General features: G+C 44.6%; 1 protein-coding gene across 1 annotated transcript; it reads left to right on the top strand.

The window, feature by feature from the left end:
• The first annotated feature begins 29,007 nt into the window (after positions 1-29,007).
• On the top strand, positions 29,008-119,530 carry LOC130124950 (disks large-associated protein 2-like). The gene is made up of 11 exons (XM_056294323.1): positions 29,008-30,096; positions 65,959-66,176; positions 70,162-70,318; positions 71,378-71,597; positions 88,070-88,126; positions 100,317-100,675; positions 106,861-106,946; positions 107,180-107,586; positions 115,418-115,509; positions 117,633-117,785; positions 119,315-119,530. Exons 1-11 carry the CDS (start codon positions 29,008-29,010, stop codon positions 119,528-119,530), a joined length of 3,054 nt encoding a protein of 1,017 aa, XP_056150298.1.
• The last annotated feature ends 24,649 nt before the right edge of the window (positions 119,531-144,179 follow it).

Genomic DNA, 144,179 nt, shown 5'->3' with positions numbered 1-144,179 from the left:
GGTGCCTGCCCTCCTTAAAAAAAAAGCAAACTCAGACCCTAAAGCTCTTAACAACTACAGAACCATCTCCAAAAATGTATATTCCACCAATTGATTACTCATCTCAGTAGTAACAATCTCTTTGAAAAATTTCAGTCAGGTTTCTGCGCCTTTTACAGCACAGAAACTGCCCTCGAGAAAGTGAGCAATGACCTCCTGTTGACGGCTGATTCGGGTAACTGCTCAATACTGGTCCTCTTGGACTTGAACTCTGCCTTTGACACCATTGATCATTCTCTCCTCTTAAACCATATGGAAGACCGCGTAGATATCCCCAGTATTGCCCTTAAGTGGTTCACGTCCTATTTAACTGATAGACACTTCTCTGTTAGCATAGGTGATTTTGTGTCATCCCCGGCTCCGACCCCAGAGCTCAATTTTAAGTCCCATCCTTTTCTCTCTTTACATGCTCCCTCTGGATGATGTCATACGTAATCATGACATTCAGTTCAATTTCTATGTCGATGACACACAACTTTACCTGCCGATCAAACCTAATGACAAAACCAGCCTAAAAAAGAACCCTTCACAATTGCTTAGGTGACATCTTAAGTCAGATGTCTGGCAACTTCCTCCAGCTCAATGACAATTTGAGGTCATCTGCTTTGCCTCCCCCATGTTAGGGCTCAGATTGATAACGACTTCCTTGGTCTACTGCTTCCAATTTAAACCTCTCTGCCAGAAATCTTGGTGTAATGTTCAACCCTGACCTTAAACTAGACCTCCCCATCCTTCAACTCATACAAAACGCGGAAGCTCGGTTCTTAACTGGTTCCAAAAAATGTGACGCCATTACTCCAATTTTAGCTTCTTTACATTGGCTACCCGTTTCTTTTAGAATAGATTTTAAAATCCATTTAATCACTTTTAAGGCCCTGACTGGTTTGGTACCTCCTTTTATCTTTAAGCAGCTCTCCCCATATGACAAAACGCGCTGCCTGAAATCCTCTGGCAAAACTCTGTTATCCATTCCAGAGTCACAGCTAAAAATAAAGGTAACCGTGCCTTTGCTGTTGGAGCCCCCAGGCTTTTTGGATTGCCCCGCCTGAGGAGATCAGGCATTCTGAATTGATGCCCCATTTTAAGTCATTCCTCAAAACACATCTGTGTAAAGCTGCTTTTAATTCTTGATTCTGATGCTTTTGTTTTTGTTTTGGTTGTTACTTATTTATTTATGTTTTTCTTTATTGATTTATTCATTTTATTGATTTTATATTCATATTTGTAACTGCCCCTGTAATTCTTACCTTGCTAACTGACACTCTGTCCCTTTTCCCCCCCATGTCTTTTATTATTTTACTCTTATTTTATGTATGTACAGCCCTTTGTGACTCTGTTTTGAAAAGTGCTGTGTAAATAGTTATATTATTATTATTAATTTATATAGTAAAAATACTAATATAATAACAAAATGTATATAAAGAAATATCTCTCCTGCAGTGCCATTGTAGTAGTCACCCATCACATTTTTTTTTATGTAGTCATACTACGATAGCCACTGAAGCCTGTTGTTTATCTAATACTGCAAGTGCAAAAGCACTATAAATTAAACGGCTTTCCCCAGCAACAACACTACAGTTTAGCAGTTACTTTAATAGCGGAACTTACACTCGCTGTAAAACATGAGATGCTGAGGTTACATTTGCCTGAAAGGTTTCTGTGGGGCTGCGTTAATGTTTGTTGCAAGACCTGAGTGGGATGAGGCAAGCTGGCTTGCCGAACTTTAAGTATTTTGTGAGTCATGAAGTCCCTTTATCTAAATACGTTGACAGAACTGTTGTCCTTCTCTGTTATTTGCGAGCCAAAAAAAAGAAAAGAAAAAGAAAGTGTGAGATTGTGTATATCAACATGCCAGAAATGGGACAATATCTCCCAGTCAACCTTTATTGTACTATACTGGCTGCCTAGTAGGGGTAAGATAAGGTCGCCACTAAAATGTAATTACAGTGTCCCCCTTCATCTTAAATGGCTGGCCTGCTGTGTCATACCTAGTTAGACTTAAAGTAGAACTTAGAGACAGGTAGTGGAGGATGGCCGATACATCTTACCTGGAAGCAAGGGGCCTTTATGGCTGTTTCAGACCCAGAGATCATTTTCATTACCCTTGATATAAATCCCCATCAGTCCAACTCTTATCCTCACCCATCATAAATGGCTTAGTGTAGCATTAGAGTCAAATTTAACCATAGCAGTAAAAACACCCCATCATGCATTTGCTCAAGAGAATAAAAATACATACTGCATACAGGCGTAGACAAATATACATACGAACTGAGGGAAGGGTAATGTTGTAGTTTTACAAGGACTTGAGCTCGTGTGTCAAATGTTAGTAGCGTGGGAGGCTCTGGAGGCTGGGGCTTGGTGAACAATGATGGACAAGAAGCTCCTTTTTTGGTCCTTTCTCTGCTTGGGGCTGTAGAGGAGACTGAGGCTGTGACCAGAGTGTGAGGCATCACTACAGCATCAGCCAGCGTCTGCCTGCTGAGGAGAGCGCATCAGCAGTGGGAGGGAGTGGGTGGAAATTAAAAGGTGAAATGCAGCTTCTGCTGCAAAGCTACGTCCTATTCACTATGGTTTTTGTCTCAGTTGCAGTGTCTACCTCTTTTTTCCCCCCGCTTACATAATACTTACCAACGCTTCCTGTGAATCTGATCCCGAAACTTTTCATATAAAACAATCCTTTCCCTGATTTCTGTGGTGCTGGGATGGTGACGTTAGCTTCATACTTATTAATATGTGGCTCATGTTATGCCACATAGGCTACATGGCCATTTCAGCACCTGTACACATTGATGAGTCAAAACATGACCACTCACAGGTGAACCCAATAACGATTATCTCCAAACAAGGGCACATGTCAAGGTCGGGGTAGATTAGATGGTAAACAATCAGTTCTCATAGTCAACATGTTGGATGCAGGAGGGATGGGCAGCAGTAAAGACCTGAGCAACTTTGACCAGGGCCGAATTGTTATGGCCAAATGACTGGGTGAGAGCATCTCTGAAACAGCAAGACTTGTGGGGTGCTCCTGGTCAGCAGTGGCGAGTACCTACTGACAGTGGTCCGAGCAGGGACAAACCACAAACCAGCGACAGGGTGTTGGGTACCCAAGGCTCATCAATGCGTGAGAGCAATGAAGGCTATCCCATCTGGTCCGAACCGACAGAAGGTCTACTGTGGCACAAGTCATAGAACATTTTAATGACGGTTACGGGAGGCATGACTTACATGACTTTAAGGATCTGCTACTGATTTTTTCGTGTCAGATACCACAGGACACCTTCAGTGGTCTTGCAGAGTTCATGTCTCGACAGTCAGCGCTGTTTTGATGGCACACAGAAGAGGACCAACAGCATATAAGCCAGGTGGTCATAATGTTTTGGCTCATCAAGTTTTTTTTTTTTTTTTTTAGAAGGCCACTTTATTTTGTCATTGTACAGGTTACAATGAAATGGGTCTCCTGTATTTAACCCATCCTATTGTGTAGGAGCAGTGGGCAGCTGCAGCGCCCGGGGACCAGCTCCAGTTCTTCTTTCCATTGCCTTGCTCAGAGGTACAGACAGGAGTATCAACCCCAACATGCATGTCTTTTTGATGGTGGGAAGAAACCGGAGCACTCGGAGGAAACCCACGCAGACAAGGGGGGAGAACACGCAAAAAGTTTGTTACAATTATTCCTAACGAGGGCTGATATTGTATGTTCGCTGCGGTTTTTTTTTTTTATTTCCGTCATACTTTCTGTTGCAAATTGAATAACAAAGGATACAAACTCTTTAAAAAAGTTGTGCAGTCGTGCAGGGTTTGGTAAGCCACATCCAGCAGTGTATATGAAAAAGCACCCAAGGAGTCACAGCCTTGCCACCATCCATTGGTATGTCTGTTTTTTAGGACCATTAGTCAGTGGCCATGTCATTAATCCGGCTTCTCCATTTTGAGGAAGGTTATGAGCGTCGAAACCTCCTGCTGAGGTGTCCCCCCCATTGAGTAAGATGTCAAACACTTTCGGTCCTATTTTCGTACAGGCACATGGCACCCACCGGCTAAGTGGCATTTTCCTGAGGTGCCGTGATGTCTCTCCCTCGCCCTGGGCCTGTTCGTATTTTGGTGACTCCCCTGTGTATGGAGGTGGGAAGAGAGACACGTTAGGGGTGATGTCTTTGGCAATCCAGTGGCGCACTGCAATTTTGGTGTCAAGGGATGGCTGCGATTTGTGTCGTCTGCTGCCCCTGTGCTCGGGCCAGGGGGGTAGTGCAAGGTGCACTCAATTTTGGTGCTGTGTTCGTCACCTTAGTCCAGGGGTTCTCAACCTTTTTGGGGTCCTGGACCCCCTGCGTATTTTTGATCTACCCTGAGGACCCCTCCACCTGGTCTTGGGGGAGGGGGGTTGCAATTTGATAGAAACAGTAGAAACTGCATTTTAAATTGCATTATAGCATTTATTCACTCTTTGGGGCAAAATAAGAGCTTTCAGTTGTAACTTAGATATAGTTAACAAAACAGAATTCTTATGCAGTAACTTTCAGATATATGTAACTAAACAGAATATGTATTCAGTAACTTTCAGATAGATGTAACAAAACAGAATATGTATTCAGTAACTTTCAGATAGATGTAACAAAACAGAATATGTATTCAGTAACTTTCAGATATATGTAACAAAACAGAATATGTATTCAGTAACTTTCAGATATATGTAACAAAACAGAATATGTATTCAGTAACTTTCAGATATATGTAACAAAACAGAATATGTATTCAGTAACTTTCAGATATATGTAACAAAACAGAATATGTATTCAGGAACTTTCAGATATATGTAACAAAACAGAATATGTATTCAGTAACTTTTAACAATGCAAACGGGAGCGAGATCTCTTATTAAAATACAATAAATTACACTTGTGAAACAGATGTAATTAGAGAAAAAAGTCCTGTTACCCTTTATAGTTTAGGTAGATAAAGGTCTCAGTCACATTTGAGTAAAATAATCCTATTTCTATAAATGTCATAGGATCTTTTTTTTAAAGATATTTTATTTTCACGGACCCCTTGCAATTACACCACGGACCACTAGGGGTCCGCGGACCCCCGGTTGAGAAACACTGCCTTAGTAGGCAAAGGTGCCCCCGATAGACCTTCACATCCTCCATGTAGCCATAGTTTTCGACCGCCTAAAAGGCTGGATGAGTTGTTAGCTACCAGGGTTATACCTACCCGTCTGTGTTAACTGGAAGAAGGCTAAAGGCAGGACGCTTTATCCTCCTTTTGAAGGGAAAGAAAAGAGGTGATTTGATTGGTGCATTCAATGCTGTACAACACCTGCTGACAGTATATTCCTGCTGTTCCCACCCTGTTCCTGAGTGCCCCGAAGATCCCCTGTGCCTCCTGCCATGAAAACACTAAAAGTCCATCCACCACACCTTATGCACACTACGCTTTATGCTGTTTTGTTTTTTGAAGACCCCCCCCTTTTCTCCCCAGTTGTATCCGGCCAATCACCCTACTCTTCCAAGCCATCCTGGTTGCTGCTCCAGCCCCTGTGCTGATCCGGGGAGGGCTGCAGACTACCACGTGCCTCCTCCCATACATGTGGAGTCGCCAGCCGCTTCTTTTCACCTGGCAGCGAGGAGTTTCGCCAGGGGGGCGTAGCGCAGTGGAGGATCAGAATACTTTATTCATCCCCAGGAAATTGGGATCACGCTATTCCCCCCCAATTCCCCCTCCCCCCCTGAACAGGCGCCCCAACCGACCAGAGGAGGAGCTAGTGCAGCGACCAGGACGCACACCCACATCCGGCTTCCCACCTGCAGAGACCGCCAGTTGTGTCTGTAGGGACGCCCGGCCTAGCTGGAGGTAACACGGGGATTCGAACCGGCGATCCCCATGTTGGTAGGCAATGGAATAGACCGCTACGCCGTTGACGCTACTTTGCGCCGTGTACCTTGAGTCATGAAAACAGGGCACATTGAGTCAATGTTGGCCTCCTGGCCAGTGCCCCAGCATGTGGTTTTCCTCTCCTGCTTTCCACCCCACTCGTTATTGTCCCACAGTTACACATTGCTCCCTCAACCCAACCACACACAGCAAACCCGTTTTCTTTGTTCGGTTTGGTTCCTGAGTGACCTTCTTAATCAGGCCCCATTGCGATCTGCATTGTTTTTATCTGTCGTCAATACGTTTTGGGATGGACCTTCACAAATGTTGAAGGTCATCTATTGATGAAGCGGTCGGGGGCCAGAAAACAAACCGAGCAAGTGATAATCATTGACTGAAGAACAATGTTGTTGCTCTGCGGACTACTAGACAAAATGTCTTTGGATAATTTGAAGTTTTTGTTTTTTTTAAGCAGCGTGATGTGATGGATGTGCCACAGGAGCTTCGCCTGTTGCTCCCCTCGCTCCCCCGGGGCATGAGCTGTCCGTGCAGCGGTTCGGAGTAGGAGGGGCTCGTCTACTCCAGTGGTTCTCAACCTTTTTGGGGTCCTGGACCCCCCTGCGTATTTTTGATCTACCCTGAAGACCCCTCCACCTGATCTTGGGGGAGGGGGGTTGCAATTTGATAGAAACAGTAGAAACTGCATTTTAAATTGCATTATAGCATTTATTCACTCTTTGGGGGCAAAAATAAGAGCTTTCAGTTGTAACTTAGATATATGTAACAAAACAGGATATGTATTCAGTAACTTTCAGATATATGTAACAAAACAGAATATGTATTCAGTAACTTTCAGATATATGTAACAAAACAGAATATGTATTCAGTAACTTTCAGATATATGTAACAAAACAGAATATGTATTCAGTAACTTTCAGATATACACTACCGTTCAAAAGTTTGGGATCACCCAAACAATTTCGTGTTTTCCATGAAAAGTCACACTTATTCACCACCATATGTTGTGAAATGAATAGAAAATAGAGTCAAGACATTGACAAGGTTAGAAATAATGATTTGTATTTGAAATAAGATTTTTTTTACATCAAACTTTGCTTTCGTCAAAGAATCCTCCATTTGCATCAATTACAGCATTGCAGACCTTTGGCATTCTAGCTGTTAATTTGTTGAGGTAATCTGGAGAAATTGCACCCCACGCTTCCAGAAGCAGCTCCCACAAGTTGGATTGGTTGGATGGGCACTTCTTTGAGCAGATTGAGTTTCTGGAGCATCACATTTGTGGGGTCAATTAAACGCTCAAAATGGCCAGAAAAAGAGAACTTTCATCTGAAACTCGACAGTCTATTCTTGTTCTTAGAAATGAAGGCTATTCCATGCGAGAAATTGCTAAGAAATTGAAGATTTCCTACACCGGTGTGTACTACTCCCTTCAGAGGACAGCACAAACAGGCTCTAACAGGTACTATTTAATGAAGATGCCAGTTGGGGACCTGTGAGGCGTCTGTTTCTCAAACTAGAGACTCTAATGTACTTATCTTCTTGCTCAGTTGTGCAACGCGGCCTCCCACTTCTTTTTCTACTCTGGTTAGAGCCTGTTTGTGCTGTCCTCTGAAGGGAGTAGTACACACCGGTGTAGGAAATCTTCAATTTCTTAGCAATTTCTCGCATGGAATAGCCTTCATTTCTAAGAACAAGAATAGACTGTCGAGTTTCAGATGAAAGTTCTCTTTTTCTGGCCATTTTGAGCGTTTAATTGACCCCACAAATGTGATGCTCCAGAAACTCAATCTGCTCAAAGAAGTGCCCATCCAACCAATCCAACTTGTGGGAGCTGCTTCTGGAAGCGTGGGGTGCAATTTCTCCAGATTACCTCAACAAATTAACAGCTAGAATGCCAAAGGTCTGCAATGCTGTAATTGCTGCAAATGGAGGATTCTTTCACGAAAGCAAAGTTTGATGTAAAAAAAATCTTATTTCAAATATAAATAATTATTTTTAACCTTGTCAATGTCTTGACTCTATTTTCTATTCATTTCACAACATATGGTGGTGAATAAGTGTGACTTTTCATGGAAAACACAAAATTGTTTGGGTGATCCCAAACTTTTGAACGGTAGTGTATGTAACAAAACAGAATTCTTATGCAGTAACTTTCAGATATATGTAACAAAACAGAATATGTATTCAGTAACTTTCAGATATATGTAACAAAACAGAATATGTATTCAGTAACTTTCAGATATATGTAACAAAACAGAATATGTATTCAGTAACTTTCAGATATATGTAACAACAGAATTTTTATGCAGTAACTTTTAACAATGCAAACGGGAGCGAGATCTCTTATTAAAATACAATAAATTACACTTGTGAAACAGATGTAATTAGAGAAAAAAGTCCTGTTACCCTTTATAGTTTAGGTAGATAAAGGTCTCAGTCACATTTGAGTAAAATAATCCTATTTCTATAAATGTCATAGGATCTTTTTTTTTAAAGATATTTTATTTTCACGGACCCCTTGCAATCACACCACGGACCACTAGGGGTCCGCGGACCCCCGGTTGAGAAACACTGGTCTACTCAGAGTTACGCAACCAGCTCGGAAGGAGCCAGGCTGTAGTGTTGCAGCATGGCTTTTAATTTAGCAGCAGAAGCGGCACCACTCCGCTCCCTCGGAGAGCGAGAGAGGCTTTCCCCCTTTTCTTCTCCCCCCCCCCCACTGGCTCTAATCCCTCCCCCGAGTGTGAGGGGTTTCATTCTTGGGAGTAACCGATTGACATGCTGCATCAGGTGCTGACAGGAGCAGATCTTGGGTGGAGAGGAAATTGCCTGTTGATCTTGCACCACAACAGCGGTTGTGTAAGCTGCGATACTTTGACGGCTCTCATCAATATTTCATGGCGTCCTATTGTAAGCTCTTAAATCGCCGGCGTTTGCTTGTTTTCACAGGATTTTTTTTTTGCTCTTCCCTCCAGATTTTATGTGAAAACAATTGTGACTGTATGAAATGGGTATGTGTCTGTGTGTGTGTGTGTGTGTGTGTGTGTGTGACAATTTACGGCACCTCGGTACTTTTTAGAAATGCCAGTCAATTTTAACACGTTTATTTGTCCTCCGGTTCTCAGAAATGTGTGCAAGATCGATGAAGAAGGCTCTCCTTTCTTTCCTTGCAGAGTCAGTCAGCCCCTAGACCACAAGAGATCCCTTTACCTCCTTTGTTGGGAGGGATTTTCTCCCCAAACTCATTCCAGTTTTGCACATCCAGTTTCCTGTTCTGCAAAATTCCCACCATTTTACCCCCCCACCCCCCACCCCTTTGGCAGTATGGGAGGGCAGAGACTTCCAGATGCATCCTTTGATACACGTGGAGTGATCCAACTGTTTGGTTTTACCTGCCAGATGCATTCCCCCCCCCCCCCCCCCCGGAGGACCCTAATATGTGCTGCGGCTCACACCGTTTCCCCCAGAGCCAGTCACAGCTGTAAAGGTGCCCCAAGTAAAGGAGTCACAAGTTGCACTGGTGGGACATGTTACCCCTACTGCCCCCAAATTCAGGAACATGGACGTGGAGGGACCAGGTCCGGCAAGTGAAACTCCTGACTGTGTATTTGCGCCACCCATGTACTAAACCCTGCAAAACATGGGCGAGCACCGGGGGGTTTGAGCTGTGGACTTCAGCATTGGGGTGCTAAGTGTAGCGTATTTGCCCCAGCGATCCTTTCTAGGCGTCATTTTCATGTTGTTCACCTCTTCAACCTGCCACTGTTTTACTACCACAACAGCTACCATCATGGCCCTGCCAGTGACCCCATGAGGGATTATCTGTGGCATACATTTATGGAGGTTTTCCCTTTTGCTGAATGATGTCATGCTGGTGCCATGACGTCATCGTGACATAATGATTAATGATGGCAAAGCTTCATCCACCATTCTGACTTTTGATAAATGATTGCAGATCAAGTAGTGTCCTTACTCCGTTATGTTTGGCCTTTTACTGTTCTCGTCAACATTTGCTCTGCCTCCAAATGAAGTGATTAACCAAATTACGTTTCAGCTTTTAAAACTTTTGAAAAAAAAAGAAAAGAAAACTTTTATCATAATTCTCTGTAGTGCTCTCGGATTTTCTGTTTACGCTTTAATTGGCAAAATGTGTGTATTTTACTGCTCTCAAAAGCCCGTGTCCCTCATCACATGTCGACCCCTACTTCCTTTTTCTTGCCTCCAGCTTCAGCCATGTTCACGCACCACAGTCCAAATCTAATCCGATTCTCTGGCCAATCCCCAAATAAGAAACATACAGCACACTGGATTTGTTAATTTTTCAGATTCCTTTCTAGACAAACGTGTACAAACCCCCGGTCAGGTCGACACGCTGTGCAGGAAACATCTTGAGCTACTTGATTTGGGAAAAACAATTTCTTCGTTCCGGGGTCATGACTCAGCTGTCACACACACACACACACGCTCATAATGTTAAATTCATTTGAAGCTAATTAGGACTACATTGTATTTTAAGGTTGTGTGCTTTGAAGAAAAAAAGTATTAACTGATTTTCTGTTAATTTTCTTTTAAATTGAACTTGTCTCCATTTGAAAAAAGTGAAAATGATCAATTGATGGTTAATGGGCTATCCAATGGATTCTCATGAACATGCTTATAAATAATCTTTGAGTGAATCCAGCAGGGCGGCACGGTGGTGCAGTGGTTAGCGCGGTCGCCTCACAGCAAGAAGGTCCTGGGTTCGAGCCCTGGGGTACTCCAACCTTGGAGGTCGTCCCGGGTCGTCCTCTGTGTGGAGTTAGCATGTTCTCCCCGTGTCTGCGTGGGCTTCCTCCGGGGCCTCCGGTTTCCTCCCACAGTCCAAAGACATGTAGGTCAGCCGTACTAAAGTTGTGCCTGGGTGTGAATGTGTGTGTGTGTGTGGGGGGCCTGTGATGGACTGGCGGCTTGTCTGGGGTGTCTACCCCGCCTGCTGCCCAATGGCTGCTGGGATAGGCTCCAGTATCCCCACGACCTTGAGTAAGGATGGGCGGTTTGAATAATGGGTGGATGAATGAATCCAGCAGTGCTTAACTGTGTTAACTGCAGTCACTGAGTCAAAACTTACATTTTCAGATCTGACCATACGAACATGTTCTTTGCATTCTCCACTAGTTATTACAGATTCTGTGCATTGTGACTGTACTCTTTCAGTCATAGGGTGGGACTAGGACAGTTTCTTACCATGGGGCATTGGATACGCTGGGGACCTGTATACACTAAGGAGGAGAAAAAAAATAAAATTAGTGTACATGTTCTTTCTAATCAGATCCAACCCATATCCTTCCGTAGTTTGGTGTTTTGATTCGATAAGTAGACATATTGAAGCACCCCTCTGTCACTCTTGAGCAAATGATATCTGTCAACTAGACCATCCATGAAATGAACTGGTTAATAGCTGGAGAGGCCAATCTGCTTTCTCAGATTAGCCTCTTAACAGCTGATTAGGGGGTAATCAAACCACCCCAAAAGAGTTCATGTAATCAGGATCCTGGGGTGGCTGCGGAGACAACACGCAGAGCGAGCCGACGACGTTACGCAAATTAACGTTTATAGTCACCACTCTGCAGGGGCGAACAGATGCCTTGTATTTACTAAAAAAAAAAAAGGCATTGTACAGATCTTTTCATGGATTAGCGGTTTTGCTCCTGCAATTTCATCTTGCACGGAGTTTTGATTATTTGTCAGACTTGGTGTTTAATATCTATTAAATGATGTCTATCTATCATCATGTTAGTTGAATAAAACATCACTCCGGAGTTAAACTGCAAGTATCTGTGTGAGCAATCAGCTTTTGTAAAATTAGAGGGCTTCAAATAACAGTAAAGGGGGGGGGGGCATGCTGAGTAGGGGCCATTATTTTTCAACCCCAGAGCCACGTGAATGGCGGCATCTGCCGTGCTGCCTCGATTTATCCTCCAGCGAGCAGTGAAACTTGAAATTTCCTCTGGAGGGTGGGATGGCGGTGTATCAAGTATAACAAAGGGGAGGGCCAAACCTGGTATGAATGCAAGCTCGAGAGTGGAGAGCGCTGCTTTAAGCTCACTGGCTAATGTCCGTGAGATAATGCCTTCATTTTATTTCTCTAATACTGTAACGGAGATGTGGTTCGAGATTGCCTTTTCAAATATGAGTCCTAAGGAGCTGTCTTCCCGTATCTCTTTTTACAGCATCCTCCCCTACATTTGGGTCATAATTTAGATGCTCATTTTGTCATTATGTCCAATTGCTGTATTATTTTTTTTTTTATGCTGGCAGTCCTGCACATCTCGAGCTCTCTAAATGCCAGTTTTTTCCAAATGCCCTTTACAACCCGTCTGATTCAGTTCTCCAAAACTGCCCTGTTGTCCGGCGTTGTGGGTTGCATTGGGTGAGCTGTGCGTTATCCTGAGCTGTGATGCTATTCTAGGGTTAATGCAGGCGTGGGTGACAGGAAAGTACCAATCTGCACGTCAGTAATGGTGGACTGAGTACCTGCAAAGTAATTAAGGCCAGCTGTTGTGTACCTGGCAGAGTAGAAAACCTGCAGGACTGATGGAACAGAGGACCAAGTGGCATATCCTATGTATCCAAGCAAACACAGGAAACAAATGCTCCAGTTACACTGCATGTTCTAGTTTGGGAAGGTGAGAAATAGATATTATGTGAAGTAAATGTAACTATGTGCCTGCTGTGAAACGCACAGAAGGACACAGTGTTATTCGTCATGCTTATTCTTCATCTGTACAGATTTAGCCGTGTTACTCGTCCCACAGCTTTGGTGACAAAAATTGCAAAAAAAAAAAATAAATAAGAAAAATCTCCCATAGCAAAACAATGGGAAGTGGATGTGAAAATGATGAAACCCACACCCTCTTTGGAACCACAAACGTTTGTCATCGTTTAATGTGGAAACATAGTTAAAACTTTAATCGGGTCAAGACTTGAGATTTTATCGAGCTAGGTCGATGTTTTGATATCTAGTACGGTTTTTGCGAAATCACAGTTGAAGGTGCATGCTTTTCTAGAGACCGTTTCAGAGTTTGTAATGGGTGTGTATTGGGTGGAATGTGCAGAGCTGGGGTGCGTCACGTGACTCACACTCTTAACGATCTGGCACAGGGTTCCCCCAATTAGTTTCCCCAAGGGCCAAATCATGACATGCATGCCAAGCTAAGGGCCAAAACGTCCGGCGGTCTTATTCCATTGTTTTATGGGCAGATATTGTTGCTGCTATTATTATTATTATTATCATTATTATTATTATTATTACCATTTCATTCATGTTTCCTGTTTTACATCCTGTAGAGCTGGGTCCAAACTATGGACCTGAGGCACTAGAGGGCAGATGTCACTTGATTGACAGTACTCGTCGTAATATGTGGGCTGTTCCAAGTAGGGCGATCTTCTGGACCGCACAGGTGTTGATGTTGCCTGGGATATGGTTGGTGAACTTTTCCATTCCTAGAGCTCCGATGACCACTGTTGTTGTTTCGGTCTTCATTCCCCACATCCTGTTGATTTCAATCTCCAGGTCTTTGTACTTGGTCAGCTTCTCTGTGTTGTTATTATTTTTTTATTATTATTAATAGTAATAGCAGAAGTGGTGGTGGTGGTAGTAGTAGTAGTGGTTGTAGTAGCAGTAATTTAGGCCTGAGATTCTTAAAGCCTGTGTTGAGGGTCACACGAGGAAAAAAAATGCACTCTTGAAATAAAAGAAGTCCAAAACCAACCATTTAATTATGGACAAATGGACAAAAATAAATGGATGTTCATTCACCAATCAGTGAGTGAAGTGAGAGCGACGGGATGAGGCAATCCTTCTAATATCAGACCCGTATTCTGTTTTGGCAAGCCTGAGGCACTGGCCAAGATGTGCATTAGCGAGTGTTTCTTCCCTGATTCTTGACCAAGTTCATTGAAGAAAACGATGACTCACATACGTATGCGGAGGGGAAAATTGTGAGTGGGAGCGTTGCAATAACTTTCATGTTTTTTAATCGCGCTTGGGGAACCACGTTAATCCAAAAGTCACTCACCCCAACGTCCTTGTGCTGTGCTTGGAGCAAATCAGATGTTCCCATCTCCAAGACCTCCATGTGAAGAGTTGCCTCATCTATGGCAGGTGCCAGCCTTTTGGCCTCTGCTGTCCACTGGCCGTCGGAACAGAAAGAAAGCCACAGCCAGCCACTTTATTTTGTCATTGTACGAGTTACAATGAATTTGTCGTCTGCATTTAACCCGTCCTATTGTATAGGAGCAGTGGGCAGCTGCAGCACCTGGGGACCGACTCCAGTTCTTCATCCCATTGTCTTGGTCAGGGGTACAGACAGGAGTATTAACCCTAACATCCATGTGTTTTTGATGGTGGGAGGAATCCCACACAGATATATGGGGGAGAACATGCAAACTCCACACAGAAAGGACCTGAGACTGCCTAGGGTTTGAACCCAGGACCTTCTTCCTGTACGGCAACAGTGCTAACCACTGGGCCATGATGCTGCCCTACTGAAAGCAGAGAACGGGTGTCTCAGGAAGAGGAGCATGTCACCTGAGAGTTTAGGGGAGCTTTCAAATCGTTCCTTGAAGTTTTCTGCCAGGCTCGTCAAGGAATCCTTCATGGCTGGATCCTCCCGCATTTTGTTCTTCTTGCAATGCTCCTGCAGATGTGGGAAGTGCAACTTTCTCCCATGAATGTCTCTCTCCAAAAGGCTCAGCTTTGACCGGAAAGCTTGAACTGCCTTGTACATGTCTGCAACAGTGTGGTTCTTGCCTTGTAATTGCAGATTAAGGTGATTTAGATGAGACATGATGTCACACTGAAAAAATAACCTATGTCATCACCTTATTGTCTCTTCTGATATTCTTGGGCGATTCCTGGTTGACTTTCCACTTTTTCCTGCAGGCCATGTTCTTGGTTTAGGACAGTTATTGATATCTGTGACTTAGCAGGTGAGTGGCTCAGTCTAGTCAAGGACCATAGAGAGTACAGAGTACATTTCACATCTACACGTGCTCTACGGCATAGGGCAAGTGTACGGTGTGGGGTGAGGTCAAAATAAAGTAGAGCAGCATGCTCATGTGTTAGTGCCAATGGGTCGGCGTGGGCCCAACATCTGGCACTTGTGGGCCGGACTTGGCCTGCGGGCCACTTATTGGGGTTCGGGATCTGATATCACCGAGTTGATGTTGTTCCCATGACATCATAATTAATGTTGCTCCAGGACCGTCATTGCAACGGACCAATCATGTTGTTGTGATGTCATGCTTTTGCGACACGGGGAAGAAGACCGGAGAAATACCAAAGCTAATCTAACACAACCTGAACCTCAACGTAACCCTAGCCCTAACCTAACACTTACCTTACCGTAACCTTAACCGATAGCTAACCCACGACCTAATCCCACAACCATCTTTTTCCCAGAGTCGCGAAGGCCCGGACAGCACAACAACATGATCGGTCAGTTGCAGTGATGATCCTGGAGCAACATTAATTATGATGTCGCAGGAAAAACACCAACACAGCGGTATCAGACACACCCACTCTAACTGCGATCCCTGAACATTTTCCCTCATCTAACCTCTTTTAATTCCCACAATTTCCAACTGTCAGGGACAATTTATATATCCGAACACAGAGAAATTTGTCTGCTCTCACCCAGTGGGACTCTGAGACGTGGCTTAACGATTTTTGAATAAATTGCACCCAAGCAGAGAGAGAGAGGGCTGACCAAGACTCCCATAGACTGCCATGTTAGACTGAGCTCTGGAGTTCTGGTCAAAAACAGAGTTTTTGAGCTGCAGCAGCTCCTATACCGTGAACAGTAGGTACACATATCGGCGTCTTCCCTGAATCCTCGTGACGCTTGCCGTGAAAACATTTCGTCATTATGACTTGTACTTTTGTCTTTTTAAGCTATGAGGGCACCAGGCAGCAGGCACGCTCAAAATGTCTCCAGAAATGTCTCCACTATTAAATGCTGCTCTTTTAAGGTGACAATACTCAACATTTAAGTATAAAGGCCATGCCCCCCCCTCCCCCCCCAGTTAATGGAAGCCACGGTATAAGTAGCTATTGTATATAAGCATCAGAGTCCTGAGAGGAGGAACTAATTGTTTAATTGGATGTTTCTGGGGAAACCTATTAGCCTTATAATTTGACCGACTAAAATGAACGCGTCGTGCTTGAAAACATCTAATTTTAGTGACGTGTAGGAATCGGGGGGGTAAAGTGGTTCAAACTAAAATAAATCCATTCTCAGTAGTAGTGGCCTGACCGCATACATCTTTTTTTTTTTTTTTTTAAAGAAATGAAAAACCAAGGTTGAATTTAGCTAAAAGTAGTGATGGATTCACGAGCCTTTTGTTGTTGTTGTTGTGTATTTTATACCCGGAGGGTTTTGTCTTCGTCCTTTTCTCTGCATGTTAATCTGTGCTATTACTGTATCCCTTTTTTTGTTTTGTTTTTTGGTACGGTGACTCACTCGCTGGGATAATGAAGCCGAGTCCAAATCACACGGCAGATGGTGGAGCGGGAGTGTGTCCTGCATCCATGTTCAACATGAAATGCGGAGAGCAGATGTTTTTTTTGCTCTCTGGCCTGGTGTCTTTCAGTAGTGCAGTAAGCACGCTGCAGCTCCAGCCCTCGCTTACTGTATGTGTGTGTGTGTGTGTGTGTGTGTGTGTGTGTGTGTGTGTGTGTGTGTGTGTGTGTGTGTGTGTGTTTATCCGTTCAATCCGGGGCTCAGAATTCAAAGGGTAGATGGCAAATGCATTCAAATTTGTCGATAGACGCCCGGCTGCACGTTTGATTGTGCAGCCCGTGTTTGTGTTTTCCCCGGGCATGCTAGTATTGTGCGCGTGTGTGTGCGTGTGTGTGTCCACTAATCTCATCTGTACACGCTCGCAAAGCGATTATGCGATATATTGCATACATTTGTTTACATGCCTTGAGTCTCTGCACACGCGTCGCTATTGTTGGCTTTGACCGGACACGTTCGGTTGCCCCGGCAACCAGATCAGGTCTCTCGCCTCCTCTGTGCCGCCGTTTGAAGGATAACGAGGGACGACTCAAGAGTGACGGAGAGATGCGATGAGGGAACCGAGAGAATGCGGGGGGGGGGGGGGGGGACATTTTTGACAAAATGCTGGTGAAGATGTGTGGGCCCTGGCTGTGGTGTACATGTCAGATATGATTGTCGTTGCTTTTGAGCCTCGGAGGACGTCGTCACCTGGTCCCCCTTAATGTACCCGGTGTTTGAAAGACGAGACGAAATACGCTTTGTTTGTCACTCTAAGCAAGCGTACAATGAAATACATCCTCTGCATCTAGCCCATCCGATGGTATAGGAGCAGGGGACCAACTCCGGTTCTTTTAGCCATGCCTTGCTCAGGGGCACGGGTAGGAGTGTTAACCGTGACATCTTCGGTGGCGGGAGGGAACCGGAGAACCCGGCGGAAACCCTCGCAGACACGGGGAGCACATGCAAACGCCACACAGGACCAGGGGCCTCGTGTGTCAGTCGTTACTATGGGCAAATTTGTGCGCCCACACCCACGGGATTTTTTAGCCCTGAAGTTTGTCTCGGAGACCGGTGCAGAACCTGGGTAACCCCTGAATTTAGACACCGATTGGCTAACACTGATGTCTTTGCGGGCCTGGGTGATTTGCTCGTCGCAAGAGGTAGACACGAGATGGTAGGAGGAAGGAATTACAAATACCCATCATGCTTTGCTGTCTGAGCGTCAGACAATCTTGAGTGCTAAAAAGTTCCATGGGTGTTTATGCACAAATTTGCCCATAGTAACGATTGATACACGAGGCCCCTGGGGGCGGCCTGGGGTTCGAACCCAGGACCTCCTTGCCATGAGGTAACAGTGCTGACTACTGGGCCACCGTGCTGTGTAGATATTCACCAGCTAAAAGAAGTACAGACTGTATATCTGACGGTGAATCATCGTGTGGCTCAGAATGTCACACCTTAGCCGTGATCTGGTGCGAACCGCGGGTGTATGAAACTGAAAGAAAAATTGCCTTGACCCAGCGAGGTTCAAAGCAGTTCCTGTTCAAATTTTGATGGAAAATGTAAAGCTGTGTCCTTGATGGTGCACTCTAGAGGATAGTGAACATCTGCTGATAATTTGTCGCTCTGCCTTGCCAACCTTGTACCTTAAAACTGACATCTTCTAACTCTGGCTAGGCAATGAAGTTTGCACAGGTCCCATTGTTTGCGCCTCGCAAGACACTGAAGAGTGTAAATACAGTGTGAGGATTTGTTAGTCGGGGTAATCAAACGTTGTGTGCAGATGAACTGATTCAACTTTCTGGCATAATCGATGCTGCAGTTAAGTGCCACGCCGGTTAACCAATGGAATTTGCCAGCAAAGTTGTGAAGCAAATTTTTTTGGGGTTTTTTTGGCAGGGGGGGTTTCTCCCCTTTCCCCCCCAGTTGTATCCAATTACCCCACTCTTCCGAGCCATCCCGGTCGCTGCTCCACCCCCCTCTGCCGATCCGGGGAGGGCTGCAGACTACCACATGGCTCCTCCAATACATGTGGAGTCACCAGCCGCTTCTTTTCACCTGACAGTGAGGAGTTTCGCCAGGGGGATGTAGCACGTGGGAGGATCACGCTATTCCCCCCCAGTCCCCCCCCCTGACCAGAGGAGGCGCTAGTGCAGCGACCAGGATACATACCCACATCCGGCTTCCCTCTCGCAGACACGGCCAGTTGTGTCCGTAGGGACGCCGAGCGAGCCGGAGGTACCACGGGGATTCGATCCGGCGACCCCCGTGTTGGTAGGCAACAGAACAGACCGCCACTCAGACGCCCGTGATTCAATATTTTAACTTTAATTTTCGGTGGATACACGTCGGACGCGCGGTCGTTCGTGTGATGCACCTGTTCAAGCAAGGATGTAAAATACATTTTAGATGAAAGAAAACGTTAGAATATGGCCGTGTAGCGGAGGACTGCGTCAAACGCTATATACCCCCCACCCCCCCCCGCACCCCCGCAACCTAAAGCCTGTGTATCACATTACACATACTGTAGACCAGGATCCACCCTGCACAGCCTTGAAAATCCCGTTACACTTGCCTGGGTTTTTCGGCAGCGGTTGCCATGACAACTGAGCATTTTATTTCAGCCCCCCTTTTTTTTTGCAACGGCGCGCGAGAGATCAGAGATCCCAAACGTTATGTAAGAGGAGGCTCTGCTCATGACGGGGGTTTCCTCCTGTGAAGCCCTTAAACTAACTCATTACACGGGGGGGTGATTGTGTCTCTGTGTGACTTATCTCAGGGTTTATAACATGCTATGAAGGCTATGACTGTTCGGGGCCAGGCTTAGCGTGGACTTCCAGCAGATGCTGTTGATAATGCTGTCGCCGCGTAGTAATGAGGACTCGTTTAGGCGCAGTTTGTTATTAATCCCTCCCGGCTTTACAGTAAATGCTTGTGTGCTTCAAAAAGAAGGTCATGGTTATATTTTCTTGTGTGTGTGTGTGTGATGAAGGGGTGTGTGTGTGTGTGGTATAAGATGGTTGAAGAGTAAGAAGACAGCAGGGTGGATCCTTCACCGTTATACAGAATATGGAGTGGTGGGTTTCCCCCCAGTCAGGGCCTGGGGGTAGCAAGTTGCAGCCATTGGGGTTATGGCGTTATCGTTCACATTACACAGAAAACTGGCCAGCTCAGCAAAGTTACAGGTATCCGGGTGGCGTGGTGGTCTATTCCGTTGCCTACCAACACGGGGATCGCCGGTTCGAATCTCCATGTTACCTCCGGCTTGGTCGGAGGTACGGGACGGTAGGCGAACTGATGTGGGTCAAATGTGTGTGTGGGGGGGGTAATGTTTCTGATGTGAGCCAGAACCAGTCTCTCAAAGCGCTTCGTGGCGATGGGGGTGAGTGCTACGGGTCGGTAGTCATTCAAACATGTGGGTGTTGATTTCTTGGGCACAGGAGTGATGGAGGTGGCCTTATAGGTTAAATGTAGTTGTGAAGACCTCAGCCAGCTGGTCTGAGCATTCCCGGGAGACCCGACCCGGTAGGCCGTCCGGCCCGGCGGCCTTCCGTGTGCTCACTCTGCGCGGTGATTCTCTGACCTCTGCGGTCGATGGAGTGAGCACCTGGTTTTCTGGGTGGCTGGGTCAGTATCGTCCTTGTCGAAGCGGGCGTGGAAATGATTTAGCGCGTCTGGCAGGGAGGCATCGTGGACAGTGCTCTCTGTTTGTGCCGTGGGACCCGATCCTCGGGGTGGACCAATTTCTGGCGCAGTGTGGTTTTGGGGTTTGAGAGCAACTGAGATGCGATGTGTGGGAAATGCGCGTCTCAACCGTTCCGACATTCCCGCCACATACGGAATCACCACTGGTTTACTCTTAGACAGCTGTTGTCCTTCTCCTCTCCTCGATTGGCTGGTGCACGGTTTGGACGTCTTCCTAGTTTTGACAAACGCCCAGTTAAGATAACCACACTTACCCAAGGCCTGTTTAACGTGGGATTTCTCCCCGCCCCTGGCCACTGTGTCAGTGGGGGATGTTGTCAGCTCGGTGGTACAGCATCCTGATGACCAATCCTCTGAATAGTACACATGGCCATTGTAACTCAAATGAATGGTCATGGCAGTTGGCATATGAAACCGATCAGTGGTTTCAGGCGTTATACAGCTGTGCTGTTTATGAGGTTGGGGATACTGACGGAGTCACTTGGATGAGTGATGAAACGTTTCTCCCACTAAACGCTGTGTCCAGATGAACTGATTCAATCTTCTGGGATTTCCATACCTGCATTATTGAGCATGCATCAAGACGCTGAGGAAGATAACTTTCCTTTTCTGGGAATAGGGACTGTATCGGATGATCGAAGTTTTTGCCCATGAATAAGGGAAGTAAAATATTGAAGCTTGCGGGGCGTCTGGGTAGTGTAGCGGTCTATTCCGTTGCCTACCAACACAGGGATCACCGGTTCGAATCCCCGTGTTACCTTCGGCTTGGTCAGGCGTCCCTACAGACACAATTGGCCGTGTCTGCAGGAAGCCGGATGTGGGTATGTGTCCTGGTCGCTGCACTAGCACCTCCTCTAGCACCTCCACTAGCACCCAGAAGTGAAAGCATGTAGCTTTAAAACGACCAGCAGCAGTGAAAAGCACTGTGCACCTAAATGAAACGATTATCAGACCGCTGTGCTCCAGAAGAGTCACAATAGCAAGGCCAAGGTAGTGATAGACTAGTTAACAAAACCTGGTGTCAGGTTACCGTAACAGATGAAAACATCATGATCATGACGGGGCACCTGCACACCGACAAAACTATCCATGTCTGCACATAGGCCCTATAAACACAAAACACGTGTGCAGGTTTATTAATTAAATAAAAAATAAATTCTACTTGCATCATAGGTGTGCTCGCCAGGCTTTTTGCTGTGCAAAGTCTTGACACTTTGCTAGCTAGCCAGCTAGCTAGCTAGCTCACGCTTCTGTGTGGCTTTTGCTACGCAGTAGTACACACGTCCATAATTACGCGCGGCGCAATTTGCACATTTTTGAACATGCCGTATATACCGTAGACTCGGCGCTCAAGATTTTTGCTACAACAGTGGCGAGATTAAGATGGGGTTCTGTGCGTGCGGGCCCTAAAGTGTTGCAGGTCCCAATGCAGCAGCGTTATGGTAGTTTCGCCTCTAGGGTTGCCACCCGTCCAGGAGTCTCCTGGCCAGTCTGGAATTTTTGTTGTCTGTCCCGGGAAAAAACTAATGACACAAAATCTGAATATTTTTGAGTTTTTTTTTATATTTTCTATTTTTCTATTTTAACTGGCTGGCCCTTCCAACCGTGCCCCAACACCACCCCCACTTTAAGATATACGTAGATTACCCCATTTGACGTTACCTTGTTATATTTTAAATGTAGGCTATTTCAACAGTCACCTGGCCCTTTAAATGCTGTTTTCAGAACAAGCCCCAGCCCCTTACCCCATTGGTTGTAACGTTTTCTACCCCACCAGTGGTTGCTGTGCATCCTAACTACCTACCCCATTGGTTGTAATATTTCAAATGTTTTCTATCCTCTCATTGGTTGCCGTCCACCGAAATTAGGCGTGTGACGCGGGGCACCGTAGTATTTATTGACTGTGTTCTTCTTTGTTGAATCACATTGGCAGCTGATGAAACAAGCTTGTACTGCTATGTATCAAAGTTTTCTTCCCCTACATCTATCTTAATATATATGTGTGTGTGTGTGTGTGTGTGTGTGTGTGTACATTTTATGTTACAATTTCATTTAGCAGATGCTTTTATCCAAAGCGATGCACATCTGAGAGTTAATACAACACAAGCAAGGATCTAGTCAGGAGACAACAACTATATGTGTGTACGGTGCTATGAGTGTGGTATGTATCTAAGTAATATAGATAATGTGTAGTGTGTGTCAGATGCTGTGTGTGTGTGTTGGAATTGATATTAATTGGAAAAAAATTTGATTTTACATTTCCTGACCAGTGCAGGAACTGAAGATGTGGACCAGACAAGTGCAGCAGGGGCTTAATCCTCGTGAGTCTACAGCGTGTTCAAGGATTTCCCCCCACTGTTTGAGCAAGGCAGTGCGCTTTTAACAGCTCTCTATGAACAGCAAAACAGAATGTGTGTTTCAGTAATGTATTGCATGTACTGTATTTAATCTCTGTGTGCCATTTGTTATAGCGCTATGTGCGTATTTGATCGTAATTACCAGATTGTCAAGTCAAGTAGGCGTTATTTGTCATGATGTCATTGCCATGATATTGTGATAATCATAAAAATATAGAAGGACGCCCCTTGAAAGCAATAAATATTCATTAGTGCTATAGAAGTGTACTACTGTAGGGCGTCCGAGTGGCGTGGCGGTCTGTTCCGTTGCCTAGCAACACGGGGGCTCGCCGCTTTGAATCCCCATGTTAACCTCCGGCTGGGTCGGGCGCCCCTACAGACACAATTGGCCGTGTCTGCAGGTGGGAAGCCGGATGTGGGTATGTGTCCTGGTCGCTGCACTAGCGCCTCCTCTGGTCGGGTGGGGCGCCTGTTCGGGGGAGGAGGGGAACCGTACATCACTTTATTTTTAAGGGGTAAGGTCACAGCCAGAGTCTGATCATTTCCAGTCAAGGTTATGCTGTTGTGGAACAATTTCACCATCAAATATGGCCCATACAGTCCTAATGCTTCCTCTTTTTGTATGATTACCACTCATTATTTATATTTAGTCATCCAAGGGGTATTTCGCAAATCTAACTCACAATCTTGACTTCTGCATGAAGTGAAACCTGGAACCTCTTTAAATATGGAACATGGACTAAAGCATAAATAGCTGTTCTGAGTTTTACTCGACATACGCCCGGCTTACTCGGTTTGCCAGCTTCATATGTGTCTGGGATTTTTACAGGACTGAGGTGGAAACCCTATCCGCCTCTGATATTAACCAGTACATGCCACACGACCTGCTTGCTTACTGTGTGTATTCGCCCCACAAATAATGTCACTATCACAACACAAAATGTTTTATTTTTGTGAAAGTGGGCAAATTCCCAAATTCCCGAGCTTAACTTCCTATGAAGAGTATTTGGAAAATGTCCAGGTATTTACTGGAAAGTTTCCAAACCTTTGCAAATTCAATGAAGACTTAACGCAACGCTTTTCGTATTTTATTTGCAAGCTATAGTGTCTCAAACAAAGCAGGTAATCTAGCTGGTGGCGAACATGTGTTCAAATGTATACACATGACATAACTAGACATACTGTAGTGTTTCCCAGCAGATCCCAAACTGTATGGTTGAACTAGTCATTGGCATGAAACGTAATAGTGTAACTTTGCCCAGTGCTGTGTGAAGTTACAGGTGTTAATTGCCTTGAATATTATGAATCCGCTGCCCGCAGCGTGCCATAGAACTGTCAAATTAAAAGTGTCAGATGATGAGTCTCAATAATTGCATCCAGTTTATTCGGTCCCTTAGATGGGAATAAGAGAGACTCGGTAAAGGGCGGTGGATACTGCGGGTTAATGGGCTTATTTTCGTGGAAAAACCTGACAGGGGGAAAGTTCTTTAGGTTAACAGTCAAATCTCGGTCCCATTTCCTTTTGTTTGATAAAGTGCAAGTGCAAATTCGGTCTAATTTTGCCATGATCAAAGAATGAAGTTGGTGAAGCTCAGGGGGCCGCAACCATCTCTCTCCTGATTGTGTTCAACGCGCTATTCATTTCAGAAAACATTATTCGGCGTAGTATACGCAGATCAGGGCAGTCTGGTACAACAGAACAAAGGCTGGCGTCAGTGACGGTGGCTGAGGAAACAGATTTGAAGGCTAAAGCCAACCGTCAACACCTCATACAAAGGCACTTCTCGTGACGTCAAATCCTCACTCATCAAAAAAGATTTTTTCCATCTCTTTGGAGGAGTCCAGAATTCTGATTTTCTTTACTTGTTGATTTTTCTGATCTGCAAAGCTACACTGAAGATAATCAGCCTAGACACGTAGCTCAGTGGTGGTTCAATAAAACATCTCTGAAATATGGTTCCTTTTTAAAAGACTTCTGATCAGCAGCCTCGGTATGTTGAAAGTAACGGTTTTCCTACAAAGGGTGTCAGAATACTGTGAGAGGTGTTGAATAGCCTGCAATTCTCGAGGAAGATTACCCCAGAAAGTTGAATCAGTTCATCTGGACACAACATTCGGTGGAAGAAATGTTGCATCACTCATCCAAGTCACTTTGGGAGTCTAAGCTGACTGCAGATGTACCTGTAGCGAATTTGGGGGGCGGTCTGGGAGACCGCCGCCACAGCCGGGACGCGAACCCGTGTCTCCCACTCCGCATGCGACAACGTTAACCAGTCGACTAAAGGGTCCGACCCGTTAGTCAAGGACCAACGCGTCTACTTATCCATGCACGTTACATACCCACTCGTATAAACAGCACAGTTGCATAACGACTGAAACTAACAGTCGGTTTCATATGCAAATTGCCATGACCATTAACTAGAGTTACAATGGCCATGTGTACTATTCACAGAGGATTTGGGAATGTTTGCAATCACAGCATTGTAAGATGGTGACAGATGTATTCTTGGCGCCCCCCCCCCCCGTTCAGGGATGGTTGTTCCCTCTTCACATAGATGGCCTCTTTGACTCCCTGTTCAAACCAGCTTTCCTCCCTATCAATGATGTGCACATCCTCATCCTTGAAAGAGTGGCCACTGGCCTGTAGGTGTTCTGGCCTGACGCGTTGACCTGGCCTGTGGCATCCTGGCCTGATGCGTTAGCTCTCCTGTGTTGTGTCATCTTCTTCGCCAGAGTCTGTTCTGTGTCCCCGATGTACAAGTCACGGCAACCCTCCCGGCACTTAACAGCATACACTATATTCAATTCAATTCAATTCAATTCAATTTATTGTCATTGAAACAATGTGCAGGCGCATATTAAAAAGGAAATAAGGGCTGCAGCTTCACCAAACAGTGCAAGACAGACACAGACAAACACAGAAAACACAGTATAAGATATACACAGATGAAGACCAAAAGCTAAGAATAAGTTAAAAAAGAGCACGAGTACAAAATATTTGAAAATATCCACAGACATTCAGTGGGTATCCAGGTTCAGGTGGGTAACAGCTTGGGGAAAGAAGCTGTTTTTGAGCCTGGTAGTGCGGGCTCTGAGGCTCCTGTTGTGCCTCCCAGCGCAGGGGGGAGAACAGTCCATGGTTGGGGTGGGTGGGATCTCTGCTGATGCCGAGACCCCTTCGAAGGCAGTATTTGTGATAAATGTCTCTTATGGCTGGGAGCTGGGTACCGGTGATATGCTGGGCCGCCTTGACGACCCGCTGCAGAGCTTTCTGGTCTACTGGTGCAGTGGTAGATTTTGGGGAGAATTTTGGAGGATAGACAGGCCTCCTCAGGAAATGCAGGCATTGTTCGGCCCTTTTCACAAGGGCCTGGGTGTTTGGTGTCCGGGAAAGTTCCTCGTTGATGTGGACTCCAAGGAATTTAAAGCTGGAGACACGCTCCACTTCCACCCCATTGATGTGTATGGGGGATTGGCTGGAGCTTCTAGACCTCCCGAAGTCAACAATCAGCTCCTTCGTCTTCTGCACATTGAGAACAAGATTGTTGGTAGTGTGCCATGATGTGAGGTGCTGAATCTCGTCCCTGTAGGCTGTCTTGTCATTGTGGGTGATATGGCCAATGACTGTGGAGTCATCCGCAAGCTTAACTATTACATTTGAAGGGTGAGTTGGCAGACAGTCGTGGGTAAAGAGGTTGAAAAGGAGGGGGCTCAGAACACAGCCTTGAGGGGCATCTGTGCTGAGGGTCAGGGTGGAGGAGGAGTGGTCACCTAACCTAACAGACTGAGGTCTGCTGGTCAGGAAGTCCGGGGTCCAGTTACAGAGGCAGGGGTTGAGGCCAAGGGAGAGGAGTTTGGTGGTTAGTTTAGTGGGGATGATAGTGTTGAAGGCAGAGCTGTAATCTATAAACAGCATCCGGATGTATGTGTTGTTAAGTTCAAGGTCGGTCAGAGCAACGTGCAGGGCAGTGGCAATGGCATCCTCAGTAGACCTTTTGGGACGGTAGGCGAACTGATGTGGGTTGAACGTGGGCGGGAATAATGTTTTTGATGTGAGCCAGAAGCAGTCTCTCAAAGCACTTCATGGCAATGGGGGTGAGTGCTATGGGGTCGGTAGTCATTCAGACATGTGGGTGTTGATTTCTTGGGGACAGGAATGATAGAGGTGGTCTTACAGGTTAAATATAGTTTATCATTTGCAAACCAGAAATGTCCACATTTGGCCAGCAGTTGCAGACATAGATATAAGCACCTATTTTGTAATTATAAATAAATCATACCAATAGACAAATGCCACCCCCCACCCCCCGTTGGACCGTTAGTGATCCGTGTTTTTGAATTTTTGAATGTAGGCACCTCACCCTTCCCCATTGGACATTGTGCACGTGATGTGCATGATGAGGCAGTAAATGGTATGTTCATTCCCGAGTAGCTTTATTGACAGCTGATGATGGCTTATAGCATGAAACAGGCTTGTAATATCTCATAAAGAATTTACTTGACTCGCTGGATTTTATATATATATATATATATATATATCCATCCATCCATTATCCTAACCGCTTATCCTGCTCTTAGGGCCGCGGGGATGCTGGAGTAGGCTCCAGCATAGAAGCTCGCTGGTGCTATTTGGAGCTTCTCCATTTTTTTTTACTTCATTGAGAACTGTTGTTGGACACTGTTTTTCGAAGACACAAAGCGTTTGAGCTGTGGGATGGAGGTATGTTTCCGCAGAGGCTGTTTTCCTAAGTCAGTGGGTGTATTAAACGGCTGTTATTCTGAATATTACTCTTTCTATATGTGTACGTATTATGCTGGATGCCTTTGTGGGTTTACTTACTGTGGAGCCATCTCTTCATTGGTATGAGATGATGCATTTCTACCCCTGTCGGGTAAACGGTACAATGAGCTGTTTAAAATTTCATGGGAAACCTTCCCACCCTTTTTGCTCTCTTGAAAAGCCTTTTAAAGCCTTCCCTGTAGTGGGGGAGATTTGAAATACAGTAGGAGTGTGTGTCACTATAAGCTGATACAACCTGTCAGCCAACCATGAAGAACATTTACTGTTAGGGCATCCAGGTGGCGTAGCAGTCTATTCCGTAGCCTACCGACACGGGGATCGCCGGTTCGAATCCCCGTGTTACCTCCGGCTTGGTCGGGCGTCCCTCCAGAAACAACTGGCCGTGTCTGCGGGTGGGAAGCCGGACGTGGGTATGTATCCTGGTCGCTGCAGTAGCGCCTCCTCTGGTCACTTGGGGTGCCTGTTCGGGGGGGAATAGCCTGATCCTCCCACGTGCTACATCCCCCTGGTGAAACTACTCACTGTCAGGTGAAAAGAAGCGATCGGCGGAGGGGGTGAAGCAACAACCGGGACGGCTTGGAAGAGTGGGGTAATTTGCCAAGTGCAATTGGGGAGGAAAAGGGGAAAAATCCCCCCCCCCCAAAAAATATTACCGTATGTTACAACAGGTATTTGTTCATTTTGCTGCGTACTTTGCCCAGGTTTGGAGAAAAGCAGTGTCAGCCATTGAAAGATGCCACCTGGGGGCAGTGCCTTGCCCAAGGGCAGAACAGATGGACTGGAAGTCCTGATTGAAGCAATTTTTCTATTGTCGACCCAATATCCTAAATTTCCTTTTCAAATAACATTTATTTGTTGAGTGTGGACCATGCAATTCCTGACTGGCAACCTTATCAGGGGGGAATTACCTGAAGGATGTAAAATCCTTTAATTTGGAGCTGTCACATCCAGCTAGGAGTCTGTATATCCTCGTTTTTGTTCAGTAGAATTTGTTGTAATTGTTGGTTTTATATTGTAGATCGTGTTATTTTGTTGACAGAACCAGAAACTGGCGGTGGAAATATTCAAATTATTAGTGTATTCACAATCTTGCCACTTAGAAAGAGAAAGAAGAAAGCCACTTTATTTTGTCATTTTATTCTTACAGCGAACGGTATTGTTACAGTGAATTTATTCTCTGCGTATAACCCATCCTATTGTATACAAGCAGGGGGCAGCTGCAGCGCCTGGGGACCAACACCAGTTCTTTTTCTTATTGCCTTGCTCAGGGGCACAGGCAGGAGTAGTAACCCTAACATGCATATCTTTTTAGAAGGGTATCCATCCCCTTTCATTGAGAATTTGATGAATCCATGATTTTTTTTTAAAAAATTTTTATCCACATCACACAAAGAACCATATATGCATTTCAAAGTCATCTCATGGGGCCATTCCTCTATCATGCTGGGTTACATGAGAATATCTTCAACATCAGTATTTACTTGAGGGAGCTCTAGACCCTACACAGAATGAGTCCTTCTTAAGGCCTCGGGGTGCATTTTAAGCAAATGAGTTGTTAATATAAGCCATCTTTGTCTTTGTGTCTTTATCTGCAACAGACCAGAAGTTTTCACCTTGGTCCTTGTCTCCACACTTCGATGAAGGCAGACGCCTCCCTCCGGCCAGGAACATGAAGGGCTTATCGGGCAGCCGCTCCCAGCACCAGATTCCTTCACCCCACGTTCTGGACTACGACCCCCACCTACACGACCTTCACACCCACCATGGCTCTGACTCCCGCCACTCCTCCTACCTGCTCAGTCCCACAGAGAGCTGCCCAATGGACTTCCATCACCGCTACTCTCCACGCAGCTCCATCCACTCTGACTGCATGATGATGTCACCAGTCATGATGCCTCCGACTGTTCCCTCCGACCACATCTCCAGCAGCACCTTCCCCCGAATGCACTACAGCTCCCAGTACTACGACTCCGCCACGCGGGACGACTGCGCCGCCATCACAGCCTCTGCCACTTCACCCGCTGTTGCTGCCGCTGCGGCAGCTGCCGCTGCCTCCGCCTCTCACCATGCTGCGACCAAGAGTAACCGCCTCCCTGCCAACTTGCTGGATCAGTTTGAGAAACAGCTGCCCCTTCACCGGGATGGCTTCCACACACTGCAGTACCAGCGGACCTCCACCACCACCGAGCAGCGCAGCGAGAGCCCCGGACGCATCCGACACCTAGTTCACTCTGTCCAGAAACTCTTCACCAAGTCCCACTCGCTGGAGGGCTCATCCAAGATGAACGGCACCAAAGGTGACGTTGGGGGAGGAATGGGAGGAGGGAGTTTCCATCACCATGGCCACCACTCCTCCAAACATGGCAGCAAGAGGAGCAAGAGCAAAGAGCGCAAGCACCGCTCCGGCGGCTGGTGGAGCTCAGATGACAACCTGGATAGTGACAGCACGTACCGCACGCCCAGCGTCATGTCACGGCACCACGGGGAGCACGCCGCTCACTGCTACCCCGAATCCATGCACAGCCACCACTTCGGAGACCTGTCACTCAAGACCTCCAAGAGCAACAATGATGTCAAGTGCTCAGCCTGTGAGAGCCTGGCCATGGCACCTGAGGGCAAATTCATGAAGAGGAGCTCCTGGTCAACACTGACTGTCAGCCAGGCCAAGGAGGCATATAGGAAGTCTTCACTCAATCTGGAGAAACCCATGATGCACACAGACCTGAAGCCTTCACTACGCTCCTGTCACTACTTGCAGGTGAGTGGGATTTCTTTTGTCAGAGAGCCTTTCCACCATCTTATGTGATTATCTGATAGTGAACAGCGAAGAGGGTGAGGAAATGGATTAAATACAGCAAATGTTGAGCGAAAGATTCAGACGTGCATTTTATTTGACTTAAGTGCATCTTTTTGTCGAGCCACAAGGATGTGTGTGTGTGTCGTGCATGTGTTGCTGTAGATCACCATTGAATATTGAGTTCAGATTTTATGATGATTATTGGTTAAAAATGTCTATTTATTAATGTCACTTTAGGATAAATACTTCGTGGGATTATACTTAGTATTTCATTTGAGAGGGAGTGCCACGTTAATCATATTAAGAATAAGAGAGTTACCACACAGCTTACGAATTCACGCGTTATTCGTACAGCCAAGACACATTTGATAATAGCCTCTCTACTACTAACACTTTTGGCTGCTCCCGTTAGGGGTCGCCACAACTGATCATCCATTTCCATCTCTTCCTGTCCCCTGCATCTTCCTCTGTCATGCCAGCCACCTGCATGTCCTCCCTCACTGCATCCATAAACCTCTTTAGCCTTCCTCTTTTCCTCTTCTGATTCTGATTCTGGCAGCTCCATATTCAGCATCCTTCTCCCAATATACCCAGCGTCTCTCCTCCACACATGTCCAAACCATCTCAATCTTGCCTCTCTTGCTTTGTCTCCAAACCATCCAACCTGAGTTGTCCCTCTAATATACTTGATTCTAATCCTGTCCTTCTTCATCACTCCCAATGAAAATCTTAGCATCTTCAACTCTGCCACCTCCAGCTCCACCTCCTGTCTTTTCATCAGTGCCACTGTCTCCAAACCATATAACATAGCTGGTCTCACAACCATCTTGTAAACCTTCCCTTTAACTCTTGCTGGTACCCTTCTGTCACAAATCACTCCTGACACTCTTCTCAACCCACTCCACCCTGCCTGCACTCTCTTCTTCACCTCTCTTCCACACTCCCCCTTACTTTGAACAGTTGACCCCAAATATTTAAACTCATCCACCTTTGTCACCTCTACTCCTTGCATCCTCACCATTCCGCTGTCCTCCCTCTTGTTCACGCATAAGTACTCCATCTGGCTCCTTCTGAATTTCATCCCTCTTCTCTCCAGTGCATACCTCCACCTCTCCAGGCTCTCCTCAACCTGCTATCTACTCTCACTACAGATCACAATGTCATCCGCGAACATAATAGTCCATGGAGACTCCTGCCTGATCTTGTCCATCAACCTGTCCATCACCATTGCAAACAAGAAAGGACTCAGAGCCAATCCTTGACGTAATCCCACCTCCACCTTAAACCCATCTGTCATTCCAACCACACACCTCACCATTGTCACACTGCCCTCATACATATCCTGCACCACTCCTACATACCTCTCTGCCACTTCCGACTTCCTCATACAATACCACACCTCCTCTCTCGGCACCCTCGTATATGCTTTCTCTAAATCCACAGAGACACAATGTAACTCCTTCTGGCCTTCTCTATACTTCTCCATCAACATTCTCAAAGCAAACATCACATCTACAGTGCTCTTTCATGGCATGAAACCTTACTACTCCTTGCTAATCATCACCTCTCCTCTTAACCTAGCTTCTATTACTCTTTCCCATATCTTCATGCTGTGGTTGATCAACTTTATACCTCTGTAGTTGCTGCAGTTCTGCACATCACCCTTGTTCTTGAAAATCGGCACCAGTATGCTTCTTCTCCACTCCTCACTTTCCAAGATTGTGTTAAACAATCTAGTTATAAACTCCACTGCCATCTCTCCTAAACACCTCCATGCCTCCACAGGTGTGTCATCTGGACCAACCACCTTTCTGCGCTTCATCCTCCTCACAGCTGCCCTCACTTCCTCCTTGCTAATCCACCGCACTTCCTGATTCACTATCCCCACATCATCCAACCCTCTCTCTCTCTCATTTTCTTCATTCATTGGCCCCTCAAAGTACTCCTTCCACCTTCTCAACACACTCTCCTCACTTGTCAGCACATTTCCATCTCTATCCTTGATCGCTGTTACCTGCTGCACATCCTTCCCAGTTCGGTCCCTTTGTGGAGCCAATCAGTACAAGTCCTTTTCACCTTCTTTTGTGTCTAACCTCTCATACACCTCACCATACGCCTTGGCCTTCGCCCCCTCCCTCTTAGCATCTCCTTGTACTCCTGTCTACTTTATTCATCTCTCTGACTATCCCACTTCTTCTTTGCCAACCTCTTCCTCTGTATACTTTGCTGTATGTCCTCATTCCCCCACCAAGTCTCCTTGTCTTCCTTCCTCTGTCCAGATGACACACCAAGTACCTTCCTTGCTGTCTTCCTCACTATGTCTGCAGTGCTTCCCCAGCCATCCGGCAACTCTTCACTACCACCCAGTGCCTGTTTTAACTCCTCCTTGTTCCCCACACTGCAGTCTTCCTTCTTCAACTTCCGCCATTTGATCCTTGGCTCTGTCTTCACTCGCTTCCTCTTCTTGATCTCCAAAGTCATCCTACAGACCACCATCCGATGCTACCTAGCTACGTTCTCCCCTGTCACCACCTTGCAGTCTCCAATCCCTTTCAGATCACGTCTCTTACATAAGATATATTTCACCTGTGTGCACTTTCCTCCTCTCTTATACATCACCCTGTGTTCTTCCCTCTTGAAATATGTATTCACCACAGCCATTTCCATCCTTTTTGCAAAATCCACCACCATCTGTCCTTCCACATTTCTCTCCTTGACACCATACCTGCCCATCACCTCCTCATCACCTCTGTGGTCTTCAACAACATGCCCACTGAACTCCACCCCGATCACCACCCTCTCCTCCTTGGGTACCCTCTCTGCCACTTCATGCAACTCACTCCAGAATTATTCTTTCTCTTCCATCTCACATCCAACTTGCGGGGCATATGCGCTGATAACATTCATCATCACACTTTTAATTTCCAGTTTCATACTCATCACTGTGTCCAACACTCTCTTCACCTCCAACACACTCTTGACATACTCTTCCTTCAGAATTACCCCTACCTCATTTCTCCTGCCATCAACACCATGGTAGAAAAGTTTGAACCCACCTCCAATGCTCCTGGCCTTACTCCCTTTCCACCTGGTCTCTTGAACACACAATATATCTACCTTCCTTCTCTCCATCATATCAGCCAGCTCTCTCCCTTTATCAGTCATAGTGCCAACATTCAAAGTTCCAACTTTCACCTCCATACTCCTACCCTTCCTCCTCTCCCGCTGCCTCTGGACATCTTCCAGAGGCAGCCTCCAGAGGCATCCTCCTCTCCTTCTCCTTCACCCAACTGTAGCATAGTTTCCACTGGCACCCTACTGGCCAACAGTACCGTTGGTGGTCATTGGTAACCCAGGCTTCGACCAAATCTGATTTATGATCCGCATATTTGATTTGGCAAAGGTTTTACGCTGGCTGCCCTTCCTGATGCAACCCTCCCCATTTATCCGGGCTTGGGACCGGCACTAAGAATGCACTGGCTTGTGCATCCTCAGTGGCTGGGTTATAATAGCCCTCTAACATTGGTAATTTTCGGCTTTTTGGTTCAGAACTTTTTCTTTTAAATTACACTAAAGTAGAACTGTTAGTTACAAGGTAAAAAATATGCAACATTATCCAACCTATTTTGCACAATACCACAGTGCACTGGTGACAATGACATATTGACCTAATGAGTTCGTTGTATTATATGAATGTAAGCTCAGTTCTCTGGCTCGCTAACATCAAATCTGTCTTGGATATATGAACATAAACACCAGTTAGGTTTAGTAATTGATAAAACATTTAACCATACAGTATATGATAACAAGGACAACGGTTTGAAGCCACTTGATCCAAAGGGGAATTTATTTTTCTTCATCTACTTACATCAGAGCGCTGCACAGTGTGAGCCTACTGCTCTTCTTCAGGCAGCATCAAACTTCTATTGTGGAGGTGGTCTCAAGGTGAACAACGGCAAGACCGCTGTATTAGTGTCCTTAACAGCAGTCTAGGCAAATGTTCGATGACAAAGAGCTTTAGTAAGCTCTTGCATTGTGTGATGTTGAGATTGTGAGAAGACGAGGCCTTTACACCTCTAAGGAAGGTATCATGCCATGTCCGTGTGTCAGTGTCCTTAAGGAATAAAGACTGAGTACAATGTTCAGTTTTCTTTGTTTTTGGCACACAGGTTTTTTTTTGTGCCATAAATGACTCGTATTAGAACTTTTTTCATGCTATAAAATTTAACTGTTAAGATTAATAATAAGAGTTTAACTTTCAAAATACCATAATTTTCACCTCCTTTTGTCAGTGAGATAACTTACAGAGTTGATTTTGAAGTTGATCAAGGATCAAGTCCAATTGGTCAAGGATAGGGTCGGCCCCTTTAGTCGACTGGTTAGCGCAGTCGCCCGTCGTCCGGGCTATCCCGGTTCGATTCCCAGCGGTGGTGGATTCCTGGCTGCCCCCGGTATTCGCTACATTGGTGTTAGAAGTGGGATGATGCGACCGTGAGGCCATCAGAAGCGTATGCACCCAGAGGCGCGAGGGAGCTGATATGCTGAAGCGCGGGGACGGGCTTCCCGAAGGAGGGGGGTAGTGTAACGATCACAGAAGACTAGACTCGTAGGCCTTGGCTAACAGGTTGGACCCTTTAGTTGACTGGTTGGCGCATTCGCCCGGGTTGCCCGGGTTCGATTCCTGGCTGCGGTGGATTCCCGGCTGCCCCCTGAATTCGCTACAGTAGTACTATCAAGTCCAACTAAAGGGTCGTCCTCTGTGTGGAGTTCGCATGTTTTCCCCATGTCTGCATGAGTTTTCTCCAGGTGCTGCGGTTTCCCCCACCATCAAAAAAGACGTGCATGTTAGGGTTAATACTCCTGTCTGTACCCCTGACCAAGGCAATGGAAAGGAGAACTGGAGTGGGTCCCCGGGTGCTGCACGGCAGCTGCCCACTGCTCCTAGCTACACAGCTAGGATGGGTTAAATGTAGAGAAAGAATTTCCCCACGGGGATCAATAAAGCAGTAAAACAAAAATCACCATTGTGCCATAGCAATGGCATTATAACAGTCAGTTTCCTATATGGTGACGCGTACAACTTTTCCATCTTATCTAATTAATAGTTTATCAATAAGTATGACACAATGAATGGCGCAGATCATTTAGATCATGGCTTTGAGAAATATGCTTTACCTGCCTTAGGGCAAAGGGAATACATATTTCAAATCTGACTTTTTTTTCTTGGCTTGTGGAAAGGCCGGGGGGGGGGTACGTGGGATACCCTGAGAATCATATCTCTAAAGATATAACGAACAATGATCGAGATCAACTCCATCAGCCCCCATAGGGGCCGTCCTGAGTAGAATGCACTGATTGGCGTATTGACTGGCGATCCTGCCAGTGAAACCTATTGAATTCAAACTTCCCTGATGTTACTCCCTGCAGGACAATTACACTGCCTGTGAGTGTGAGAAGCCAATATATTTTATCTGGATTCCCTTTTGTGTGCTCGCCTCTGGGAGCTATTGTCTATTAAGATATAGATACTGTTGAGGGAATCAATGTCACGGTAGAAGACGCTGAGAATAATAGGCTACCAGAAATAGATCGCAAGGTAGGATGCACATTTGTTGGCGCTCTTGAGGGAAAAATGCTTGTCGTATATCTGTCTTTGCTTTGGGGGGGGGGGGACGCACACCAGAATAGCAACGAGTAATGACATCCACGCCATATCTTTTACTGCCCCCTTGACACGTTGAGGGTCTAAGCTATTTAAGCCACCGGTTTTAGTTTAAAAAGCTTGCCCACAAAAGTAAAAAAAAAAAAAGAAGAATGCTAGAGTATTTTTGTGCAACTGTTTTACTGGGTCTGCCTGTCATTATTTGTGACTTCCATGTCTTTTAAATTGTATGCATTTGCTTGATACTTGTATCCTCCTGCAGTACGTTGGCAACAGTACAAAAGCTCCTGGACGTTTAGAAAATGGTTCACATTAAAGTTGATTTTTAGAACCAGAATTCTTAGCTGGCAACTCAATCTTCTGCTTCCTGCATACATGTTAATCTGTCATTTATAAAACAACTGCAATTGAATCAATACCTAAATTACTTCAGTTTCCTGTTCCAATACCTTTTTTGTCCGTATCTTTGCATTGATGCCAATGTGTCTAGCAGATATTAATAATTGAGTACTACGTCATGCACTGGCAGAGCACAGTATTGCACCAATGCAGTTTGGAAAAGAAACAGCTCCTCATTCCTCATGGGGCCAGATGATGTAACGTTACACTAATTATCGTCTTCAGCGAGCACATGGAGCATCAGAGATGACTTGTCTAAATGACTGGTGGCAGTACAGCTGTTGGCTTACAGCCCAGTAGGAATAGGGTGCAAACTCATCCAGTAGACGACTGCCGTCTCAGCTTTAAAAAAAAAAAACGGTGCAGCACCGAATGACCTTCCATTACTTTTTGCATACCTACTTTCTATGAAAACCACTGTTCCTTAATTTTCAAAACAATTTGCTAGGAAATAAAAGAGAACTATATTTACCCCCCCCCCCTTAGCAATTAGCAGCTTTGACTGTTCCTATGGAAATCTAATGGCAAAACCATTTATTTTTTGGGGGGTGATTTTTCCCCCCTTTTCTTCTCCCCAATTGTACCTGTCCAATTACCCCACTCTTCCGAGCTGGCCTGGTCACTGCTCCACCCCCTCTGCCGAGCCAGGGAGGGCTGCAGACTACCACATGCTACCACATGCTTCCTCGATACATGGGGGGTCACCAGCCACTTCTTTTCACCTGACAGTGAGGAGTTTCGCCAAGGGGACATAGCACGTGGGAGGATCACGCTGTTCCTCCCAGTTCCCCCTCCCCCCTGAACAGACGCCCTGACTGACCAGAGGAGGCGCTAGTGCAGCGACCAGGACCCATACCCACATCCGGCTTCCCACCCACAGACATGGCCAATTGTGTCTGTAGGGATGCTCGACTAAGCCGGAGGTGATACAGGGATTCGAACCGGCAATCCCTGTGTTGGTAGGCAATGGAATAGACCGCTGAGCTACCCAGATGCCCTACCAAACTTTTGTCAGTCAAATGCTGCAAGCAGTACTTTTTTAGCAGCACAGGCTTGATTTTATTATGCTGTGCCTCAAATGAAAAAAAAAACATATTTGTTTGAAGAGAATAAAAGAAGATTAAGATACAGACGAGAAAAAGAGAACAAATCTCTCTGACCAAGGCACTCCGTGTAATTAAAAATGTCTTTATTGAAATTTAGACATATCCAAAAAGGACCTAAAAATGCCCACGCGTAGCGGCTTGGGCCTTCTTCTTGTGTAGCTAATTGCCTATACGAATAGTTTCATTAGTTCATCTGCCTCGTGGCTTGAGGATATCTGCATGTCACGAGCAAATAAGAAGCTCCAGTACCACTACAAGAGCACAACTGTATCTGATCAAAACAGCTCCATGGTGAATGAAATTGCAAATGAGCATCGACAATGGCAACACAGCAGCAATTATTCTGTGTTGACATTAATAACAGCGAAAGGGCTATTACTGTAAACAAAGCATCATTCTCACACCTGAGGAAAATCCAATTTTCTAATATCTGAAGGTGGAAAAAGAAAACCTTCAATCATCACCAGACATGATGCTGTAGACGGCAGTGTAACAAGGTCAAGACAACAGACATATGGAAATAAATGCTATGTAAAATACACAGTTTGCATATTATGCACGTTAATTGAACAAATATTGTGGAAAATGTATTTAATTCACATGGTTTTGAGCTACTTTTGGATGAGTTGGAGTTGAAATGGCCTCCCGCCAATCTTTGGGAAGTTTTATAATAATGCCTTTTCTTGTGTCCCCTAATTTCCAACTGGTGTTGTTGTTGGCTGCCTGGTCATGCCTGTGGATTGTGATAACCTCTGGGAACATTGTGTACATTAAAGTGCATGGCACTTCTATGATGCATTTAAAGTTGAAGAATTTCATCTTACATGGCATTAAGATGGAATTCTTAATGGATGAGACGTTAAACCGAGGTCCTGACTCACTGTGGTCATTAAAGATCCCATGGCACTAATCACAAAGAGTAGGGGGGGTTCCCCGGTGTCCTGGCAAAATTCCCAACCTGGCTGTCTCCATCTGGCCACCTAATCATCCCCCCATGTAATTGGCTCAATGTTTCCTCCCTCTCCACCTCAAGCTAATGTGTGGTGAGCATTCTGGCACAAAATGGCTGCCGTGCATCAGTGCTGCACATTGGTGGTGGTTGAAGTGAGTTACCCCCTTCAGTTTGAGGCACTTTGGGTGTCTAGAAAAGCGCTATATAAATGTAATCCATCATTAATGATTTCCAAAACCAAATACTAGAAATATAGGTTTATTTTCCTCAATGTCCATGCAAAATTTGACATTTTATAGCACATTGCTTATTTTCTGATTTTGTTCGAGTACCTATGAAATTTTTGTATATGATTTAGTCTACAACTAAAGCTACTGCTGCCTTGGCCACTAAGAGCATAACTTTGGTTTGAAAACTCTGTGTGTGTGTGTGTGTGTGTGTGTGTGTGTGTGTGTGTGTGTGTGTGTGTGTGTGTGTGTGTGTGTGTGGTGGGGGGGGCACAATAAAACGGGTGGATTGGGGGTTCTTCCCAGAAATAAAATTTTGATTTGAATCCCATTTCCTGCATTTCTACATACATTAAGGGAAATACGGTAACCAATCATTAAAAAATCCTCTGCAATAGCCTATGTGACAGCTTTGAATATAGCACCTAAGCCTTTATTACAGCACATATAACCTACCTGCAACTCAGTGCTGCTTCTCCCCGCCTTGCCCTCACTGTCTTCCATAGGCACCTCCTCCTCATCTGATCTCTGATATGAAAGCAGAGTCGAATTATTCTATTGAGCCTGTGGTGTGTGAGTCTTAATGTTAAAGTAAACTAGCAGTGGGAGAGACTCAACCTTTCACACACTGTTGACGGATACTTGCTGCACTTTAAGGTGGAATCGTCTTCAAGTTACATAGGTTAATAGAAAAATCATGCCGTTTTACAACCACCTTAGACATTTAGTTTGTCTAATCACTTTTTTCCCCTTTGGAAAGATATGTGACGGGCTGGTGATTATTTCGCTCACCAGCCAGTTTTAGTAATAGTAACAATGTTACCTAGCAAGAGTGTATGGATGTTGGCTCAGTCAACATTAGCCTAGCATCAACAGGTCTAGACAGAAAATATGATTATCCTGGGCTAAATTACTGAAGAGCCTTCTAATCAACCAGCTCAAGTTTCCTTTCGTTTCATCCCCTCTCCAAAGAAAGACATTAAATCTAACTGCCGCTGCTGGCATTTAATTTTCATGAACTACTGCCAAGTGTCCGATACTCGTCCTTGGCAGTTTTTGAGAGTATATCAGGGCCTTAAATCAGCAGCTCAATTCACATTCTTAACTGGAATCTGGCGGCTAGCCAAAAAGCATATTAAGCACAATTTTTGTGGTTAAAAAAAAATCCATTGGGTTTCCCAAGAAACCCAGTGAAATTACACCAGCAGAGTTAGAGCACCTCACCCGGAAAAGGGAAACCGGGGAGTGAAGAGAGGAGTAGAGCTGTCAACCGATCACCACCTGGTGGTGAGTTGGATCAGATGGTGGGGAGGGCTGCCGGACAGACCTGGCAAACCCAAACATGTAGTGAGGGTGAACTGGGAATGTCTGACAGAGGCCCCTGTCCATGAGGTCTTCAACTCCCGCCTCCGGAAGAAGTTCTCGTGTATTCAGAGGGAGGCTGGGGACATGGAGTCTGAGTGGGCCATGTTCAAAGCCTCTATTGCAGATGTGGCAGGCAGGAGCTGTGGTGATAAGGTCATCGGTGCCTGTCGAGGTGGCAACCTAAGAACCCGCTAGTGGACACCGGTGGTAAGGGAAGCTGTCAGGCTGAAGAAGGAGGGCTTTTGGGCTTGGTTTGCCCAGGGGTCTCCTGAAGCAGCAGACAGGTACCGGGAGGCCAGAAGGGCTGTCAGTTCGGCGGTCACGGAAGCAAAAACTCGGGTGTGGGAGGAGTTTGGCGAGGCTATGGAGGAGGACTTTCGGTTGGCCTCAAGGAAGTTCTGGCAAACAAGCCGGTGACTCAGGAAGGGGAAGCAGAGCTTGACTAAGGCTGTGTTCAGCCAGGGACGGGAACTGTTGACCCGTACTGGGGATGTTGTCGAGTGGTGGAAAGAACACTTTGAGGAGCTCCTAAACCCAGCTAACACGTCCTCAGTGGAGGAGGTAGAGTCTGAAGACTCAGGGGAAGCCCCATCCATATCCCCGGCAGAGGTCTCTGAGGTAGTTAAAAAGATCCTTGGTGGCAAGGTGCCAGGTGTGGATGAGATTTGCCCTGAGATGCTGAAGGCTCTGGACCAGGGGTGTCAAACTCCAGGCTTCGAGGGCCGCAGTGTCTGCAGGTATTTGTTGCAACCATGCACTGCACCACCTGATTAAACTAGTTCCTTTCCCTCCTTGATCCAGGAGGATAGCTAATTAGTTAAATCAGGTGGTGTAGTGCACGGTTGCAACAAATACCTGCAGACACTGCAGCCCTCGAGGCCTGGAGTTTGACACCCCTGCTCTGGACATTGTTGGGTTGTCTTGGTTGACACGCCTTTTCAGTGTCGCATGGAGGTTGGGGACAGTACCTGTGGAGTGGCAGACTGGGGCGGTGGTTCTCATATTTAAAAAGGGGAACTGGAGGGTGTGCTCCAATTATCAGGGCATTACATTGCTCAGCCTCCCTGGGAAAGTCTACTCTAGGGTGCTTGAAAGGAGGCTCCAACTGATTGTCGAACCTCGGATCCAGGAGGAACAATGCAGATTCCGTCCTGGCTGTGGTACAATGGACCAACTCTTTACCCTTGCAGAAGTGCTGAGGAGGACATGGGAGTTTGACCAACCAGTTTACATGTATTTTGTGGACTCGGAGAAGGCTTATAACCGTGTAACCCGGGGCACTCTGTGGGGGGTACTGCGGGAGTATGGGGTACCGGGGCAGTTGCTACAAGCCATCCGGTCCTTGTATAACCAAAGTGAGAGCTGTATCCGCATTCTTGACACAAAGGCAAACAGGTTTTCGGTGGGTGTTGGACTCCGCCATGGTTGTCCCTTGTCTCCAATTCTGTTTATGATATTCATGGACAGGATCTCAAGGCGCAGCCAAGGTGAGGAGTGTGTCTGTTTTGGGAACCTCAGAATTGCATCTCTGCTCTTCGCAGATGATGTAGTTTTGTTGGCTTCATCAGAATGTGACCTCCAGCGTGCAGTGGGGTAGTTTGCAGCTGAGTGTGAAATGACTGGGGTGAGAGTCTGCACCTCCAAGTCTGAGACCATGGTTCTCTAATGGAAAATGGTGGCTTGCTTCCTCCGGGTTGGGGATAAGTTGTTGCCTCAAGTGACGGAGTTCAAGTATCTTGGGATCTTGTTCACGAGTGGGAGTAGGATGGAGCAGGAGATTGACAGGCGGATTGGTGCAACATCAGCGGTAATGTGGATGATGTACAGGACCGTTGTGGTGAAGATGGAGCTGAGCCGGAAGGCAAAGGTCTCAATTTACCAGTCAATCTTCGTTCCAACCCTCACCTATGGTCATGAGCTTTGGGTAGTGACCGGAAGGGTGAGATCACAGATACAAGTGGCTGAAATTACTTTCCTCCATAGTGTCTAGGCTCGGCCTTAGAGATAGGGTGAGGAGCTTGGACATCCGGAGGGAGCTCGGAGTAGAGCCGCTGCTCCTTCTCATCGAAAGGAGCCAGTTGAGGTGGTTCGGGCATCTGATTAGGATGCCTCCTGGGCACCTTCCTTTGGAGGTTTTCGGGCATGGCCAACTGGGAGGAGACCCTGGGGTAGACCCAGAGCTCACTGGAGGGATTACATGTCCAATCTGGCCTGGGAATGCCTTGGGATCCCCCAGGAGGAGCTGGAGGGCGTTGCTGGGGAGAGGGACGTCAGGAGTCCCCTACTTATCTTGCTGCCACCGTGACCCTACCCCAGAGAAGTGGCTGAAGATGAATGAATTGATAAAAATAAATAAACAATAAAAAGATTTTGAAAGTGGGGTGGGGGTCAAATACGGGATTACGTCCCAGTTAGCCATGTATCTTATCCAATGACATCCATGACAGGATGATCCCAAATTAATGAAATGTAATTGATGATGTAATACTTTGCTATAGTCATAAGATTTAGAAATAACACTACACGTGAGAAAAAGTATCAGCTGTGCAGTAAAACAACCAAAACTGGGCATAGTATATAGAGGATAATTTATCAATCCTATGAATCTTACCAATCGAACCAAACTCTACCAAATATAGTATTGTTTTCCTTGGTGTATTAAAGAGTATACCCAGCCGGGGCAGTGAATAGAGGGGTATGTCCGGGGAGAACCTCAGTTTTCTATCTCACCTTGATGTCTCCATTTGAGAATCTACTACTACTACTACTACTACCTTTGGCTGCTCCTGTTAGGGGTCACCATAGCGGGTCATCCGTTTCCATCCCTTTCTGTCCTCTGTCATGCCAGCCACCTGTATGTCCTCCCTCACCTCATCCATAAACCTCCTCTTTGACTTTTCTCTTTTCCTCTTCCCTGACAGCTTCACATTCAGCATCCTTCGCCCAATATACCCAGCATCTCTCCTCCACACATTCTTGCCTCTCTTGCTTTGTCTCCAAACCGTCCAACCTGAGCTGTCCCTCTAATATACTCATTCCTAATCCTGTCCTTCTTCGTCACTCCCAACGAAAATCTTAGCATCTTCAGCTCTGCCACTTCCAGCTCCGCCTCCTGCCTTTTTGTCAGTGCCACCATCTCCAAATCATACATCATAGCTGGTCTCACTACCATCTTGTAAACCTTCCCTTTAACTCTTGCTGATGCCCTTCTGTCACAAATCACTCCTGAAACTCTTCTCCACCCACTCCACCCTGCCTGCATGCACTTCTTCACCTCTCTTCCACACTCCCTGTTACTTTGAACAGTTGACCCCAAGTATTTAAACTCATCCACCTTTGTCACCTCTACTCCTTGCATCCTCATCATTCTGCTGTCCTTCATCTCATTCACGCATATGTATTCCATCTTGCTCCGACTGACTTTCATTCCTCTTCTCTCCAGTGCATACATCCACCCTTCCAGGCTCTCCTCAACCTGCTCCCTACAGATCACAATGTCATCTGTAAACATCAAAGTCCACAGAGACTCCTGCCTGATCTTGTCCATCAACCTGTCCATCACCATTGCAAATAAAAAAGGGCTCAGAGCTGATCGTTGCTGTAATCCCACCTCCACCTTGAACCCATCTGTCTTTCCTACCGCACACCTCACCACTGTCACACTGCCCTCATACATATCCTGCACCACTCCTACATACTTCTCTGCCACTCTTGACTTCCTCATACAATACGACACCTCCTCTCTCGGCACCCTGTCATATGCTTTCTCGAAATTCAGAAAGACACAACTTAACTCCTTCTGATCTTCTCTACACTTCTCCATCAACAGTCTCAAAGCAAACATCACATCTGTATCAAATAAGGTTGAATGAGTTCATCTGGACACAACATTAATTGACAGATACGTTTCATCTCTCAACTAAGCGACCTCTTCAGTCTTCAGTGTTTTTAGCCTGAAGAGGTCAGTTAGTTGAGTGATTAAACGTATGTCAATAAACGTTGTGTCCTACCAACACAGGGATCACCGGTTTGAATCCCCGTGTTACCTGTGGCTTGGTCGAGCGTCCCTACAGACACAATTGGCCATGTCTGCGGGTGGGAAGCCGGATGTGGGTATGTGTCCTGGTCACCGCATTAGCGCCTTCTCTGGTTGTTCGGGGCACCTGTTCAGGGGGGAGGTGGAACTGGGGGGAATAGTGTGAGCCTCACACCTGCTACGTACCCCTGGCGAAACTCCTCACCGTCAGGTGAAAAGAAGTGGCTAGAGACTCCACATGTATCGAAGGAGACGTGGTAGTCTGCAGCCCCCCCTGGATCGGCAGAGGGGGTGGAGCAGCGACCGGGACAGCTCGGAAGAGTGGGGTAATTGGCCGTGTACAATTGGGGAGAAAAAGGCAGGGGGGATAAATGAATTTTTGAAAAATTAACGTTGTGTCCAGATGAATTGACTCAACCTTCTTTGATTTTCTTACCTGGATTATTGAGCATGCATCAAGCCATCACATATGTAGTGCTCTTTTGTGGCATGAAACCATACGACTGCTCACTAATCGTCACCTCCCCTTTTAACCTAGCTTTTACTGCTCTTTCCTGTATCGTCATTCTGTGGTTGATCAACTTTATACCTCTGTAGTTGCTACAGCTCTGCACATCACCCTTATACTTGAAAATCTGTACCAGCATGCTTCTTCTCCCCTCCTCAGGCATCCTCTCACTTTCCAAGATTGTGTTAAACAATCCAGTTAGAAACTCCACTGTCATCTCTCCTAAATAGCTCCATGCCTTCACAGCAGCGGTGGCTAACCATGTGCCATGGAGAGCCATGTGTATGCAGGTTTTCATTCCAACCCGACTCCACACCAGGTGATTTCACTGATACATTCTTCCTCTCCGGTTGAAGGGTTGCTAATCAGTGAAATCACCTGGTGTGGAGTCCAGCTGGAATGAAAACTTGCATACACATGGCTCGCCATGGCACATGGTTAGCCACCCCTGCTCCACAGGTATGTCATCTGAACCAACCACCTTTCCACTCTTCATCTTCTTCATAGCTGCCCTCACTTCCTCCTTGCTAATCCACCGCAATTCCAGATTCACTATCCCCACATCCTCCAACCTTCTCTCTCGTTTTCTTCATTCATCAGCCCTACAAACTACTCCTTCCACCTTCTCAACACACTCTCCTCACTTGTCAGCACATTTCCATCTCTATCCTTTATCGCCCTAACCTGCTGCACATCCTTCCCAGCTCAGTCTCTCTTTGTAGCCAATCGGTATAAGTCCTTTTCTCCTTCCTTAGTGTCTAACCTCTCATACAACTAACCATATGACTTTTCCTTTGCCTTTGCCACCTTTCTCTTCACTTTATGCCGCATCTCCTTGTACTCCTGTCTACTTTCTTCATCTCTCTGACTATCCCACTTCTTTGCCGACCTCTTCCTCTGTATACTATGCTATGCATCCTCATTCCACCACCAAGTCTCCTTGTCTTACTTCCTCTGTCTAGATGACACACTAAGTACCTTTCTCACTATTTGTGCAACGGCTGCCCAGCCATCAAACAACTCTTTACTACCACCCAGTGCCTGTCTTAACTCCTCCCTGAACTCCACACAGCAGTCTTCCTTCTTCAACTTCACCATTTGATCCTTGGCTCTGCCTTCACTCTGTTCCTCTTCTTGATCTCCAAAGTCATCCTACAGACCACCATCCGATGCTGTCTAGCTACGTTCTCCCCTGTCACCACCTTGCAGTCTCCAGTCCCTTTCAGATCGTGCCTCCTGCATAAGATATAGTCCATCTGTGTGCACTTTCCTCCACTCTAATACGTCACCCTGTGTTCCTCCGTCTTCTTGAAATATGTATTCAGCACAGCCATTTCCATCTTCCATCGGTCCTTCCACATTCCTCTCCTTTTTAAAAAAAATTTATTTCTGATTTTCCCCTTTTTCTCCCAATTTAGTGGCCAATCGCTCCCTATTCTAGTTCAAATCCAGCCATAGTCGGATCTGATGAGACTGAGGTGTGAACCTCGGTCCCCATTGGGCACACATTCCTCTCCTTGACACCATACCAACATGCCCATTGAAGTCTGTCCCAGTCACCACTCTTCTGCTTGGGTACCCTCTCCACCACTTCATCCAACTCACTCCAGAATTTTTCTTTCTCTTCCATCTCACACCCAACTTGGGGGACATATGCGCCGATAACATTCATCATCACACCTTTGATTTCCAGCTCCATACTCATCACACTGTCCGACACTCTCCACTTCCAACACACTCTTTGCATACTCTTCCTTCAGAATTACCCCTACCCCTTTTCTCCTCCCATTTGCACCATGGTAAAAGAATTTGACCCCACCTGCTATGCTTCTGGCCTTAATCCCCTTCCACCTGATCTCTTGCACACACCGTACATATACCTTCCTTCTCTCAATCATATCAGCCAGCTCTCTCTCTTTATTAGTCATAGTGCCAATATCCCGACTCTCACCTCTACACTCCTACCCTTCTTCCTCTCCCGCTTGCTCTGGACATGCCTTCCCCCTCTCCTTCTCCTTCACCCAACAGTAGCATAGTTTCCACCGGCACCCTACCAGCCAAAGTACTGGTAGTGGTCATTGGTAACATGGGCCTCAACCTATCTGGTATGGAAATCTGATTTATGATCCACATATTTGATTTGGCAAAGGTTTAATGCTGGATGCCCTTCCTGATGCAACCCTCCCCATTTATCCGGGCTTGGGACTGGGACTAAGAATGCATTGGCTTGCCTATCCTCAGTGGCTGGGTTCTAGATGTCTCCATGGAAGTAGCCATTTGAGAATGTACTGCAAAATTCTGATGGTCAAGCTGGCGCCACCCTGTGGTTTACAGCAACCATTGTAATAAATGTTTGCAGTGTTCACACTACTACCCAGCACATGAACCAAGTGAAGTTATGGTGACAGATTTAGGGCATGGTCTTCGTCCTTGTTCAAGACAGATCCACATCTGGCCAACTTACCTGCAGCCAGTAATCATTATGAATAAGCTATCATAACCTGGACCCATGACTTTAAACAGTGATGTGAATCTGCTGGTCTGTTGATCACATGTGGGGGTGAAACAGTATCGACATCTTCCCACTTTGTGCAGTAATGTACCTCAACCTGCAGTAATTATAACCTAACTCAGGAGCTAAACTAATTTTTAACTGTGACTGCCCCTTTACCAAATTTCAACATTGCTCTATTCAGTGTCCGTGCCAGGGCGATCATCTGCACTTTGAAAAATAGAAGAATCTTGGTGTCTTTCGTGGCACAGTAAATATATAGTCTTTCCTCCTTCCATCAAATTTGTTTTAGAAGCCAGGGCTGACATGCCATTGTGGGGCAACGTCTCAATACAGAGACTTTTACTCCACATTGAGATGTTGATCTGGTGAATCATAACAGACTGACATTCAGAACGTCATGGCATCTTAAGTTTGTAAATTGCAGAATAGCTTTCTCCATGTTGGCATCATCCAGTTTTATCTAAGGGGGTTTATGCTATAAGAGGTAACTATGAAATATGAAATTCAAATGCACTGTTTCACTGACACCAGCAGTTTTCGATTCACTTAAACAGAATGAGTGCACTGTTCACGTTGAATGCCCAGCAGTCAGTAGCTGTACGCTGTGTTGGACATGAACTCCCCCGTGCCAAGAAGACGTTTCAACTTTTGTGTTAGGAGGACTTTAACTATCCCAAGGTTATTTTTTCTCACAATATTCTCAGTGTGTAGCGTTACCTAATGATGGTATATTGCTGTGCAGCTGTCTAGCCTTTCAATATAGGCACAGCAGAACAGGCTCTTTCAGGTGTAGCATTAAATGAGAACAGAAATAAGTGAATGCTAATGAGCTAGGGCTGTACCTCTGTGAGTGATGGCTGCCTTGTTCGCTACAGTCCCAGCCAATCAATGAGAGAGTGTGTTAGGAGTAAAATGATTCCTTTTCTTTATTGGCGTCTTTACGCCTGATTAATTTAGCTTCCAGGCGTTGTGGTGCATTTTTATTCCTGTCCTCATGTGGGAGAGTATAAACGTACATGCAGCAGATAAGGCTGCATGATAATTTTGCACAAAAAAAAGGTCTCTCCGTAAGTCAAGAGCAGGCCAGCTAATTATCATGATGCCCTGCTATGTTGGGCACGTGTGGGTAAAACTTTCCTATTCTCAGGTTCAGAGCACAGCATTGCACGTTTGTTTGTGTTGAACTTTTTGCCGAGTATGCTGCAGTCAAAGCTACACTGCAAAGAAAGGGGTCCAAATTCCATTTATTACCGTACAAGGAAACTCTTGGGAACTATTGATTGCAATGCCCACTCTGCAGGAGTAAATAGATGAATTGGGAGCATGGTATTTTCTTTCACAGGAATATTCAAAGGTTATGGCAGGGCAGGGTGCAGTTACAGTAGCACATTGATTTCCCATTCAGCTGGCCCTATGCACAGGGCAGTGTACACTTGTAGGCCACAAAATATGTTATTAGGGGTCATTAGTTGGGAACGTGACAGTTTTAAACATATTTCGTTGGAAGTATCTGAAGCAAAGGCACTGCTTCAGAAGCATTTGCAGGGAAGTAGTGACTCCTATTCGAGTGCAGTTGACAGGCTGATAGTAAGTGTGAAAACATTTTGTATACTATTCAATTTGTCTTACTTCCTTGTCATTAAAAATGAATAAGGGTGGTTTTCACAAATACAAAGATAGATCCCTATGACTATATCCAGCTATTTATCTATCTATCTATCTATCTATCTATCTATCTATCTATCTATCTATCTATCTATCTATCTATCTATCTATCTATCTATCTATCTATCTATCTATCTATGTATATATATATATATATATATATATATATATATATATATATAGAGAGAGAGAGAGAGAGAGAGAGAGAGAGAGAGAGAGAGAGAGAGAGAGAGAGAGAGAGAGAGAGAGACACACACACACACACACACACACTCAGATAGCTAGAAAATGGTGTTACTCACTAGAATGGGTCTTTGAGTGGTAGCCCTAAACTCCTCCTCCTTTACCTTTCTCCTACGTTCTGTACAATGCGCTCCTGAGTCCTTCACCTGTCTCTTCTTAAGCAGACAGCAGATGAATCAGAGAGGGAAAAAGGGCTGAGAGAGACAAAAGTGAGGGAGGAAGGACAGGAGAGGAGCAGATAGTGCGGAAAGGAGAGAAATGACCCCTCCAGGCAAATAAAAGGAGCTATCAGGCTGCCTTGCTCTCTGTAAGAGCAGCCCTGGCACTAGTTAGAAGAAATAGCCGAGTGAGCTCCATGATTGGCTAAAGTGAGTGACTTGCAGAGTGTGAGGGAGAGCCCGGGGCTGTTTTCTAAGCGCTGCGGCTGCCCCCATCCACTGGGACGACAGCTACAGCCATTGCACACACTCAAAGAATGTTCTACCAACTGTACAACATGCCTGATCAATACTGCACTCCAGGATCACAAAATATATATAAATATATGTGTGTGTGTGTGTGTGTGTGTGTGTGTGTGTGTGTGTGTGTGTGTGTGTGTGTGTGTGTGTGTGTGTGTGTGTGTGTGTCAGTCATCCTATACGTGGATGACATCAAGCTGTATGCCAGGAATGAGAGAGACACTGACTCGCTGATCCACCTCACCAGGCTCTACAGCAACAACATTGTGATGTGATTTGGACTGGACAAGTGCAGTCGAATGGTGGCAAAAAGAGGAAAGGTGGTGAGGACTGAAGCAGTTGAATTACCAGATGGCAGGATAACAGACATACAAGACAGTTATAAGTACCTGGGTATCCCACAGGCAATGGAAACAATGAGAAGGCAGCAAGGAGGTCAGCTACAGCCAAATACCTCCAGAGAGTGAGGCAGATCCCGAGAAGCCAGCTCAATGGGAAGAATAAGATCGATCTAAGCCATCAACACACATGCCCTACCAGTTATCATATACCAAGCTGGGATAATAAGCTGGCTAAAGAGGAGGTAAAGGCCACAGATATCAGGACAGGGAAATTTCACACAATGCATGGAGGGTTCCACCCAAAGTCCAGCAGCCTGAGACTGTACGATAAGTGAAAATACGGGGGGCCGAGGGTTAGTGAGTGTCAGAACCACTATCCATGATGAAACAAGGAACATCCACGAGTACATCAGGAAGAAGGCCCTCCAGGACAAATTGCTGAATGGGTACCTCAGGCAGCAGAAGACAAAGAGTGGGGAGGAAGCCCCATCATGGAATGGACCATTGACAGATAGAAGACATGGCTGATATCGAGAAATCCTACCAGTGGCAAGAAACGGCTGGACTAAAGGACAGCACAGAGGCTCTGATCACAGCAGCATAAGAACAGGCACTCAGCACCAGATCAGTTGAGGCAGGGGTCTAGCACACCAGACAAGACCCAAGATGCAGGCTGTACAAAGACACCCCTGAGACAGTCCAGAAATTAGTAGCAGGGTGTAAGATGCTAGCTGGGAAAGCATACACCGAAAGTCATAACCAAGTGGCTGGGATGGTGTACAGGAAAATCTGTACTGAATACAGACTGGATGTCCAAGTCCAAATGGGAGACACTGCCAAAGGATGGCAGAGCTAATATCCTGTGGGATTTCAAGTTCCAGACTGACAAGCAGGTGCTTGCCTAACCAACCAGACATTGTGGTGGTCAACAATGAACAGAAGACAGCAGTAGTGATCAATGTAGCAATCCCAAGCAATAGACAGCAGCATCAGAAAGAAAGAGCACGAGAAGCTAGAGAAATACCAAGGGCTGAAGGAAGAACTAAATTGGATGTGGAAGGTGAAATCCACAGTAGTCCCAGGTATAATAGGAGCACTAGGGGCTGTGACCCCCAAAACGGGAGAGTGGCTCCAGCAGATTCCAGGAACAACATCTGAGGTCTCTGTCCAGAAGAGTGCGGTCCTAGGAACAGCTAAGATACTGCACAGGCCTCTGGTAGAGGACCCAAGCTTGAGGAAGACTCGCACCAATCGAAAAAGGGTTAGAGGGAGTTTGTTAATATAGCTCCCTCTCATTCTTTCTCGATTGGTGTGTGTCTTCCTCAAGCTCGGGTCCTCTACCAGAGGCCTGGGAGTTTGAGGGTTCTGCACAGTATCTTAGCTGTACCTAAGACTGCACTCTACTGGACATAGACCTCACATATATATATGTATGTATGTGTGTGTGTGTGTGTGTGTGTGTGTGTGTGTGTGTGTGTGTGTGTGTGTGTGTGTGTGTGTGTGTGTGTGTGTGTGTGTGTGTGTGTGTGTGTATGTATATATCGTCTGTATTACATTATGGACATAAGTGCCATTATCTGGAAGAGGATGCCCCAGTTTATCTACAAGTGGCAGTGAATTAAGTCACGTGGCTAATTCGATCTGTCAATATCAATTATGTTCATCCTCAGCAAAGTCAAGTATTTACGTTCAAAAATAATTAGTCTGAATTATCAATGACATCGCAGTCTATTACTGTTTATATATATATTTGAAATACACCCCATCTTTTTATTACACACAAATCTAACTGAACCCAAAGCTTTCAGTGCACGAACAGCATTTTCTTTTTGGGGCATTTTTATAGTGTAGCATTGACAGCGCTCAAACACCATGTAATTTGCACACAATCTTTTAATCCCTGTTTTAATTCCATGAATGTAAAGTTTAGCATTGCCTCTGGTGACATTTATAAACGCTTTCTTGCAAAGGCTTTTTGTAGCATAATATGAGGGCTGTGTCGCTGCATTTGCATGATGTGTTCGGTTCTGTAGTTAATCTTCAGTTGCTATGGCTACAACCTACATACTTTCCAACATTCCCCTTAGTGGTGAAATTGACATTAGGAAGTTAGCATTCAACGTATCAAAAACGTGTGGTGGGCTCTCACTAGTCACTCACAATAGGTAATTTCTTGCCTGCTATATGAGGTAATGTGATGGCCATTAATTGATGACACCTTATTAATTATGTAGTATGACTGCCAGCTCTACTGTGCCATTAATGCCGGCGTGTTGGTTGGAAAGTTACAGATATCGCCTCAGGGATGTGGCTGTCAGCCTCCGCCAAACAGGAGGTTTCGGGAAGGAATTGCACAAAGTGCATTGTTAGAAATGGTTTGAGAAAACTTCCGTTGCCTTTTTTCAGAGAAATCATGGGGGAGGTGTTGCAAATGTTCCCGTGTTTTGACCCTTTACTCTTTCCGTCGTTTTTGAAGATCTGCTTCGCAGGCCTGAATTAAATCATATCTGAAGTCCTTTGGGAATGGTTTCAACTGACATCTCACCTAGTGCATCGGATTAAATATCCGTATGTAAAAATAAAACACAGGTGTCGAATAGGAAATTTCAAATCGAAGTATTTCTTTGCGTAATGTGACATTTTTAAAGACATCCATCCATCCATTATCCAACCCACTTAACCTGCTGTCAGGGTCGTGGGATGCTGGAGCCTATCCCAGCAGTCATTGGGCGGCAGGCGGGGAGACACCCTGGACAGGTCGCCAGGCCATCACAGGGCATGTTGAGGATAAATCTTCCGGGCGCCCGGGTGGCGTGGCAGTCTATTCCGTTGCCTACCAACACGGGGATCTCCGGTTCGAATCCCCGTATTACCTCCGGCTTGGTCGGGCGACCCTACAGACACAATTGGCCGTCTCTGCAGGTGGGCAGCCGGATGTGGGTATGTGTCCTGGTTGCTCTACTAGCGCCTTCTCTGGTCGGTCGGGGCGCCTGTTTGGGGAGAAGGGGGAACTGGGAGGACTAGCATGATCCTCCCATGCGCTATTTCCCCCTGCTCTCAGGGTCACAGGGATGCTGGAGCCTATTTCAGCAGTCATTGTGTGGCAGGCGGGGAGACACCCTGGACAGGCTGCCAGGCCATCACAGGGCCAACATACACACACCGAGGTACAATTTTTTAGTACGCCGATTCACCTGACCTACATGTCTTTGGACTGTGGGAGGAAACCGGAGCCCCTGGAGAAAACCCATGCAGACACGGGGAGAACATGCGAAACTCCACACAGAGGACGACCCGTAACGAGCCCCCAAGGTTGGACTACCCCGGGGCTCGAACCCAGGACCTTCTTGCTGTGAGGCGACCGTACTAACCACTGCGCCACCGTGCCGCCTAAAACCAATAAAACAAAAATGTGTCATTCGAGAGCGCCATTTCACTTCTTACCACCACAGAAACCTGTTAGTCATACACAAGTTTCAGAATCTGTCTATCCAAATGTGTGCTCTCCTCCTCCCATGTTGCAGGATCATTGAACTGCTTCATCTGTTCGGCAAAATTCGTCATTTTTTTCACCAAGCACACTGTCACCAACAAAAGGAAACCTCAAAATCACACATGTACACATATAAAGAATGGCTGGTGTCCCTCATTCCACCTTACCAGATGCCATCAGCCCAGCCCTGAAACACAAAGCACTTATAATAGGTCATGATACTGGGTCGCTCACTCCACCATCGCTTAACACTTCTCCCCTCCACAGATGCTGGACCCTTGGGTATGAAGGGAGCTGCTTCAGTAGATTCTTTTGTTCCTTCTGCCATGGTGGCACTCATGAAAAAAAAAATCTCCTGTGATCCACTCATGACTTACCGACCGTGTTGATTGTGCTGTGTTGTTGGGTATGTCCCGTGTTGTTGCTTATGTGGAGAGTGTATAATGCGGGTGTCAGTGACGGCTTGTGGTGATTTTGAGTGGGTGGGTTAATAAATGCATTATACCCATCAATAGTTCACGCTGTAGCAGCAGCATCACAACCCGAGATACCAAGGTCTTATAAGCAACGACACTATATACCTTGTTATAGCAAGTACTGCACAACAACACTGTAGAGAAGTACCCACAAGAATGGCCTGATGCCAAAAAACTCTCTCTATAGCTGTCTTTCTTGTACTCTCTCTCTCTCTCTCTCTCTCTCTCTCTCTCTCTCTCTCTCTCTCTCTCTCTCTCTCTCTCTCCCCCACACACACTCTTTCACTCTCACTCACTCACTCACTCACTCACAAATACACATTTCCTAATTTTATCAGATAAATGTTTTAAATCCACAATTCCTTGTTTGGTTGGAGCCAAATCTCCTCCAAAAAGCAAGCGTGGGAAGCAGAAAAGTGAATTCTTAGCTACACTTGCTGTTAGCCAGGCCTTTCGTTGACACCAAGTAACACAAACTTACAATTTTATCATTTTTCCTTTGGTGTTATTTCAGTAGTTACCCTGGCTGTAACTCCTGTTCTATGAGTACGTGCATAGCGCTCTAACAGGCTTCACTATTTGTTTATCCCTTCGAGGCTCGGTCTCGGCACCTCAGACAGATCTTTTGCCTCACCACCCAATCGAGTGGTAGGAGCCACACCGCACCCCACCACCTATCAAACCCCAGCATCTCTTCAGCTTGTTTCCCTTTGAACTCAGCAACAGAGACTGGGGCCAGCTGGGCTAGAGGTTAGAGGGCTACACACCTACTTATAGAAATGGAGTTACATCCAGGATAAACTAGTATTTGTATGTTATACGTTCACTGCACGGCGGCACAGTGGTTAACGTGGTCGCCTCACAACAAGAAGGTCCTGGGTTCGAGCCCCGGGGTAGTCCAACCTTGGGGGTCGTCCTCTGTTTGGATTTTGAATGTTCTCCCCATGTCTGCGTGGGTTTCCTCTGGGTGTTCTGGTTTCCTCCCACAGTCCAAAGACATGTAGGTCAGGGGAATTGGCTGTACTAAATTGTCCCAAGGTGTGAACGTGTGTGTCGACCCTGTGATGGATTGGTGGCCTGTCCAGGGTGTCTCCCCGCCTGTCGCCCAATGATTGCTGGAGTAGGCTCCAGCATCCCAGCAACCCTGAACGGGATAAGCGATTTAGATAATGGCTGGATGGATGAGCTCCGCCCTCTAAAGCAGTGGTTCTCAACCTTTTTGGGGTCCTGGACCCCCTGCGTATTTTTGATCTACCCTGAGGACCCCTCCACCTGATCTTGGGGGAGGGGGTTGCAATTTGATAGAAACAGTAGAAACTGCATTTTAAATTGCATTATAGCATTTATTCACTCTTTGGGGCAAAAATAAGAGCTTTCAGTTGTAACTTAGATATAGTTAACAAAACAGAATTCTTATGCAGTAACTTTCAGATATATATGTAACAACACAGAATATGTATTCAGTAACTTTCAGATATATGTAACAAAACAGAATATGTATTAAGTAACTTTTAACAATGCAAACGGGAGCGAGATCTCTTATTAAAATACAATACATTACACTTGTGAAACAGATGTAATTAGAGAAAAAAGTCCCGTTACCCTTTATAGTTTAGGTAGATAAAGGTCTCAGTCACATTTGAGTAAAATAATCCTATTTCTATAAATGTCAGGATATTTTTTTTAAAGATATTTTATTTTCACTGACCCCTTGCAATTACACCACGGACCACTAGGGGTCCGCTGACCCCCGGTTGAGAAACACTGGACTAAAGGTCTTCGCTATTGGTTCATACCTAAGGTGAAAGCCATTAGGGATGAATATACTCCCAGCTGGGCTCGACTAACACTAGTCAGACTTCAACCAACATAACGCCCCACACAGCAGCAGTCCAACATTCAAGTGCTGCCCCAGCTGAGTGTCTCGTACCATACTGCAACAACACACCGAGGGCTTGACACGGCTGACTTGTCAGTCGACTCAGGACGAGGCCCCCCTTGACCTTGCACCAAGCACCACATGGAGTACTGAGTCAGCAGTCATATCCCTGAGATATGACTGCTGACTGGAATGGGTGTGTACCTGTTGTACTTTGTTGTTTGCACATCTCGGAGTCCGTACCTTTTTCATTTCACTGCACTCGGGACTTGTACTTGTGTGTACGTGACAAATAAAACTCTTGAATCTTGAATGTGACTGCATGAAGGTTGAAGTGGAGGACCAGGAAGCCGCAAAGCAGATATCTTCCACTGACACTCCCCGGAAAGTGCCATAGAGGATGCAATGCCCCTCATAGAGGGCGCTCTGAGGCCAACGGGTGGGATGGCCCATAGAAGTGTAACTCTTGCAGATTGTGTCACAAATACAGTGGGCGAGCTATTGCACTGACAGAGAAGCCCCCTGAGCCTGACCGCCATGGCGGATGAATAGTCGGCCAGATTTCTTAACCATCACTGAGCTTGCCACATAATTGCCCTCATCAGACATAGGATGTGGAGGCACTCCTCCTCCTCACGCTGATGAGGAGGAGGAAAGAACGCTCTCATGACCCTTGACCTGAATGAGGAGGTGGTGACTTTTGGCCAGAAGGATGTGTTGGGTCGCAATTCCACCAACCCCTTGTCGTCACTGACAGACATGTAGTACATACCAACAAAGCACATAGAGCCTCCCCGCCCCCCCTTCTTGGCCAAAGTAAGAGCCAAGAGAATAGCTGTCTTGATAGATAACAACTCCAAGTCTGCCTGGCAAAGCGGCTCAAATGGCGGGCCAGCCAACCTGTCCAGAACTGTCTGTAGGTTCCACTAAGGAACAAGGCATCGAGTAGGATGCTTCAGCCTATGGACCCATCATCAGGAAGTGCTTGCCCAAGGGGTGGCTACTAATTATGAAGTGGTCAAACCCATTATGGCCTGCTGTCATCGCTGCTGCAAACATCCCCAAGGTGGAAGCAGCGCGGCCACTATCAAACGGGTCCTGTAAGAACTGCAGAACATCCTGCAAAAGGCAGGAATGTGGATTGAGGTCCCTGGCCTTGCACCAGACCACATTAACCTGCCATTGTAAAGAATAAGCCCTGGAGGTGGAAGGGGCATGCACGGTCTGAACAGTTGTGACAACCCCCTCAGGGAGGCCCATGTCGCTCAACCTCATCCTATCAACCTCAAAACCATGAGGCGCCATCCCAGAACTGGACATGAGAGGATCACACCCTAAACCTGTTGCAGGGCCATGGGCAGGTCCAGAACCATCCACGGACCCACCACTGTCTGCTGAACCAGGTCCGGAAACCACCTGGCACCCGGGCTCTCCGGCACGACAATTATCACCGATAGATGTTGCATCCGAATCCTGTGAAGCAATTGCATCATCAGCCACAGGGGCAGAAATGTGTTCAGCAGTTTGGGATGCCAAACTTGGTGAGCTAACACGTCTACCCCCAGTGGGGAGGGGGAGTCGGTCACTCTCAGAGAAAACCACAGAGGGCACTTGGCGATCTCCCCGCTTGCAAACAGGCTGGCTACTGGTTGCCTGAACCAACGCCAGATCTGGTCGGCTTTGTCTGAGGAGAAGCTCCATTCCCCTTGGAGCCGCCCCATCTGGACATCCTGTCTGCCCCCACATCTAGAGACCCCGGAACATGGCGGGTTTTCAAGGAGCGGAGATGTTCATCTGCCCATGTCAGGATGGAGACCATGATCCTGTGCGGGGCCGGGATCTGACGCCCCCTTGTTTGTTCAAGTACGGCACCACCGTGGTGGAGTCTGACCTCACCATGACGTGCTTTCCGCTGAGTCGCTGTGAGCTCCAGAAGATTTATGTGGCAGGGAGCGCCAGACCACGTGGCCCCCACACTGGCCTGGCCAAGGGTCCCTCCCCAACTGGGCAGGGAGGCATCTGTGAAGACCTGAACATAGTGGGGGATGCACCCCAGCTGAACTCCCTCGCAGAGATAGCTGGGGGAGTCCCACAATGTCACATCTCTGACACTGTAAAAATGTCAATATGAACAGATCTAGTATTTGGCTATAATAACCTGCAATTAACCCTGCCCGTCATATCCTCAGGTTGTTTTGTTGTGTCTGAGCGGATTTCACTGGTGAAATGAGATTGGCTCATATAAATCAAGAAAAGGTGTCCGTGTAAGGTTTCATCAGAGTGAGGACCTCCACCGTGTTATATATTCTGTGGTCTTGTTCTTGTCTGCTCTAAAGCAAACAGCAGGCTTGATGTGTGGTCTGCAGACAGATTTCACAATTGGCAATAAACCATGTCAACAAAGAAATGCTTTTGGCTGTCAGCTGAGACTGTCAAACTCTGAACATACTTGTTTTCTGTCAACAATTTTATTACCCACCTATTCAATACCGGGATAAAAACTGGCCATCAGCAGTAAAATTCTTGAGGAGGCAGTGCCGGTGAATATGCCTTCAACCAGATATTCTACTCTACGTTCTACACGAACGGATCACGCTATTCCCCCCAGTTCCCCCTCCCCCCTAACAGGCGCCCCGATCGACCAGAGGAGGCGCTAGTGCAGCGTCCAGGACACATACCCACATCCGGCTTCCCACCCGCAGACACGGCCAGTTGTGTCTGTAGGGACGCCCGACCAAGCCGGAGGCAACGCGGGGATTCAATCCGGCGAGCCCCGTGTTGGTAGGCAACGGGATAGACCGCCCCGCCTCCTGGACACCCGTGTTTCACTTTTGTTGAAGGTCATTCCACAATTTTTCCCTCTGAGAGCATAATGACACCTGATATGACCCAGTTAGTAGAGATGGAAGGTCCAAACTGGAAGGCTGTAGCTGCCCGGTGAGCCATTTTAGGGTGAATCACTGGTGGAACAAAAAAACAGCAGGCGCCCAAACTAAAACCAGGCGACGTACAGGTGAAAAGTGTAAGTTACCCGAGATTTCTATGGCAACACACTTTCTCGTCGCAGTGTAGATGGCACACAGCATTGATTTTTCTTCTTCTTTTCATTAGACAGCCATTGGATATCCTTGAGCGTGATGTCCTCAGAGGCCGCAAAGCAGAGGTCTACTACTTAGGGTACAAATAACCGCAACTCTGAATATGGTGACTGCCAATAATTGATGATGACACAGAAAAATATCTTGCCAACATTTTATCCCTGTGCTCTGGCTTTCCAGCCAATCAAGCCAATCATAAAACTCTCACTACAAGTCTGTGCACATTGCTCAGGCTGCCAAATATGGTCACCGCGAGTCGACGTGTACGCCGAAGCTGTGAGACGGCACTTAAGAGCGAAGGATATTTTACTGCTTTCATCAGGAAGGCTTCCTCTAGACTGCAGGCAAAAGTACAACCCACTCCCCAAACAGTCACTTCTCTGCTGTCTCCATTAACAGCAGCAACATCTGGTGCATTTGCTGCAGTGTTGGAAAGGACGACAGTCATCGTTGTGTAACTTGAATAGGGCAGGTGTAACACGGGGACGTTTGTGTATTTTCACAGAGAAATGGAGGAGAGGATGTTGTATCCTTGACAAGCAAGTCGACAGGTGCTTAAGACACAGGTGCTTAAGACAGGTGCTTAAGACGACTTTGTGCTTGTATAGTGCATTGCATGACATTGCATCAGTGCAAGCTTAGATCTTACAAACTGAAGGGCAGAACACCCCCCCCCCACTCGCCACCGACGTTCATACACAAAAACACAAGCGTGCACACATACAAATACACACACTTACACGAGTGATGAAAATTACTTACCACAATAAATGGTTGGAAGTAGACGGCATGGTGGCGTAGTGGTTAACACGGTTGCCTCACAGCAAGAACGCCCTGGGTTCGAGCCCCGGGGTAGTCCAGCCTTGGGGGGTCGTCCTCTGTGTAGAGTTTGCATGTTCTTCCAGTCGTCTGGGTGGGTTTCCTCCGGGTGCTCCGGCTTCCTCCCACAGTCCAAAGACATGTAGGTCAGGTGAATCAGCCATACTAAATTGTCCCTAGGTGTGTGTGCAAAGACAAAGCATGCTAAGACCAAATAAACTTTTATAAACTTAATCAAATTGCCTTTGGATTCATCATATTATTTGAGAATGGGTCACTCATTCTTTTTTCTTCCATTTCAGATGTATTTTTAACACTCCTGCTGTTAATTAACAGGCAGATTTCTCACAGCCATTTTTATCCTTTAATGCTTTTTACAACCACCCCTCTCTAATACCACTCACACTGGTATTAGAGAAAAATTTTGACTTGAATACAATATTTTAGTACCCCTGAACATTGCATTTGTTTATTTTTTTCATATTATTTGTTTATTTTATTTGCATAATTAAAAGAAACCGATCGGTTTAAAAAAAATCACGATTAATGAAAAAAAAACTTAGAGGGAAGGGAGTAAGCCCATAGGGCTTACACAAAACCCTCCTTCAGGGTTGACACAAAATTACAGAATAAAGGATGGAGTAAAAAAAAAAAGCAATGAAAAGAAAGCACAAAACAAACATAATATAAAAGAAAAATACAGAGGAGAGAAAAAAAAGAAAAAACATGGAATACATTAACTGATTAGTGCTTCAAGTCTCGAGGCTTCATACTAAATAAATGAATTATTGCTTAGTCTATACCGGCGGCACGATGGCGTGGTGGTTAGCGTGGTTGCCTGACAGCAAGGAGGTCCTGGGTTCGAGCCCCGGGGTAGTCCAACCTTGGGGGTGTCGCCTCAAGTCGTCCTCTGTGTGGAGTTTGCATGTCCCCCCCGTGTCTGCGTGGGTTTCCTCCGGGGGCTCCGGTTTCCTCCCAAAGACATGTAGGTCAGGTGAATCGGCTGTACTAAATTGCCCCTAGGTGTGAATGTGTGTGTGTCGTCCCTGTGATGGACTGGCGACCTGTACAGGATGTCTCCTCGCCTGCCGCCCAATGACTGCTGGGATAGGCTCCAGCATCCCCGTGACCCCGGTTGGGTATAAGCGGCTTGGATAATGGATGGGTGGATGTATATGTTGGACTGGTGAGTGAACATGTAGCACGTGGTGAATTACTGAGCGTTGTCTGAGGCCCCTTGGTTATTGCAAAGCATTTTGTTTCGCCAAAGTAGGGTTGATGGTGTTATGGGGATGATTTTAATAATTTCACACTTTGAAAAGTTGCCGGTATATAATGTTTGCGTTTATTGATGTTGCACTAGAGTACTGACAGTATTGTTCTGGCATTGTTGGATGAAATGCTCTTTTTTCCAACAGAGGGAAGTGTGACCCAGTTATGTGTTCATTTTAGTCACTTGTCTCAGGAGGACTGCATTTCACAAGGCCTTAATCAACTCAGAATTGGTATTAAAGTCGTTATCCATAATTTCTTCTTGTTAAATAATGCCATATTTGATACCTTTTCCCACTGGCATTTTTGGAGCGACAGCCATTCAGTCTATTAGCATTCCATTATTGCTCCGCTATGCAATTTTCCACCGGTGCCGGGGTTGTGGCAGCACCCACCTAGTATTCAAATGTAATGGAAGGCAATGCATCAAGTCAGTCAAAAATGGAAGAGAAGAAGATAAAGAAGGACGTTGCATGTTAAAAGGGAAGAGAAAGCATGGGTGCTTAAATACGAAGATACTAAATATCTACCATTTAATTAGGTTTAACTAAATGTTTTATGTGGCTCTATGTGTTGCTCAATATTATTGTGTCAGATGATGTTGTTGATGAGTCTTCTTTCTCCAAAATATGCGCGCTACAGCCAAATTATCATGCCGGTGTTATGCCAGAGTCCGTCACTGTTGGAAATTGTGAACGCTTTCTGCACATTCAAAAGCACATCAGTTTTGAATGGAATGCGAGGATTTGTGGTATGAAAATGAACTATTGAGGAAACAAAGGACAACCACTTTAAATTATGGTATTAGCAAGTGACAGGACTAGCAGTTATTCATATAGCCTAAAACTTCAAGGAGACAGTGTTTTCCCAGTTAGGGGATGAGGGGCATGTGGTGATATACTTCAGTACTTGAATTTAAGGAGCCAGAGTGCCCTGTAGCAGCTAGATGAAGATGCAGCAGGGGTTAACTTTAACATTAAGTACTGCTCTGGATGACTGTATTTGAACAAGGATGCTCTTTTCTGTCGAAACTGTGTGAAAGATGCCAGCAGACACTACACACATTTTATGAGGCAAAAGGGGTTAATTGGAATAAGTAGCCCCGGTCTTTGGTGTGGTCCTTGCTGGGCCCATGTAATGGCTTTCCATGGAGCAGTTCCTGGGGCTGCAGAAGGTGGACCTAGACCAAGGCCATATATTCCACTGGAAGAAGTGGGGTAAGTGGTCTCAACTGTGGATTTCAGGACTTTCCAGAATGAAGTGTTACCGTCGGCGGTCACTCGGGGTTGAGTATGACTCCTTCCTTTGAGTCCCTCTGGGTCCTCAGGTGGGCGTAGAGGCCGATCCTGGAGCCGCATAATGGGAGGACTCCTGCGTGTGACAGCTTTTTACATGACGTGGCTGATGCACCTGCAGTCACCACACGGTCCTTGGCAGGGGGTGGTCAGAGTCCAATGGCATGGAGAACCAAGGTGATTGGGGACCACCCTCCATTACAGCCTTCATACGCCTTCACTGCTGTTGTGACCAGGAGACATGTTCTGCCATTGAGGCCTTTGTTGGATCATGCTTTGTCTGGAACCTCCCCCTTGACCTATCCACATTGGGTGACCCTACCAGGAGCCAAGCTCCGGATGGCATATCTCTTGGGATCATTGGTACACGCAAGCTTCTCCACCATGGCAAGGTGGTGATCCAGGAGGAGGAAGTATTACACGGTGACTGGTATCATGCTTTGTGTACTGGCTGCTGGTGGTCCAGGCTGCATTTTGGAACTAAGTCCTCCAGGCTTCATGCACAAAGGTCTTTAGGAGAAGGTTGTTATTTCTTCAGTAAGACTCTGTGCTGCCTGCTGAGTTTTTTTCTACTGGGGTTGGCTGCCATCAGGATGTCGAAACCTTTTGCTGATGGTTACTCTCATACCAGACCTCCATGATGGAGTCCACAGGGTGCAGCCTGGTGTTTGGAGGATCTTTCGTGCTGAAATTGCTAGGACCACCATACAAGTACTATACACATCACTTGCAGGACATATAGGTTGTATAAATGATTTTGGCCCAAGAACATTTGATCCAGGAATGGGCTTAACAGAAAAGGGCTTACAAGGGGCTCATGATAAGCAGCACGATTTGTGAGAAGTGGGGGGAGTTTAGGTGACTACTGTCCATCTTTTTTAAACTCACTGCTCATGTAGTATGTAGGTAGATTTCATTTGCTATTTTTGAAGTCTATCCAATGCTGTGTGGATGACACAGCTCTATTTCCCACTTAAATCCAGTGTGGTAGGCAATTTATCTTGGATTATGGCTTGTCTCTTCTTTAAGATCAACAGTTTAGAAATGTATAATATCAGGATAAACCCCTTGAGATGTATCATCTGGTTTTCAAGGGGGTCCCAATACAACAATAATTGAGTATTGTTGATCTTGAAAAAGGCCTGAAGGCCGAAACGTCGTCTAAATAAAAGAGAAATAATAAAAGAGAAATGCATATGGAGCCAGAGTGGGCGACACCTTTCTTCCTACTTTCAAGTCTGCTTCCAGTGATCAGCACCTCACTGCAACACTTTCCCATTATATGTTGCCACATTTATGTCAGTACTTGTGACAAGGTTTTAATTTTACAATCTTCTGCGTACCATGTGAAAGTGAGGCTCATTTCTGACCGTAAAGCTCTCGCTCATCATTGTATCGTGTATGCTTGAAATGACTGGTCTGCTTTTTTTAATTCAACACTCGTTCCGTTGAACATTTGCCCCTGTGATGCTATTCAGAAACAACAAATGTGAATTCGCGAGATGTGAGGGGGACTAAACCCGGTTGGTTCAGATGTGGTGGTGCAGTCCATGGGGACTTCCTCCTCTTCCCTTCGGGGTCGTGGGGGACCCCTGCCCGTTGGCAGTCCGGCCCTCGCCGGGCACACTTCCTCCATTTTGGTGGGCCACCACCGTCACTAGGTCGGCAAGGAAGGGTTGTCTTACTACCAACTCTACTACATCCAAAAGTAAACTGCATAAGCTACTCACTATCCTGATAGTCTACTTGCCCTTGACTTCATTGTCTCTATATTTCATGTCCTTTGTCATACAATACAGGGTGATGAGAAACACAAACAATCACCAGGTCCACCGTTGTCATTAGGAGTTGTGACATGACGCCCGTTCCACACAAAATTATTGGTTGATGCCTTTATTGGTGGTCAGAAAGCTCAGAAAAAGTGGCCTCATTCTGAAATAACATTGCATCGCTTTTTCACTGCATAATATTTGTGTAAAGGACTTTAGAGTACACCCAAATTTACTCACACTCTTGCATGGTGGCGGCATGGTGGCCAAGTGGTTAGCACTGTTGCCTCACAGCAAGAAGGTCCTGGGCTCCGGGTGCTCCAGCTCCCTCCCACCATCAAAAGACATGCATGTTAGGGTTGATACTCCTGCCTGTGCCCCTGAGCAAGGCAATGGAAAGAAGAACTGGAGTTGGTCCCCGGGCGCTGCAGCTGCCCACTGCTCCTATACAATAGGATGGGTTACATGCAGAAGACACGTGAGAATACAATTCGTTGTAAGAATACAATGACAAAATGAGGTGGCTTTCTTCTTTATAGGTATACATGTATACACATACAAATCCTTTTTAACATGTTTTTGATCTTGGTTTTACATATTGTAATATTTTTCTTTTCTTTACGAGACTTTGCTGTATGTTTTACTCTGACTAGATGCATTTGGTATATGTTTACTTTAAAGATGTTTCCTGGGTCAGGTCTCCCTTGAAAATTAGGTTTGTTCAGCCACATCTTTCGAAGAGGGAGAAGTCCACAGATAAATAGTCTACCTCACCAAAAATACATTTATATCTAACTGAATATAGATATAATAGCCCTATATGTAAATACTGCATATTCATGTTTAGATTTTGAAGATATGGCCTATTTGAAATAAATATAGCGTATACCAATATATATTTAAATTGAGGCAGGAATGCTATTTGTGGCCCAGAGGAATTGAAACCAATAAGGCCCCACTTTGGATAATAATTCCTTTCCTTTTTGTCAGTTCTTAAAAAAAAAAAAAATCATTTGTATATTTTTCAAATATTAGTGCAAATACAAATCGGAGGAATAAGGGTGAAGCAATTTATCTAATCCAAATCAAGCCCCACACTCTCTGCCCCCCCGTGTAACCAAAACTGTTGAGACTACATTAATGTTTCAGTGTAAAACAATTCATCAGTGGATTTATAGACACGGGACGGCACAGTGGCCCAGTGGTTAGCACTGCTGCCTCACAGCAAGAAGGTGCTGGGTTCGAACCCCAGGCCGTCCCAGGTCCTTTCTGTGTGGAGTTTGCATGTTGTCTGCGTGGGTTTGCTCCGGTTTCCTCCCACCATCAAAAAGACACGCATGTTAGGGTTAATACTCCTGCCTGTGCCCCTGAGCAAGGCAATGGAAAGAAGAACTGGAGTTGGTCCCCGGGTGCTGCAGCTGCCCACTGCTCCTATACAATAGGATGGGTTACAAGCAGAGGACACATTTCATCTTAACTGTACGATGACAAAATGAAGTGGCTTTCTTTCTTTCGTTCTTCTCATAACGTTGTCAGTTCTGACAGCAGCAGTTGGATTTCTAAACTTATAATGTTGCAATTCATTTATTTCTTAAGCACTCAACAATTAAAATGAAAAGAAATGGTGGACTCTGAGGCTTTAACTGTGCTGAGTGAAGGATGACTGGCGTGCACCATCTAAGAGCACGTTTGGCTGGTTAAGAGTGGTGAATCTGGTGGTGTTGATTTTCCCCTCTGCAGTTCCCATCAGGACATGTATTCAAGAGAACTTTACGAGATCCTTCTTGTGTGATGTCCAGTGAGAGTAGTGCAACACGGGCACCCTAAACGGCCAGAGATGTGGTGATACCAGTTGATAGCGAAACAGGATGCAGAGGAGGAGCAGTTGGATCCTGCTCTCATGGTTGGAGTATGGTTGAGCAGTGAGCTTGTCTAATTAAAGCGCCCAGGCCCTCGGGGGCCTTACATAGAAGCAGAACTTCTGTCTGGGGACGGGTATGATTTTGCTTAACTCACTGTTTGGGAGAAGAAAAAAAAAAACACTCACTGCTTGCAAATAAAGCCACTTACAGACCCCTTGTTTTAGCCTATTATTGCGTCTCTGTGGACTTGGTCCACCTATCCTCCAACATCAGTCCTCTATCACCAAACACTGCTTGAATGTGACATGTTATATCTTAAAGTGTGACAGCCTTGGGGTTGTGATGGAGGATGATGACTAACGGAGGCGTATCCCCTCCCACAGGTACCTCAGGATGAGTGGGGTGGATACCCTGGCGAAAAGGACGACGAGATCCCCTGTCGGCGAATGCGCAGCAGCAGCTATGTCAAAGCTATGGGAGAGGTTGATGACGAGAGCGGTGACTCAGATACCAGCCTTAAGACCTCCCCACCGAAGGCTGTCCGGCCTGATGCCCTCGTCCTCAAGTCAGCCATGCAGAGACCCCACTTAGACCCTCAAAGGTAGGCCGCTGGTGCTTGCAGAAGCCCACACTCAAGCTGCACGGGTGGAAGTTGAAGGTTTTTGTCTATCAGGAATCGAGAAAAGCAAGACTGGGTTACCGATACCACCCACGAGCTGCTGGCGAAAATAAAATGGGTGGGATAATTCTTCCGAACAAATGTGTGATTTCATGGAAATATGCTTCATGTGATTCTTTCAAAACGCCGTGACTGTGTTTGTGAGTAATGATTGAGATGGAATTGGTAAAAATATCCCACATCAATTATACTTCTGTTGCTTTCAGCAAGTCGTTCGATTGATTGACTGATTTATTCAGCCGCCATTTCAACTACTACTACTTCATCACTAGCCAAGTTTAAGGCGTAGTTGATTATATACGATAAGATGGTGTATTAAGACAAAAATTCCAACTCTAATTTCCAGATTGAAAAAAAAAACCCCATTATCATACAGAGTTGTTCCATATATACTGTAAAACGATACTTTGAATTTTTCATGGGGTGAGTTGGGACAGTGTTTTGATGGCACACACACAGGTCTGTGAGGAATGACGACATTTCGTTTGTGGTATTGATTAGAGTTTGAGTAGGGAAAATTGGTCATTTGTAACAAATCAACCTTTCTAATTAACCTCGCCGATCCCACGCCTTCTTAGCAGCATTACCATGATATCCCTAATGTGCTATCTCCAGTACCCATGGTTTTATTCACCAATATTTGGAAAGCAAATCTCACTGATCACCCAGAAAGAAAAAAAAGGGGGGGTTTCGGAGGTCACGGTGGTTTTATGCCAAAGTTTCTGTATTCAAATCAATCTATGCTAGCTGCAGTGGTGCCATGAGAAACAATAGCACTGTTTGAAAGACTTAGAAGTAATTTTGAGAATAATGGTCTCATACCGGCGGCACGGTGGTGCAGTGGTTAGCGCGGTCGCCTCACAGCAAGAAGGTGCCGGGTTCGAGCCCCGGGGTAGTCCAACCTTGGGGGTCGTCCCGGGTCGTCCTCTGTGTGGAGTTTGCATGTTCTCCCCGTGTCTGTGTGGGTTTCCTCCGGGGGCTCCGGTTTCCTCCCACAGTCCAAAGACATGTAGGTCAGGGGAATCGGCTGTACTGAATTGTCCCTAGGTGTGTATGTGGGCCCTGTAATGGCCTGGCGGCCTGTCCCGGGTGTCTCCCCGCCTGCCGCCCAATGACTGCTGGGATAGGCTCCAGCATCCCGGCGACCCTGAGAGCAGGATAAGCGGTTTGGATAAGGGATGGATGGATGGATGGACGGTCTCATACCAGATGTGTTGGCACCAGCACTGTGAACTGCACCAGGTGAAGCTGAGCCGGTGCAGACCGTTACAGACATCCCAGAGCGACTATCTTAAGGATGAAAACTCATCCAAACTGTCACGAGGGAGCCTGTTATGTGAACAATAGCACGGGACAGTAAAAACACTGAAAGCCACTTAGCTGCCGTCTTCACGGTCTGCATCAAATATGAACATATTACATTTTTTTTGAAAATCTGGTCCAAACAACAACTAACAAGTAAAGTCTCGGTTGGCTGTTCTGTCTGCTTGCTGCTGTTCGCCTGAGACAGCTGTTTGCTCTTCTGTCCCTCTGATCAGAGGAGATGCTCGGAAGAGTAAGACAGATTATTTGCATCATCGACACCCGTTGCTTGTCGACGCCGGGAGCAGCTTGTGTTATTACCATGACGTCATCTCACACGGCTTTACGAGGGAGGCGCTGCAAGCTTGGTTGTGTTTGCCGTGTGAACTTGTCCCGTGACCGCCTCGCTGCCTGGCCGGCTGCCGGGGCCGCCTCGTAAGATCAGAGGGGGTTTGTGTTTGTGACCTTTATCGTGCGCTGGTTCAATATTTGCCGGGCGTCTTAGCCGGGCGGTGCGCCCCGTGTTGTCACAGCCCTGTTGACGAGCCCGCAGCAGAACTGCCACTGCTCTCCAGAGTGGGTGGCGAGAGGAGGCCTCGCCGTGCCCCGGCCCGCCGGATGCTGAAAACACACAAACAGAACGCAAAACAAACATTAACCCATGGAGGGGGATTGAAAACCCAATACAATGTTGTGTTAAGTTACACGATGAGAAATAGATTGCTGACACAATTGGTAGGTGTGAGAAACCAAGCTTATTATGTAGGTTTAGATAATTAGGGAGGGGCCAGGAAAGTGTAAGCAGTAACTTCCTCCCGCTCCTTTTTGAACATATATTTGTTGGATTGTTCTGGTTTTATTTTTATCATTTGTTTTTTTTTTGGGGGGGGGTTTACTACTTGGTCTTTTTTTTCTCATTTATTTTGCATATTCGATATACAGACATTTGATTTGATTTGATTTGAAGGTACTTGAACAATAACGGCGTAACTCAGAGAGTTTGTGGTGGCAAAAATGAAATTGCATATAACACAATAATTGTTGAGATGCACCGTGCATCTTCTGCACATGACTAAAAGAAGAACATAAGTTTCAATGCAGAGAAAGTAATGTATGCCGCAGTTTAAGTTACAGCAGCGGTCACGTCAAACGCGAAGTATAAACAGTACAAAAAAGTATACACTTTCAGTTACGTTAGTAGAGTATAGAACTAGTAGCGGCCAACATAAAACAGGTCATCAATTACCAACCACACAACAAGCTAACCTGGTTTGTGATGTACGAAAACAGCAGCCGCACATTCTCTAACCGTTGACCACTATGGACGTCTGGCCCAGGAGTCACATCATATCCCTTTTATTCTGATTATACACCAGAAGATGCCGTTGCCTCACGTTCCTACCGGTCCTCAGCTCATTGTTATTCCGCTGTGTGTTGCAAACCGCTGTAGCGGAACTGTGCCGCTGTTTGTTTTCAGACAGCTCCTCTCCGCGCAGAGCCCGGCTCTGAACCTGGGGACGCCCCACGTGTCCATCACCCTGCCCGCCACTCAGACTCTCTCCACTTTTATTACCAGCGCTTCATCATGCTCACGCCGGGATTGTGGTCCCTTACCACTTTAGTCCACAAACAAATCAGCCCCCTTACTTATCCTCCTCCATCCAGCAGGGAGTTTAATCATCTCATCCTGTTGAAGCTCTTTTTTTTTCCTTTTTTTTTATTGTGGCGCTAATGAGCAATCAGAGACTTAGCCTGGGAACCAGTCAAATCTGCGAGCTCATTTGCTCTGGCATATATATAATTAGCATATATGTGTGTACACACACACACAGACATACACATATATATATATATATATCGTTTTTTTCCGAAACTGTCAATGGTGTTGTCATAAGTGCTCAACTAATGAGGAGCAGAATATCAATACAGATACAGGGAAAAGAAATTAAATATTATGCCTCATGTATTCCGCTTCTCATTAGTTGAGCACTTATAACACCAGTGACGGTTTCGAAAAAAATGCTATATATATACACACATATAATTGGCATATATATTTAGCATTTGCAAATTCATCTGGTTCCCAGGCTATCGGAGACTATTCACATCTATGCAAACAAATTTTGTAGTTTTGTGGTGGACGAGTCTCACAACATGGTGGTGACTACCCGAGCCTTCAAAAACAAAGTGGAATTTTATTCCTAACAGGCAGCTAATGGTGCAGGGGGAATTTTTAGGGTAGGTCCTCTTTGATTCCATTTTACACTGTGTTGTGCGGTGACAAGACAATACAAAGGTATGTGTTTCTTGAGTGGATTAAGAAGGCACTGTGGAAAACGTCATGAAAACCGTAGAGCGTACGAGTCTGGTGATGCTTATCGGCATTTGAGTCCAGTTGCGCTAAATCAGTTCATTACACATAACCCATGTTTCACTCGAGATGGCTAACTTCCGATATTCAGCTATGCTGATGACGAACCTGTATCTCTCACATAGTACAATAATGGCAGGCCTATTCTTTAAGTATGATCCGGTGATGAAATCCTGTGTGGCTTTTGAACTGTGCATTCGTGTCTACCCCCCCCCACCCCTTGCCCTTGTTCAGCCAGAGCTACCATTTGCAAACCACAAGAGATATGCGGCCCCACCCTAGTGTCACACTGGACCCAGCCACCACCTTCAACCCCCCGCCGTTCCGCTCGCGCAACCAGAGCTACATGCGCGCCGTCAGCACCCTCAGTCAGGCTAGCTGCGTCAGCCAGGTGAGTCTGAAACATACACGCCAAACAGCACAGAGGCAACACCCGGAGACATATAGGTGAGGAGGAAGAGGAGGACAAGGCTAGCTAACGGATGTATTGGTTTCAATACTAGTAGCAGTCGTGCCATTCATTGTGCACATTGTACTAGCAGTTGCATTGACTATAGTGGTAATAATTTTGGTTTTATATTTTTGTGCATGAAAAAGATTGAAAAGCATATGCACTGTTGAGGGTGCCATTACCCATTTTCATATTTTAAGCACACTGAAAATAAGTGCAGTGATGAGATTCCTGTATTTTTCGGAGCTCATCGATCACTGGTGACCTTAATTGTTATGGAAGTTGTTGAAATGTTGAGAATATGAATAGATTATGTTCACATATAATGTCATTCTGCTTAAATCCTAAATGGATTTCCTTATGTTAAACACATCCATTTGTATTGTTTGAGTTTTGTTTCGTATCTACTTCCATAGAAGATCCATGTTATCCAAAATATTCAGCCCTCTGCATGAATAAGAAACGACTGACGGCTTCTTTCTTACAGTAGCATTTTACTGCATGATCTGTCTATGCACATGAGCTATGTGTTATTTTTCACCAGTCAGTTAAAACTAAATCTAATATCTTACTGAATAGACTTGATAGCACTACCTGATTCCTTTTTTCTTTTCTTTTTTTTAATTCAGTTGAAAGGTTTTTACTCTTTTACATCTTTTTCTGCCCCTGAATAGGTGGGAAAGACACCTGCCCTCAGTTGTTCCATGTATATAGCAGTAAAATATACATCTTTGATAAGTTATAATGGGTTTATTCTTAATGGAATGCTTCAGAACTCCAGTTTAAATACTTTTGTTGCAACTTTCCTATTGTTGTCTTCTTCTTCTTCTTTTTTTTCATTTGGTCAATATATTGATTCAGTTTAAGGTCAGAATTAACAGTGGCATTTCCTTACGCTAACACTCCTTCATATTTACTGTGCAAAGGGGAAGAATCAAAGTGAGAAAGAGAAAGGAAGAGGAAAAATTAAGGACTGCTATTCCTGTTTTTGTCTCTCAGGTGAGTGAGACTGAGATCAATGGCCAGTTTGAGTCAGTTTGCGAGTCCGTTTTTAGTGAAGTAGAATCCCAGGCCATGGAGGCCTTGGACCTGCCTGGTTCGTTCCGCACTCGAAGCCACAGTTACCTCCGTGCAATTCAGGCTGGTTATTCCCAAGATGATGACTGCTTGCCTTCAATGACATCCTCCACTGTCACTTCAACTCTCAGATCCACAACAGGTAACCCCCCCCCCCTCCAAAAGAAGACAGAGGGCTTAGACTACATATCGTCATACATCTATATACATGCGTACATACTTGACATACCTACATATGTACAGTGGGGTACCCTTGAGCTTGAGATGCCAGGGTGAATGATTCCAGTCATTGATTTCAGGTGCAGTAGTGTGTGCAGTTTTTTTTTAATTTTTTTTAAATTTTTTTAATTTTTAATTTTTTTGGGTTTTGTTTTCTTGCATATTTTTGAGTGTTAAGATGGGTTTCTTTTGTGTCTTACTTTGCACAGTCCATACGTCATTTAGCCAAGCTTTTGGTTGGTCACTTATGGTGGTGCAGGGTTGGAAACTAGAATAGCGGTGGGAGGGTCTCATATTTAAACCACTCAAATGAAAACACACACACACACACACACACACACACACACACACACACAGCATTAACACTCAGCGACACAACACGGCACAGTCCCGTGACATGGCATGCCTACCAGGAACAGGAACATCCTGAGCATGTTAAACTGTGGCGTGCTACATGTGCTGTGAGGAGAGTGTGAAATATGACGGGAGGGGTTGACAAGGAAGCAGGCCGATGCTAGGGGGAGGGCTAAGTTGTGGAAGCATTTGTTAGTCAACATGCCTTCCTCCCGTCCTATCTCTGCTCTGCCGTACCAATACATTAGCATACCTTTTGTCACTAATATGGACCGTATAAGATTACGGGACAGAACAAGACCATTAAAAAACATTCATGTAACCAATTTAAGGTAAGTCAATGATCTGCAGAAGATAGAACACACACACACACACACACACACACACATATACACAAACTCACGGCTGGTTGCACAAAGGAACTGTCAAATGATGGTATATTGATTCCTACATGTAGAATTTCAATTATTAACAATATTTTTGTACTGTGTTGCATGGAATTTAATTGCTTGTCAGTGGTCTCAGTACAAATAACTGATGATTATAAATATAAAACATAATAATAATAAATAACTGTGTTGGTAGCACATAACATTGCCAAAACACCTCCACAAGAGTCATATCCAGTTGTCTCTTTAATTACTCAGTTTTGATCAGGAATCATATTTGCATGTGAGTTTTTAGGACAACTGACCAATACCTCAAGTCAGTCATACTTGTGTGGTGTTTCTTTAAATCTGGTCACACCCGTAGGCCTGGACATCTGCTTATGTTAACACATATCGTTTGCAGTCCAGGTTTATGGAGTCTTGCGATGTTATTTGTACTAAATACTACTTTTTTTCTCCAAAATCTGAGGATTCCAAGGCTTTGTGCGACACATTACACAAAATATATAGTCCCAAAAGTAACAAGCCAGGTTCTTTGTGCAAACAAAATCTTTGCAATAACTCCCTCATTGAAAGTGCATTTGGTGTTTGCCTGCAGGAGTAAAGCTATGAACCCTATTGAAACGTTTTATTTTACTAATATGCACTATAAAATGTGATGATCTGGATTTTTTTTTAATGTTTCACAATTTTTTTTTTCTTTTTTGGTCGATGCTGTCAATTTGATATTGGAGACATTTGCACTTTTTTCTTATTTTGGAGGCTAATTTGTTTTCTCGGGTGAATCGGGTCAGGAATTTTGTTTTGTAATCCTCTCATGCTCGATTGGGTTTTGGTCTACGATTGTCCGCAATGTGACTGAAGTGCTGAGGATAAAGGAGTGTCCTCCAATCCCACTGTCTTACCTGCTGAACTCTAACCTACCTAGGAGCTCTATGTTCCGACTTTATCAGCTCTCAATGGGCTTGACATAGCAGTCGACTGTACAATTGTAAAGAAGGTATGGGGTTATATATTTTTGTTACCTTATGAATTAATTAAAGCATGACATCCCAAAAGCCCTCGGAGGGTAATTAGTTGTATCCTGGCTCCTCCTTCTCAAGCAACCTTGCAAGTAATACTTATGGTATCAGCCTCTGGTGTCCTCTTTGGAGTGATACATGGGAATAGTGGCCTCAAAAATCAGACCAAGACACTTGCCAGTATTGGCCAAGACTATGCTGATTGCTTGGACCAGGGTCCTATGTTAGTATGCAGTTAAGAACTGAGTAGTACGCAGCTTACTAACCGAACCCCAGGTGAGGCTAGTGGGCCGTTGAGTGGGGGGGAGGGAAACCCTGATGCTCCATAAGGCAGACGAGCAGCAAACCCCTCTCCATTTGACCAGCCATCTCTTGAAGAATAACCAGGGGGACAGAACAGCTGGAGGCGTCAGTGATGATTGCCGCAGGTATTTTAACGTCGACACGCATATGTATATGTGTGTTTTTGCACTGCCTTCTCAGTAAATTTTTTTTTTTTTTTTTAAATGTAGCAGATAGAAATATGGTATATTAAGCAGCAAATGGGGATCCCAACCACTCACAAAAATCAGACCTGGATTTCCTCTATTTGCCTGTGAAACCTGGGATTATCCAGTCCAGTGTAAGGAGGGTTACCGATAACATCCCAGCGCCGTACTGGCTTTTGTGAGTCGTTTCTCTGTCTCCACGTTAAGTGTGCTAAGACCACATTTATCAATGTAAATGTGTACTTTCCGACCTACTCCCGATGTTTTCATATCGCAACCATAAAGTAGCCCTGAATGTTACCACATTGCCACTGTCGCCAGTCATTTGTGAGAGCAGCGTGTGTCTGCTTCACCTCTGTGAGCCCCCCCCCCACCCCCACCCCCACCCCTCCATGAAAGTTGACCCTGTGTAAAAATTAAAAAAAAGCCACGTATGGCAGAGTCTAACCCTTGGCATTGAGTCTGTCAGCTGTATTTGACTGTGGGATTGCAGCCTCTCCCTGGTGTGGTCCTGTTGAGGGGGACCGATCACCCTCCCCCCCCGCTGGGTTTCTCCACAAGATCCAGTCCGCCTCGTGGCGGTGGATCCGATATGTTCAATAGGGTTCATATCTGCTTCTTGGCCCAATGGGTTGTGAGTCTCCTATTCCCTTTACATCTTTTCTTTTGCACAAAAGATGCACAAAGTTTAAAGTCGCTGACAAAAGTTGTTTTCAGAGAGCATTTTTTTTCCCGTGAAAGATGCTCTCTAGAAGTACACTTACAATTTTAGAAGGACTTTTATGGCAACACTTCTGTGATTTGATTTTACACCGTGCTGTGCAGTGAAAAGATGAAAAGAAGGTATGTGTTTCCTGAGATGATTGAGAAGGCACTGTAAAAACACCACGAAAAGCCTACAGTATGTGAGTCTAGTGACGCTTATTGATTAGCGAGTCCACTTGCACTAGAGCAGTACATGCATAATGAGTGTTAGTAAGTGGTGTTTGCTGTCCTCTACTGACTCTGACAGGGCACTCATTCTTCACCATCAATTTTCCTTCTGCTTTTTTAAGGTTAAAGATATACGGACATATGCAATCATACTATAGAAGCTTAAAATGATAACGGATATAGGGCGTCCGGGTAGCATAGTGGTCTTCCGTTGCCAACCAACATGGGAATCGGTGGTTCGAATCCCCGTGTTACCTCCGGCTCGGTCAGGTGTTCCTACGGACACAATTGGCCGTGTCTGCAGGTGGGAAGCCGAGTGTGGGTATGTGTCCTGGTCACTGTACTAGCGCCTCCTCTGGTCGGTCGGGGCGCCTGTTCAGGGAGGAGGGGGAACTGGGGGGAATAGCGCGATCCTCCCACGTGCTACGTCCACCTGGCGAAACTCCTCACTGTCAGGTGATGTATCGGAGGAGGCATGCGGTAGTCTGAAGCCCTCCCCGAATCAGCAGAGGGGCTGGAGCGGTGACCAGGATGGCTCGGAAGAGTGGGGTAATTGGCCGGGTACAATTGGGGAGAAAAAGGGGGGAAATCCAAAAAAAAAAAAGATAACGGATGTTTCTGCTAAAAACGTTATGTCATGATTGCCGCCAGTAGTGCGTTTAGATAAAAATTGGCCTCCTGTTTGCAGGAGAAAGGGTTATACCCGACCCAGCCACTCCATTTCCCCACAAAAGTAACCTTTGTAGGGCAGCAGCTCATCTCTTATCTCTTTGGCAGGAAGCAACTGAGGTGCAGAAATATACCCTTTTAGCCAGAACACCAACTTATGGTGGTGGGTGCTTACCCCCATTTCAGCTCTTGAATTCTAGTGCCAAGTGGGGGGACAGGAGGGGCATTTTGATCCCGTCTTTCCTCGTTACTCACATATTGTATGTTTTTCATAGCTATGTGTTGACTTCCTAGTCAAATAACACTCCAGCTGTTCCTTTCCTTTGAATGTCCCTCTGTTTGCATATTCACATCTTTTTCCAGAGGGATATGATGTTCTGGATGGCACCTCTTTGCTAAACGACGACATGATAGAGGATGATGATGGGGCCAGCTCCTCTGCCTATGTGGAGCTGGAGAGGCTAGAGAGAGAGACGGCTGCTGCTCGCAGCCAGCACAGTACTAGCTCAACGGTAACAGCCATCTCTGTCCCGCCGGCATCCCCACCTGCATACAGGGTCCCTTCCGCCTCCCCCGTAGCCACCTCTGAACCCCCTGTCCCTCAGGCCATCCAGGCCTTCAAGGAGTCTGCCAACATGGTGGCTGCCTTCAACATGCAATGGAAAGATGAGATCTCGGCCATGCGCTACGAGCTAGCGGAGCTCCGCAGGGACGTGTGTGGGGAGCTCAAGACCTTCAACAGCAACTTCTTCAACTTCACTCAGTGCTACAACATGTGGACTTTGTGTCGTGAGCCCGGCAGCGACAGCACCACACAGACAGATGACCGGGTGTCCGTGGGAATCCAGGCAGGCTCCAGTTGGCCGGTTCGGCAGAGCACGGAGGACAAGTCGGTCATGTGCCAACCGGAGCCGTCCCACTTCAGCATCATGGATCTGATGGACCCTCCCCGTATCGAGATCATAGAGGGCACCCCCGAAGGCACACCGGAGGGGTCGGGCAGCCCTGCTAGCCCACGTCCTACGGAGGACTTCACATGGGAGATGAACAAAAAACAAAAGCCCCCTAAACAGTCAGACTCAGGTGGTCACAGAAGCGCCAGCCTAGAGCTCTGGTGCAGGAAGTACACCAGTGGGCCCATGTCATACCTGTCTATGTCATTCTAATCATTATCATTCTACACACACAACCAGGCCAGGAAGCCAGGCTGAGTTTATGAAGAAAAGTGGGCCAAGTGCTGTTGTTAGATGTCCCTTTATTTTCTGCGGGCGCTGAGTCTCTCATCCCGTTGGTTAAAAACAGTCGTTTAACAAGTGTTTTACATAGCCATGGAGGAGAGAATGAATTGTGTTACACCTTCACGAGATGACGCAAGAATGTGAACGAGAATATGGCTGATATTACGATCCTCAAGTGCCACGTGGTGCAACGTTATCTTCCCGTCTCTGTCTTAAATGCCTAAAAGTTAGGTTAACAGTTGCTTCGTGAAAGCGTGAAAATGGTGACAGTAAAAGACGAGGGTCGTATGGCTAAAATACTCAGTAGTCTCCGACGAGGGGGAAGTTTGGCATATCATGCTAATTTCACTTTGACGTCACGTGGGAACACTCCTTTACGCACCATACTGATAAAATACTGTGAATGACTTTATAAGCTCTAGTTTTTTAACGAATGCATTAAAAGAAAGTTTTATTTATAGACAGATCGATTTATGAATTACTAATTAGTTTTGTTTTTTTGATTAAAGCGTTCCCTGTTCGTTGCTTTTCCATCCACTTAGTAGCTATTTCCATACAGAATGGGCATTTAAAAAAAACTCTGATTTTACAGGTAGCATTTAAGAAATTATATACTACGGAGAACTGATCAACCACAGAATTTAAGTGGTAGTAACTGTAATGATACTATGTTACAGACACAGTGGAGAAAATAACAGTGAAAACTTTTTTTAACATAAAAAAAATTATGACGGTTTTAATCAAATCCCAATAAGAAATGAATAAAGTAGGTTTCTCTAGAATACCATATAAATGGCATAATCTCAAAGCTCAATGGGTTTATATAGTCCCTGGCTATAATGTTTACAGCATATCATTTGTTCTGGACTGTGATATGATTTACAAATCTAACAACATGTGACAAGAACGGTGAAGGAGAATAGGTTGAATTAAGGACACTTATTAAATGTGAATGTATTGGCTTCAATTCATTCCTGCACAAACTCTACATTCATGTCTGAACTCTATTTATGTATATAAATGTACCATATTTGTATATAGAGAAAACTTATATTCAATACTTGTACTGTTTGCGATTATAACCATACTGTGTTCTTACATAGCGCTGAGACAGGCTTCAAATAATTGTGGTTCCTGACTAAACCCAGCACTTTTTTGCCATTGTGTTTACTGTCGAGGCCTGTCTCCATCCATTTCATCACAGCGCCCCCTACTGTTTGTGCACCTCCTAGGTAAATAGTCCATACCAGTGTTTCCCTTGTTTTTTGTGCAGTGGTGGTTGGAGGCCATTTAAATTTTGGTTTTGTAATGTTTCCCCCCCCGCTGAGTTCCCTTTAAGGTAGTATCACAAATACTATATTGGATGTTCGATTTGGTAAAGGCACCAACTTTTGACTTTACCCCGTAGTTCCTTAAACGTTGACTGGAGGGCGTCCGAGTAGTGCGGTGGTCTATTCCATTGCCTACCGACATGGGGATGGTCAGGTCAAATCCCCGCGTTACCTCCAGCTTGGACGGATGTCCCCTACAGACACAATTGGCCGTGTCTGCGGGTGGGAAACCAGATGTGGGTATGCTTCCTGATCGCTGCACTAGCGCCTCCTCTGGTCAGTCAGGGCACTTGTTCAGGGGGGAGGGGGAACAAGCGTGATCCTCCCGCGTGCTACGTCCCCCTGGCGAAACTCCTCGCTGTCAGGTGAAAAGAAGCGGCTGGCGACTCCGCGTGAATCGCAGGAGGCGCGTGGTAGTCTGCAGCCCTCCCCGGATCGGAAAGGGGGGTTGGAGCAGCGACTGAGATGGCTTTGAAGAGCGGGGTAACTGGCCAAGTACAATTGGAAGAAAAAAGGGGGGGGGTTGACTGGAAATATAAGCTAAATTCAGGTCTTTTTTGGGGTCCCATTTTCTCTTTGCTGTGGTGGTTCGTCGCTGCTGAAAGACTAGAGAGAAACACTGGTCTATAAATCTAGACAATCAGAGACGCTGAGGGCCTCCTTCCCCTCTGCTTCTCCAGCCGCGTCCCCACAGGTGCAGTTTAGCTTCCCTGAATGTACCAATACCGCCTCACTAGTGATGGCTCAGCCGGGCTCCCGGGGAACCTGTCCGGGCGGGAGCCATCGATTCTCTGCTTAATTGGGGGCCAATTGCTTGTTTTGTGTTTTTCCTCAAAAAAAAGAATAAATCGTTCATGAGCCAGTCCCCTCCCCCCTTAGCTGCTCATCCGCATCACCGTCACCTTGTACCAACATGGCTTACCAAAGTTTTTACCGAGGCCGTGGGACTGAGGCCTGCCCAACAGCTCTGAGTTCAGGAGCACTGGTCCGGGGGTGGTCGCTGCAGCACAGGACCATGGGAAAGCCTGTGTGTATCAGACCTCTGACTGAAATGTGAACTTTAAAAAAAAAAAACAGACTTTCTGTAAAAGGAGAGGCCACATCTCTCCCTTTAGCAGGAAAGTGGATCTTCTTTTCCTTTTGCACGACCAAAAGACAATACTTGAGAAACGGGTGGCCCTTTGAAAGGGAAAAAAAAAAGAAAAGATATTTGGATGAGGATGTTCGAGAGATATGGTCAAATTGAAATTGCAGCCACAATAAAAACCAGAAGACACATATTTACACCCGAGTCATTAGTTCCAGCCCAGGCATCGAGTACAGTCACTCCTAAAAGCTAAGGCTAAACATCTCGCCAAACGATTTGCCTCGGTAAATAATGTCACGTGTTGCAAAGGCACACTGTCGTAGGGCATGTTTTCCTGACAATTCTGCTCTTCGGCAGCATTTCTCCGATGGTGTAACTGCAGCTTTTGCTACTGAGAATTATAGGCTCCCGACGAGTCACATCGTGTTGTTGCCATTCTTCGACATTTGCTATCCAGAGTAACACAACGACGACAACAACAACACAGCTCTACATGCAGTTTCAGTTATCACTGAAGCAAAATGATCCGTCGTTCCCCATCAGTAAAGCCGCCGTAGGCCGGGCTGATAAAGCCCGGTCATTTCTATGAGAGGCTCATGATTGTGAGAGCATTTAACAAGCCTAGCATAAGTTTAAAATAAAAAGAAAACTTTGGGAAGGCTTGCATTCATTTTTTCCTTCTGTTGAATGATTAAGAGTGGATTGCAGTGGCATTCCTTCCCTACATCTTGGAAGTGCAAGCTAATTTAAAAAAAGGTGCTGAATCCATAATGAAGACTGGCTAATCACGATGTCTGAAAACTACATTCATTCATTCTATGCAAGTCTTTTGTTCGGATATATTGTTATGTCATTTGAAGATTTGCGGTGATGCTGGTTTTCATGTTAAACCCCTCATGCAAGTCATCGGCACTGGGAACAGAGTGGGTTTTTCCGAAACTTTTAATGGATAATTGTTTGCATGAGCCTCAGGAACTGCTAAACTTGTTTCTTTTTCATGATTTTGTCAAAATAACCATCCTATTTATTTTCCTCTTAGCATATATACTATAACCTTAAAGTTTGTGGGTGAGATTCCTGAAAGTATATAGTAGTACAGTAGCACAAAGCAGAAAGTCAATTCTGATGTTCATTGCACTTTCCTCGTGCATTTTCTTAACATGTGATGTGATGCATTATATTCGACACTAAAGTACAAGCTAAACTCTTCACGTAATGAACATTGGCCTGAAGTCTGACAAGTTTATGGGTCCGGTAAAATTGGAAAGCCTAATTTGGGTTTTTGAGTAATCCTTAGTCACCGCTCAAATGTAATAGAGGGGAAGCATAGTTTCAGATATTTAACCAAAGTCATCTAAAATCACCTTAAATATATTTTAGTACAAAAATAATTTTATCTTCAGATTTTTATTTTTATTTTTATTTTTTTTGGTCAAAAAGGAAATTTAGGTACAAAGTCATAGATTACCCTATCAAACTGTGCTACCTGCTTAACTCACTACGCAGCAGTTGTGTATGTTGTTATCTGGCTATAAATGATGCGTCAGACCATGTAATCTGATGGGTCCTGCAGACCACTCCCAGGGCTGGAGCTGTCAGAAAATCAAGCAAATGAACAAAAAATGAAAATATTTGATTTGATATACAGCACATATTATCTACGTCTTTCCTGGTTAACATGCATAGTCATTTAGCGTCATTATAAAATGATGGAATTTTAATGTCAGAAATAAAAAAAAGCAAATCCATCACAAATGCAGCACATAATTTTCATGATTAGAAAATGCAACTTCCCTGATTACGAAGTAACCCTGTGATATTTATGGAAATAAAATTCTGATTATTATTGCTGCAGAAAATTCAACTGCTAGCTTATCAGTTGACATCATGCAACTCACCCATACTATGAATAAGTTTAATTAAATGTTGCAAACATTCCCTTAAAAAGTTCAACATGTAGCAAAATTGTTGGATGGATCTGAATATGAACAGATAAAATATATATATAACAAAATACTGAAGAGAAAATGGGTAAAGCCATCTAAAATACTCTGCCATGAAACCATGTTTTGTGTAAAGAAATATATAGTTGTGTATAAAATACAGACTGTTTATCCAGTGTGCTGTTATGTAATTAATTAACCCATTTACATTTTCTTACCACTGAGAGATCTAATGAAACTACTGTGCCACCGCAAAGATGTCTCGTGTATTCAGTCCAAGGCTTTTGGTTGGAATCTGATCTCATTTAAAAATCAACAAAAATTGTAATCCTGCTTGAATATAAATCTTTTTCTACCCATAAGCAGTGAGCCCCTCCTCTATTTATTCAAAAATTCCTCAATGAAAAAACCTTCACTATGTTTTGTACTGGCCACGTTGCAATTTTCAGGGATCTCAGACTACAATGTTTTGTCAAAATGAGAAAGGATCCAAGACCATTGAGTTTACCTTGCATTGGTTAGCTTTTGCTTGATTTTAATTATTATATAAGTAATTCCTATGTGTGATATTTTTCTTGTGTTCATTTCTGTTCTCTGCTTATTGTGGTGTTCTTCCTGTGACTTTTTCGGTTATGGCGTATGTTGGCCTCATGTATTTTTTCATAAATTGATATAAAACGTTGTTTCAATGTGTTTCATGATGTTTATGGTAATTTGAACGGTGAATGGGGGTCATAGCTTTACAATTGCAGCCAAAGATTAAACTGAACAAAAGATTGTGAGTTCAGGGCAGGTTCCTACAAGACGCTGTGTGTGTGTCCGCCCCGTCACACAGTCACACAACACAGTCACACACACCCACAACGCACACCCACACCTGATGCACAGCATGACGCAGGAACAGCAGCTCTCACTTTAATTCCCTTCAATATGTGTTGATTTTGTACAAAGACATCCCTCTTAAGTTTGTTTGCTGTTTTTGTTTTTGTTTGTTTTTGTTTTCACTTTAGGCGCCCGTAGCTTAGCTGGGGGGCGTAGAGTGTACGGTAGGTCTGGTAGGGAACTACTTTATTCATTGTTTTTCTATGTTGTATACATTTTTTTTCATACATTTTGTCCTATTCATTTACATTGGCCATTTAGGTAAAGTTAGACACATTCCCAGTTGAAGAAGCACTCATGCTCACGCAGTCTGTCACAGTACATTTAAATGTTTTCCTCTGTTTGCCACTGAGTACATTCAATACAGGTCACCGAATCCCAAAATACTACACAGCTTGCTGCTATTTACATATGGATATATGGACAAGCAGAGACAAACAGATCTAACTAGAGCCCTGCCGTCAACCCGTGTTGGCTTTATTTGAACATTTAAGCACATTTCTAACTATTCACTGTATCTAAGAAACGTTAAGAGATGCATTACTGCTCTATGTACATTTGGACGGCACATCTTTTTCTTGGTCAGTTGCACCAGATTTACATGAGATGTGCATATAACCTCCTGTCAAAACTCACATTTTATAAGTACACAGTTGTTTATTTGGTTTGGTTTTATTTGTTCATTACGTTCAGTTTTATTACTATCAGTATTAAATCACCCTCTTGCTTTGACCATTGGACACATTTCTTTGTTTTAATGAACAACAGGGAGGAAAAGCAGCACACAGGGATGTGTTTCTGTGTCGGGTGTTAAAGGCATGCGGCAGGGCAGCTTATGGCCAACGTAACAGTTTTGTTTTACAAACCACCACAAATCAATGCTGCTTTTGGATAATAACCCTATTAATGTTGTAATATATGGCAAGGGCGTTTATCTTTTAATACGTTCCAGTTTAACAGCCTCCCACCAGTGCAGCAAAGGGATTCACCATTTTACAAGTCATAGTTCTGAAAAGAGACATCAATCTAAATTGTCTTCATCTAAAATTAATTTCAAAGGGAGAAAGAGCCACAGGTAAGAGGCATTTTGTGGAAAGGGGGTGGAGGGTAGATGGATTGAAATGCTAAGTCTATATTACATGGCAACAAACTGAATTTTGGCTGAATCAAAAAATATTATATTGTATTATATCATAAATATTCTCAGTTTTAGCTTGTGGGAAAGTCAAACTGCTTGCAGTCAACAACAAAATCTGATACAGGAATGTTAGGTAGTGGAGTCAGAGTCAGGGGTAATGTGTAAAGACAGTTGTTAGGTTAAATGATTAATGTAGCTTTACTCATGTATTTCTAAATGGCCTTTGAACATAGCTAGCTTTGTGTGTATGTGGGGGTAAAAAAGAATGGCTATAAAATGTTAAGTAATAATGAAGAGAAAACCCTTATAGTTTTGTTCCAAACTTTTTGGTCAAGTCAACATTTTTCCAGTTAAAATACTATGAAGAAGATTTTTAATCTCGTTTGTTTGGGTATTTAATTTAAACATTTAACTCCAATCCCTTCTTACGAGCGGAAAGGCAATGAAAGAACTGTTAATGTTTGCTGAAATGTTTTTTAAGCCATTGATTTGTAATGGTTTGTTGTGATATTCCATACATAAAAGGTTAATCCACTTTGCATCCATGGGGGCATCACCACTGTATGTATATATGTATGTGCTTATGGACAACATGCTCGTTTTATTGTACTTCCAACACCTCTTGTGAAAATGGCGACAAACTACCTCCTTTAAAAGCACCACCAGCGAGATCAGCTGGAGTTTATTGAACTATACACACCTTCAAAAAGTCCCGTTATTTGTCCTCTGTCAAATCACCCATCCATCCAGCCATCCATCCATCCATCCATTGATCAATCCCTCCGCTCATCTACCGAAGCGAACCACCTGTGCCATACTCAAGCTCCTTTGGAGGCCTGACAACTTATCAATATTTGCCTTTTGAGGGACCAGAAATTGTTCGTAGAAGAAGACGTCTAATTTTGTTAGGTCATCCTCTTTTTAAGCTAATCCAGTCTCTCTGTTGTGCATACCACTGAAGCAACGGCCTGTAACTAAGTACTATCTAGAGCCGTGTGCATGCTGGGTTTTTATTTCCCACACCAAACACTGCACCAATGGATTTCACTAACAAGCACGCCGTCAACCAGCAAGGCTGGCTCTGGTATGGGATATCAGCTTGTGTAGTATTTGGTTGGTATAAAACCTCAATAACACATGAATCGAGGCTACTGCCCAAGAGAGAGGTAATTTTGATTAGGGCATCAATAAAACATTCTGGTTAAAAGTTGGGTTTGACTTTCCTTGAAAAAAAAAAACCGTTCCAGAGAAAAATTATCATTCTAGACTCTATGGTCCAGATCCTAAACAAGGATTCGTTTCCACGATTGAACTGGCATATTAACTGATGTAGCACAAGGCCTTACAGTATTTAGTTGACTACCCTAAGGAGCTCTTTTCTAGACTTCAAAAACAAGCCAGTTTCCTAGCAACTTCTATAATGTAGTCATATTTACCCATTCGCTGGGCCGCCCTAGCTTGAACTCCCCCTTTGTGTTTCGTGTTTTCTCTTGTGCACCTCTATAACTATTATTGAGTTTTCTGTCCTTTGTCATTGTGTTTTAATGCACACAAGCTAGCATTTCAGTGTTCATAATGCCAACTAAACAGACGAGGCTTAGCTTGCGTCGGTGCATAAAAAAAAAAACTGTTGTGCCCATGCTCATAAAGCTGAATGTTCACCTGTGTGTCTGTTAATGTGCCTCTGTGCACTTCATTCAAGTGCTCTGACCACTTGGAATTTTGGGCAAGAGAGAGGAATGTTTGGAATATCTGGAGTAGTTGTATTGAAAGTACAGCAAGACAAGGGCTTAGATCCTTATGATGGATATTACTAATGGTTACACTGATTAATGCAAAGATGGAGAGAAACCCAGCAGTGCCACAAGTAAATCCAGTTCTCATGGTTAAGTCAGTAAAGGGTCAAGCAAGACATAGTGCCATGCTCATTCATCATTCATTTTTCATCTTGTCAGAGAATTACGAGTCACAACTTTGTCACATCTATAGCCCCCATGCCCATACCCATAACTTGTCAGACACTCCATGTCATGAAATCAGTGCACCCAGACTTGAGAAAGAACAGTATCTCACCAGCCTTTGGTACCAATCCAATTCCACATCAATGGCAAGGACGGCCTTTGGCACAAAATGGAGGGAGGCGGATGGAAACAGAGGCGGTCCAGCCGAACATGTGCAGCGAATTTTCTGAAATAAAGTCTTGACCATGAGGAAGCAATGATCTGAGAGGTTTTGTTCAAAGAGCAGGAGCCAGAAGGTCTGTGACATATTCCCTATAACCCACTAAAAAGAACTAGGAAAATGAAAGTCACATTTCATGTAAAGTTCATTGCGCCATAGTTATTTCAATGCTCCCTAGGAAATTAGTTGTGGATTGTTTCTCAAATGTATATAAAGAGAAAATGTGCACGAAGGAAGTAATTGTAATTTAACTTTGCTACTTTGTAAATGTGTACTTATCAAGGTCAAAGGTGCCATCTAACAGGACTGGGCCTACAAAATATTTAAGTGTGACCTCATATGATGCTGCCAAGAAACAAGTGAAGATTTGAAATGACTTGCGTGTTATATTTGAAAAAAAAAAAGAAGGACTAAATTGGGTGACCAAAACCCTTATCACAGAAATAAATTGCCGAATAATATCCCTTGTTACAAAACAAAATGCAAGTCTGATATTTTCTGCTTTTGAACTTTTCAACAAGTGCTTCCACCCACAGCACATCTTTTACCCACTCTCCAATGTACTGTATCTAAACTGTTGCAAAAAGTACAGAAAATATCGTATGGGCAATAAATGGTAGGACCTTTGTTCAGAAGATAAACGTTCTCTGCCTCGGCATACAGTTTTCTGTGCCTCTCATGTCTTAAATCTTGTTGCTCCCTCTCGATCCTGCAAAAATGCCACTGTGTCAACTAAAATGTTCCAATTAAATCTCATATTTGTGTGGCACTTCCTAAAGTATCTGTTGTTTTGCTAATACAACTGTTGATTCAAATGTCTGTCTCTGTCTCTTCTAAGGCTTGGTCTGCTCATGACACCTTTTCTTGGCTTCACAATATAATAATGTTGTCCCATTTCTTTTACAAGCCCAATTTAGAAATTTAGGTTAGCTCTTCTTGTGGTAGTAACAGTAGTTTTATGCTCATACGTGCGTATTACATTTCATTCCTTGGGGCCTTGGTAAAGAAAAATAGTACTGCTAAAAAAAGATAGTACGGCAATTATTATCTCATAATTACATGAATATGTGCAAGAAATAAACCATCCTCTAGTTTAAACTTAAGATGATGAGGTAGAATTTGATTTTATTAATGAAGCCCCCTCAAACAACTGTTAACGAGTTGACTTGAAATTCATACTTGTGTGATTTTTTTTATTCACAGTCTGTCTTCTGTGTCCACATCCTGTATCTCCAGTCTGCCGTTACAATGCTGCAGTCTGCATATCCTCTCCTGGAGATTCACTTGATGCATGTTCCTCTATCTCTCCTGTCCTCTGCCCTTTTTCTTATGTGTGGATGATTCTTAGTGTGTGCACAACAGGTCATGATACATAGCCGGCATTTTCAGGCAATGCAGACGGGCAAATTTACTGAACAACATAACGAAAACGTGTTTCAGCCGCACCATTTGATCTGCCGTTCCTTCATAACTCTATTTGGCTCCGTCAGGATGTGCAAACTAGTGTATTCTTACTGCCGGTCCCAAGCCCGGATAAATGGGGAGAGTTGCATCAGGAAGGGCATCCGACGTAAAATATTTGCCAAATCGAATACGTGGATCATAAATCAGATTTCCATACCGGATCGGTCAAAGCCCGGGTTACCAATGACCGCCACCGGTACTGTTGGCCAGCAGGGTGCCGGTGGAAACTGTGCTACAGAGGAAGATGCAGAGGACAAGACGAGATGGAAACAGATGAGCTGCTGTGGTGATCCCTAACGGGAGCAGCCAAAAGTAGTAGTAGTAGTAGTAGTAGTAGTAGTAGTAGTAGTGGTAGTAATAGTAGTAGTGGTAGTAGTCTTTCACACTGAAAGCAATGGTGCTGGTCTCCATTGACTCAGATCTTTGCTGTTTGGATCATTGTCCTTTGCTGTTCTCAAGTCCTCTTTTACACGTCCAGTACAACAGTATTATTGCTAGTAAAATGCCCCTCTCAATCTTTATGGGCAGGGTAGGTAGGCAACTCTCCATTAACAAGGGACAAAAACCAGGTTTGTTAAAAGTCACCATAACAACGCTCGGGGGAAATGCTGAAACAACGCTGCCTATCGGCATTGTCCATTAACTTGCCAGATGTATCACTGACTTTAGGTAGTCTTCTTATTGAGGGTAAGAACACAAATAACGCTGGATGCAAACAGTGTCGTAGTCACCTCCATTTCCTTTTCTATTCTTTCCAAAGTGAAAAGACAGCTCTCAAACCCTCTATTTGGGGCACACACACACAAAAAAAGTTTAAATACTCGAGACAAGGTGCCCTCCACGTGAGGTGGCTTAGAGTGTTCTCAGTAACTGGGAAGAGACTGTTGTGACCCTATCACACACTTTAAAATCCAGCATATTCGTGTTTTATCTTCAATACTGTATGACCTTATGCCAGCGATACTCATTCCTGTGCCATAGAGGGCCACGTGTTTGCCTGTCCCCAAGTGAAATCCTCTGCTGTGGTGTTGGAATGAAAACCCAAAAATACATGCATGGCCCTCCATGGCACATGTAGTTGAGTGTCGCTGCCATAACCATGATTATTAAAGGGGAACCTGTAAGTACTTGCATTATGTCACTTGAGTGCGGGTTCTGCAAATCTTGCTTTGAGTTATGGTAGGTATGGAAAGATGAACCACAGCATGTGTGCTCGGAAGTCTAACATTTACCACCGTCTGTATCCTCTCTAACTGTTACTGCTTGCTCCCTCCAGGAATCCAGTTTCGTCTCCCTACTTCCTGCAGTGTCGACCGAGCACAGCCACCTCCAGGTACACGTCCGCCCCCGTCTCTGATCCTTACCTCCATCCTAGCGAAACAGGCCTCACTCACAGCCATGCTTGCAAGCAGGACCGAGTTATGTTCTGCAGAAAGATAGAGTCTTTTAATTTTTTATTTGTTGTATTGATCTATCCGTAAAAAGTGAATGCCCATTTTGCTTTGCTTTAAGTGCAAATTAAAATTCATTTATTTTGATTACTTTTTTGGTCACTTGGGACTTATCCTTAGAATTATGCAGTTAATAAATCAGTCTCGTTAAAAGACTTACAGAATCTAATGGCACTGCTGCCATTATTAAGTCAAGTCAATTTTATTAGTGTAGCCCAATATCACAAATGTGCCTCCGGGGGCTTTACAGCAACACAGAAACTGTAGGGGGAAAAGAAAAGTTGTGAAAAGGCAAAACAGTGATATATCAGATGGGGAGAAGTATTGGGTGTGGGAGTTTGTATTGTTTTGCAGACTCACGCTCTGCTTCTAAGTAAGAGAAGGCCCGCTTTGTGAAAATGCCCCCTCTGCTTGACCGAATGCTTCAACTTGTCAGTTTCTTCATTTTCCAAGAATTTAACATCACAAATATGTTTATGGAGGGCAGCGTTCCCATTTTATAGCACGATACTCAATGCACCTCCAGTATGTGGGGCCTTATTTGACAAACTGCCCAGTGCTGCATTATCCTCCAAACAGACTAACCAAATTCAAACCCAGCCAAACGCAGCTGCAAATCTAGAAGTCATCTGCTTTACTCCCAGTATAAATCACATCACTGTGTCAGTTATGCCATCTTCACAGACTGCAGTGGGGTTGACCAGGGCATGCTTAATTCATAAGCTCCATTAAGTTGTTTAAATAAATACAGGCTTTTGTACACCTTGGTAATCCCACCAGCTTGTTCCTGTGCATGTGTCTGGCAGGCTCTGGTTCCATTACCAGTCCTTCATTCCTTAAAAGTAGAAGAGACGATTTAACTAGAGTCAGGTTGCCTCATCGAATGGATCATTAAAAGGGGAAAAACAGTCATTTAAAAGAAAATGACATTATTCTAGAGGCATGATTAAACACGATTAAATACTGCAACGGGCTCCTCCATGCGCATTTTGTAAGAAGGCGGTGGGGAAACCACCAAATGCCAGCGTCATCAGCATAAACAGCAACACCCTGTTCAGCTGACACTGCCAATCAGCGTTGTTTAGCCTTGGCCTTACGGCAATGGACGCTGGCTTCTATAAAAGAAAAAAGAAGAAAAAAAAAGCCAGCTAGGATGTGACTGCCCTTTTGATTTAAAAAAAAAGATGATTCACTGTTATGGAGTCACATAAAGTATGTTTTATGCCATTTAGCAGTGTCTCGGCCTTATCTCACCCATTCATTTTACAGATGCTGTTTGCACTTATTAAGGTAAGGTAGACGGCACTCGCAAATGAAGGAATGATAAAAGAGATGGCGAGTGGCGCATAAACCTTTCTCCTGTTCGAAAGCAAAAATAGGAGAAACTTGAGAGCATTGAAAGGATGGATCCCTCTTCCAGGACAAATAGGCCATACAGGTTCTGAGTGGGCAAGGTTGAAAATGAGGTAGAAGATTCAGAAATAAAACACTTCATGAAACCACTTGGTGACTAACACTTAGTGATAATGAATCCTTGCAGAGCAAAATGCAAATAAACTCAAGAAGCCTGCTTTAGAATGGACGCGATAAACAGCCGGGGCAGGTGCCGAAACCCAAGAGCTGAGTGCGTGTTTACTGTTGTGTGGTAGGGCTGTGGTACTCTGTTCAGTTGTTGATGCAGCTAACTGCTCAGGGAATAAAATGGTCCTTGTGCTCGGTTGTTTTGATCAGATGGTATTGATTCTCAGATGGGGTCGGGGGGGGGGTAGTGTGAGGAGTTGATGATGATCTTGCCTGTGCACTTCCTGGACCCACAGTAGAAGAGATCCCTGAGGCGGGTTAGGTTGTGGCCGATGATCCTATCTGCTGACTGGAACATGTATCCCCATCTGGTTTTGTCCCATGTGATGCTCAATTCTAAAACAGACATTTTTGGAAGAGGTTAGGAAGAACTGAGTAGAAATGAAAAGACATCGTCTGTAGCAGGCTTAACCTCTTCAGCTGTTGTAGTAAGTACATACACTGTCTGCTAGTTCTCTTTATGGTGATGGAATCTAGGCCTGTATTCCCCCCCCCCCCCATTTCTGATGCAGAAGGAAAATAATCTGTTCCCACATTCCCTGAAACCTGAGTCATAAATTTTCTTTTCTTTTGGTAAGGGAGGGCTTTGCCGGAAGTCCATGATCATCTCTACAGTCTCCACAACAATAAGCTTCAGGGGTCTTTTTGCATGCGCCATGACACTGGTTGCTCAAACTTCTTCTTGTATGCTTAATTATTGCCATTACATTTACAGTATGTCCAGTCTAGTCAAGTCAAACATTATTCATTTAGCACATTTCATACACAGGGCAACACTGTGCTTTAAATTGAGACAATCTCTGTCGATGCAGTCCCCGGTCTCGTCAGATCCGACTATGGCCGGACTCGATGAAGCAGCAATCATTGGCAACGCTGTCTTCGGGAGGGGGGTGGAGTCGGCTTGTGTTCATCACATGAATGCGTCTCTGTGTTTGGGGGGGAAAAGCAGTGGTTCGGCCTGGATTCACCTTGTCATGAAAGTGGCGAGGCGTCTCCTTTGAGACTGCCGGCCGGAGAGACGCAGTTGGCGAATGCAAGCAGTACGAGGGTGGGTGTTTGAACTAAAATAGGGATCGATTGGCCACTAAATTGGGAGAAAAAGGGAAAAATTAGAAATAAATTTATGAAATAAATAAATAAAGAGACAATAAAATCAAAACACAATCATAAAAGTGCAAATGTAGAAAATGAATATGCATATCAACAGGTGTTAGTGCAGTTATATAGGAATCGGAGCAGAATATACAAATATCAAAATATACAACACACACACACACACACACACACACACACACACGCACACACACACAGCCCTCAAGAACTTAGCCGTAGGCTGTTGTATAAATTAAGATTTTTAAACTGCTTTTAAAAGTGCTCAGTGTGAGGGCCTCTCTCAGGTCCTCGGGCAGGGCATTCCATCTACTTGGGGCGTAAATACTTAATAAATACAGCTTTAGCGTTAGCACGAGGGATGTTTAAAAGCCCACTGCCTTTGGACCTGAGAGATCTTGCTGGTTTGTATCTAATTAGCTTGTCTTTTATATACTGAGGTGCAAGGCCACTTAGAGCTTTGTATACAAGTAACAGAATTTTAAATTCAATTCTAGTTTTGACAGGGAGCCAATGCAGAGATCTAAGAACAGGTTGTTCATATTTTTTTAGTTCCGATGAGAACATGTGCAGCCACATTTTGAATTAACTGTACTTGCCACACAACTGATTTTGGGAGGCTGGTGAATAGACCAATAGAGTAGTCTAGTCTACTTGTTATAAATGCATGCATTAATTTTTTCAGTCCGATTTTGATAGAAAGCCCCTTAATTTTGAAGTGTTTTTAAGATGGTAGAAAGTTGATCTTGTGAGATGACTAATGTGGCTCTTAAAATTTAGATCACCATCGATGATTGCACCCAGATTTCGAGCTTCACTTTTGCATTCCAAAGACAGAGAGCTGAGATGAGCTGCAATTCTCTGTCTCTGAGTCTTTGCACCAAAAATTAGTATTTCTGTTTTGTCTTTGTTCAGTTGTAAAAAGTTCTCTGACATCCATAGATCAATATCATCAATCCACTGAGTTTGGGAATATATGAGAACTAGATCATCAGGATATAGGGATAGTTACAGTTGTGAATCATCTGCATAATTATGGTAATTTATTTTGTGTTTCTGTATAACATGTGCGAGTGGGAACATATACAGATTAAATAGTAATGATCCGAGAATCAAACCTTGGGGTACTGCACATATAATACCCACTTTGTCCGAGGCAAAGTCTCCAATGGACACAAAGAACTGCCTGTCCTGTAGGTATGTTCTAAACCAGTTGAGAACCGGGCCAGATAGGCCAACCCATTTTTCTAATCTCTCTAGTAAAATATCATGCTCAACAGTGTGAAAGGCGGCACTGAGATCCAGGAGCACAAGAACAGTTAATTTTTTAAAATCCATGTTCCTACGCAGATCGTTCACAACTTTGATAAGTGCTGTTTCTGTGCTATGGTGAGATCAAAAACCTGATTGATCAATGGCTAGAAGGTTGCTTGACATTAAATAGTTATTAAACTGAGAACAAACTGTTTTTCAAGTATTCTGCTGAGGAATGGTAAATTGAAGATGGGCCTAAAGTTCGCAATAACTGTCACGGTTGCTCTTCTGTTTTAAGTGATGTTTCTGGAAAACTGGAGGGTAGGTTCATTTCTGGATCTTGAGGCACTAATGTTGTGTCTAATGGCAATAACTTTGTTACTGAAGGATGTCGGCAATTGCTCACATTTTTCAGTGGACACCATGGAGATGGTTGGAGATAATAAGTTGATAAACAGTAGAGAAAAGCACTCTACTATTGTTAATGTTTCAAATAACTCCATTGACTTCATGGACAAGGTCCAAGGCGTAAAACTGGAACCGGATGAAACCATGGTATCCTACGACGTGACCTCGTTATTCACCTGCATCCCAACCATGGAGGCTTTGGAAACTGTGAGGCAACGTTTGCTACGGGATGACACCCTCCACAATAGGACCAACCTCAGCCCAGACCAGATTTGCCAACTGCTGGACCTTTGCCTGAACACTACATATTTCCAATTCAGGGGCCAGTTTTACAGACAGAAACACGGCTGTGCAATGGGCTCACCAGTATCGCCCATTGTGGCCAATTTATATATGGAAGAGGTAGAACACAGGGCCCTGAACTCCTTCAGAGGAACACCTCCGAGCCACTGGTTCAGATATGTGGACGACACATGGGTCAAAATCCAAACGCAAGAGGTGCAAGCGTTTACCAAACACATCAACTCAGTGGACAAGAACATTAAGTTCACAAGGGAAGACGTAAAGAACAACAGTTTGCCCTTCTTGGACTGTGACGTCCACATTGGGGAAGACAGGAGCCTCCACATTGGGGTTTACAGGAAACCTACACACACAGACCAATATCTACTTTTCGACTCACACCACCTGCTGGGACACAAACTGAGCATCATCAGAACTTTGCAACACAGAGCTGACAATGTGCCCAGCAGCACTCAGGCCCAACGAGAAGAACACAAACACCTGAGGGGAGCTTTAAAAACCTGCAGCTACCCCAGTTGGACCTTTGTGAAAACTGCAACACGTTCCAAAAAGACCAACCGGGTGAGCAACGAGGAGAAAAGGAACAGAAGGAAGAGCACAGTCATCCTATATGTTTCTGGGGTCTCCGAGAAACTCAGGAGAATTTTCAACAAACACCACATCCCGGTATACTTCAAACCCAGCAACACACTCCAACAAAGACTGGTTCATCCCAAAGACCGTGTACCACACACCCAAAAAAGCAATCTGGTGTATGCTGTACAATGCAATGAGGATTGCACTGACCTATACATAGGAGGAACCAAACAACCACTACACAAACGGATGGCCCAACACAGAAGGCCAAACTCCTCAGGACAAGACTCAGCAGTCTATCTACACCTAAAGGAGAAGACACACTCCTTCCAGGACAGCAACGTACACATTTTGGACAGAGAAGATAGATGGTTTGAAAGAGGGGTGAAGGAAGCCATCTATGCGAAACTGGAAAAACCAACCCTCAAGAGAGGAGGAGGTCTGCGACACCACCTGTCTCCCACTTACAATGCCGTCCTTTCATCTCTACCTAGGAGACTCAAGAAGCCTAGCCTCCAAGAACAACAGTCGGTCACTAACGGCTCCAACGACTCTCATGACCACTGAACAATGAAGTCGAAACTAACACCCCCAACGACCATTGCTGCTAAACAAATGCAAATCAACAGCTCCGATGGCGACGGGTGTGGCCAAACATCGGTACACAAAAGAGCCACTCATATCTATGGCTCTGTTAACGACGGGCGTTGGTAAACATCAGATCACAAAGAGCCATGGACATCTATAGCTCTGTCAACGACTCCAAAGAGGATAAATTCTGGGTCTCATCACCAGCCAGTCAGACTAGCTTGGTCTAGTCAGAAAGGCACGAACTGAGGAAGCCTCTTGGATGAGAGGCGAAACGTCTTCACAGATATATACCAAGTCCAGTTGCACTTGATTCAACTCCTTTGGATAACCATGACCTGGATGAATGAGAACATTCACAGACATATTTTCAATAATGATTTTAGAGAAGACTGCCTGGCCTGTTTAATTTGTTTGTTGTAGTTATTCAGTCTCTCCTTGTAGATTTCATGGTGAACCCGAAGTTTAGTCTTTCTCCATTGCCATTCTGCCTGGTGACACTGTCTCTGGAGCTGCCTAACTACACACACACACACACACACACACACACACACACACACACACACACACACACACACACACACACACACAAACCAAAATAGAACTCTTTGCCACACTTAAACACACCGACGTCAACAAAGATCTGCTACACTTACACCACACATTTCTTAGTAGAAAATGCAATTTCTTACCTGATGGCTTCAGCTTTCCCTTACAACCATCTTCCTTGTCTTGTTTTCCTTGTCTGGGTGCAAAATCCTTTACAATGTCTTTAAAGTCCATCTGTTTAGCCAGTTCACACTCAATGGCAAATATTGCGTATTACTTATATTTAGGATGAACATAATTATTGCTGGCCTCCATGATGCCCCCCCCCCCCCCCGTGGCTGAGCACTAGAAAGCTTTCCCCTTTTTTCTCCCCTTATGGGCAGCACTGGTACTTGGATACCACTGTCCATGGTTTTGCTTTTGTTCCCTCAGATGGCAGGGCTACTGATGGACAAGAATAGTACAGGGTTTTGTTTTTGTTTTTTTTGGGGGGGGGGGCTTATTGACACTCATCCCTATGTTGAGAGGCAATTGGAGGGTTAAACGTCTTTTCCTTACACAAGCCTGTCATCATTTTGTTAATGGGCCAACTGAGGATGCATGTAGTGTAATATAATAGTACATAAAATATCTATTTTCCATCCTCTGAAAAACACTTTCAAAGTATGAGTAAAAATCAGTACAGCTACCTAACATACAGTACTTTCATACTTTAGTATCTTTGCTTAGGGAATAGTCAGTATCTGTAATTTCAATCACCTCCAGAGCCGAGTTCGTTTCAGACAGCAGTGGATAAGAAAGACAATGAGATGAACTTATCTTGCCAGTGACGTTTCTTAAACCTGAACTTACTGGAAGACGAGCAGGAACTTTACTTCAATTAAGAAGGTGGGAAAAATCCTTGCCCTTTTTGTTAAGAGTATCTTTTTAGTGTAAGCCATGGGAGGCTCGGAATATATTTTTTTTGGGGTTGAGGAGGGTAAGCAGACAGCACTTAGAGACTTAAAGCACCATCAGACAGAGCCAGCACCAGCTATGGCCTGACACTGTGGTCCAACGAAGCTATTTGTTCACAGATGGAGTAAATGAGGCTTATGAAATGAAGACACATAGACCCAACAGCCACTACGGAGTCATGAGTCTTGAAAGTAAATTTTCACCCAGTAAAAGTTTGGTGTAACAGATTTCCACTTTGTGGTCCCATTCAATGACTCTTATGCCAGTTGTACACCAAACTGGTAATTTTCAACTGTTTGGGCAATTGGGGGCACTTGTGTCTGAAGGTCGGTTCAAATTATCTTGTATTGTGAAAGGGTTCAGCACTCAAGGCTTTGACCCTTCAACAGCCCGAGACCCATCACAAGCAGATGAGATTTTTAAAATGTGTTTGATTTGGTCAGGGCCAGACTGCATGGCAGGCATCCTGTTGTGTGAATTGTTCCACACTTGCCAAAATTGAAATTTGAGAGCACTGCAACTATCTAGGTGAAGTAGTAGTTGTAAACTATGGTTTCTTCAATTCAGTCAGATTGCTGTTTATGAAGATCTGTTTATTATCCATGGATAGGCACTCTCAATTAATGATTGAACAGCCACCAGAATTAGGGCCATCTGTTTGATGTTATGATCCAGTTTAGGTAGGTGAACTGATCCGTGGTAATGTGGAAACAATCCAACATTGTAGTAACTAAATCTAAAGATGTACAATCCCAGTCATAAACTTGGACACACCTACTCGTGTAGTTTTACTTTAATTTTACTAAATTTCACTAAATTACAAAATAAAAAAAATGTTGGGTTGGAGGGGATGGGGGCATTTCACAATGTTTATTTTCTAAATTTAAAATCATTTTGGAGGGGCGTCTGGGTAGTGTCGCAGTCTATTCCATTGCCTACCAACACAGGGATCACCGGTTCGAATCCCCATGTTACCTCCGGCTTGGTCGGGCGTCCCTACAGACACAAGTGGCCGTGTCTGCGGGTGGGAAGCAGGATGTGGGTGTGTGTCCTGGTGGCTGCACTAGCGCCTTCCCTGATTGGTCGGGGCACCTGTTCAGGGGGAGGGGGAGGGGGAACTGGGGGGAATAGTGTGATCCTCGCATGCGCTACGTCCCCCTGGTGAAACCCCTCACTGTCAGGTGAAAAGAAGCGGCTGGCGACCCCACATGTATTGGAGGAGGCATGTGGTAGTCTGCAGCCCTCCCCGGATCAGCAGAGGGGGTGGAGCAGTGATCGGGACGGCTCAGAAAAGTGGGGTAATTGGCTGGATACAATTGGGGAGAAAAAAGAGGGGAACTAAGCCACACAAAAAAAAAAATATATATATATATATATATATATATATATATATTCTAGAAAGAAATTCAGATATAGGCAATGATTTCAAGATTTTGAAAAACACATTCGGTCAGGTCCAAACTTCTGACTGGTACTGTACTTTGTCAAATTGGACGTTGCTGTTAATCAGTAGAGCCAACACATTAGCCTGTAAGCTACGTAACCATGTCCAAGACGGCACCTTCATTAATTACATAATGTACATGTCGTGGTAGTGTCTTAGACATTGGCAACAGACACAAAAAGAAGAGCTTTCACAACAGAACCATGTGTGGGGGAACTTTTCTACTTGGGCCATCACAAGGATGAAGATATTTATTCTAATCAACTCACTGCTGATGGGAAAAACACATTACACGTTTGAGCTGAAAGATGGTAGACTTGACCCTGTCAATCTTTTGAATGTCTTTTCCGTATATGTATTTTTATGAACAACAACGAGGCGCTTATAGGAATATATTTAAATGATGTTCTGTTGGGTATCTAGCCATCTAACATAAATGCTACTTGGTAGAATGGAAAACCAGCAGTACTTGGGATCCCAGGACTGGAGTTGGGAACAACTGATGTAGTGTGCTCTCATTTCCAAGGAGAAAGCTTGAATTTTCTCGAGAGCAGCTGTTAAGTCTGGCCTGCCTGTTTCGGGCATGAGATGTTAAGAGTTTAGGATATATAATTAAAGCTGTATTCTGTCAGCTTCTGAAGAACCTAATGGACAGCTGGAGGAAGAACCCTGAAAGAGCCATCTCAGATGGAATAAAAGTAAAAACCCTCCCCTTGTTTACCTCAGATCAGTAGCCAGAAGCCAGTGAACAGTGTCCAGACATATGGCGGTCTTGACTAAATTATGGATTTTTCTCTTTTGTGGTATTCTTCAGAATCCTTCTGTTTACACACTGCCTTGTGCAACCCAGCTGAAGGCATGAAGCAACCTTATGGAAGCTACTTGCCAATCCATTTATGAGCCCCACTAAGTCTGATAAAGTATTTAAAGGGAGCGACACACTGTGAGTTACTGTTAACTCAGCATTCACAAAGAATATCATTCAAGAGGATTTTCATTTGTTGGCATTAAGTTAATGCCTCCCAAGAGCCAACATTAAGAAGTGGCTCTATCATAGGTGGAGGAGGACTCCGTCAATGTGAGCCTGAGCATCCCATACTAATGGATGAAATAACCAACCCCCAAAAAGCACTTGTATTGGTTATCGTTTGGAGCTTGGAGAACAGCTAAAGCCTTCACTTAACAGCAGCACCGTAGGCCCAGTAGGAGCTGTCTGACAGTAGTGGGTTTCCAATCAGCCAATGGCAGCTGGTCGTGAGTCCCTGTTTACTTTAGCAGTTTAGCGGATTTGGTTTCGATACCTTATACAGCACTATAGATGGACAAACTTTGCATGATAATAACCAAAACAGAATTTGTCATAAATCTTGGGAAGTCATTCAAAATGTATTACAACTAGGGGCATCTGGGTGGCGTAGCGGTCTATTCCACTGCCTACCAACACGGGGATCGGCAGTTTGAATCCCCGTGTTACCTCCGGCTTGCTCGGGCATCCCTGCTGACACAATTGGCTGTGTCTGCGGGTGGGAAGCTGGATGTGGGTACGTGTCCTGGTCGCTGCACTAGCGCCTCCTCTGGTCGGTCAGGGCACCTGTCCGGGGGGGTACTGGGGGGAATAGCGTGAGCCTTCCACATGCTACATCCCCCTGGTGAAACTCCTCACTATCAGGGGAAAAGAAGCGGCTGGTGACTCCACATGTATCAGAGGAGGCACATGGTAGTCTGCAGCCCTCCCTGGATCGGTAGAGGGGGTGGAGCAGCGACCGGGACGGCTCAGAGGAGTGGGGTAGTTGGCCGGGCGCAACTGGGGAGGAAAGAAAAAATGGGGGGGGGGGGTCAAAAAAAGAAAACGTATTACAACTAATAAGACACACTGATTACGGTCCATGTGGAAAGTCTCATGTCACTCATTTTAATTTCATACGGGTAAAAATGTATTCGGTAACAGAAATGTTACAATTCAGCCTCGCAAAAGAGTGAAAATGTCATATTTCATGTTGGTTGATTCACCCTTTCCTTTTAATTTTAGTATCCACCCACTGCGTCTTGTAAAAGAAGAGCAGCCCTTTTAAGCTGAAGGAAGAAATCTAGGTCTCGTCTTAGATGAACACGATTTTGTATTTTCCTTTTTGTTGAATTAATCACCTATATTTCCAGTTGATGTGAGTATATTAGGGTGTGTGAGGGAAGCGCGCCTGTGTGTGATTACTTTAACATGTTCCCCTGTGCAAGGCACCTGACACTTGTCCTATTTAAAGTGGTTGTATTCAGCGGAATAATAATAATAATAATAATAATAATAATAATACAGAATACACCATATAAATGAATTAACTGGCAAATGGATGTACTGAGTGGTTGGATAGATGCGCTGGTGACAGTGAATGAGCTGGTATTTGCATACTCATTTGAGCTACCTCTCCATTTCTCTCACTGCCTCTGCTTTTGAAGATTTCTGTATTGTTTTTTTTTTCTTTTTCAATAATTTAAGTCTAAGTCTTCCCTGGTGAGTCGTGTAGCGGTTTTCCATCTAACCATGTTATGCAATCTTCTGTTTTGTTTAAAAAAAACTCAAAATAAGTGAAACAATCCTACAGTAAAGACTGCCCTCCCCCCCCCCCAGTAACATGACATGGCATAACCCTCTCTGGGCCACTCGGTGCCAAAAGAATTAGACTATTTAGATAGATAGATTCAAGCATCCCTCTTAGATAAGCCCCAAGATGTTCCAATAAATCTTTCTTTTTTCTTTTTGCACCAGAATGCACATCTTATTTAATTATTTCGTTACTACTTACATTTATTGGTTACGTTAAAATGATTTGGCATTGCTAAATTTGATAAGAATAATGCATTTTGGGTCAATTTCGAGCCGGCGTTCTTCAAATCATGTTGTGAATTTAAAAAAAATTCTCCAATTGAGAATGGCATATTAGTTCTGTTGCTGGCTCATCGAGCTGGATTACCAACACTGCCTCATATGCCCCCCAATCAACACGGGGCATATCAGCCAGTTGTTCTTGCTTTCAACTATTGTTGCTTTCCAGCTCTTAGACCCCCCCCCCCCCAAAAAAATCTTGATCTCATAGTTTCCCTGGCTTAACTCCCTAGCAAGCACTAATCCCACTTCATGCTGTGATGCTCTTATGAAATGCTGCACACACTATGCATACACTGGCGCACTCTGTATGCACCACCGGGCCCTTGGCAGCTTCTGGCCTCATCCCTCATTCTTTTTTTTTTTTTGTTATCCTCTGCCCCTGTCTTGCCCGTCTCCCTCTCAACCTGCTTGTGCTCTGCAGCAGTGTCATATACCCCCAGTTTCAAGAAGACTCCACCTCCTGTGCCCCCGCGCACCACCACCAAGCCTCTTATCTCTGTGACAGCCCAGAGCAGCACAGAGTCCACCCAAGATGCCTACCAGGAGGGCAGGCATCCACGAGGCGGTCTGTGGACCACGGATAGCCTTGGACGTGCCATCTACAACTCCACAGACAGCCTGGACAGCACCAAGGCAGTCTCACTTGCCATGGAATCAGCAGCGGGCAAGAGGCATGCTTCTTTAGGCAGCCACAGTTCAGTCCAAACGTGTGACAAGGCCGTGCTGGTATCCAAGGCTGAGGAGTACCTCAAAACCCCACGCTCTTCCATTGGAATCCAGGTAACCACATGGCTGTTTCTGCAGCTCTCTCTTCCACTCCCACAGTCTCAACTGCCCACATTTCACTCTTACATCTGCTGGACAGCTGCTCAGATGACTGTAGCATCTGGTAGCTGTCTCAGGGATAATTTTTTTTCCTCTGATATTCAAATGGTCATTTAGTCTGTGACTTGTCTAAAAGGTAAGTAAAAGCGAGGGGCGTCCGGGTAGCGTGGCGGTCTATTCCGTTGCCTACCAACATGGGGATCCCGGTTCAAATCCCCATGTTCCCTCCGGCTTGGTCGGGCGTCCCTACAGACACAATTGGCCGTGTCTGCGGGTGGGAAGCCGGATGTGGGTATGTGTCCTGGTCACTGCACTAGCGTCTCCTCTGGTCGGTAGGGGCACCTGTTCAGGGGGAAGGGGAACTGGCGGGAATAGTGGGATCCTCCCATGCACTACGTCCCCCTGGTGAAACTCCTCACTGTCAGGTGAAAAGAAGCGGCTGGCGACTCCACGTGTCGGAGGTGGCATGTGGTAGGCTGCAGCCCTCCCCGGATCGGCAGAGGGGGTGGAGCAGCGACTGAGATGGCTCGGAACAGCGGGGTAATTAGCCAAATTCAACTGGAGAGAAAAAGAGGGAAAATCCACAAAAAAAAGAAAAAAAAAGACATTCATGCTCATCTAAGTGGGAATATTTTTTTGCGATGAGCAAAGCTGTAAAGATGATGGTGCCCCATGTGACTCCCAGTCTGGATTTGAGACCACCTTTGAGACCAGGCAATGGAGCTATTCAGTTATGACATTAAAAAAAAAGTGCATGTCTCACTTTATGAAAAAAAAAATAGCTATCACACTCCAGTTATCACCACTTCTCAGCTGTGTGGGCACAACTTTGCTCCTTGATTTTTGAACCTGTCTCACAGAAAATGTCCATAAATTTAAATTTATGTTTGAAAATTCACAATTGCAACCATTTAATTGCAACCATTTCATTTCAGGGTTGGCATTCTGCAGTTCACTATCTGTTTAAGAATGCTGTGAACTATGCAAAAATTATTTAGTAAAAAAATAATAGTAGCCGAGTCTCAAAAATATTTTAAAGTGAGAAACATGCACAGTCCTTTTGTAAATTTGCAAATAAGTTAATTAGGTTTAAGTCAAGAATATTTTGCCGCATGTTTTTCCCGTTGCATAAAATTCCATATTGTTCAGAAGAACCTGCTCTCAGACATTTTGACTGGGGTTTACCTTAATATGAGTCAGGATGTAGTTTGCCAGTTCACCTCATATGCTTAAAACTTTTCACAGCTCGTGCTAAAGACAAGCTTGTGCAGTTGTTTTACTGACAACTACATAACAAAAGTAAAGCCTCTGAATATAAATGTAAAGGAATTGTTGTAGCAACTATTGCCTATTAATTTACCAGATTGATTATGGCTATGGGTTGCATTTTCAATTAACTAATGCAATAAATATTGTAAAATATTGATTGATATTTATAACTTCTTGTTGATAAAAAATGTAATAAATCAAAACCTGCCTTTTCTTCGTGTTTGGGGAATAGATACAGCAAATAAAAAGCATTTAACTCTGCTTGTTGCCAGTAATAACTGACACTACTACTACTACTACTACTTTTGGCTGCTCCCATTAAGGGTCGCCACAGCTGATCATCCATTTCCATCTCTTCCTGTCCTCTGCATCTTCCTCTGTCACACCAGCCACCTGCATGTCCTCCCTCACCACATCCATAAACCTCCTCTTTGGCCTTCCTCTTTTCTTCTTCCCTGGCAGCGCCATCATATTCAGCATCCTTCTCCCAATATACCCAGCATCTCTCCTCCACACATGTCCAAACCATCTCAATCTTCTTGCTTTGTCTCCAAACCGTCCAACCTGAGCTGTCCCTCTAATATACTCGTTCTTAATCCTATCCATATTTGTCACGCCCAATGAAAATCTTAGCCTCTTTAGCTCTGCCACCTCCAGCTCCACCACCTGTCTTTCCATCAGTGCTATCATCTCCAAACCATATAACATAGCTGGTCTCACTATCATCTTTTAAAACTTCTCTTTAACTCTTGCTGGTACCCTTCTGTCGCAAATCACTCCTGACACTCTTTTCTACCCACTCCACCCTGCCTGCCCTCTCTTCTTCACCTCTCTTCCACACTCCTCTTTACTTTGAACAGTTGACCCCAAGTATTTAAACTCATCCACCTTTGACACATCTACTCCTTGCATCCTCACCATTCCACTGTCCTCCCTCTTGTTCACGCATATGTATTCCATCTGGCTCCTTCTGACTTTCATTCCTCTTCTCTCCAGTGCATACCTCCACCTCTCCAGGCTCTCCTCAACCTGCACCCTACTCTCACTACAGATCACAAGGTCATCCGCGAACATCATAGTCCACGGAGACTCCTGCCTGATCTCGTCCGTCAACCTGTCCCTCACCATTGCAAACAAGAAAGGGCTCAGAGCCGATCCTTCATGTAATCCCACCTCCACCTTGAACCCATTTGTCATTCCAACCACACACCTCACCACTGTCAGACGTCCCTTATACATACGTATGCTGCACCACTCTTACATACGTCTCTGCCACTCCTGAACAGGCACCGTCTTATGATTTCTCTAAATCCACAAAGACACAATGTAATTCCTTCTGGCCTTCTCTATACTTCTCAATCAACATTCTCAAAGCAAACATCACATCTGTGGTGCTCTTTCATGGCATGAAACCATACTACTGCTCGCTGATCATCACCTCTCTTCTTAACCTAGCTTCTATTACTCTTTCCCATATCTTCATGCTGTGGCTGATCAACTTTATACCTCTGTAGTTGCTACAGCTCTGCACATCACCCTTATTCTTGAAAATCAGTACCAGTATGCTTCTTCTCCACTCCTCAGGCATCCTCTCACTTTCCAAGATGGTGTTAAACAATCTAGTTAAAAACCCCACTGCCATCTCTCCTAAACACCTCCATGCCTCCACAGGTATATGTCACCAGGACCAACTGCCTTTCCACTTTTCATCGTCTTCATAGCTGACCTCATTTCCTCCTTGCTAATCAAACTCATTTCCTGATTCACTATCCCCACATCATCCAACCTTCTCTCTCTCTCTCATTTTCTTCATTCATACACCTTCCACCTTCTCAACACACTCTCCTCGCTTGTCAGCACATTTCCATCTCTATCCTTCATCACCCTAACTTGCTGCCCATCCTTCCCATCTCAGTCTGTCAAGCCAATTGGTACAAGTCCTTTTCTCCTTCCTTATTGTCTAACCTCTCATACAACTCACCATACGCCTTTTCCTTTTCCTTCGCCACCTCTCTCGTTGCTTTACACTGCATCTCCTTGTACTCCTGTCTACTTTCTTCATCTCTCTTGACTATCCCACTTCTTCTTTGCCAACATCTTTCTCTGTATACTTTGCTGTACTTCCTCATTCCACCACCAAGTCTTATTGTCTTCATCAGGTGCAATGGCAGCTTGCTGAGATCAACATTGTGGTTGGTAAAGTAGCAGGTGAATTAACAAGCCAGTAGCTATATCATGCCACCCTGTGCCACTGCTATAAGCAGTGATAATGTCAGGTCCACTGTGATTGTATTTTTGCCATTTTAGCAAGCTAGCTTTGCCATGTGCTAAGATAAAAATATCTTCAAAATAATTTAAGAAATTCCTGTCTCGTGACTGACTAAAACCCAGTTTCCTATTGATATTAAGCGGATCATAGCTAATTGTTGTTACGCCAAAACTCCTAACAACTGGAAGGAAGTAAAGTTTTATACCAAACATACAAATAAACAAACAAACTTCACAGGAAGGTGTAACCATTACATATGTCAGGGTCCATGTAACTTGGCAACAAATATCTGGAATTTTCTCTATCTGTCTGAGGCATAATGATTTACATTTTATAGTCTGGCTATCTGGCTGTAAAGCTGCTAGTCCACCTTTAATAAGTATGTGAATATTAGCGGACCAAATGTTGTCATCAAATTCATGCAGACCTCAAGTTATTTTTTTTAATTGCCCATTGATATGTTTTCAAACATATGCCCAGGCCTACATAGAGAAAAGGGAAAACAATATGATTAAAGAGCAATTTCCTGATTATATATGGCTGTAATTTACTTTGATCATTCTACCATTTTGCTGCTAGTCAAAGTGAGGAAAAACATCTTCTCACTTTGTGGCCTAATTTCTGTGAATGTTGATAGAATCATCCAAACCATACGTCCCCCTGCCTTACTTCATTTTTAACAAAATAAAGAATTTCTCATGATCACCTCAAAATTATTTATGTTTCTCGCCATTAAGACAGAAATTGGTTTTGATGTTTGGTCACACATGTTTTTCTCTCGTCTTTCTTGCTCTCTCCTTTATGAAAATTATTAAAAGCATGAATTATTAATTAATTGGTAATATTTAGTTAATAAGTAATTACAATTATATCTAGTTATAGTTATAATTATAATAAATTGCTAATTATAATTCATTATACTTATAATACATTATAATCAATTGATTAATTAATCGTTAATTATTAAAAGACTATTAAAGCATACATGTAAAGAAAAATCTCTAAAATTCAACAAAATTGCATTTTCACCACAAAGTCAAACTGGATCCTCTTTTTCTCGCGATAGACAGTCCACCAAGGAATGAGTAGCACCCGACTTTGTAAAAATCATCATCATGATCAGCATCATCCTCTTCACTGTCATCTTCCACGGCATCATCAAAATATTCTCTAGAACAGTATTTACCCTTAGAACTCCATCATCTCAGGTTAGTACATTTATATTTGACATTTGATACAATATCCAACATGTTTGGCATCTCTTGAAAAACAACCTGTATTGTATATTTTCTAGGGCTGAAAAGGGGGTGTGTTAATTTTATGTGTCAGTGCACTTGTGCCTGTGGCTGTGTTTTGGACAACAGTCTCATAAAGTGATCCATGTATGGGGATACAGATGGACCTAGTAAATGACGGTCCATATAAATGCCATCTGTAACAGGAAGATAGTCATCTGCTCTGATGGAAAGCGTGAACCTACTCTCCTACTCACCCCTCTCTCTTATTGTAGGGACGCCTAGACATACTATATTACTTATTATATTATTTACTATATTTCTGCTAGCAATTTGACCAAGGACTGGAAATTCAGTTTGCTTGCTTTGTTGGCATTTGTCCCTTTGACATAACAAAAAATTGGGTATTTACGTGAGTCAAGCCCCCAATTGAGTGTTTATTGGGAAATCTCATTTACACATATTAATATACATTCTTGAGGAGATCTCCATACATAGGAAATAAACTGCTTGCAAATTTTGCAACACCTTATTATTCAGAATTACTGTTTTTCTTACTTTGTTACAATCCTAAAGATTATTTGCAAACAAGTGTCCTTTGTGATACTTCCTGTTGCTGCATGAATATCTACTAAATCATGAACCCTGCTGCAGTTTATTTTACTGTCTACTGTTGGGTAGTTGCTTACATTCCCAGAAAAACAATGTACACTATATCTTCAACATAGCAGCCACATGTGGAAGAAGAAGGCAGATAGTAGCCCCAAGAAGGCAGATAGTAGCCCATTTGAAGAGGAAACAATGTTGCGGTGGCTAACAAGCAAGTATGGCATGATAAGCTTGTAAAAGACCTTTAGCAACAACATCAATAGTTAAAACCCCGGTTTGACCACGTTTCATATGTTTGGCAGTAGGGGGGGTGTTGATGTAATGGTATTGATGACTGAGTTTTGTCTCAAGTGGATCTCTGGATCTCTGGGATTTCGATTGCTCAAATGTCAGTGACCATGAATCCCCATAGGTTAAACAAACAAGGATCTTCAGGATTGTAACTTTAAATATCTACTACCATTCCCAGTGGAAATAAACCTTAATAGCCTAAAAATATGTGTAATCACTGTTTTTGAGTATTGTTAACAGTCTCCATTGAAACCAGTGGTCTCAGCAATCACATTGTCTGCCGATTGTCAAAAGTGAAATCTTTACTCACGTGATGTGATAAGTGTCTGGGGGGAAAAAGAAAGCATTAAAAAAATAACTTTGAAATCTCCAGCTATACTTATGGATGGTGTAGTAATGTGTGCTTTAACACATTACTGTGTGTGCTTGTCAAGGCTGGGGTAAATACTGCTGTGTGCATTTACCAGGTGGAGACTGTGACAGACTCGGAGTCTGAAAGTAGAGGCCTTCCTCAGTTCCATTCTATTGGAATCCAAGTGGAGGATGAAAAGCGGTATGTGGAACAAAGACTAAAGCTGATATGGTCCACGTTCATGTTGTTTTCATGGAGTTTACTTAAATCTGCTTTGTTTTATTCTGGTTTTTGATTTTTTAGTTGACTAAATGGGTGAGGTACTTAGAAGATGAATCTTTTTGTCATCTTCATGTTTGTCGTACCTGTTAGTATTCCGAGTCACTTCATACGGTCTCCTTTTACCTTCTTCTGTTTGATGCATGTCTGTTTAGGCATGGGCGGTTCAAGCGCTCCAACAGCGTGACCACAGCGGTGCAAGCAGACATGGAGCTCGAGGGCTTTCCTTCCATGGAGGACAAGGGTCTGCAGTTCGGTGGGGGTTTCGGGCGCCACTCTGAACCCAGCACACCCACACAGTATGGGGCCATTCGTACCGTGCGCACCCAGGGCTTGTTCAGCTACAGGGAGGACTACCGGCCTTCGAGTGGGCCCTCCAGCCCCCAGCCTGACCCTTGGCTAGTAGAACCGAGCTTAGAGGGCTCGGAAACAGGACGAGTATCCCCCCTCCGCAGGGATGGCAGCTGGTTCATGCAGCTCCTTCACAATGAAACCAAGCAAATGGAGGGATGGTGTAAAGAGATGGAGAGAGAAGCAGAAGAACACGACTTGTCAGAGGAGAGTGAGTGTCCTGAGGGTAAAACTCGCTCTAAACTTTTCTCTCTTGTACAAGAAAGAATTGCTCCTGTTGCCTGATCTCACTGCATTGAGAATATATACCCTAAAGTCAACAGCACAAACTCTTTCTAAGGGTAAAAGATTGGCCAAAAGATTTTGTTCTTAATCAAGAAACCTTTAGTGATAGCATCACCAAATTTATTTTTACTACATATCATTTATGAGGCATGTCTCTTCTTTGTATGTTACATCAGTGCGTTAAAAAGTTAAGAGCATACTGTATTCACTTTTCAAGGGAGTTAAACAAGACTTATTTAAGGGAAGCATTTCGAGTCTGTGCAGGCCCCTGTGTATTAACCACCTGTTGTGATGGAAGCTGAGTTGTTTCATATTGCATACTAAACCCTCCCCTAATCAAGCTCCAAGGAACAGACAGATGTGTTGAATTTGGCAGTTCAATCAGGATCGAGTGTTTAGCTGTCTGTGTAGCTGAGTATACATTCATGGGAACAACACTTAGCAAGGACAGAACAGTGAAAAGATGAACCATCATTACAAGCTGTGAAGAAATAGCGCATATCCATCTAGGAGAATCCACTTGACGTTCATCCCCTGCCAAAGCATAATTAGTTTTATTGAACAGACACATATAGAAGACGACTGGTATCCCATCCCCCAACCTGAGCACATATTTCAGCCAGTCAGTTTACAAAAGTAAAAAAAATGCCTACATCTTCAAGAGGATTTCCTGTGGACTGGAGGTACATCCGCTTGCCTGATACGGCAATGTCAAACCCAAACCCCAACAATATTGATCCTCAAGACCTGGATGTCAAGTCAGAATGTGCTGCATTATCTTCATCATCCTCATCTTCTCGACACTCAAATAAGTCTTCAGCCCAGTCTAGCTGCTGCTCAAGCTCGTGCTAAAGTGAAAGCTGCATGCATGCACACAAGCAGCCTATGCAAAGCGTCAAATAGATATGCAAGTGGAGAAAGCACGCATAGAGGCTACATTGAATGCACTAAAGGAAGAGTGTAAAGCTGAGGCTGCCTCAGCTGAAGCTGAAGTGTTTGAGGCAACTGCAGACTTAGATAATTGTGACGTCATGAGTGAAGTTAGTTGCTCTCTATCGCCAAAGCAGTCAATACGTTTTACTGGTGAGTACATCCAAGCACATTTTGCCTCCTGTCAAAATTATGCTCCAGCTCAAATTGACGAAGGAACGGAGGCTGCTTACATACCACAACACAGATGCCTTTCAGACATTGAAGGTCATCATGTCAGTTGAAACTCACGGCAGTCAGATCCCTCAGCTTTTCCTCCTGAAGCCCTGCAGCAAACCCATCAGAGGAAAAATCTCTCAGGTGCTGCATCCACTCAAACAGATGTGAATGTCCCCAGCTTCCGTACACGCCATCACTCAAACTCAGCATGCCAGCTTCCACACCGCTCATGATCAGAGGCCCCAGGTGTATCTCAATTAGTTGTATATTTGGCTCATTGAGCTCTTATCACAGCTAGACTGAAAGTGTTTGATAATCAGCCTGTTAGTTACCTGTCCTGGAAATCTAGCTTTAATAATGCTGTAGAGGGGCTAAACCTCAAACCTAGCGAAGAAATGGACCTGCTCATTGAGTGGCTTGGTGAGGAGTCACTGCACCATGCCAACAGGATAAGAGCAGTTCATGTTAACAATCCGTCTATGGGTTTTGACATGCTTTGGTGGAGGCTGGACAGGTGCTATGGCTCTCCGGAGGCAATTGAAGCTTCTCTCTTCAATAGTTTGGACCACTTCCCAAAGCTTTCAAGTAGAGATCACCAGAGGCTTCAAGAACTTGGAGATCTGCTCCTAGACATCAAATCGGCAAAGCACGAGGGTTACTTACCAGGACTCGGCTTTCTCGACACAGCAAGGGGAATAAACTCTATTGTGGAGAAATTGCCCCACAACATCAAAGAACAGTGGATAACTCTGGGGTCTCTCTGTAAGAGGCAGCATCATGTTCCATACCTTCCTTTCTCATTCTTTGCAGACTTCATGTTCCACTATGCAGAGATGAGAAATAATCATAGCTTTGTTCTTCTCGCTATTTCCAGCTCAGCTGTGTCAAAGGTGACAGGTCTTCATTCAAACAATGGAAAATCAAACCTCCTATATCTGTCAGTAAAACTGAAGTAGGAAACCCCTCCTCCTCAGACTCCTCTAAAGGGCCTGTCATAGATACAGATAGACAGTGTCCTCTCCACAAAACAAAAACCCTCATTCCCTCAAAAAATGCCGAGGTTTTCAGGAAAAATCACTTGCTGACCAGAGGCGCTTCCTGACAAGAGAACTCCGTATGTTTTAAATGTTGTGCTTTGACAAGACACCAGGCTAAGGAGTGTAAAGCTGTCACCCATTGCTCAGAATGTAACAGTAACCAACACATTTCAGCACTTCATGCAGGACCAGCACCTTGGGCTGCGAGTTCCAATGTGCCTACTGCAGAATATGGTGGGGAGACAATTGAACACACTCCAGATGTGGCAACTTCCTCGTGCACAGGGGTCTGTGGTGAGGGTCTTCAAGGCAAATCCTGCTCAAAAATCTGTCTGGTCAATGTCTATCCGAAGGGGCACCCTGAGCAAAAGATGAGGACATACGTGATTCTAGATGATCAAAGCAATGTGTCACTAGCTAGATGAGCATTTTTTTACATGTTTGATATCCAGAGTGACACTTCTCCCTACACCCTCAAAACGTGCTCAGAAACTACAGACACTGCTAGAAGGAGGGCCACTGGATTCATGATGGAGTCAGCTGATGGGGAACTTCACCTGCCCACTGCCAACCCTTATCCAGTGCAACTTAAATCCCAGTAATAGGGAAGAAAGCCTAACACCAGGGGCCACACATAGTCATGCATCTCAAGCCGATAGCTGACAAGATTCCTCCTCTTGACTTTTCGGCTGAGATCCTTCTGTTACTTGGCAGAGACATCATCTGTGTACAAAAAGTGTGCAGCCAGCGCTGTGGTCATCACATTGTTTCCTATGCCCAATGACTGGATCTAGGCTGGGTCATAGTTAGTGATGTCTGCCTTGGCAGGGCCCACCAGCTGACTGTCAATACATTCAAGACCAATGTCCTGGAGAACGGGCGTCCCAGTGAGAACAGAATCTTCCTCAAAGAAAAGGTAGTGATTGAGCAGCACAAACCTCCTCGCACACTGGTTTCTGATCAACCAGACTTAGGCAAGCTGGTCTTCAGCCACTCTAAAGATGATTCCAACAGCTGGGTGGCTCCTCTTCCATTTCGTACTCCAAGACAACGTTTATCAAATAATAGAGATTAAGCCCTCAGCTGACTGATGTCACTCCGCCATACCCTGAGTAGAAAACTGGAGATGAAACACAATTTTATGGACATTATGGAAGACATCTTCAAAAATGAACATGCTGAGCCATCTCCTCCACCAGAAACCGACAAAGAGTATTGGTACTTGCGCTTCGGTGTTTATCACCCCCAGAAATCAGGGAAAATAAGGATTGTCTTTGACTCAAGCGCACAGTTCAAAGGCATAGCATTGAATGATGTGCGCTTACAGGGCCCAGACCTCAACAACACCTTCATTGGGGTCTTCATGCGCTTTAGGACAGAGCCAGTAGCTGTGCTGACAGACATCCAACAGATGTTTCACAGCTTCGTAGTGAGAGAGGGTCATCGGGACTACCTCCGATTTTTGTAGTTTCACAACCACCAACTTGATGATGAAGTTTTGGACTATCGCATGAGAGTTCATGTATTCGATAATTGTCCCTCACCAGCTGTGGCCATGTATGGGCTGAAGAGGATGGCCACGGAGGGCAAAGAGGACTTGGGACCTGAAGTAAGGAACTTTGTACATTGACATTTCTACATCAACGATCAGTGGCGCCGGCAGCCATAATCCTGTATGCACCGAGCGTACATTTTTCTATGATTTTGTTCATTTTTTGTTTTGTTTTTTGCCACTCATGCCGTTTGACGCAAATACATTGAAGGCCGATGATTGGTGTTAACGTCACTGGCTAATAGCGCAAGGTGCATACAGATCCCTGTACGCACCGTGCGTACAAGATTATGGCTGCTGGCGCGACTGTCGACGATGGTCTGAAGTCTTTCCCCAACATATAGGAAGCCATCAAGGTGCACAAGGGGAAAGGAGCACAAAACATGTTGACTCAATCCAATCTCAGACTGCATAAGATTGCATCTAATAGTGTTGAGGTTATAAGAGCTTTCCCAGCTGAAGACCCGGCCACGAACCTACAAAATCTGGATGTGGGTCAGGACCTTCCTCCAATGCAGCGCAGCCTGGGTCTTGGATGGGACCTTGCTACAGATACGCTGACCTTCCAAATGGCTGCTGCTGAAAAACCCTTTACATACTGTGGCGTGTTATCTACTATCAACAGCTTATTTGACCCACTAGGATTTGCCACTCGTGTCAGTGTTCAAGGTCGCTCTATCTTTAGAGAATTAACCACTGACACTTGTGAATGGGATGCACCACTCCCCCAGGAGAAGCTCGAGGTGTGGCAGAAGGTGGTGCACCTCTCTTCAAGATCTTAAGGGGTTGAAGATCCCACGAATGTACAGTTCAATCCCACTCTCTGCAGCTCTTAGAAAAGAGATCTGCATCTTTTGTGATGCATCAACTAAAGCTATTGCCGCTATCACCTATTTGAAGGTCACAGACGCTGCAAGACAGTGAAGTTGGATTCCTGTTTGGCAAGGCAAAGCTGGCTCCCAAGCCTGACATCACCATCCCAAAGCTTGAACTCTGAGCAGCTGTTTTAGCAGTGGAAATGGCAGAGGCTATATCTGCAGAGCTGGATATAGAGTTTGATGACAGCAGGCTTTTCACAGATAGCAAGGTAGTACTTGGCTATATATTCAATGACTCAAAACGATTCTATATTTATGTCCATAACAGAGTACAACGAATCAGACGTTCAACCAACAAAAACCAATGGAAATATGTTCCCACTGATGTTAACCCAGTTGACCATGAAACTAGAGCCATCCCAGCCAACCAGCTAGTGCTTTCCTCATGGTTAACTGGACCAGCCTTCCTTGTAGACAAGCAACAGTGTCACTTGTAACAGGAAGTTTTCAATTTAGTTGACCCTGGATCAGATGTGGAATTATGTCCAAAGGTAGTAATGTGTGCCACACAATTGTCAGATCAGCTCGGCAGTGCACGCTTTGAGCATTTTTCAAGTTGGAAGTAACTCTCTACAGCTCTTGCCTTACTCTTGCACATCACTCATTCCTTCACACAAGCAGCAAAAGAAGGCCCTTGCCATAGTTGGTATATCTGCAAAAAGTTTCTCAGTACAGAGCAGCTACATCATGCGAAGGTTAGAATCATTCTTGCTGTCCCAAAGATAGATCTGTTCAGAGGAAATCCAGCATACCCAAAAGGGAGAACCTGTCTCAAAAGAGTGCCCCCTCAGCAAACTCTGCCCTTTCATCAATTCTGAAGGCCTTCTACATATTGGTAGACAGTTGAAGAAGACACAACTCCCACCAGAGGAAAGTCAGCCAATCATCATTCCTGGCAAACACCATGTTCATTCCCTGCTCATCAGACACTACCGCAAGCAAGTCTGCCATCAAGGATGGTACTTGATGGAAGGAACTTTAAGGGCTGCAGGTTTTTGGGTTGCTAGAGGAAAATGGTAGGTCAGCAGCTTGATCTACAATTGTGATATGTTGGAGGCTGTGGGGTAAACAGGAAGCGTAGAAGATGGTGGACCTGCCTGCTGATCGCTTGAGCACAGATCCTCCATTCACCTCTGTAGGATTAGATGTCTTTGGGCCATGGTGTGTCACCTCAAGAAGGACATGTGGAGGCCTGGCATACACCAAGCATTGGGCAATCATCTTCATGTATATATGCACGCCATACATATTGAGGTTATTGAACCGATGGATTCATCCAGTTTCATTAACACTCTTAGACACGTCTTCGCAATTATGGATGCTGTTAAACAACTGAGGTCTGACTGCAGAACTAAGCTTATAGGAGCCTGCAGAGAACTTCAAATCAACTCCAGAGGTTGCAACATTAAGCAAGTGACCAACTACCTCTCTGATCACGGTTGTGTGTGGCTTTTCAATTCCCTACACTCCTTTCACACGGGAGGCAGCTGGGAGAGTATGATTGGCATCACATGTCAGATCCTTGGGAGGGATCTTGGGAGAGAGATCCCTCCTCTGTTGCTCTCCCTGAGGTTTCTTCTTATATTTTTTCTCCCTGTTAAAGGGTTGTTTTTTTTAGGGAGTTGTTCCTTATCCAATGAGAGGGTCTAAGGACAGGATGTTGTGTTGCTGTTAAGCCCACTGAGGCAAATTTGTAATTTGTGATATTGGGCTATACAAAAAAAATTGATTTGATTTGATTTGTTTGATTTAATTCTTGATGCGATGTTCCTCAAGCTCCAGCCTACAAGCTCACACATGAGGTCCTGATGACCTTTATGGCTGAGGTCACCCAAACCACTTACCTCAGTACCTAAAGATCCAGATGAGCCTCTTATCCTCACCCCTGCTATGCTCCTGACGCAGAATGTTGGCATACTTCCACATCCCCCCCCCCGCAAGTTTGATGATGGTGACCTCTTCAGACATCAGTGGCAACAAGTTCAAAGTTTTGCCAACACATTCTGGTAAAATGGAGAAGAGAGTACTTAGTGGTCTCCAGGGTCGACAGAAATGGAGAACGGAAAGACCAAATCTGCTGGACAGAGATGTTGTCCTGCTAAAAGACAACCAAGTCAAGAGACATGACTGGCCCACAAGATTGATCACAAGAACCTTACCTAGTGACGATGGAAAGGTCAGAAAGGAAGTGAAAATTGTCAAAGACGGTATACCAAAACTGTTCTTAAGGCCAGTCTCTGAAGTCTGTTACAAAGGGACTCAGTCAAGTGACTTGATAGGGGGTATATGCTATCTAGCTTACCTTTCAGTTTGACATCCTAAAGATGCCAGGTGGGGAGTGTGACGGAACCAGATTTGTTTCGTATTGCATTTGCCACCCCCTGGTGGTTGTTCTGAGTAGTTCCTCTTGTTAACCCCAGAAACAAGAAGTGCTTCACTTCCCCTCGGGATTTTGCCAGAGACTGCTGCATGTTACTGCTGGCTACAATCCAATGCCACCCTCTCCTTCATAGTTTTTACATGGCATCAACTTTTCACTGTTCTGTCCTCGGTAAGCATTGTCCCCATGAACGTATTCTCAGCTATACAGACAGGTAAACACTTAATTCTTATTAAACTGCCATATTCAACACATCTGTCTGTTCCTTGGAGTTTGAATAGGAGAGTGTTTAGCTGTCTGTATAACTGAGTATACGTTCATGGGGACAACACTTAGCAAGGACAGAACACCTGTCAATTCATATATCGGAAATGTATAATGACTCTGTCTACAGGACGCCAAAGCACAGGTGTCCAATTCTGACTGAATAATGTTTTTCCACAAATCTGGTAAAAGAAGCATCAGTTTACAGTCCTCTCAGAAGTTTCAGTGACTCTCCTCAGCACAATCTAGATGTATCATTTACCTGTCCTGGAATTTTGACAACGTGCAAATGTCCTCTCACTCGAAATCCACGCCGTTTGCTTCACTGAATCTACGTTTTGAATCCAAACCACAGAATCATGCAGTGCAATTTGAGCACACTGTATTCTAGTGAAAAATAGTTTACTCTTTTTAACTTTGGGCTTTTGTCAGATGACCATTTTCCACAGGCCATCAGTGGTGAGATTGTTATATTTGTTTCTCTGTATGTCCTCCAGTCCTAGGGAAAATTAGGAGCGCGGTGGGCAGTGCACAGCTGCTAATGTCTCAAAAGTTTCAGCAGTTTTACTGGCTGTGTCAGCAGAATCTGGTAAGTGGACAACAACAAACTATAGTAAATGAATTGCTGTATTTGTAAATGAGATTGTTCTGTATACCGGTGCATGGTACATAGGAAAAAGAATTATGAAGCCTTGCTGTTTTAAACCTGTTGGTGGGGATTCTGACTCTTTCTCCGGCACTTTCTTCAGACTTGAGAAAGTGCCAGCCCTGATGCGCAGTTGCTACTTCCAGAAATAGACCACTGCGATCAATATTGAAATAGTCCCGCTACTTGTATTGACCCCTCAGTAAGGCAAAAGGGGAATTTCAATAGGAAATACAGCATCTGCATTCAGCTTTTTCATTAATGGGCAGAGACCGTGCTTGAGAAACTGAGACTGCTGCGTTTAGGAGAGAAATTCACACATTCTCTAATGCTCATTAAGTGTTATGTGTTGGCACATATTAGAGAAGGATAGTATAGTGCGGATGTTTCCTTTTGAGGGAAATTAAGAAAAATGAGTGGAAAAGAGCTGATTAGTTTGATACCTTTAGACTCATCAGTTAGTCTGATTAATATAATTCTTTATTCTTTAGGTCTGATTACTGTGATACCTCTTAAGGCAGTTTGCTGTTCTCCATACAGCTTTGGCGTGTCTTTCTCGCTCTCTCTCTCTCTCTCTCTCCCCCTCCCTCTCTCTCTCCCCCCTAGATAAACGGTTGATGGATTAAGTCCAACATTGGCAGTGACAGGCCTAAGATTGCACTAAGCTTTCAAATGTTTCTTTAGTAAGAGAGCCACTATGTTACCCTGGTGGAAGGAGGAAGACCTGAATGAACCATCTCTGAGCAGTTCAAAGTTTGACAAGAGACATTACATTAAATTAACCGCACACATTCACCTACATTAGGGAACAGACTTAGAAGTCAGGTTTGACTTATGATGACTTATGACTTAAGCCATTATTTGGCTTCAAATAAGGGCTGCATAATGTAGTCTTATGGTAACAGACAAAACCACTTGTAACAGAACTCTCCCAGATTATGTCACAGCGAAAACAATGTGCAAGATAAGAGTGTTGACTATGTTGTGAAAAGGGGTGTCTGGGTGGCATGGTGGTCTATTCCATTGCCTACCAACACGGGGATCACCGGTTCGAATCCCCGTGTTACCTTCAGCTTGGTCAGGCGTCCCTACAGACACAACTGACCGTGTCTGCGGATGGGAAGCCGGATGTGGGTATGTGTCCTGATCGCTACACTAGCGCCTCCTCTGGCCAGTTGGGACGCCTGTTTGGGGGGGAGAGAAAACTAGGGAAATAGCGTGATCCTCCCAGGATCCTCCCTGTCAGGTGAAAAGAAGTGGCTGGCGACTCCACATGTATTGGAGGAGACATGTGGTAGTCTGCAGCCCTCCCCGGATCGGCACAGGGGGTGGAGCAACGACCGGACGGCTCTGAAGAGTGGAGTAATTGGCCAAATATAATTGGGGAGAAGAGGGATGAAAAATCCCCCCAAAAAAATGTTGACAAGAAAAGTTTATGATCATGCTAGATGGGATGGTTTTGAAATAATTGTGTTCCATATTTCAATCAATCAATCAAGTTGCATTTTATATTTGGATTCTTACAAGTTTTGTGTCGGGCACTGCCAGCTTACCCCAAACTGAATAGGAGGAAGCTGACACAGGGTCGGCCAGTGAATAAAAGCTGTTCAAATATCTCCTGAAAAATGTTAGTGTGTTGTCTCCACACATATACAGATGACCCCATCCAATGTCATTTAGCAGGGAGTTATTGCAGGGGATTACAGCACATGCTACCCTTGAATTTACCCACAAAAAAAACCATGCTAGATTCTTTTAATTTGAGGCTTGCTAACTAATGCTGTGCTGCCACACAGTGATGAGGATAAGCTGGACAATCGGACTGGGATACATAGGCAGGTGGCAGTGTGTGCTGTAAATGTTCCAGAGCAAACTAAATATCATCTCATTCAACTTGCCTACTGTTGACATAATTGGTTCGCTGGACTGAATTATGACACAAAGATCCCTACTGTACTTATCAAGATGGCTGTGGTACGGCATCCACTGATTTCACTGAATGGAATGAAAAAACAAACGTTTTTACATTGCCTGAGTAATTCTGCCCTTTATCACTATCTCCTAAGGACCCCAGTGCCATGCCCAGACCTACATCTCAGGACCTGGCTGGATTCTGGGACCTCTTGCAGCTTTCCATCGATGACGTCACTGCCAAGTTCGATGAGCTGCAGCAGATCAAGAGCAACCAGTGGCAGCCGGTAGAGAGCCCAGAGAAGAAGGTAAGACTCGAACGTAAGCTGTGTTTCTATCAGAGCATTTTTATGTACATTATAAGGTATCACATTAGCTGGATGGAAACAGCAAAATTCAATAAGACTTTCTCAACATTGCAAAAAAGTTGTTATGCTTGCTTGAGGTGGTTTTTTGGTTTTGCTAATAAGTAATTTACACACTAAAATGGGCAATGGAAATGCATTTGTCAAAAAAAAAGAGGAATGCAAATAGAATTTAATCACATGAATAGCCGTTTCCTAATCTTAAATGGTCCATCTTGCTCGTGGGTGTGGAAGGATGTGGTTGCTAAGTAACATCACCATTGTAAAGATAGCATGACATTCGATACTCACTTTATATTCAAATTTAACAGCCAATTACTATTTATCCCTGAGATGCAAAGGATTCAAAATACTTATTTGGCACAGTGTGATTTGCGAATTTATCCTACAGTGTCTAATGTACATTACAGTTAACAGCACATTATAATGACAGGCAAGTAAACTAGAGCTATGCAAAAGCCCTTATTTTACTCATATATTGCTAAGTAATTACCAGCCATCATAGTTCAATTACATAGTTCTATCATACTCGTAAGTTACTCGGTTATTTCTGCGCAGTGAATGGCCGGTAATTTAAAGGGTTATGAAAAAGTTTTAATCAGCCTTTACCTCCAGGAATTATAGGAACAAAGGAAATCATTGAAGTGGAATAGAAAGAATAGACAGAAGCTTCTTAGAAAATAATAAATGGCCATAAAAGACATGCATTTTTCTACAGAATTATTTTTGGACTTATTTTGCATATCTTGTGCCATTTCTCATACAAAATTTGGTTGCCACTTAAGTTAGCAAAGCACTGATGCATGCTGTCACACAAGTACTACTGTGATGTAGGCCTGTGGTGAGGGAGACTGACAACCTGGCCGAGGATATGAGCTAGACTTAAGTCTGCAGCAATGCTTACAACAGAAGTTCTTAACTGGTTTGACACCAGGATCCTAATTGGAAAACATTAACAGCTGAATTTGATGATTCCACTGGAGTTCTGCAGTCACCCTTTTCAATGCATTTTAATTTTGACACTAGAGAAACCTATTATAGCCCTTTTCAGGTCTGGACAGGCTAAGCTGCGAAGTACATGTGAGCAGGAATCCTCCTTTCAAATACCTTGTCTTCTGTGATCGATTGTCATATTCTGTGTGCTTATATCTTCCCAGATTTCAAATTTTGAAGAGCTGCGTAATGACAACGTGAGAAAACATGCTGGCCTAATTATTCTATGTCTGTTGATGTTATTATGATTTAGGGATTAAAAACTAAAAAAAAAAGAAAAAAAAGACAGGCAACTTGTAAGCAATACGTTGGCTTAAATGAAAGATATTAAGTACAGAGTACTGGACTATTCACTGATTGGCAGAACTTCATTTATGGCTCTTTTTCTCACATTTTACTTTGGTTTGGTGAATGCATTGCTATGATAAAAGGCCTCACACTCGTTTAACTGACCATTTCGTGTCACTGTGTATCTTAAGGAGCGGAAGTGGCCACCGCCTCTGCCAAAGAGGCCTGCAAAGGGGCGTAGCAGTGTGACCCGGGAGCGCTCTCTGGACCTCCAGGACCGCCAGCGACAGGAAGCCCGCCGACGCCTCATGGCGGCCAAACGGGCAGCTTCTTTCAGACAGAACTCGGCCACAGAGAGGGCAGACAGTATTGAGATATACATCCCTGAGGCCCAGACACGGCTTTGAGGTCCAAGGATCCATCCCCAGCCCCTACTCCCTATCTCCACCCTCCCCTACACCAGCTAGCGGCGTCCCACCCAGCCTCCTCTCTCTCTCTCTCTCTCTCTCTCTCTCCTGCTCCGATAAGAGTACATCTTCAACTGGTCCCAAATCCAATCATTTGGTGCCATTCTCCGGTTTGTCCCTATTGAGACCAAGTGGGACTCTTTGCCATTGATTCTGCCCCATGAGAATGAGCTGCTGTAACCCAAAACATCTCACAGAGTATTGATTTAAACAAACTCATTTATTTGAGTTGGTTGTAACTCTATTCATGAAAGAAAATCCGCTCATTTTAATAGGGATTTTCTCCCCCATCATTATTGTTTGCCAGCCTCTGGGGGAGTGAGGGTAAATTGGTACTTTCCCATCAGGTTCAAAGGGAAACACAAAGTGCAACTTTCCTTAAGAGTCTCTCACCAGCAACAGTGGTCTTGGGCTAAAGCACCCTGTGTAGAGGACTGGAACAGTGGCAATACAGACCAGTGTTTCCCATTAAGATGTTTCGTGGCAGGGTGGGAAGACCTCTGAGACCCAATTTTGATGATCTGCACACCAAAGTTCTCTACTGAAAGTGGGAAGAAATTAGAAATTGTGACAGAGCACAAACTTCTCTAAGCAGAGGGATGGGTTAACACTGGTGCAGAGTGATTGCTCATTGTCGAGTCTGATGTTAGATTTGTTATGCCACCGAGAATCAAAATGAATACATTATGACTGATCAACATCTGCTTTTGGACCAAACCAAAGTTACAGAGGGAGTCATCATGGCTAATGCGGCTGTGCAACTGTTTTTCTTTTGTGGTCCACTTTTTAGATTTCGTTTTTTAGATTATCTTTTTATTGTATCAGGCATGCTGCAGCTGTTGACCATCGTTGCTGAGAATGAGATCTGGAAAAAAAAAAAGATCGAGAATCTTAGGCCAATATATTAATTTTCATTCACGCAACGCCATCGTAGGACTCGACACTTCTCTGAACATGTGTCATTTGCTGCAGGACACAGTTCCACCACAGAACAACTATGAACCATTAACAAAGACAGTTTGTGCAGCCTGGAAGAGTTGACTGTATCATATAATGCATTTTGCACCTTAAAATATTCACGTTTGTATTTCCAAGGGAAATGTAGTTTATGAAGCTCATGTGAAACTGTTGCAGTTGAATTGCAAAGACAGATATGGAAAATGTACTTCTGAATATGACATTAACCTATAGTTCATATAAGTTGCACCTCATTGTTTGTCTCATTTTCTTTGTGAATGCATTCAAGCCTCTTTTAACTTGTGATATAACATTTTTTGGTTATCATATGATTAACATCAATCTATAGTATATGTTTTGTATTTATAGTTGAACAATTGTGGGTTGATTTAACAATAGAGCGGTTCTGCTTAAGAGGTATTTCTTGGCTAACAGAAATCATGTCCCATAACCTAAAAAGGATAGCATCCAAACTTCTTTTTTTTCCCATTTGGAGCATTAAGAAGTATTTTCTGTTATGTTGAACTGCTCATATATTCTAGGAAAGACAGGTGCAAAAGACACTTTAACAATATTCAGTTCCTATAGTAAATGGTGCTGCTTTTTACTCTAAAACTGTTGTCCTTTACCCAGTCCTATGTGCACGCACACACACACTCAAGGACTTTTTAAACAGATTTTTGAATATGGTGCCCATTGTCTCTACATTGCGGTAGACTGAGACTTTGGAAAAGATCATCTTTGCAATGCTTTTGGCCTCAGTGATGCAAATGAGGAGAAGGTATTATGATAAAACTCCCTTTCTAGATGTGCAAAGAAAAGGTCAGAGCTATTCATGTCTAAGAAGAGTTTGGAGGCTTTGACATTCCACCACCCTTAAAGTTAATAGTAATATGCCCACCTTGAGCCAAGGACATACTTCTATTAGCTCAATATACTGTACTGTACCTGTCCCTATTTTGTACTGCACCCACTGATTCACTAGCATTGCTAGTACAGGCCCAAACCATTCTCAGTTACCAATCTAACCACAGCTGACTAAGACAGAGGTTTACTTGGAGTCACAACAGTTCTACTGCAATGTGTTGTTAAACTATACTAGTGTTGTTGTTATCGGCAAAACTTTCTGTTTTGGAGCGGTTGCCTGTGTGAGTACCAGGAGTATTGATCATTTGCCACTTTTCATGCAATTGTTTCTGGTTGTTTCAGGTAGTGAGAATGAGTTGCTGAGTGAGAATAAGATGTTGTACATCCAGCTTGGGTTGAGGGTTATGAGAATTCATTTTGACAATTGCTCAAGTGGTAAGCTTTGTCTGACGAACAGCCAGTGTATTTTGCTTTGTCACATCCGTTCATCAGTGCTAACTCTGAAACGCTTATTTAACCAGACAGCCTTAACCAAAATACCCATGAATGTAGAGCCCCTACTAATGCAAAAAAAAAGAAAAGGTCCCAGGAGTTGCACAGGTGATGAAAATCAAACTAAATTTGACTTCCAGTTGAGTGTGCAGAAAGAAAGCAGAACAGACATGGCATTTTGCAATTTTTTCTTCTTTTTTTTTTTGGTTTCTCATATTGTATGAGCAACAAGATGGTAACATACAAGGGAGAAAACTGTCGTCTAAATCAGTGAGCGTGTTGATTTTCAAGCCAACTTTGACTGTAATGTTTGCAACCAACCCTGTTTTCTGACCAGGTCATGCAAAAACCATTGCAGATGTCACGTGTCCCAACCAACTACCCAACAGTTTGGAAAACAATGCTCAGCAATAATTTAAGATCTATGTTAGGGGCTCAGAAAATGGTAAAGACATACAAAGAGCCTTTCTTTTCCTGAACCAGCCGAGCTAAGACTCATTTAGTTTGGGCGGGTTGTTGTTACACAAGCTAGAAACATTCAATAGGCGGCAGACTGGAACAGGCTCTCCCCTCGGCCAGTCTCCGATGAGAAACATATCCAGTGGCTGTATTACGCATCTCAAGCATTTAATAGGCTTTTAAGCATGACCACTCATGGATGCTTGCCCTGGGTCATAGCATCAGCAACTGTTACATGGATACCTTGTGTGTTGACGAATGAGCAGGAAAGTTCTGGTTAAGGTTCAGATTTATTTAATTTGCAGTATCGTGAGGCATACCAACACACTCACATAAAAACAATAAAGGACAAGAGTAATGCAATGAAGCTAGTCTGATAAGTAGAACAAATGAAAAGTAAACCACAATGGAATAGGGTAATATTTCAGTTTCAAAGCAATATAGTTGTTCTTGTAACAGTAAATGACAATGTAATGAATTTAGGTCAGAAGGACATAGATCATTTTGTTTTTGTTGGTTTTTCTTTCTTTATACATCATCTCTCATATTGCAAGAATGATTAATTTAAAAAGTTTGGTTTGAATTTAAAAGTTTCCTAAGATTTTGCCTCCCTCAAAAAGCAACAGGAAGGCCATTGCAGAGTTGAAGCTCTATAGGAAAATAGTCTGGAAGCAGCTGATGGGTTTTCTGATAGTGATGAGATTCAGATAAACAGTGTTGTACAGGCTACTACACAGGGTACGAAGAGGGTCTCATTGGCAAGATGACACCAAGCCATGTAAACTTTTTAGAAGTTAGCACACAACCTTGCAGGGAAACGTGCCCCAAAATAGGGACTGGCATAGGGGGAAAGTGTTGGGTCAATGTTGGAGAGGATCAGAGATGGACTGTATGTTGGGGGGGGGGGTCATTTGTAGTAGATTTCTTCCTATGTCTTTTCTTTATTCTGGACAGAAAGGAGCAGATATACTCAATTTGCCAGCAGAATAAAAAAGGCCTCTGTCATTGCTTCTGGAATTAGAAATGCATAAAAGAGACCCCCTTTTTAAATACCTTAACCAGGGTATGTTATTCGGCATTTATCTACTGTGTGAAAATGATAAAAAAAATTCTCAGTTTATGAGCTCACCCTGTTGGGTAGTGCTTGTCTAACCCGACAGCCATCATCCAGTTCACAGGGATTTATTTTCTCAAAGATTGGGAAAACATTTACAACTTGTAGCCTTTCTTTCTTCAGCAGACAGAGCTCTTTGGATCCAACCTGGGGGCAGTTTGCAACTGTAACCCAAATCCATTTTCATGAGGGCTCAGGGTAACTAGCTGTAGTGTTTTCATGGGTCAAATCTGACTACCTTTATCCACCAAGTCCTTAGTACGACTTATTGTGATAGCTTCTACATTCTACTTTCACTTTTTTCCCCTCCATTTAGTCACTGAATTTATCCCTGATAGTTAGTACAGCACTTGGTACATCAAAATTGTCCTCCTGCTTTCTTAGTATAAGGAAATAGTTGTTTTATTTGTGAAAGGGCTTTTTTTTCCTCTCAGCTTCCCTACTAGCTATAGCACACAGCTTTGAAAGATTTGCAATGTACTTTGCCCCTTTGATTTTTATTGAGGTATCTCTTTGATATTTTTTGGTAGATATTTTTTTGGAGAACCACCTTTTGGGACAACTTCAAAAATATAAACACAAATATCTAGTTTCAGCGACTTTGTGTGAGAAACTTTTAGGGTTTCTTTAAATTGATGACTTATTCTCTTTGCATCTACGTAGGAGTAAAGGTCACAAACAGGTGTAAGCTTAGACAAGATTTATTCTTAGACCTGACTTTAAAAAGAGGTCGCTCTATCAGTGATCTGTCATATTATGGGGATATATGTCCTTAATAATACTTTAGATTATTATAAATACTGCTTCACTAATACTTGTTCACTTCTTAATACATTTTGGCATGAGGAACACATAACGGCTGTCCATTGCCACAACTACATGTTTGGAGTAAAATTGAGTTTTGATACAATACTGAGAACCTCTAGTTTTAAAGCCCTGGGTTTCCAGGAACTCTTGCTTTATCTAAAACAGGATTTAACATGAGTTGAGTATGCCCATTGAATCACAGTAGCAATGTTTACTTGACTGTTCCATCTTGAACTAATTTACACCCTGAAGTTCTCCAAGCCTTCAACGTTTCAAGACCGTTTGCCTAAGCGACTCATTCTATAATTATACCTGTTGCTACAAAAGGACATTAACGTTGCATCGACTCATTCTAGCGTTTTTCTTTTTTCTTTTGCCACTTCAGACAGAAATTGGTGGGTTCTTAAGTTTCCTTTTGAATCATTTTTGAAAGACACCATAAATCTATGATTCAAGAATGTTTAAATTAATTTAATGGCTTAATTCATAAGAGTGCAACAAAAAGCAGTTTTAGATATTAGTGAGAGTTCAGTGTTAAGTTGACAGAGGACTGTTGAGATGGATGAACAAGTGTAATTCATTTAAAAGTGGTCTACGGATTCCAGCTGAGTAAATTCAGTCTGGCTAAAATATATTGTGATTCTGACTCAAAACACACTTTGGTTTTCCTCAATAAGAGCTTTTTCCATTTGTATTGGTTTTGACTTTGAAAACTGACCAAAACAGGGCAGCATTTGCTCAGTCTTCAAAAGGAAATCCATTTAGCCTACTTCGCTCTGTGACTCCCTAAACCTAGGGGATGTGATGGAAGTGGATCCCTTGTAATGAAGTCAGGCTTGACTTGTTCAACAAGCCAAACCTTTGGCACAGTGGTTAGTGCTGTCACCTCACAGCAAGAAGATCCTGGGTTCAAACCCCGGGGTTGTCCAACCTTGGGGTCATCCCAGGTCACCCTCTGTGTGGAGTTTGCATGTTCTCCCTGTTTCTGCGGTGGGTTTTCTCCGGTTGCTCCAGTTTCCCGCATCATCAAAAAAGACATGCATGTTAGGGTTAGTACTCCTGTCTGTATCCCTGACCGAGGCATGGCAAGACGAACTGGAGTTGGTCCCTGAGTGCTGCAAATCAGCTGCCCACTGCTCCTAGCTACACAGCTAGGATGGGTTAAATGCAGAGCATAATTTCCCCACGGAGATCAATAAAGTATATCAAAATAAAAAATCAAAAAACCCATTTAAATAAAATCATCAGTCAAAGCTTTTCGTTGTTCCTGTTTTAGTGATTGAGGTTTTTTTTTGTTTTTTTTTTGTTTTTTTGCCATTTCTCATCTTTTGCAACTGGTAGGGGTTTGAATATGACTAAATAAAGCACCATAAGGGAAAATGAACCAAGTCATCTCTCCTTGCGTGATGACTTTATCTGGACTTCTACTCCATGTTTGACCCTGAGGTCTGACTCAAAGCAAGAGGAAGAGAGTAAGATGGACAGAAGAATGACAAAGCTGAAAACAGAATAATATTTACTGTCACTAACTGGGCTACTTGATGTCACTTCGGATGTTTTGCACCAAAATGTGCCCTTTGATTGAGGAAGAAACTAAGACATCTTCAAAATTACAGGGACACACAACACTTTGAGCGAGATGCTGCTCTGTCGTGCGGATGCACAAACTGGCTTGTGACACAAAACATGGTTACTACTGGTTGATCATATGTCACTGTATGTGTATGGGATATAGAGGGATGATTCTCCTGGTATCATGGGGCTGTTATGCAGTATTGTACCATTTGTTTAGTCATATACCATTGTAATGTCTGACACAGCATGCAACTTGTGTTTTAACCCTGAATAATTATTTTTCTGTGAGGCTTGTGTCTCATATATATTTCCATCACAGTAAGAGGGGCTTAGGTGTTAGGCAACTATATAAGTTTTAAATCCTCAGGTGCCTTACAATTTGACTCTCTTAGGTCTCTGTATGAATGTTTTGGGTGGAGTTATCTGAGAGGAATGCAAGACGTTTCACAGTGCTTTTATTGTCACTGGTTAGATTTATAATACCATTACAAAGGGCTCGAAAGGTTAGTTTGGATTGCATTATTACAACTAGAGAATTTACATTTATATTTGATCAATTTAAATGTCCCACCATAATACAACCCCGGCACAATACAGTTATGAGGATATTAAAGGATGATTTGATAGCAAAATGGAACATTAGGATTTCTTTTCTTTCTTGATGTTTGATATTTTTTTTGTCCATGATGCTGACTGCCACTGTCTGCTATGCTTATGATTTATTATGATTTACCATCGTTAAATGGTTTTAGAGCTCATTTGCATATTGTGACATTATATATTGGCTTATAGAACGGGAAATAAAATGTATAGGTGTAGACTATACAATATTTACATTTACTATTAACTCGTGTGTGTGTGTGTGTGTGTGTGTGTGTGTGTGTGTGTGTGTGTGTGTGTGTGTGTGTGTGTGTGTCAGTCAGTCAGACATCCCAGGCTGCATGTGGCATCACTCTCTGAAAAGCATTAAGAAAGAAAATCTTGGAAGGTGTTACGTTCTACTCTGCGTCCTGGCTGTGACATTATTATAATCTCATGGCGTTTTCAAACTTTCTTTCTGGCAGCGTATGGACAGAAACTGGGGACTGACAAAACTTGAGCTGCTAAAAACGTGCAATAGTGTCGCACACGATGACGGGCAGGCACACATTAGTACACGTTAAGTGTTTTACCTCACAGTTCAGTGTTGGGTTTAAGGTGTTTCTAATTCTCAGAGGAGAACGTCGTCCCGCCTGTGTGTACTATGCAGCAGGTCCTCAGCGGGGCTGCACGGCTTGCAGGTCTCAGTGCAGATCAGCTTTCGTTTTGCAGGACACTGAAAAGGAATAGAGGAATTATTACCGTTGTGCCAGGATGACTGCTATGGTCTGCAGAGCCACACTGCAAAGTTTGACTTTGGAGCAAACACATTTTCAGAACATGAGATGTCACCGTCATCCTATGCTACCACACTCACATCTCAACACTTCATTTATATGCAGTATATCCATTTTCAAGTTTTTATATATGCAGATTGGTAATTATAAAAGTCAATTTACTTAGGACTTACATAATCCAGAGGTGATGTGTTGCAATGAGGTAGTTTAAAAGAGTATATCTTTTGGGGTTGTGTTTCTTTGCTGCTGTTTAGCCTCCATTAGATCAAAAAAAAGATAAATGCTTTTTACAGCATATTCCGCGGGAACATTGTGGGCTGGATTTTCTCTCTAGAGACAAACCTCGGGAAGTTTAGCAAAGATGCTGAAGCAAATTGACCTCGTCTTGTATCTTTCTGAAATTTGCAATTTCGTGTTTATTATGACAATCAGCACACCCCAAAAGTATCAATCTGCACACACACACACACAAACACACACACACACACACCGGCCATAGCAGTGAGATAATGTATACTTAAAATGGAGCCCAGAATTTTAACTACGCCAAAAATACCTTGGGGTTTTGAAGTACTTTCACATAGCAGCCATTGCAATTTTAAATGAAACTTTTCTTATTTTTTGATGCAGTTGCGCTGCAAAGATGTCTTTTTGGGTGCTTGCTCTCTCTTCTTATAAAGCATGGGACTTTTAAAGGCATAGCAGTTGAGCAATGTTGTCTTGTGACAAGCACGGGTCATTATTTATGGCGTGACATGGAAATGAGCACGGCGCACACGTGACATGATGCTGACAGAAATGCGGCCTCTGTGCAGAAGTGCTTGGTCCTCTAGCAATAAGCTTCAGTCAGAGAGTGGACTTACACAGACGCTGTAGGCTGCAGACCAGCCTCATCTAAGGATCTAAGCAGCTCATTGGGGGTCATGGAAGCGATGAAGATGAGGGCCACTGCTGTGTGATCAATAGTATGAAGACGTGCTTTCTTTGCATATTTTCTTTTGGTGGTACCCAGTTTCTACGTTCCTACTAAAGGGATTTGGCCCATCTACACTGTCATGAACTACAGGGCTTAGTTAAACGGAGTCACACCTTAGTCGTTTTGCGGTACTGAGGGGTGGTTACCATGGCTACCATGATGGTGCTGACTTTCTCCATCGTGTTCAAGACATGCACTCAAAACTCAGCTCAGTCATAGGACGGATGTATACCCAACTTTGTCATTGTTTATGTCGTATTTCTTTGGCACAGGAGGTCAATGTAAACGTCCCTGAGATGGCTAATGACCCCATAGCCATACTGTTCTTTGAAGGTGGACGTTTTATAGGAGGAGAGAGCAGTCACAAGTTTTTGTTTTTTTTTTAATTTTGGTTTCTTTTCTTTTTTTGCCTTTGGTGGAGAAATGTCATTGTGCTGTGGCTGTGGGTAGAAACAATAAAAAGGTCTCTAATGGATTTTGGAACGTTACATGAAAAAAAAAATAACCATGTCAAGGTAGATGTTTAGCTTGAAACTATTTTGAAATGTTAGATATATCAATTATGAGGATAAATATAATGCCAAATATTAAGTATTTGTACAGAAATATACATATATAAATATATAATATATGCCAACTTTAAATGGAACTATTTTCCGCTCTTTAACATGTTTTTGTTGTTTCACTTTTCTTTGTCAAAATGATTTTATAAGATCCTCAGATAGCATGCAAGATAGTAAAAAAAAAAAAAGAAGAATGTATTATTTGGTGTTTCATTGCTGTTCAGTATTGCGACATTCTGCAGATCAATTTGTGTTTGTATCCTTCATTTGCATATTAAGCTTAACATTCAATTTCTAAATTAGTTTACCAAAAAATGAACTGTAAACTTTCTTTTCTAAATGCAAGGTTTTGAAATGTTTTAACCTATTTATATCATTTGACTCTTTTCCCGCTTTATCAACGTGATTCAGTATTTTCCGCCTCTCCTCTTTGAAGTATTGCTATCAATCACCTGTTGTAAATAATTATGCAAATTAAAATTTTTAAAGAAAATATAATTGTCCGGGGTTGAATATTTCCAAAAAGAAAAAGGGGAAACATTTCTAGGTGTAGTGATGCTACTTAGCCACTAGATGGCGAACCTAACCTTAGGAAATGGAGTCATGAAAAGCGTGTGTGTGTGTGTGTGTGTGTGTGTGTGTGCGTGTGTGTGTGTGTGTGTGTGTGTGTGTGTGTGTGTGTGTGTGTGTGTGTGTGTGTGTGAATATAGCGTATCATGAAGTAGAACTACTGTCTGGAGCAGTAATTAAGAAAAAGTGAATGGGGCAAAGTTACAATGAATCACATAGAAAGGACACTGCTACCATAATTATTCATCACAATTATCTACAAGACTGTCTATCAGCATTGCCTCAGCATGTTGTCTAAGAAGGCTTTCATGCTCTTGTTCGCAAGACCAGAGATGGACTGGGACAACCAACAGCCACAGCGTGAAGAAAATGTGACGTCTCAAAAACCTGTATATATGTTCACGCAGTACTGCAATGAATCTTGACTATATGACTTTAGCCTGTGATATGTGAATGTAAGGAGAATTGTACCACTGTGAAAATAATGCATGACTACCAGTTACCACAAATCCTATGAACAATATAACCTTACAGCTTTTAACACCCATATGAGCACTATAAGTAATAGTCTGTATCCACAGTGTTTCTAATCATCATCAGCGGTCACTCGGGTCTGAGTAAGACTGTCCTCCTTCTAGGTCCTTGTGGGTATCCTTGCGGAAGGACGTCTGCGCATGTCAGCTTTTTACATGGAGTGGCTGATGCACCTGCAGCTTCCACGCGGTCCTTGGCAGGGGGTGGCCAGAGTCCAATGGCATGGAGAACCAAAACGATTGGGGACCACCCTCTGCTGCAGCCTTCATCCACTTTCACTGCCGTTATGACCCGGAGACATCTTCAACCAGTTCCGTTGTTGCGGTCTTTGTCGGATCATGCTTCATCTGGAACCTGCCCCTTGACCTATCTGCCTTGGGTGACCCTACCAAGAGCCAAGCTCCAGACGGCATAGCTCTTGAGATCATTAGTACACACAAGCTTCTCCAACACGACAAAGTGGCGATCCAGGAGAAGTAGCAGTTGTACACACACAGTGGCCCTGATACAGGTCAACAACCAGCCAACATGTGGTGAAATATATGGCAATAACCCACAGAAATGTGCAGTCAACCCAGAAGCAATAAGAGCCATACGTTCTGGAGAAAGTAATTCAGAATCATAATCAGGTTTATTGGCCATATATGTTTGTACACATGTGGAATTTGACTTCGTGGTTCTCACAGTGTGCTTGACATGGAATAACACAAGAATCTTCATATATATACACAATGATTGACTATATACAGGTGAAATAAGAGGCAATAAAGTGCAATGGTGCAGAGATGCTGAAATAAATGTTAGCAGGTTACTTACATACATGCCTTTAGGTAGATGGACATGACCGAGCATTCTAGTATATGTACAATGTACAGTACAGTACATACAAAATAGTTGGATTTATTTGACAATGTTAAGCATTCATTTGAATGCCTGCCTAAAAAAAGAAACTGTTTTTATATCTGGTTGTTTTGGTGTACAGCACTCTGTAGCGCATACCAGAGGGGAGGAATTGGAACAGGTTGTGACCAGGGTGTGATAGGTCTGCAGTGATGTGGTCTGCCTTTTTCCTGACTCTGGAGATGTATAAGTCCTGAATGGAGGGCAGGTTGGCACCGACGTCTTGATGCATGGCACCAATAATTTTCTCTGCAGTCTTAACAGTCCGTTGCACTCTGTCCCTGTCCTGTTTGGTGGCCAATCCACAGACAGTGATGGATGTGCAGAGGACAGACTGGAGTATTGCAGTGTAGAACTGAATCAGCAGTACCTGAGCAGGTTGAACTTCTTGAGCTGGCAGAGAAAGTACATGCTGGGCCTTTTTGATTGTGTCTATGTTGCATGCCCACCGTAGGTCCTGAGAGATTGGAGAACCCCAAAATCTGTAGGTTTTCATCACAGACACCATGCTGTCGAGTATAGGGGGGGGCAAATGTGGGGGACTGTCATCTCTATAGCTTTCTACCACTTCTAAAGCTATCTCTCTACAGCTTTGAGTGTATTCAGCTCCAGGTTGTTATGGCCACACCAGAGGGCCAGCTATTCAATCTCCTGTCTATATGCAGACTTGTCACCATCCCGGATAAGGCCAATGATGGTTGTGTCATCTGCAAACTTCAGGAGTTTAACCGACGGGTCTCCTAAGTTGAAGTCATTTGTGTAGAGGGAAAAGAGTAGAGGGGAGAGCACACATCCCTGTGGAGTGCCAGTGCTGATTGTCTGGGTGCTGGATGTGATTTTCCCCAGCCTCACAAGCTGCTTCCTGTCTGTCAGGAAGTTTTGAATCCACTGGTAGATGGGGCTATTACAGTGAGTTAGGTGAGTTGGGAGTGGAGGATATCTGGGATGATGGTGTTAAACGTTGAGCTGAAGTCCAAAAAGAGGACCCTTGCGTGTGTCCCTGGGGAGTCAAGGTATTGGAAGATGTAGTGCAATCCCATGTTGACTGCATCCTCCACTGACCCATTTGCTCGGTAAGCAAACTGCAGGGGGTCGAGCAGGGAACCTGTGATTTCCTTCAGGTGGACCAACACCAGTCTCTCGAAGGATTCCATGACCACAGACGTTACGGCAATGTGCCTGTAGTCATTTCATCCTGTGTTACAGAGTTTCTTGGGGACCAGGATGATAGTGGAGCTCATGAAGCAGAAAGGGACTTCACACAGCTCCAGTGATCTATTGAAGATCAGTGTGAAAATTGGGGCCAGCTGGTCAACTCATACATCCAGAATGGCAGGCAGCATGCCATCTGAGCCTGATACCTTCCTGGACTTCTGTCTCTGCATGCGCTGGTGCACGTCCTCAACATGGATCCTGAGTGCGGGTGGGGGTGTGAATGTGCACTTATCAAGCCTGCAGGAAAACCCATTTAGATCATCAGCAAGTTGATGGTTCCCTGCAGTATGGGGGGAGGGTCTCCTGCAGTTGGTAATGTCTTTCAAACCTCTCCAGACTGATGCTGGGTCATTGGCAGAAAACCTGTTTTTCAGCTTTTCAAAGTAGCATCTTTTTGCCACTCTATCTCCTTTGTGAGTTTATTTCTGGCTTTGTTCTACTGGATCCTCTCCTATCTCTACTCACTGTAGGCTTCCTCTTTGGCCTGACGAAGCTGCCTGAGTTTTGCTGTGAATTAGGGCTTATTGTTGTCAAAGGTACAAAAAGCCTTGGTGGGCACACATGTGTAAGATGTCACAATGTCAGTAAGTTCATCCAGGTCTGTAGATGCAGCCTCAAAAACACCCCAATCAGTGCAGTCAAGGCAGGCCTGGAGCTCCAGTTTTTAATCATTTGTCCATTTCCTCACAGTTTTAACCACAGGCTTTGCAGATTTTAGTTTCTGCCTGTAGGCTGAGATAAGATGAATCAGAGAGTCCCAAGGCTGCACGGAGGACCAAGGATAGGCATTCTTTAATATTGTGAAGCAACGGGTCAAAGTGTTTTAGTCTCTGGTGGGACATGCTGTTTGTATTTTGCCAGTTCGTGGCTGAGGTCTACTCTCTTAAAATCCCCAAGGATAATGAGAAGGGAGTCTGGATATTTGCACTCCATGTTTATAACTTGATCAGCCAGGTGTTTTAATGCCTCTTTAACACAGGCCTGGGGTGGGATATAGACACTGACCAGAATAAATGACGAAAATTCCCACAGTGAATAGAATGGGTTACAGTCAATGAAAAAGGTCTCTAAGTCAGGGCTGCATGATTTCTACAACACCGTGACATCCGTACACCAACCTTTGTTTATGTAGAAGCATATGCCACCACCCCGTTTTTTTTCCAGATAACTCCGTTTTGCAGTCCACTTGAAGGAGTTGGAACTGTGGCAGATGAAGTGTACTGTCCGGTATATTCTCACTAAGCCAGGTTTCAGTGAGGCACAGGGTGGCAGATCTGGAAAAGTCTGGGATTTTTCAGTTCAAGAGTAGGACTTCATCCATTTTGTTAGCCAGAGAGTGGACATTCGCCAGGTGGATTGATGGGAGCGTGGTTCAGAATTCCTGTTGTCGCAGTTTAATGAGCATGCTGGCTCAATTTACCCCATCGGCATCTCCACTGGAGCTCGCACAGAGCTCCTACCTCCCCAGCCAAAATCTCATACGGGCAAAACTCCTGGCCAAGACGGCTTTACGGCTGAGTTTTTTAAATGTTATTCATAAGACCTTTTACCGTTACTGGAAGAAATGATCTCAGAAATCTTTGATAAGGGAAAGCTCACACCCTCATTGGAGCATGCCATTATTACGCTCATACTCAAACCTGGGAAAGACCCCTCTGAATGTAAAAGCTACCATCCCATCAGCCTGACCCAAACTGACTGTAAGATTTTATTCAAAGATTTTGACCAATAGAATAGATAGTCATTAAGTGCCTTGTACACCATGATCAGGTAGGCTTTATTCAAAAGAGGAATTCGTCAGATAATATTAGAAGGATGTTGAATATTGTGTGGTCTGTGCGCAACTCAAGCTCCCCAGTCACTGCCATCTCACTCAATGAAGGGAAGGTATTTGATCGAGTCGAATGGAAGCACTGGTTTTGTGTGCTTAAAGCCTTTGGATTTGGACAGGTGTTCACGAAATGGGATAGAAAATGTATACAAACAACCTGAGGCAGCAGTACAGAGAAATGGGGGGATCTCTTCTTATTCTAGACTAGGCAGGGGGGCACATCAAGGATCAGGTCTCTCTCCGGCTCTCTTTTGTTTAGCATTAGAACCACTAGCGGAAGCAATACGTAAGAGCTCTAATTTTCCAGGAGTCAAAATCGGGGACTCAGTGCATAAATTGACATTGTATGCCAATGATATACTCTGCTTTGCATCTGACCCTGTAACCTCTATCGCTGCTCTTCTTGATATTTTTAACAACTTTTCCAAGCTCTCTGGCTACAGAGTTAATAGGAACAAGTCAGAAGCATTTTGCCCAAAAACTTTACTCAAGCCGGATCCTTTCAGTGGCCCTCAGAGGGCATTAGGTATTTAGGCATCCTCTTCCCCCCTAAATTAGATAAACCTGTTGAGAAGAACTTCAGTCCGCTGTTGAGGAAAATATCATGTGATGCAGACATACGGGCACACTTATTTTTATCTTTATGGGGAAAAGTGAATGTTCTGAAAATGAATTGCATTCCTAAACCTTCTTCAATTTCTCCCCATACATATTCCTATTAAATATTTCAAGCAATTTGACCACATATGCAACAAATGTCTTTGGAATGGGAAACCCCCCAATGCATGCATCTGGAAAAACTACAACTCCCGGTGGACAGAGCAGGTATTGGACTTCCAAAACTGTTATTCGATCATACATTTAGTCTCCAACACATTGCCCAATGGTCCCTCCCACCAGAAAGAGCTCCTCCATGGTCAAGTATCGAACGGGATGTGTGCCTGCCCCTCACTCCACTAGCTTCTTTATCCATTACGATTGTCATCTGAGACGCAGTCCCACATGGTCATTTTTCATCTGCAGGATATATGGAAAAAGATAGCTAAGATCCATAACATAGACATTCACTTCAACTCGAAGTCAAGCATATGGTTCAACCCGAAGTTATGTGTTGGTAGTGCCCCGTTCTTTTGGAAAGAGTGGATAAATAAAGGGATTAGTCGATCGGCCAGTGGGTCTTATTAGTAGTTTACACACCTTTACGGAAATGCTGAAAATGTATTTGCTCTAGTTGATTTTTTTCCCCCTCTGAAATTCACAACAACCCTGAACTACGCGACCATAGACTATAAAGAGTAAGATGGACATAGCACCGCGCCTGCGGTCTCACCTATTGCTTTCTGGAAGCGCCCTTCGAGGCTCTTCGGGTTTACGCTCGCCGCCATTTTGTAAATTGTTGAAGGCAGAAACTCTAGATTTGGGGCGGACCATGCATGGAGCTGGACGGAACCTCGGTGGCAGACAGGTCCACAGATCTGTCAATCAAAGCGGACACGCCCCAAAAAGGCAATTAAAAAAATCCCTAATATCTTAACAGATCATTAAATTTCAAAAATAACCACCATTGCACTGTGCGCCAGACTGGAAATTTAGCGACTGAGACCTCAACTACTTGCAGAACAAGTTCACTGACTTGGTATGTGACGTGAAAGTAAACGTTTGGAATTCTCTCAATGGTTTACATTGGGCGGGATTTTTTTTTGTTCTTTTTTTCGCCAGCCACCTAGTGGCCCGGTTGGAATTGCAACTTAAGGCACTTCCGCATTGGCTTCCAACATCCGTCCCTCCGCGGTTGCCGCCTGCGCACAACGGATGTTTGCTACTTCGCCGAGCCGAGGAAAGAAACTCTAGACTCGTTTAGCTTCTCCCGTCGTTCAGGGGGGGCCAACACAATCGGATTTACGCGAACACTTTTTAATAAACTTTATCGATTTCTGTGTCCGCACCAGCTCAGACGACACAACTGCGAAGTTGTTTCACTACTGTTGCGGGACAGCTCCCTGACAGACAGACAGTCTGACTAAAGTAACGCGAGACCCTGTTAGCCAATGAGAAGAGACTTAGGAATGCGTGCGTGCTGCCTATTGTTATCCATTGCACAGCACAGCGTGAGTTAGTTGTTATAGTGGTTTACAGACTGTCACACAGTGTTAGCTTAGCATAACGTGTTAGCGATCAGACGTAACATTCCTGACTCCTACACCTCGACTGAGCTGACGCTAGACAGTGACTAACCAGCGACGACCATAATAGAACCAGTAAGAGTGATTACCAGCCCCCAGAGAGAGATCAGAGTGTGCAGCCAGTGACAGTGCGAGTGTCTGCAGAGTGAGACCATCCCAGCCAGGCTAGCCAGCGTCCGTCATCGTCTGCAGACTGCAGGAGCAGTGCAAGGTGGGTTGCGAAACCCGTAGCCTAGCCCGGCTAATTAACGCCAGAGACTGTGTTGTCGCACCATAATTCCCAGCCTCCAACTACTTAATATAAGAACATCTAAACCCAGTCCCGCGACAAGTGGTGTTCAGAAGTGGTGAAATTGGATTGCATTCTGTCTCCATACAGAATAGCGGTGCTATTGCTATTTACGTTAGCGTCCTTGCTAACTAGCAACCGGCTAATTACGTGCAGTAGCACTTTATCAAGGCCATCGTTGCATGTGATCTAGATGATGTTGGAACCTACTGAGGAGATCGAGCACGTGGAGCACGGTGCTGTAGGGGGGGGAGAGGATAGCGCTGTGGAAAGCGAAATGGAAAAGCAGATGTGTCGTCTAGCCCAAATGTTTGAGCGGTCCCTCCTTAACCAAGAAAAGCAGGAACAATCAATGGAGGAGGTGAAGTGCATGCTTAAAGGGGTACTTGTCGGGCGAGTTGTGCCACATCCCCAACCTCCCGCTGTGCAGCAATTGAGCACGGGACTCCACCCGCTCCCTAGTTCCCCGCAGCCATTCAATGGCTATCAGGAGGGCTTTGATAGTGGCCATGGAGCCAGTCATAGCATTACAACATTGGAGGTGCAGGACATGGAGTTAATTACTCCACTGGTCCCCCGTCCAGACGGACCGGATGTGAGACCCCGTGAATATGCTTTGCCCCCGGGAATGGAGAATGTCGGCCCAGTAGCGGATGGCCGCAACAGAAGTCACCATCCCAAACCCCTTGTCACCAGTACTCCAGCGGAGCGGGGTGGTAGGAGCGCCAGAGCCCGGAACGCATTTCCGGAAGGGAGTCACCATTTCCTGAGCACGCCCAGCCGGGGTGACGCGGCGCCGCCTACTGGTGGTACCGGAGGGCCGCCATCCGTCATAACAAATAGTCCAGTGGTAGGGAACGGTCGGGACCGGAGTAGTAGCTACAGGAGAGAAGTAGGACACGAAAGTGAAGTGAAGCTGCTAGCTACCTACGATGGGAAGGGCGACTGGGACTCCTTTATTGGCCCGTTTGAGAGGATGGCCCGGAAGCGGAATTGGAGCAAGGAAGTCTGCCTGGACATGCTCTACCTGCGACTGCGAGAAGGCGCTATGTCATTCGTTATGGCGCAACCGACTCCTATCCGCGAGGACTACGACAAGCTGGTGGAGCAGCTACGGCGCCGTTTCGGACGAGAAATACCCGAAAGTACTGCCCGCCGTAAACTGAGCGAGGTTCGGCAGGGGAAGGAGACTAGCCTGTCTGAATTTGGAGAGGAAGTACGGAAGCTGGTTACGCTAGCCTATCCAGGGGTCGACGTCGGACTGCAGGAGGAGTTCGCGGCCGAGGCGTTCCTGCGAGGCCTGCGCAACCAAAACATCGCCTACGAAGTCCTGGGCTCCGAACCTAAGACCCTGGCAGACGCCCTCAAGAAGGTAGAAGCCCGAGAATACGACTATCGAGCAACGCTTGGAAGGGAGAGCGAAGCTAAGGGGCGGATTCGCCGAGTGTCATGGGATGATGAGCGTAAAGGGGGAGCGCCAAACCCGACATCGACGGCCACCGGCGCGACGCAGTCCGACCTAAATGCTGACATCAAGGAGTTGAAAGCCGAGGTAGCGGCGCTGCTGCAGGAAATGCGGCGTTCCTGGAAACCGTCCCCCCCGCAGCTGACATCCGACACAGCCGAACAGAAGAAGGAGGAACGGGGCAGAACTCTAGAGCGGCCGGCGAGCAGCACTAATGGGCAGCGGCGTTACCAATCACCGAGTCCGGGCGCCACCCCTAGAGGCTCCTGTTACCAGTGTGGAGGCCAGGGCCACTTCAAACGAGACTGCACCTCCCGCTCACCGAGCCCTCACGTCAAGGAAAAGGCCGATAGCCAGCCAGCACCCCGCATAAACCGAGCAGCAGGAGATGGTCCTAGTCTGGTAGTGCCCATCACGGTCAACAAACTGGAACTCAAGTGCGTTGTGGACACCGGCGCGGAGGCGACCGTCATGTCTGAAGACACCTTCCGTCAGCTGGAGCTAGCTGGTCAGCCAAGTGTGGGGACTGCCGTCCTGAGGAACGCGGAGGAGGGGAAAGAAATGACCGAGACTCCGAAGTATAGAGTCACCATCCGCTTGGGCCGTAAGACCAAGGACTGGGACGTCTACGTCGCACCCATCCGCGACCCCTTTCTCCTGGGTCTGGACTTTATGCTAGCCGCCAGAGTCAAGGTTTCGGTCGGAGGACAAGTACACGTTGATGGAGAACCGATCGGCACTGTCGTCATAGGCAGGTCGCTAGGAGAGTACACGGTTTCCAGAGTACTGCTGGAGTGCCCCTCGACTTTACCAGCGGAGAGCGAACGCGACGTCTGGGGTCTAGTGGAAGGCCCAAAGCCAGGAATTTCTGCCGTCCTGGAGCCCACTGGCCTTGCAGAAGGAGTCTCTTCAGGCAGTGTAGTAGTCGACGTTGCCAAGAGAGTCCCTGTGCGACTATGCAACTTGTCGCCCCGCGAAGTGACCCTAAGGAGAGGTGTTTGCTTGGGCGTGTTGGTTGAGGCAGAGGAAACCCCGTCCCTAGAGCCGAACCCCACGAACCCGGCGGAGAAGGAACCAGTGTCAGTGCGACGGCTGGAGTCCGCAACAGCCTTGGATCTACCAGACCATCTGTCATCCCTGTATGCAGCCGCCAGTAAGGAGCTCGAAGAGGGGCAGCAGAGAGCCCTACTGCAGCTTCTGGTCAAGCACAAGGAGGTCTTTGCAGCAGCAAACAACGACCTGGGCTGTTTTGATGCTGTCCAGCACCGCATCGACACCGGAGAGGGACGCCCAGTACGCCAGGCAACCCGCCGCACACCGCTGGGGTTCCAGCAAGAGGAGGAACAGCACCTCCAGGAAATGCTGAAGGCTGGAGTGATAACGCCATCGACGTCTGAGTGGGCTTCACCTGTGGTCCGGGTGAGGAAGAAAGATGGAGGCGTTCGATGGTGTATCGACTACCGAAGACTCAATGAACTGACGCTGAAGGACGCGTACCCGCTTCCAAGGATTGAAGAGTGTCTGGACACCCTGGAAGGCGCAACCGTGTTCTCCACGTTAGACATGCAGAGTGGATACTGGCAAATTGGAGTCCATCCTGCTGACCGATGCAAGACGGCCTTCATTACTCGCTATGGCCTGTACGAGTACGCCCGAATGCCTTTCGGACTCTGCAACGCGCCAGGCACCTTCCAGAGGGCCATGGAGGTTGTCCTGCGCGGGTTGCAGTGGAAGAGCCTCCTCGTGTACCTAGATGACGTCATCGTCATTGGCCGCAGTGTTGAAGATGGGTTGAAGAACCTGGCCATCGTCCTCGAGCGGGTCCAAGCCAGCGGGCTCAAGCTCAAGCCCCACGAAAGCCCCACGAAAGCCCCATGAAAGCCCCACGAGCGCCCAGGTGTCTCCCTCCTTGTCTCCGCCCTTGGCTGCCAGCAGTTCTCCAGGGGAGCCGACCACTACTCGACGCCGAGAGGCCGCAGCCCGTGTTCCAGGCGGGCAGTCTTCCGCCCCTGACCCAGAGGGAGCCGAAGCAGACGTTGCTGAGCCCCTGCCCCTCCCCACCACTAGACGGGGCAGACCAGTCCGGCCGCCTGCCTGGCTCCGGGACTCTGTTCGAGACTGATCTTGACGGACGTGACTAGTTGACTTAGGGGGTTACTAGGCTAGTCACAGGAGTCCTACTTTAATAGTGACCACCCAACCAGTTTATTTTGACGCCCTTAGTTCCGGGCCTAGTTGTGTGCCGGGTGTTTTGTCCCGGGTGTAATTCCGACTCTAGTTCCCAGAGTTATTTTATCTTTATGTTGAAGGGACTCAACAATCTAAAGGGGGGGTAGTGTTGCGGGACAGCTCCCTGACAGACAGACAGTCTGACTAAAGTAACGCGAGACCCTGTTAGCCAATGAGAAGAGACTTAGGAATGCGTGCGTGCTGCCTATTGTTATCCATTGCACAGCACAGCGTGAGTTAGTTGTTATAGTGGTTTACAGACTGTCACACAGTGTTAGCTTAGCATAACGTGTTAGCGATCAGACGTAACATTCCTGACTCCTACACCTCGACTGAGCTGACGCTAGACAGTGACTAACCAGCGACGACCATAATAGAACCAGTAAGAGTGATTACCAGCCCCCAGAGAGAGATCAGAGTGTGCAGCCAGTGACAGTGCGAGTGTCTGCAGAGTGAGACCATCCCAGCCAGGCTAGCCAGCGTCCGTCATCGTCTGCAGACTGCAGGAGCAGTGCAAGGTGGGTTGCTAAACCCGTAGCCTAGCCCGGCTAATTAACGCCAGAGACTGTGTTGTCGCATCATAATTCCCAGCCTCCAACTACTTAATATAAGAACATCTAAACCCAGTCCCGCGACACTACTATACTTTTGTTCTGTCAATCAAAACAGCCGCAAGGCGCCATTAAGCATAGCTGTGTTACGCCAAGAAAATAGTCCCTTTAAATGCTGCATTCCAAGCTCATGTGTTCTCACTGAGAGAGCCTGTTAAAATCCGACCGTTTAATAGTGTAAACTACTAATAAGACACGTTAGCCCCTAACTAACGAGTCTGACCCTTTAGCCGAGCGGTTAGTGATGTCGCCTTGGGGTGCAGTACACGCCGTATCGAATCCTGCACCGGGCAAGAAAATAACCCATTACACTAGCTAGCTAGCTAGCCTCGCCTCAGCTTCTCAGGCAAGTTCTGTAAGGTTTTAATGAATATGAAGAACATATAAACATAAGTGAGATCTAACAAATAAAGCAATTTAGAGAAACGTGGTTTATATTTATGTGAGCCATGTGGCAGATGTTCTAAATTGGCGATGACTTGCAGGATAAGCGGTTAAGATAATGGATGGTGGATGTAATGACGCCGGTATGGTCCTTTAACAGGCCCATGTCATTTGATTAATTCATTAACTGACAGTCTCACTCACCCTGTCATCTTATTTCCTTGGAAATTGATCTGGTTCATCGTGGGCAGTCCCCATTTACACTAAGGCGACTAACCAGGTTAGCCAATATCTATTTCTCACAGTAAAGGAAATAAGCTTCTCTGCACATGTGAGTCCAGCGCCTCTATTCCTGGATATCATCAAGACAAGTTTGTGTTGCTGTATGAACGACAATGAGCTCCATTTCATATGTGCCAAAGTGTGTTGAAATCAAGCCAAGGTAGCACAGTTTACCTCACCGACTTATACAGGCGGGATTCTAACAGCCGACCATGTGGTAAAAGGTCTGATCTGAAGCCTACCAGCATAATCATGCTGTCTTGTTGAGTAAAATTGTGACAGGGGAAACAGATCTGGTAATTCTCCTTTTTCGGGTATCCATCCATCATTGCCTGAAGAAGACCTTATGAGTGAAAATGAATAAGTGTTTGGGTGCATTATGTGGTCTTCCTTTAAGTTTTGTACCCTGCACGTGAACCCTAACTGGACTGGATGTGCACACAATACTATTTTCCTTCAATTTGCTAAGGTTCTGTATGTGTTTGTTTGCATTATACATGTGAGCAGCAGATATTTCTCTTGAGTGTATTTTCTTTTCATGGCATTATAAACAGGCCTGTTCATTTTGTGGATCAGTCTGATTGTGCGCAAAATGTTCTTGGATGAGCTTTTGTATCCTCCACAAACATAAAAATTCATGCATGCAATAACTCCGTTTAGAAATTGCCCTGTGAGCTATTTAAATCAATTGAAAAAAATACCCTTTATAATTTTGTGTATTATATGGGCCAGACTCAGTGGGTCTATATAACTGCACTGATAGGGAAGATATCCACGGTAATGGGTCTGTTAATGATATTGTTGTTGGTGTTGACTGCCTGCCTATCCTATGTGCTTCGATATTAGCTCCCACTTGCCAGCAATTGAAGCTTCCCAGCAGCTCAAATGTTCCTGGTTGATTTCCTTCGTCAGGGTGTGAGGCTGAGCAAACAGCTGCAAGGCTGCAGAGTCGGGACAGAGTCAGTACCAGCTGTTTCCTTCCCACCGCCTCTATGTTACTAACAGAACCGGTGATACTTTGCCACAACATGTTATAGAATGCCCCATCTCATCACTTTAATGTAAATTCTACTTTATTTCATCCAATTACCAGGGTGGCAGTACAGCAGCAGGGGCAGCAATATGTTGATCCTACATGTTACTCTGGTGTGCCATGGCCTCTGTCTGTGGTTCAGCTTGGCAGAGGATAGCTAAGTCCAAATTCTATCCTCTTATTATGTTTTAACCTCCTTTTTGTCCTTTCCAGCTTGAATATTCAGTGTCAACATGCTGCCGTGTCGTATACATAACTGAGTCCAGTACACATAGCTGAGTCCAAACACTCAGATGGAGCACAAAAGCAACATTTTGGTTCAGTAAAATCCAAGGCATGGACTGAAATGATATAACATCCCCGTGTGCGTGTGTGAGCATTCACACCGAAGACCAACTCAGACAACACGCTAATACCGATGACACGCAGCTTTACTTCTCACTTAAACCTAATGACCTCAGTAACCTTAACACCCTTCATGGCTGCCTAGTTTCTGTTACAAATTGAATCTCTCAAAATTTCCTCCATTTTAACTCTGACAACACTCCTTGTGATCACCCCCGATTGTCTTTCTAAGGAGGTCAGTCACTATATGGGCCCCCTTGCTAGTAACATCAAGACTGCCTCTGAGAATCATGGTAGTCTTTCTGACCAATATTTGAACTTCGAGGTAGCACGGTGGCACAGTGGGTAGCACGGTCACCTCACAGTAAGAAGGTCCTGGGTTCAAGTCCCAGGGTAGCCCAACCTTGGGGGTCGTCCCGGGTCGTCCTCTGTGTGGAGTTTGCATGTTCTCCCCGTGTCTGTGTGGGTTTCCTCCAGGTGCTCTGGTTTCTTCCCACAGTCCAAAGACATGTAGGTCAGGCGAGGTGGAGATGTTTAGGAGAGATGGTAGTGGATTTTTTTTAACTAGATTATTTAACACAATCTTGGAAAGTGAGAGGATGCCCGAGGAGTGGAGAAGAAGCATACTAGTACCGATTTTCAAGAATAAGGGTGATGTGCAGAACTGTAGCAACTACAGAGGTATAAAGTTGATCAGCCACAGCATGAAGATATGGGAAAGAGTAATAGAAGCTAGGTTAAGAGGAGAGGTGATGATCAGCGAGCAGCAGTATGGTTTCATGCCACGAAAGAGCACCACAGATGCGATGTTTACTTTGAAAATGTTGATGGAGAAGTATAGAGCAGGCCAGAAGGAGTTACATTGTGTCTTTGTGGATTTAGAGAACGCATACGACAGGGTGCCGAGAGAGGAGGTGTGGTATTGTATGAGGAAGTTGGCAGTGGCAGAGAAGTATGTAGGAGTGGTGCAGGATATGTATGAGGGCAGTGTGACAATGGTGAGGTGTGTGGTTGGAATGACGGATGGGTTCAGGGTGGAGGTGGGATTACATCAAGGATCGGCTCTGAGACCTTTCTTGTTTGCAATGGTGATGGACAGGTTGACGGACGAGATCAGGCAGGAGACTCCTGACTATGATGTTTGCGGATGACCTTGTGATCTGTAGTGAGAGTAGGGGGCAGATTGAGGAGAGCCTGGAGAGGTGGAGGTATGCACTGGAGAGAAGAGGGATGAAAGTCAGTAGGAGCAGGACGGAATACATATATATGCGTTGAGAGGGAGGACAGTGGAATGGTGAGGAGGCAAGGAGTAGAGGTGATGAAGGTGGACGAGTTTAAATACTTGGGGTCAACTGTTCAAATTAACGGGGAGTGCAGAAGAGGTGAAGAAGAGAGGGCAGGCAGGGTGGAGAAGAGTGTCAGGAGTGATTTGTGACAGAAGGGTACCAGCAAGAGTTAAAGGGAAGGTTTACAAGATGGTTGTGAGACCAGCTGTGTTATATGGTTTGGAGACAGTGGCACTGATGAAAAGA

Source organism: Lampris incognitus, chromosome 15, assembly GCF_029633865.1.
Source record: "Lampris incognitus isolate fLamInc1 chromosome 15, fLamInc1.hap2, whole genome shotgun sequence".
Lineage (NCBI taxonomy): Eukaryota > Metazoa > Chordata > Actinopteri > Lampriformes > Lampridae > Lampris > Lampris incognitus.
Note: the sequence above shows the minus strand (reverse complement) of the source record. Positions and strands in the feature narration are given on the sequence as shown.

What these genes read in the sequence shown, in the direction of transcription:
- LOC130124950 (XM_056294323.1), top strand. Translation starts at nt 29,008, where the DNA reads ATGAAGGGCTTATCGGGCAGCCGCTCCCAGCACCAGATTCCTTCACCC. An exon ending in ACACGACTTGTCAGAGGAGA is followed by an intron (nt 107,587 to 115,417) that starts GTGAGTGTCCTG and finishes TATGTCCTCCAG; the next exon opens with TCCTAGGGAAAATTAGGAGC. An exon ending in GGCTGTGTCAGCAGAATCTG is followed by an intron (nt 115,510 to 117,632) that starts GTAAGTGGACAA and finishes CTATCTCCTAAG; the next exon opens with GACCCCAGTGCCATGCCCAG.